Below are 143,401 nucleotides of genomic sequence, written 5' to 3' on the forward strand. Positions count from 1 at the left end.
GGCACTGCCCCGACAACCTCAGTCCTCTGCCAGCCCCCACCTGCCTGCCTTCCTACTTACAACCAGCCCATTGGGTGGGCTTGGCTGTCAGCTTCCAGCTCCCTCGCCTCTTTGCTGCCCCTTGCAGAACTCAGCAGGGAGGAGGAGGAGGGAGGAGGGGGCAAAACTAGAAGTAGTTGGCTCTGCCTGTCATTGGCTCTGGGCCTGCCTGTCACTGCCTATGCTCCACCTACTCCTGGTTCCCTTCCTTCTTCTGTCTCACCAGTTCCAATGGACGACAGCAGCTACCACTTGTAGAGAGAGCAGCGTCCCTATTTTAGATGCCATTAGAGGAGGACAGAGTGGAAGATGGACAGATCTATTTATTTATTCATTTATTTATTACATTTGTATACCACCCCATAGCCGAAGCTCTCTGACCCATCAGGCACAATCCTGTCTGTCTCTGGAAATCTCCACTGATATGAATGGGCATTATGCAAGAGCATAGCAGTTCATTTCAACAGGGCTGGTGCAGATTGGAGATCTTCCTGGAAGATTGTGACCCATGTTTGTAAGTGAGCAGGAAAAACACTTCAGGTACCCAATGTTGTGGGGATTCCAAAGAAAAGAGAGCTGGACATGATATTATACAGATGTTCAGTCCTTCCGACAAGACTGTTTGTGTATATTTCTGTTTGTGTGTTTCAAAGTTTGCAATAAAACTTCTCCATTCAAAACTTGATCCTTTTTAAGAATGCAGCCACCTTAGCAAGATGAGCACAGTGGCTCAGTGAGAATGAAGAAGATTGCTGCTGAGCATGTACAGAGTTCCTTGCACTCCCAAGTAAGGAATCCGTAGTGTGGGTAATTGCTGGTATTTGCAATAAAGTGGACTTGTATTGGTGCAAATCCCTTTGCTTAAAAAACGAAGAGTGAGGGGAGAGTCTTGATAACATAGTTAAGGGCAGGATTGCCAGCTGATCAGAAGAAGAGCCTGATCTTCTCTTATGTCTTTAACAGCATCTGGATCTGTAGCAATCAGTAGGGGAAGCTTTTATAGCCTGGATCACCTAGTCATGTCTGCACATCAAATAGCTGTTAGAAGCATAGAAGCACACAATGGTTGGTAAGCTGGCAACTCTAAGTAGTAGATATAAAGAAGTGACCCCAACAAATGGCTCCTAAAATACACTGTAGTGTGTGTTAGCTAATCTTGAATATAACCAAGTTTACCTTCCAACTCTACTTGAACTCCTTCCCCATTAGTGGATGAACTGTGCCCCCAGTGAAATTTTAAATGGCGCTTCTAGTGATAGTTTGATGTAAAATTAATGCTGGAAGATCCAGCAGTAGTTTGCTACTGTTTCCCCTGGAATGATATATATTGACCCTGTCAATGGTTTGGGCATGGAGGGTAGATACTGTCCTCCTGGGTGGAAACAGTTGGATCAGGTGTCCTTTTCATTTACATGGATCCTTCATGTACTCTCAGTGCTTGGTGCAAAGGGACGCTGTCAACCTGGCAAAGAAAACAGCTGTAACTCACTCCCAAAAGCATACACGGCAGTGAGAATATTGCTGCTGGGAAAAGTCTCGCACACCCCAGATTTTTCGGTGAGACCTTTGCAACGTGCAGCTCAAACCTGCAGCTGCCTGACAGTTTACAGGCAACACATTTTTCTGTGTGCAGGGAAAACATACAGGAGGCAGGGCAGAGCAGTACTGCCGGTCTCAGTCAGACAGATCTGGTATAAAAACTTCAGAGCTGGGCTCTGGCTTGCTCGCGTCTCACCAGACTCTCCAAGGGCATGGCTACCAAGGTGGAAGTGAGAGTTAGCGGCCACCCAGGAGCTCTCTCTGGGGCAAGGGAGCACGTCCACGCAGTGACCAGGAACTACATCACCCACCCGAGGCTGAGTGAGTATCTTGGAGCAGGGGCAGCTTTGATCCCTAGCTTGAGAAACTAACTTGCACGCAGCCGTTTCCCTAACCTTCGCTCCTTTGATTTAGAAGTGCTTTAAATCTGTGTGGAATTCATTCATTTTATTTATGATTTATTTCTTCCATCTATATCCCTCCTCTCCTCCAAGGAGCTCGTGTATATGATTCTCCCCCACTCCCCATTTTATCCTCACCACAACCCTGTGAGGTAGGTTAGGCTGACAGATGGTGGCTGGCCCAAGGTCACCCAGTGAGTTTCATGGCTGAGTGGGGATTTGAACCCTGGCCTCCCAGGCCCAACCACTACACCACATGGGTTCATGTAGGCATCAGCACTGATGTCAAGGGTGTTCACAGCCATTCTTTTTCTCCCAGTTGTCTCCATGATTCCTCTCCTTCCTTGGAATCTGCACCTTGCCTTAAACTGCATGAATGCTAAGATTCTAGTCCTTATTGTGAGAGCGCTCTTCTTCCTTCCTGCACTATGCCTCCTCCCTGGTGTCAGCCAGGACCATAAATTTGAGGGCAAGGAGGGCTAAAGGTATCCTGGGAGGGTGATTGCAAGTCAGTGCCATTGGACCCCCTGCATCTATCTATCTATCTATCTATCTATCTATCTATCTATCTATCTATCTATCTATCTATCTATCTATCTATCTATCTATCTATCTATCTATCTATCTATCTATCTATCTATCTATCTGTCTGTCTGTCTGTCTGTCTGTCTCACCCTTCTTCCCAGTAGGAGCCCAGTCAGCTTCTAGCTCATAAGTGGGCTGATTTGGGAGCTTTGGGGCAAGTGGGGGAGGTCTTCTTGTACAGGAAGCAGCCGTATCCCAGGTCAAATCATCTAGCCCAGTATTATCTGTTCTGACTGGCAGCAGCTCTCTACGGACTCAGGCAGAGAAGGAACTTTCCCATCATCTAAATCTTAGCTGGAAATACTGGAAGATCCAGGGCAGGCAAAAGAAAGGAGTTCTTCACACAGCAGTGCATAAAAGTGTGGGATTTGCTCCCACAAGAGGCAGTGAAGGGACACTTGATTGTCAGTAATCCTGCTGGCTATGTTCTGCCACCACAGTCGGAGGCAGGATGCTTCTGAATACCAGTTGCGGAAAACTGTGGGAGGGGAGAGGCTCTTGCGCTCAGGTCCCGCTTGCAGTTTTCTCTCGGGCATCTGGTTGGCCACTGTGGGGCCAGGATGCTGGACTTAGGTGAGCCACTGGCCTGGCCCAGCTGCAAGGCTCTTCTGACGTTCTTAAATGTTGGGAATTGAACCTATAACCTCCTGCATGCCAATGGTGCGCTTTACCCCTGACCTACAGCCTCTCCCCAGTGAGCAGTAACAGAATCTGCTTTTTGAAAGCCTGTGTGTATGTTTGCTAGACCCCAGCCTGAAAATCTTGTTTGTCTCCCAATGAAGTAAGAGAGAATGCAGCCACAGTGCCCTGGTCCACCCCTGGTTCCTTCACACACACATACACACATACATGCACAAACACACACACAGTCCTGCAAACTGTAGTTTACCCCTCACAGAACTACAATTCCCAGCACCCTGGACAAACAACAAATGGCACCAGCCAGCTGGGAAGGGTTTTGGACCTTTATGAGAGAAGAAGAAATCCTCTCCTTGGCATTGTGATTGGAGACAGGGTGGGGTGATGAGGAAGAAGGCCAGTTCTGGTGAAATTCTCCTATCCGTGCAATGCATGAACAAGGTACAGCAGCTTTTTCAGAGTCTGTGTCCAACCTTGTGACCCAGGCATGCGCATGTTATAGGAGTGCAACACATCCATGTCTCTGTGTGTGCGCACCGACACTTGTATGTCACTTGTGATTGTGTGTTGAGAGAGACGCATAATCACAACTGTAATTGCACTTCAGGGTATGCATTGCTGAAAACCACAAGCCAGGAATTGATGTGTCTTGCCCATGTGCCTGTCAGTATGAACAGATTTTTAAACATCTTTGTGGGGTCCCTGCCTGGGTGATTCATAGGTATTTGTTTTCCTTCGCCTGCCTGCTTATATTTGGGCATGTATGTGAAACATGTATTCCTCTTGTTTGAAGAAACCAGCTACATACATGTTTGTACAGGCATGTAACTCTGCAGTAAGGGTACACACACACACCTTCATTAAGAAGACTCCCAGACAACCTTGGCCAAGGTGAAGGCCTTGTTGTATTGTCCGGATTGCATTGCAGTTCAAGCCTGTGTGCATCTCAGTGCAGCAGGTAAAAAACAGCTCAGACCTGCCCCAATCCCACTTGGACTAGAGGTGCTTTGGTTTGCTCAGAGGGTTTTATTATTAACAACAGCAAACAGGTGAACAGGTGGAGTCTCAAGTCACAAGGAGGGCTGGTATTTTTCCGCAGGTACAATTCTTCCCCACGTATTGAGAGTGAACTGGGAGCGGGGGAGTATGAGGGAGAGAGGGAATCCCTGCTGCTATCCATATTTTCTATCCATATGCTAAGTGCCATACAAGTGACGCAATCTCTGCCTGGAAGGTTTACCATCTTACGTTAATGAGCAAGATGGAGAGAGGAAGAGAGACCAGGGATTGGTTCCATCAAGGAAGCCACAGACCTGAACCTACAAGATCTGAACAGGGTGGTTTATAACAGATGCTATTGGAGGTCGCTGATTCACAGGGTTGCCATAAGTCGAAATCGGAGAGTTCGGTTGCTTGAAGGAACAAATTTGGCAGTGATGCATGTGGTTTATATCATGCTAGCGGCTCTTTACGGATGGTTATACATAGTTGTGCCAAAGCAGGAGCTACGTGTGGGTTGCACTCCCACTGTTTTGCACGTCTGGGTTAACTTTTCTGCATTTCTGAGACCCAGTGTGGCATCTCACAGGTGCACATAGGGACATGCTTTTAACACCCCAAGAATCAATGCCAAGCCACTGCCACAGCCCACACATACTATGGGTTGCATTCGACTAAGTTCTACTCAGAGTAGATGCATTGAAATTAATGAAGCTAAATTAGTCACATCTATTCACTTCAATGGGTTTGCTCTGAGTAGGACTAGTGTTGAATGTGGCACATTGCTGCATTGAAGAGGAATTCATTTGGTCTGCATTTTGAAGCAAATTTACCTGATTTATTGGTCCCAGAGTTAGCTGTGCTCTGATGTGTAAATATCAGTTAGATTATACACTTCTCTGAGTTTTGCAAGGTTTTGGTTCAAAACATTTGTACATAAACACATCTGGCAGGAAAAAAAGGATGTACAAAAATCCATATTGAGAAATGCATTGAAAAGCATGTGTACAAAATGTTTTCAAAATGCGTATAAAATGTGTACAATTTTGATGAGATTGTGCATTTTTTAAAATCAGCTAAAACATAAGATAGAACAGATCCATGACTGAGGGCATGGAGGAGAAATAGCCCGGTCCATCGATCTCTAATGCTGCATTAGCTTATTTTCTTATGACCAGTCAGTCCCCCATTAATTTAGAAGCTCAGAGCATGTTTTTCTTTCGGTTAAAGATACACTGAAAAGCCCCAAATTGCCTGTGACATGTTTACAATTCAACATAGACGTCCACAGCTACAGTGAGCAAAATGGCAAGCTGAGCAGCGCATGGCGCTTTAGTGCACTTCTGTGCATATTTACACTCATGTGCACTTGAGCCAAGTTGCATCTATTCTCCATCCCAAGACTGAATTTCTAAATACCCTAATTTGAGAATAACCAGGAATGCAGTGATGTATCGGAAGATGGGGAAAAGAGAGAAGGAAGGGTGCCTTGGTTTCTCCGAGGAACTAGTGCAATGATTGCACATAACTGAGTTAAAGAACGCTCCTCCCCCCCTTTCTGTCTGGTGGTTTTTTTCTTGCTTTTTCCTCCCCTTCCACTCCCCATGACCTTTGAGACTCTTCTGCCAGGCTTGAAGGCAGATATGGTTCTTCATGGGTGCAGCCACGTAGGGTCAGGGGGTTATGACTGTGTCAGATGGTGTCTTTCCAACTGCAACCCTCTCCCCTTAAAGGGCAGGCGTTCACATCAGGGTAAAGAGCAGCAGGAGGAGGAGGAGGAGTGAGAAGCGTCAGCGGGCACTGGGAGAGTGGGAAGGCCTAGGCTGTTGAATCTAGTGCCAGCAGAAGAGATCCAAGGCTTAAAGAAAAACCCACCCTCTGCATTTTATCAAGGATTGTCCTGAAACATTGCCACTGTGTGTCTGTGCAGTGTGTGTGTGTGTGTGGGAGGAATAGATGCTAATGTTGGTTCCCTCAGTTTCTCTTCTTTCTGATCTTAAATTCTGTTCTCCACACTTCTGCAGCAATCTGTGGGTTTTTTTTAATCCTCATAAAAATTTCCCAGCATTTTAGTGTGAATTTCTCCTAATAAACACATTCTTGTCAGCTGTTTTGACTAATGCACACATTTTTGCAAGCAATTTATCATATAATCAATTTTTGTATGCTATTTTCACTAATATATTCATTTTTATGCACACTTTCTCCTAAAGTATGCATTTTTCTAAACATTGTTTGGTTGGTGAACTGCATTGCAAAATTCAAATAAGTGCAAATTTCTAAGGATGGCTCTGTTGTGGTTCTCATTTTGTTTTGAAAAGTGCAGATTTGATAGATTCAGGCTGAAATTTGAACTGAATCAAATTTCCCACCCATCTCTGGGATGTGTGTGTAATATTCTGAATTCCAACAAATTTTGAAGAGCCAATATCAACATGTTTTTAGACATCAGCTTCTCTCTTATGCTCAATTTTAAAAAAAGTCCTCAAGTACAAAGATGTATCACTGAACACCAAAGTCAGGTTCATTCAGACCATGGTATTCCCGATCTCTATGTATGGATGTGAAAGTTGGACAGCGAAAAAGCCAGATAAGAGAAAAATCAACTCATTTGAAATGTGGTTGGAGGAGAGCTTTGCACATACCATGGACTGCAAAAAAGAGAAATAATTGGGTGTCAGAACAAATTAAACCAGAACTGTCACTAGGAGCTAAAATGATGAAACTGAGGTTATCATTCTTTGGACACATCATGAGAAGACAGGATTCACTAGAAAAGACAATAATGCTGGGAAAAACAGAAGGAAGTAGAAAAAGAGGAAGGCCAAACAAGAGATGGATTGATTCCACAAAGGAAGTCACGGACCTGAATTTGCAAGATCTGAACAGGGTGGTTCATGACAGATGCTATTGGAGGTCACTGATTTATAGGGTTGCCATAACTCATAATCGACTTGAAGGCACATAAGAACAAAAAAAATTGTAAGTTGCTTGTTATACAAAAGATCTCCAAGTGACTTACAACCTATTTAAAATATGTATAAGTAAAAATGTATTTTTATATAAATACATTGACACAAAAACACATCACATAAAACACATACAGTTCACAAGATAGGCCTGAAATACATCTGAAATCCTCTTCCTGTTCAGAGTAGACAACACTGTGCTACATGGACCAATTGTCTGATTCGCTATAAGGTAGCCTCCGACATTTATATGTGCCATTTCGATGCCACCCCACAATCTAAGGACCTCTGGGTGGCCTACAATAAATAAGTAAAAAAAGAAATAAAATAAAAAGTAAAACATGGAACTATTTAACAAGGGGGAGACTGCATTAATGCAACAAAACAGACCTTGCTGCAACCCCAACAGATTTGAAAAGCAGAGAACCAGATTACCTAAATGACTTAAAAGGCCTGGTAAGCAGAACGCTCTTCATTTATTACTCAGAAGACCGCAGAAATAATGCCAGGTGATCTTCCTTGGGAAGGCTCCTCTGTACTATAGCCACCAGCAGCAGGACTTATATCGCTGCTGATCCTGGGGTGCCTTCCGCTCTAGAGAGTGAAGAACAATTTTCTCTCCAAGAAGCTTTTCAGAGGGGATGTCTGGGATATATCTCACATGAATTCCCTGAACTCATCCTTCTTTAATTCAGGTAGAAACTGAACTGGATCGTTAGAATCATAGCTGACATCTTGTGGATAGTGAATAATGGGTTGTGTTTTGTGTGTTTCTCCCTCTCCACACATACACTCCGGTTTCTGTTAGCATTATGCTGTTCTGCTGAGGAGTATTCCTCATGAGAACTGTAGTATTAATAGATTTGATATAGAAGTAAGTCTACATTAGCTCAGTGGCTTCTCTGTGCGTTGCAGAGGATTCTGGCAAGTGTTCCAGGATGCATGCCTCACTGCAGTAGCCCTGCAGGAAATAAGAGTATCCCCTAGAACTAGGGATGGGGGAGGGAGAGAGAAATTCAATTCATTTGGCATTTAAAGGCAAACCTACCTACTCTGCGCTTTTCAAAATAATATGCAAACTGACACACAGCCATCCTTCAAAATTTGCATTTCTCTGAATTTTGCAGTGCAATTTTCCAGCCAAGTAATACATTCAAAAATCCATATACTAGGGTGATGTGTGCATATAACTACATGTATGAGTTAAAATAACATACAAAATTCATTATATTAGGGGAAATTACTTTGCAAAAGTGTGTATATTGGGCATATGAGCAGAAATTCGCATGAAAATGATGATTTAAAAAAAAAACCCACAAATTGATGTTCAAAATGTGGAGAACTGAAATTAAGATTAGAAACTGAGAGTTACCAAAAGTGACATTTTTGCCGATGGCATCTCTACACGGCCCAGGAAAGTGGCTCCTCTGTGCTCCTTGCCTGGCCTACTTTTGTTACTGCCGTATCGTGACACCCTTGCCCAGTTAGTGCAAAACAAGCATCGCTCTTTCTTCTGCCCAAGACTGGGGGAGGGGGACATTTGTCATCACCACCGCTTCTTGAGAATGATCCAAATATGCTTAAGCACCATTGATTTCAATGGGGCTTAAGCACACTTTACTTCCTCTGCATTGCACCCGTGACTGTTGTCGCTAAACAGCCTTACAGCATTCACAATCAACTAGGAGGTGTAGAGCATGGTGAGGTCTTATTTATTCAGTGAGAGCACTTTCTGAAACAATATGAGAACCAGCACACAGCTATCCTTTGAAATTCACATGTCTCCAAATTTTGCAGTGCAGTTTTGTAATGTGTATGAAAATGCATATATTGATGAAAATAACATTCAAAAGTGCTTTAGATTAGGGGAAATTACTTTGCAAAAATGTATATATTGAGCAAAGTTGAGTACATTTTCTCTGGAATCACAGGCTGATCTTCTGATTGGGCAACCCCAGTCAGTTTCTATTTATTTATTTGAATTTATATCCTGCCCTTCCTCCCAGAGGGAGCCCAGGGTGGCTTCTAAGGAATCCTAGGGGTGTGGCATTTGCTGGTTGCTATTATTTTGATTTATTTCTTCAGGCTTTCAAGATTGTGATTTATTTATTTTTAAAAGCAACAATGTGTGTGTGTGTGTGTACGCACACATACATATTCATCTATCTGTCTATCTATATATCTGTTTGTTGTTGTTGTTATGAGCCTTCAAGTCGACTTTGACTTATGGCAACCCTATGAATCAGAGATGGGAAGATCTGTCCGTTTCGATCCTCTCAGTTTCTCATTTTTCCAGTCTTAAATTCAGTTCTCCATATTTATGTAGCGATTTGCAAACTAAAAATAAAATCATCATAATTCTCCTCATGAAAATCCATCAGCATTTTAAATGGAAGTGTATCTTAAGTGTACCATTTTGCCTGCAGTTTTGACTAACACACATTTTTGCAGGCAATTTCTCCTAATATAAATCATTTCTGCATGTCATTTTCACTAATGTATTCATTTTTATGCACACCTTCCCCAAATATATGAATTTTTGTACGCATTCACTGGTTGGAGAACTGCATTGCAAAATTTATTTATTTATTTATTATTTGATTTATATCCCACTCTTCCTCTAGCAGGAGCCCAGGGCAGCAAACAAAAGCACTAAAAACACTTTAAAACATCATAAAAACAGACTTTAAAATACTAAAACAAAACATATTTAAAAACATTTTTTTAAAAAAAAAAGCTTTGAAGACATCTTTTTAAAAAAGGTTAAAAACATATTGCTTTTTAAAAAGTAGGTTTAAAAACATATTAAAAAGCAATTCCAACACAGACACAGACTGGGATAAGGTCTCAACTAAAAAGGCGCCGAAAAGATAGCAGAGATGGCACCTGTCTAATATTTAAGGGCAGGGAATTCCACAGGGCAGGTGCCACCAAATGAGACTGAATGTGCAGGTCATAAATTACCCAAATGAACAAATAAACCTACAGTCCTTCCTCTTGGGGGGGGGAAGGAAACAGTACATAAGGAATGACTTTGATGAAAGCAGGGTTCAGAAAACTATTACATGATGGTGCAGGTGTTGTCTTGGGTTCTGGAATTTTCTGTGGCTGGCCAATTGAAAAGGATGGGGGGGTGGGGCTTTGCTTTTTAAACACAACGGAGAGCCCTCTCCAATGACCTTGACTGAGAAGGCTGGCTCTTTGCCAGCAGGCCATTCGACAGGCTGCATGGGTGGCCGCAGCATCAGAAAAGTGTCTCTTGCCATATTCCCAGCCTGGAGCCCTAGTGAAGTTTGGCCCGGACTGAGCTGGCTTGCAGATGGGGGGAGGAGGGGAGGGGCAAACTACACTTCCCAGGATTCCTAGGGGGAAGTCATGGCTGTTTAAAGTGGAATAACAGTGGAATAAAAGTATGGCATGAACATGGCTGGAGTCTGCAACCTCGGGCTCCAAACACAGTAAAAATGGAAACGGACTGCCTTCAAGTCGATCCCCACTTATGGCGACCCTATGAATATGGCTTTCATGGTAAACAGTATTCAGAGGTGGTTTTACCATTGCCTTCCTCTGAGGCTGAGAGGCAACTGGCCCAAGGTCACCCAGTGAGCTTCATGGCTTTGTGGGGATTCAAACCCTGGGCTCCCAGGTCATAGTCCAACACTCTAACCCAGCCTTTCCCAACTGGTGTGCCTCCAGATGTTGTTGGACCACAATTCCCATCTTTCCTGACCATTGGCAATGCTGGCTGAGGCTGATGGGAGTTGTGGTCCAACAACATCTGTTGGGAAAGTCTGCTCTAACCACTACACCATACTGGCTTTCACAGTAAAGGCACTGGAAAATAGGACTTACTGGAAAAGGCAAAATCTTCCTCCTCAGGGTTGCACTGCTCTGGATGATTCTGCTAAATTCTTATCCTTATTAATAAATTTATTAGTCACCTACTACATAAGGAGGCTCTACGCAACTTAACAAAATTTGAAGAGCATAAAGCATAACCTAAAATCAGAAAAAAAGAACCATGCATTGAAATAAAGCCATGCAATAACCCAGTTAGCCAATGTGGTGCTTTCCAGTGTGGTGTTTTTGAACTCCCATCACCCCCAGCCAATATGGCCAATGGTCAGTGATAATGGGAGTTGTAGCCCACAACATCTGGGACACCATACGGTTACCCGTGGAACAACCCACAGAACAGAACAGATAAAACAGCAGCGAAAACATATAATCAAAGTCATCATCAACTGTCAATTGCCAGACAGAAAAGGGAGGTTTTTACCTGGCGCTGACAAGATGGTAATGATGGCACCAGGAGGACCTCACTGTGGAGTGCATTCTACTGATGGGGAGCCACAACTGAAAAGACTCTGCCATGGAAAACAAGATCCCCACTTGAATTTTCCATCCATGCCACTGGGGCTTATGCAAGAGAACTCCTGGTGCCCTTGGGCTGTGCTGCTGGGCTAAAAGACTCAGCTTGTTCCCATGACAGAAACTGTGGTGGACCATCTCAGAGAGAACAAACCACAAAAAATTATTCCAACAGACTTTGCCATTTCCCCTCCCCCCTTTCTTTTGGTCAAAAAACCGCCATTGAATAAATGAAAAATAGGGCAGCAGATCTTTTTCTCCTCTGTCAAGTTGATCCAAGATGGGACTCCCAAAAGGGCCAACTGGGAATTTGCCTGGTACTGGGCAGTGGAGTCTCCCTTTTGCCCACACCTCCCACAGTCCAATCAGATGTGCCAAGAATGTTTTGCATCCCTGGAAATGTGACTGTGAGCACAATAATTTATTTATTTTATTATCATTTTGTTAAAAAAATTTTTTGCAGCTCAGCTCATTTTGATTCACGCTTGGGTGGCATGGTCATTCTTTGCCTCCCCCCCTCTGTTGAGTCACATGACTGTGCAGGTGTTTATGGGAACCCTCTGCTGCAGGCCCTAATTAGTGGCGTAGTGTGCAGACCCCCGCTGAGCCTTTCACAAGCTCTGCTCGGCTTGGAAGGGCCGATGTGTTTGACAGAGCTGCACAAACTGACACAGCTCACAATGGGCAGGTTGCATAAGAGATTGAGAGAGACGGGTGGAAGAGAGATGGTGGAGAACTGGACACACACTAGGGACCATCGGAAAAGTATGCGATGAGCTGGGAAGGGTGGGTTTTTGCTGCCCGGGTAAGGTGGGGTGCTTATAATCAGCTTTTGCCAATCTGGTGCCCTCCAGACTTTTTGGACTGCAACTCCCATCAGCCCCAGCTAGAAGTGCTGGCTGGGGCTGATGGGAGATGCAGACCAAAACATCTGGAGGGCACCAGATTGACGAAGGTTGCTATAAGCTGTGTTCAATCACCTTAACCCTCTCCCCCCTGGAATAAGGATTGGTTTAAATTGATCAGTCAAGCAGTTCTTCTTACAGGGCCTTCCCAATTTCCTTGTAATTCCTCAAGAGTGGCCTTCCTGGGTCTGCGTGTCTTATTTATTTATTTATTGCACTTGTATACCACCCCATAGCCGAAGCTCTCTGGGCAGTTTACAGCAATCAAAAACATTAAAACAAATATACAATTTAAAACACATATTTTAAAAACAATTTAAAACACAATTTTAAAATTTAAAACAATATAAAAACAATTTAAAACACATGCTAAAATGCCTGAGAGAAGAGGAAAGTCTTGAACTGGTGCCGAAAAGATAACAGTGTTGGCGCCAGGCACACCTCGTCAGGGAGATCATTCCATAATTTGGGGGCCACCACTGAAAAGGCCCTCTCCCTTGTTGCCACCCTCCGAGCTTCCCTTGGAGTAGGCACCCGGAGGAGGGCCTTTAATCTTGAACGTAGTGTACGGGTGGGTTCGTATAGGGAGAGACATTCCATCAGGTATTATGGTCCCAAGCCATGTAAGGCTTTCTAAGTCAAAACCAGCACCTTGAATTGAGCTCGGAAACATACAGGCAGCCAATGCAAGCGGGCCAGAATCGGTTTTATATGTTCGGACCATCTGGTCCATGTTACCAAACTGGCCACTGCATTTTGCACAAGCTGCAGTTTCTGAACTGTCTTCAAAGGCAGCCCCACGTAGAGTACATTGCAGTAATCTAATTTGGAGGTTACTAGAGCATGGACAACTGAAGCCAGATAGGGACATAGTTGGGCCACCAACTGAAGTTGGGAGAGGGCACTCCGTGCCACCCAGGCTACCTGAACCTCAAGTGACAGAAATGGTTCTAGGAGAAGCCCCAAGCTATGAACCTGCTCCTTCAGGGGTAGTGCAACCGCATCCAGGACAGGTTGGACATCCACCATCTGGTCAGAAGAACCACCCACTACCAGCATCTCAGTCTTGAGCCTCAGTTTATTAGCCCTCATCCAGTCCATTGTCGCAGCCAGGCACCAGTTCAGCACATTGACAGCCTCACCTGAAGAAGATGAAAAGGAGAAATAGAGCTGCGTGTCATCAGCATACTGATGGCAACGCCCTCCAAAGCTCCGGATGACCGCACCCAACGGTTTCATGTAGATGTTGAACAGCATGGGGGACAGAACTGACCCCTGCAGAACCCCATACTGGAGAGTCCAGGGTGCCGAGTAATGTTCCCCAAGCACCACCTTCTGGAGGCGACCTGCCAAGTAGGAGTGGAACCACTGCAATGCAGTACCTCCCACTCCCAACTCAGCCAGTCTCCCCAGAAGGATACCATGGTCGATGGTATCAAAAGCCACTGAGAGATCAAGGAGAATCAACAGAGTCACACTCCCCCTGTCTCTCTCCCGACAAAGGTCATCATACAGGGCGACCAAGGCTGTTTCTGTGCCAAAACCAGGCCTGAAACCCGACTGAAATGGATCCAGATAATCGGTCTCATCCAAGAGTGTCTGGAGCTGGCCTGCAACGACTCGTTCCAGGACCTTGCCCAGGAATGGAACATTTGCTACTGGCCTATAGTTATTAAGATTTTCTGGGTCCAGGGAGGGCCTCTTCAGGAGTGGTCTCACTACTGCCCCTTTCAGGCAGCCAGGGACCACCCCCTCTCACAGAGAGGCATTAATCACTTCCCTGGCCTGGCTGGCTGTTCCATCCGTGCTAGCTTTTATTAGCCAAGAAGGGCAAGAATCCAGCACAGAAGTGGTTAGAGCCAAATAATGTGACTGGGGGTTTTTTTGCATGCCAGGGAGCAATTCTGCTCCTTGATGCCTCTGGCAAAAGTATTAAGCCGAGAGCTAGGGGTTGTTTACTGTAACTATTGAGACCCCTGAAGGCCCTTGTTTAAATCCTGCCTCAGCCATAGACTCAGTGGCTGGCTTCTGGCAAGTCACTTCCTCTCTCTCAGCCTCAGTCCTCCATGTGTAACCTGGGAAGGATAATAATGACCTACCTTGCAGGGTTGCTGAGATACTTATGTGACCTCTCTCTGTGTGTTATGTGCCTGCAAGTCAGTTAGGACTTATGGCGACCCTATGAATCAGCGACTTCCAGTAGCATCTGGTATAAACCACCCTGTTCAGATCATGTAAGTTCAGGTCTGTGGCTTCTTTTATGGAATCAATCCATCTCTTGTTTGGACTTCCTCTTTTTCTACTCCCTTCTGTTTTTCCCAGCATTGTCTTTTCTAGTGAATCATGTCTTCTCATGATGTGTCCAAAGTATGATAACCTCAATTTCATCATTTTAGCTTCTAGTGATAGTTCTGGTTGAATTTGTTCTAACACCCAATTATTTGTCTTTTTCGCAATCCATGGTATCCGCAAAGCGCTCCTCCAACACCACATTTCAAAGGAGTTGATTTTTATCTTCCCCACTTTTTTCACTGTCCAACTTTCACATCCATACATAGAGATGGGGAATACCATGGTCTGAATGATCCTGATGTTAGTGTTCAGTGATACATCTTTGCATTTGAAGATCTTTTCTAGTTCTCTCACAGCTGCCCTCGCCAGTCCTAGCCTTCTTCTGATTTCTTGACTATTGCGTCCATTTTGGTTAATGACTGCGCCAAGGTATTGATAATCCATGACAAGTTCAATATCCTCATTATCAGCTTTGAAGTTACCTAAATCTTCTGTTGTCATCACTTTAGTCTTTTTGACATTCAGCTGTAGTCCTGCTTTTGCGCTTTTCTCTTTCACTTTCAACAGCATTCGTTTCAAATCATTACTGGTTTCTGCTAGTAGTTTGGTATCATCTGCATATCTTAAATTATTGATACTGATATTTCTCCCTCCAGTTTTCACACCTCCATCTTGGTCCTATCCCGCTTTCTGTATAATATGTTCCATAGGATGTGTTTTGTATGATATGTTCTGCATACAGATTAAACAAACAGGATGATACAGCCCTGTGTATTTTACTGTGCTGTCCTGTGACCTCTATAAATGCTTTTTCATGTAGTTGTTTATATGCTCAATTACCTGGTGCCCAAGGAATAGGAAATGGGCTTTGTTTAAGCGAGGACCCCTCCAGACATCATTTTTAGTTAAGCACTCAAATTATTTGTGCTCTTGATGGTATTAGAGCAGTTTTTTGTGATCCCACTTTCAATACTGTTTGTGACTGCAAACGTTTCAGTACAGTCAAAATGCTTTGTTTCTGTAACTTCCTGAAAGATTTAAAGCTGGATCTATCGAATTCGCACTTTCCAAAACAATGTGAGAACCAAAACAGAGACATCCTTCAAAATTTACGCTTATCCGAATTTTGTGCTGCAGTTCTCCAACCAATGTTTACACAGTGCGTACGTTAGGGGGAAAGTGTACATAAAAAGGAACATGGTTTTGAACATAACATACAAAATGCATTATATTAGAGAAAACGTGTACATTAGTAAAAACTGCATACAAGTATATTTATTGGGATTAATTCTCATTGAAATCCTGATGAATTTTCATGAGAATTTTTTTGAACAAAAATTAGCAAATTGCTGCAGCGATAGGGAGAACTGAATTTAAGAAACTGAGAGAATGTAAATTGTTGGATCCTTCCATTCCTAGGAGGAAGGCACTTTTTCTGCCCACTTGTGGCACCTCTTCTGGTCCAGACTCTGGATTACACAAATTGTTCCTGGATGTGGGTGCAATGGGCCCACCTTCAAAACAAGACTTTTAAGTGGAAAGGTTTGAGGCCCCTGTATGCACAACGACTGATCTCATCCTTTCTCTTTGGATGCTTCCAGATGACCTGTTTACTGAGCATTCATTCTTATTTGTTTGTAGGGAAATTAGACAAGGTTGGTTATCTCATGATCATTCATTCTGATTTGTTTGTGGCGTGGTTAGATGATGTTACATCAAAGCAAGTGTTGTCCCACACTTTCCAGTGCTTCCCCCCCCCACTCGCAAAGAGTCTGGTTCTGGGTAAAGGTTTGTTGTGCAAGACTTCCAAAACAACTATATGTGTGCAGTTTGAATTTGCAGATGCATCCCACCCACAAATAGTGACAGCCTGGAAGTGCCCTTATGCAAAAACACAGTAAAATACAACATTGAAACAAAAATAAATTTTGAAGATGGAAACAGCAGACTAAGTGATAAAATCAGCTATGAAAGCCACAAAGAGCCTCAGATGTTATTAAATGCATGAAGAGAACAAGCTGGACTTTGACTGGCATCTGAGGAACAGCAAAGATGATGCCATACAAACATGCCTAAATTAGAGCTCCTTAACGTGGGGTGGTGTAACAGAATAAGCCAGTCCTCACCTGCCTGGCATCTGAAGGGCACCTTGAGAAGGCAGAGGAGACTAGTGGCACGTTGGACAGCTCTTTGACCGTTCAGGCTAAAACCCGAAGCGGATTCACTGCCCCACTGACATGTATCCACCGGGAGAAGGACCCCTGAAGGGGATTCTTAAAACATACTGCAGATCACTTAGGCAGCTTGATTTAACTGTTGATTTGCAATGAAGGCCACTTTTCTGAAGAGAACCCAAACTGACAGGCAGCCCCAAGAGCCTCAAATATAACCTCAGAAATGAAGATAATAAAATAGCTTGAAAATACCAATGAGATCAACCAAACAGCCACAAGGCAGCAAAGATCCCTTTGGGGAGGCTCAGAGGCACATCACTTCCTCAAGTGGTCCTCTCATGAAAGACCACCACACACACCCAGAGGGTGCCAGGGCGGTAGGTGTCCTCCCCCCATCTCACAAGTGTCCCCAAGTGCAATACTTTGGGATGGAAGAGGTGTCATTCATGTATATAGGAAAAATACAAGGGGCAAATTCAGGGACAGCTGGAGAAAGGGTTAAACTCTTGGTGACCCAAACCCAGCCCCCATTTGTGGGGTGGGTGGGGAGTAGGTTTTGACACAACCATTTTGTTTAATTGTTCAGCCCAGTTTTATAATGCTTTTCCTAAGCCCAAAGCTATTTATACTTATAATTTTTTATTTTTTTAAAAAATAACTACATAAAATCTAAAAACCCAGCAATTAACAGCCAACTTCTTCCATAGGACAATTATAATAACTACGCTTAAATGCATGGGGCAGAAGAATTGTGGTGATGACCAGTTTTTTGTAAACCACTTAGAAGTCTTTACATTTAAGTGCTATATAAATTTTGTTGAATAAATAGATAAAAATAACATGTGAAACAGGACCTCAGTTTCTAAGTACGTCTTGTTAGGGTGGAATTCAGCCTTGTGCCAAGTTCAGGTGGTCAAACTGTTCCTGGACCTCATGGCCACTTCAGAATGGAAGACTCCTGAACAGCATTGTTGCAACAAGTATGAGCCACAAAAACTGAGTCAAGAACTTTCTGTTGGATTGTGCTCTCACTGAATAAATAAGACCTCACCATGCTCTACACCTCTTAGTTCATTGTGAATGCTGTAAGGCTGTTTAGCAACAACAGTCACGGGTGCAATGCAGAGGAAGTAAGAGTGTGCTTAAGCCTCACTGAAATCAATGGTGCTTAAGCGTATTTGGATCATTCTCAAGAAGCGGTGGTGACGATAAACGTCCCCCTCCCCCAGTCTTGGGCAGAAGAAAGAGAGATGCTTATTTTGCACTAACTGGGCAAGGGTGTCACAATACGGCAGTAACAAAAGCAGAACAGCCAGGCAAGGAGTGCAGAGGAGCCACTTTCCTGGGCCGTGTAGAGATGCCCTGAGGAGGAACCAGCAAAAATGTCGGTTTTGGTTACTCTCGTTTCTCATTTTTCCAATCTTAAGTTCAGTTCTCCACATTCTGAACATCAGTTTGCAAAAAAAAAAAAAACCAGTCCTCATGAGAATTCATCTGCATTTTTCGTGCGAATTTCTCTGAATACACACGTTTTTGTATGCCATTTTGCCCAATGTATACATGTTTGCAGTTTCCCCTAATACAATGCATTTTGTATATTATTTTCACTCACGCATGCATTTATATGTTCACCCTAGTATATGCATTTTTGGGTATATTACTTGGATGGAGAACTGCATTGCAACATCTGGAGAAGTGTGACTTTCAAAGGATGGCTGTGTTTCCTGTCCAGGTATTATTTTGGGGAATGTGAATTAGGTAGATTCACCTTCAAATGCATTGAATTCCCCCCCCCCCGGTTCTGAAGACACAGAAAGTGCATTTTAAAAAACACACACTATTTTGCCAGTTTTGTAATACTTCAAATGGTAAGTAACAACAACCAAAGACAAGGAGAAGTTCCCTTCTTTCATTCCCCCCCCCAAATTTAATCAAAGAGGCATAAACTTATCCAGACCAAAAGTAAATTGCCTGATATGAAGAATTTGTAGGTTTAACATCACTGTCTCTATTTAAGTGCATTTATGTGTTGTGAATGTCTACTCTTCTGTTGACTGTAAATATTTCACTGCCCCAAACCAGGACATCCTGAAGTTTGAAACTTGGTACAGGCCACCAATGTGTTGTGATCTGGTTTACAAATTACACAGGCAGCTCAAGTCAGAGGGCTGTTTGGCTCCTTTATTCCCAGCCTCAGTGGTCTTCAGCCACTTAATCAATTCTAAACTTCAGTTGATTAACTAATGGCTCTAAGGCTGGAAACCAGACTTGTACATTTTCTGAAGCCTTGTTGGCTCTCACAACAAAGAAAGGAAAATGAGAAGTTTTTGTCTAAGAACAAGTGGTAGGTTTTGTTTCTTATATGGCAAATTTGGTTGAGTTTCCTTCAATATCATCCAAGGAGCACCTATATTGCGGTTTTGGTGATACGCGAATATATTTAAAGTTAACTGATGAATGGGTTAAAAGCCAGGCAATTTATCAACTAACAACATTTTTAAATCAATGAGCTGCCCTAATTCAGTAGTACTGACCAGCAATTTTTTAAAAAGAGACAGACAGACAGACAGAAAGAAAGGGGGTCTGGATTCTGCAGTTGAAGCAGAATGATGCTGTCTGAGGGGAAGCATGTACTTTGCAGAGGAACCCTTAGGCTTGCTTGAGAGGGGGAGACCCCTCCAACAGATGCTGGGGGAAGGGGAAGAGGGGGGACTGGCAGAGTGGAAGCAATTAGCGAGTTGGTGTCGTTGGGCGTCCCCTTTGTCAGCACGGTCAATTTCCTTTGCTCCTTCCTCCCCTCTCTCTCCTGCCCCATGGGAGTTAATAGTACACAATTGTCAGGGTTAATTCAGATTGTCAATGACAGGAGCTGTGAAGGGAAGGTGGGTAGAGGCACACACACATTTTCTTCTCTCTTTTCTTTTAATTTGCGTCATCAACAATCAACCAACAGCTCCCTACCCACCTTTTCCCCTCTCCCTCTGACTCCCTTCACCTCTGCAAAGAAACCCCACAGCCCACCCACTCCGCTGCACCCAGGAGGAGTTAAAGCCCTGCTCTTTATCATGGCAACTCAAGCCCTTAATGATCTGAATTGGTGCTTTCCGGTGGTAGTGGTGGAGGTGGTGATTTCCCTTCCTCTGTCTTATTTTCATTCATTAAATATGTATATATAAAACCTTGGACTTTTTGTACAAAATTCAGCTGGGTGGGCAGCTCCGATACACACCTGCCTTCCCTCCCAGATAGCAGTAGTCCCTTTGCACATTTTCGGGATGATAATTTGAACTGGATTATAACTTCTACCACAGAAAATGTATAAACTGGGAGACAGACAGACAGACAGATGATAGATAGATAGATAGATAGATAGATAGATAGATAGATAGATAGATAGATAGATTGATTGATTGATTGATTGATTGATTGATTCTCCAAGCAGTGTACATATTCAATTTTATATAAAATTTGACTATAATAAGCAGACCAAATAAAAACAAAAGATGCATAAAACTACAATTAAAAAACACACATTTAAAACAAATGTAACTCAGTCATGTGTCAGGAGTGGATAGGCTTCCTGGAACAGAAAACTCTCCAGCAGACATCTGAAACAGTATACTGAAAGCACTTGCTTAATGTCAATAGGCAGGGAGTTCCAGAGGAGCAATTTCCACATTCTGTATGGCGTGATGGCACAGTAATAGATATCACGACAAAGGTGGACAGAAGGTAAACTACCACATAATGTTTATTCCACACTTGCAGGGAATCAATCATTTAGTGAGGAAGAACCTACTCTCTGGGACTCACTTCGTATTGATATTAGATAGGTGCCGTCATTGTACTGTTTTTGACTCCTGCTAAAAATTGGCAAGCCAGCCCAGGCATGTAACGTGTATTATTTATTCATTTATTTCATTTATTTCAGTTATGCATTGCTTCCCCATGAGGCATCCTGAAGCAATTTACAACATAATTAAAACATATATAAACCAGTTACTAATATAAAAGCAGTTAGAACAATTCCATATTTTTGTTGTTGTTATGTGCCTTCAAGTCAGTTATGACTTATGGTGACCCTATGAATCAGCGACATCCAATAGCATCTGTCATGAACATGTTCATGTTCAGATCTTGCAAGTTCAGGTCATAAGAACATAAGAAGAGCCTGCTGGATCAGGCCAGTGGCCCATCTAGTCCAGCATCCTGTTCACAGTGGCCAACCAGGTGCCTGGGGGAAGCCCGCAAGCAGATCCTGAGTGCAAGAACACTCTCCCCTCCTGAGGCTTCCGGCAACTGGTTTTCAGAAGCATGCTGCCTCTGACTAGGGTGGCAGAGCACAGCCATCATGGGAGACCCCTGAAGTCAGGAGGGGTGACACAAGCCACGGAGGAAGTGAAATTTCAAATCCCTGGGCACGAAGAGTTCATTTCGCTATACGTGTCAGATCTCTCGAACTTTGAGGTGATTCTGGGAATGCCCTGGCTAGCAAAGCATGAACCCAAAATAAGTTGGAAGGAGGCGGTGGTGTGGTTCACCTCACAGTATTGCCAGGAGAACTGTCAACCTGAAGGAATCAAGAACACCTTAGCGGGGGCAGTGCAAGAGATCGAGCAAGTGACCCTGCCACCAAAGTATGAAGAATTCAAATATGTGTTTGATGAAAAAGAGGCAGAGACTTTACCCCCCCACCGCCCTTACAACTGTGTGATTGACCTAGTGCCAGGAGCCAGCATCCCATCAGGGAGAATCTACTCTCTCACAGAGAATGAGAGGGAGGCCCTGAAGGAATTCCTGGATAAAAACCTGAGGCGAGGATTCATACGCCCCTCACAATCCCCTGCTGGAGCGCCACTATTGTTTGTGAAAAAGAAGGGGGGGAACTCAGACCCTGTAACGACTATCGCGCATTGAACCAGATCACCATCCCCAACAGCTACCCGCTGCCCCTGATCTCAGAGTTGCTGGACCGATTGCGCTCTGCAAAAATCTTCACGAAGTTGGATTTGAGAGGAGCGTACAATCTGATCAGAATGAAGGAGGGAGATGAATGGAAAACAGGATTCTTGACCGCTTACGGACAGTATGAATACCTGGTCATGCCGTTTGGGCTTTGTGGAAGTCCAGGAATTTTTCAAAAATTCATGAACGACGTGTTTAGAGACTTGTTGGACACGTATGTAATCTGTTACTTAGATGATATCCTGGTGTTCTCAAAGAACCAGGAAGACCACGACCAGCATGTGAAGACGGTGTTGAAGAGACTGAGAGAAAATCACCTGTATGCTAAATTAGAGAAATGTGGATTTGACCTCAAGTCTCTAGACTTCCTTGGATATCGAATCTCAGCGGAAGGCGTGGAGATGGACCCAGGGAAAGTAAGCTGCATATTGGACTGGGGCCAACCTGTCACCAAAAAGGATGTACAACGGTTTTTGGGGTTTGCCAATTATTACAGAAAGTTCATTCCAGGGTTTTCCAAATTAACAGCTCCTCTGACTGACTGTTTAAGGGGGAAGAAGTTTCAATGGACAGAGAACGCCACCGAGGCCTTTGAGGAGCTGAAGAGAAGGTTTGCTACTGAGCCCATTCTGCGCTTTGCTGATCCGAACCACCCTTTCGTAGTGGAAGCAGATGCTTCAGATTTTGCCATCGGGGGGGTCCTGCTACAATTAGACCAAGAAGGGAAGGAGCTGCACCCCTGTGCGTACTTCTCTCGGAAGTTAAAGCCTGCAGAGAAGAACTACACAGTTTGGGAGAAGGAGCTGCTGGCCATCAAGGACTCTTTTGAAAACTGGAGACAATACCTAGAGGGGACCTCTCATCGAATTGAAGTGCGCTCCGACCACAAGAATCTTGAAAGCCTCCAAACAGCCAGAAAGCTGAACCAGAGACAGATAAGATGGTCCCAGTTCTTCACTAGGTTTAACTTCCAGATTACTTACCATGCCCAAGCCAAAAACCAGAGAGCGGATGCCTTATCCAGACAGCCACAATACAAAGAAAGTGAATCCGAGGACCAGCCTCAGTACGTAATCCCGCCAGAGAAATTAACGTTGGGAGTATGCCAGCCTTCATGGGAAGAGGAACTCAAAAAGGCACAACAAGAAGATGCAGACATGCTAAAATATCAGCAGGAGACGGGACAAGGTCAAGACTCAGAAGTAACCTTTCACTGGAGAAATGGACTGTTATGGTTCAAAACCGCCAGATATGTGCCAGAAGGGGAATTAAGGCTCAGAATCCTACGCCAGTGTCATGATTCCATCACAGCGGGACACTTTGGGATTTACAAGACCATTCAGAACGTGGCCAAGGACTTCTGGTGGCCTAAAATGCGTTGGGATATTGAGAGTTATGTAAAGTCCTGCTCTGTCTGTCTGCGGACAAAAACACAAACAGGGACACCAGCAGGACTGTTACAACCGTTGCCTGTCCCACACGAACCCTGGAAGGACCTCTCCATGGATTTTATAACTGATCTACCCAAGTCCCAAGGAATGACAGCCATCTTAGTAGTGGTGGATCTACTTACCAAAATGGCACACTTTCTTCCTTGTGCAGGGGCCTTAGAGGCTAAAGAAACGGCCAAGTTATTCATAAAAGAAGTCTACCGGCTGCATGGATTGCCAAACAGCGTAGTCTCAGACCCAGGAACTCAGTTCACAGCCAAATTTTGGAGAGCAATGTGGAAACAGTTGCAGACGGAATTAAAACTCTCCTCCGCCCATCACCCCCAGACAGATGGGCAGACGGAACGCTTGAACGCCGTTTTGGAAAGATATTTACGAAGTTATGTGTCCTATCAACAGACTGACTGGGTATCATATTTGCATTTTGCACAGTTCGCCTACAACAATTCTCTGCACTCCAGCACTCAACAAACCCCGTTCTTCGCTAATTATGGATTCCATCCTAAAGTCTTTCCAAGCAGCTCAGAAGGAATGCTGGTACCGGCAGCTGAGAACTTCCTTAAGGAATTGCAAGCGGCGCAACAGACACTGAAACAGCAGTTAAACGAAGCCAAAACGGAGTACAAGCGAGTTGCTGACCTGCACAGGAAGGAGGGCCCCCCCCTTCAACCGGGAGACCAGGTATGGCTGTCCACCCGCTTCCTCCAGATGCTGGGCAAATGTAGAAAATTACAAGACAAGAGGGTGGGTCCTTTCGAAATAGAAACTCAAATCAATCCCGTGGCATACCGACTGAAGCTGCCTGACACGTTTAAAATACATCCTGTGTTCCATCGATCCCTCTTAACGAAAGCCGCCCCTCCCAGTGAGTTACGGCCGGAGGAACCTCCCGGAGCTCCACTCCTGGTAAATGAGCAGCTTGAGTTTGAAGTTGAGGAGATCTTAGATTCCAGGATCAGACGCCACAAGCTGCAGTACTTGATTCACTGGAAAGGCTATGGGGTGGCTGACAGATCATGGGAAGATGCAGCTGATGTGCATGCTCCAAAATTGGTAAAACTTTTCCATCAACATTTTCCCCACCGTCCCAAGCCAGACAAGGGGAGGGGGGCACAGCCTGGGAGGGGGGATGGTGTTGGAAGGCAGAGCTGGGGTCCCAATCCCGGGGAGCTGGATCCCGGAGAGTTGGGAGAAGAGTATTCGGATGGATGGCAGAGGGAAGGGGGAGGAACTTCCCCCCTTTGGAGCGAAGATGAAACAGAGGAACTGCCAGTGATAAGGTCGCTTAGCAACGGGGAGCCTGAGCCCTCCCTGGACATTCTCACGCCTCCCCCTCTTTCAGGCTCAGAGCAAGAGGGGGAAGAGGGAGGGCTGCTCACAGCCGAAAAGCGGGGAGGCAGTTTACCATCAGCCCCTCCCCTATCCCCCATCCTGGAATCGGAAACTTCAGAAGAGGAGGGGGTGATGCTTCCCCCCTCACCGCGCACACGCAGACAGCTGAAAAGACAGGAGAGAAGGGGGGGAAGGTGGGCAGCACCTGAGGGGCAGTTAAGGAGGAGCGAAAGATTGCGCGCCCGTTTGGCCCCTTCTTAAAGAACAGGCGGGAAGAAGTCCCTTGCTCTGTCAACTTTCTCCCAATGCCGCAGGACCTGTATCCCTGTATTGCTTCATGAGAAAACGCAGTCTTTGTTTGGACATTACCCTAATAAAACACGAATTAACTACAGCCGTTGGTCTGGTTCCGGAGTCACATCCTGGGCCTGACACTCCCTTAACCTGTTACTATTTCTCTGAAAGAATCTCTGCTGCCAGCATGGATACTCCTTCAAAACCTTTGTTTATGTTCAGCTAATGCTTATGCTCTTTTTGGTAGCTGACCAAGAACTAGGCCTGTTTGAATACTACACAGATTTTATTCAACAAATAAACAAACAAGATTACTTTAACTCAATTCTTAACCATGTGGTTAGTTAGTTATTTTTTAGTTCCAATATAAAGCACTTAATAAGTTCCTTAATGCCAAAAACCTATTTCACTACTCCAAGATAAACCACCCAAGTCCTATCTATCAACCAAGCAGTAGTCTATCTCACAAACTTTACCCTGTCTGTCAACTGTCGCAGCTTCAAAATACAAACATTTCAACCCTCAGATATTCATCAATCACCATACAGCACAGCCCGACATTCCACTCACTCATTCCCCCCTCTCAACACTAACTACTTATCACATACACTCAAACAACTTACCATGTTTTCTCTATTACATAAGCAGAAAACATTAACAATAAAGCATGGAACATCACAGTGGCCATTTAATGTAAGAGGAGAGAGGTTTGCATAAAACTTGCATGTGGTAATTTAGAGGTATAGGTTCAAGTTTAGAATTATTTACTATACTTTAAATAGTAATGCAATACATCTCACCATCGTACAGGTTATCTGTTTAGGTGCTAGCTACTGATGGGCAACACCAAGCTCCTCCCACCCTCTTGAGGGCACCAAGTTGGTGAAGGCTGAACTAGAGGACTGTCCTCTGTAAAGCAGGACATGCAATCAACCACCCTCATTGCTTTGCTGGCTGAGGAGTTTGTAAGACTGGACCTTATGCTGTCCTTTTACAATTGTCTCTAATGTGAGTGCAGAAGAAAAATATATTAAAATTAAGTTATGCAAAATAAACTGTTAGGGTTTACTACCTTCAAGGTGTGGTGATAAGCAACAGATGCTTTGAATCTGGATTAAGTTTATGAAAGCTAGATTTATCTCTGGCTATTACATACTGGAAATCATAGAAACTGACCTGATTTTGTTGTTGCTGCTGTTGTTGTTACGCATTGTGTAATTTTATCTTTTGCCCACCACTTTCCACTTAAAGAAAAAGCTGTCCGTAAGTGTGTTAAATTAAGTAAAAGAAAAAGAAATAAGTGGAGCCTCCATGTACAGAGGAAGTACATCTCTAAATTTATGGCACTCGGCGTTTGGGGAGGACTTTTAATAATAATAATAAAATTTAATTTGTGTGTCGCCTATCTGGCCAATGGCCACTCTAGGCGACGTACATATAGTAAATACAGTGAAATGCAATTCACTAAAATACACTATAACAATATAAAATTATAAATTATAATAACAGCAGAATACAGAGTAGGAGGCATTTCAAACATAAGAACATTAAGCCTCCCCAGAAGTCCCAAAAGCCTGTTGAAAAAGCCAGGTCTTTATGGCCTTGCGGAACATATTCAGGGAAGAGACGTGCCGAAGATCTTGTGGGAGGGAGTTCCAGAGGGTGGGGGCCGCCACTGAAAAGGCCCTCTCTCTAGTTCCCACCAACTTAGCTGATTTGGTTGGCGGGACTGAGAGAAGGCCTTGTGTGGCCGATCTTGTTGACTTCACAACCGTGGTTATGGCCAATAACCAGGGGAAGGGCCATGGCTCAGGGGCAGAGCATCTGCTTTACATGCAGAATGTCCCAAGTTCGGCCCTCAGCATCTCCACATGGGGCTGGGAGACAACTCTGCCTTAAACTTTAGAAAGCCACTGCCAGTCCATGCGGACAGTGCTGTGCTAGACGGATCCCAAGGATTTGACAGTATAAAGTGGCTTCCTATAACCTTTGCGGAGGCATCTAGCTGGCAATTGATGTTTGACTTGCTGGATCTTTGCCTGTTCTTCTGTTTTCAGGCAGAAGCCCCCACAGAAAGATGCCTGCTTGTTTATTTACATCCTTCTTTCTAATCTCAAGACTCTCAGGAATTCCTGGCTCAGCATTTTGGGCTGTGCAGGACTGGCCAACTGCCTGGACCAACGGTCCCATCCTCCCATTCTGCCACGCAGTCACTCCACTGTCATGGCAGATGTTGTCAGCAGAATTCTCAGTGCTGTGAGGGCTTTGCCTGTGTGTGCGTGTCGCAGGGAGGAGCAGTAATCCTACGTTAATTACACAATAGGCAGTTGGGCCATAAGTGGTGCTGGTGGACGTGTGTGTGATGTGGTGCATGATGTCAGGACCTGGAGAGCATAAGAACATAAGAACATAAGAAGAGCCTGCTGGATCAGGCCAGTGGCCCATCTAGTCCAGCATCCTGTTCTCACAGTGGCCAACCAGGTGCCTGGGGGAAGCCTGCAAGCAGGACCCGAGTGCAAGAACACTCTACCCTCCTGAGGCTTCCAGCAACTGGTTTTCAGAAGCATGCTGCCTCTGACTAGGGTGGCAGAGCACAGCCATCATGACTAGTAGCCGTCGATAGCCCTGTCCTCCATGAATTTGTCTAATCTTCTTTTAAAGCCATCCAAGCTGGTGGCCATTACTGCATCTTGTGGGAGCAAATTCCATAGTTTAACTATGCGCTGAGCAAAGAAGTACTTCCTTTTGTCTGTCCTGAATCTTCCAACATTCAGCTTCTTTGAATGTCCATTCTTAGGTTGTGGCCAAGGATGTCTTTCAGTGGGACCCAGATCTCCTGCCCCTTCCTCTCTCTTCTAAATTTTTTAAAAATGTATTTATATATTTATTACTTTGCTTAGAAGGCTGCTGCACTAGCTATCTTAATTTGCTCAAAGACCTAAATTTGCATCATCCATCCATATAAATTTGTGCCCTGGATCTGAATCTTTTAAATCCCTAGCAATGTCCCTGTTTCAGCAACAACCTCCCATTTCGGCGTTGTTTCAGGAGACCATGCTGGTGGCTTTAGCCTAGAAGAAACATTTATCCTGTTAAGAACATAAGAACATAAGAACATAAGAAGAGCCTGCTGGATCAGGCCAGTGGCCCATCTAGTCCAGCATCCTGTTCTCACAGTGGCCAACCAGGTGCCTGGGGTAAGCCCGCAAGCAGGACCCGAGTGCAAGAACACTCTCCCCTCCTGAGGCTTCCGGCAACTGGTTTTCAGAAGCATGCTGCCTCTGACTAGGGTGGCACAGCACAGCCATCATGGCTAGTAGCCATTGATAGCCCTGTCCTCCATGAATTTGTCTAATCTTCTTTTAAAGCCATCCAAGCTGGTGGCCATTACTGCATCTTGTGGGAGCAAATTCCATAGTTTAACTATGCGCTGAGTAAAGAAGTACTTCCTTTTGTCTGTCCTGAATCTTCCAACATTCAGCTTCTTTGAATGTCCACGAGTTCTAGTATTATGAGAGAGGGAGAAGAACTTTTCTCTATCCACTTTCTCAATGCCATGCATAATTTGATACACTTCTATCATGTCTCCTCTGACCCGCCTTTTCTCTAAACTAAAAAGCCCCAAATGCTGCAACCTTTCCTCATAAGGGAGTCGCTCCATCCCCTTGATCATTCTGGTTGCCCTCTTCTGAACCTTTTCCAACTCTATAATATCCTTTTTGAGATGAGGCGACCAGAACTGTACACAGTATTCCAAATGTGGCCGCACCATAGATTTATACAACAGCATTATGATATCGGCTGTTTTATTTTCAATACCTTTCCTAATTATTGCTAGCATGGAATTTGCCTTTTTCACAGCTGCCGCACACTGGGTCGACATTTTCATTGTGCTGTCCGCTACAACCCCGAGGTCTCTCTCCTGGTCGGTCACCGCCAGTTCAGACCCCATGAGCGTATATGTGAAATTAAGATTTTTTGCTCCAATATGCATAATTTTACACTTGTTTATACTGAATTGCATTTGCCATTTTTCCACCCATTCACTCAGTTTGGAGAGGTGGGCATATTCTCTCTTTTTTAAAGAAACGGCTGCTTTTGCGGGGGGGTGTGTGAAGAAGAAGGAAATATCCTGTTCTAGAAGCAACAGGGAAATTTGCCACAACAAAACCATATTTAGGAGACACACCAGCCCTTTATCTTCCTGGCCTCTGTCGCCTCACAGCAGGGGCAGTCTAGGCCCCGGCTCACCGATGTGTGAGCTCAAGTAAGCCGCCTTGCTGAGGCCTACTGGATAGGTTGTGATCTTTACAGAAATGGTGGCTGTCCGTGTCAGGCCGAATGGAGTTGACGCTACTAGATGTGGGCCAGAGGGGAAGGGGGAATTGCCTGCGAAAACTCGCCTCCCTCAGAAATCCCTTGGTAGCTGTCGCCAAAGGAATTTCTGGGAAACATTTAGCATTTAAAAATGACATTGATGAGGAGAGGGACTTACCCAAACAGTTCTATTTTTGTGTCTGGAAAGTAGAGATGGAAAGATCAATCCATTTCAGCTCCCTCCGTTTGTCATTTTTCCAGTCTTAAATTCACTTCTCCACGTTTCTGCAGCAATTTGCGATCCCTCAAACCCTCATGAAAATTCTTCAGCATTTTAGTGCAAATTTCTTTTAATAAATACCTTTTTATATGGGGTTTTGACTAATGTACACGTTTTTGCAAGCAGTTTCTCCTAATATAATGCATTTTGTATGCTATTTTCTCTAATATATTTATTTCCGTGCATGCTTTCCCCCGGTACATGAACGTTTGTAAACATTAGTTAGAGAACTGCATTGCAATATTCGGAAAAGTGTGAATTTCGAAGGATGGCTGTCGTTCAGTTCTTACATTGTTTTGGAAAGTGTGAATTTTATAGATTTGGCTTTAAATGCAAACTGAATTAAAATTTTCACCCATCCCTGCCAGTAAGGTACCAGGAGGCTGCACTGCAGCACTCATCAACATAATGCTCTCTAGATGTTTTGGATTACAACTCCCAAAAAATGCTGCTGGCTGGGGCTAATGGGAGTTTTGATCCAAAATCTCTGAAGGGCACGAGGTTGGCGAAGGCTGCTGTATTGTATTTGTTAACAACAGTGCTTTGTTGCAGTTTGGAAAGTGCTAGAAGGATGCTTCGACCCCTTTCAAAAACAGATGGTTATCAAAGGTGTGGGGAACTAGGACGATTATCTGTTGTCATGGGGTCTTTTTCTAAGTTGCAGGAGATAGCTATAACCTACTAGTTATAGCAGGTTATGAAATTAATAAATAGAGTTAAAAATCATTATTTAGTATCTTATAAAAGGATATGAGTTAGATGTTGAGTTTCTTTTATGGTGATAGATAAAACAACTGAAGACCTCTGTTAAAGCCACTTTGCTGTGTGATCTTGACAGTATTTCCCATCCTGTACCCGTGCATTTTGTTTAGGCCACAAACACAAAATGCACAGGTACAGGATGGGAAATACCCAGCTTAGCAGTAGTACGTGTGAGAAGGACCTTGGAATTGTAGTGGATCGCAAGTTGAACATGACCCAGCAGTGTGATGCTGCGGCAAAAAAGGCAAATGCGGTTTTGGGCTGCATAAACAGAGCTATAGTTTCCAGGTCGAGGGAAGTAATAGTCCCGCTATATTCTGCATTAGTCAGGCCTCATCTGGAATACTGCGTTCAGTTCTGGGCGCCTCATTTTAAGAAAGATATAGACAAGTTAGAGCGGGTCCAGAAGAGGGCGACGAGGATGATAGCCGGTATGGAGAACAAGTCTTATGAGGAAAGGTTGAAGGAACTTGGCATGTTCAGTCTGGTGAAGAGAAGGCTGAGGGGTGACATGATTGCACTCTTTAAGTACCTGAAGGGCTGTCACATAGAGGAGGGTACAGATTTGTTCTCTGCTGCCCCAGAGGGTAGGACTAGGTCTAATGGTTTTAAGTTGCAGGAGCGTAGATTCAGATTGGACATTAGAAGGAACTTCTTGACAGTAAGGGCAGTTCAGCAATTTATTTATTTATTTATTTATTATTTCAATTTATATACCGCCCTTAGCAGAATAGCTCTCAGGGCGGTGAACAAACAAGATAAAATACAATATATCATAGTAAAAAATCACAAAAACATGTACAAACAAACAACAGAAAGCACAACAAAAACGAAATACAACACAAATTAAGAAGGATACATGTTAAAAGTAGAAAGATTAAGAAAATTAAAAGATTAAAATGCCTGGGAGCATAAAAAGGTCTTTACCTGGCGCCGGAAAGATGGAAGTGTAGGCGCCAGGCGTACCTCTTCGGGGAGGCTGTTCCACAACTCAGGGGCCACCACAGAAAAGGCCCTAGATCTGGTAACCACCCTCCGGGCTTCCCGATGGGTTGGTACCCGGAGGAGGGCCTTAGATTCTGAACGAAGTGAACGGGTAGGTTCATAGCGAGAGAGGCGTTCCACAAGGTATTGAGGTCCCACGCCGTGTAAGGCTTTATAGGTCAAAACCAGCACCTTGAATCTCACCCGGAAGCAAATAGGGAGTCAGTGCAGACGCGCCAGAATAGGTGTTATATGCGAAGACCGACTGGTCCTCGTCAATAGTCTGGCAGCCGCGTTCTGCACCAGCTGAAGCTTCCGAACTGTCTTCAAGGGCAGCCCTACGTAGAGCACATTACAGTAATCCAATCTTGAAGTTACCAGAGCATGAACAATGGAGGCGAGGTCGTCCCTGTCCAGATAGGGGCGTAGTTGGGCTACGTAGCGGGGGGTTGGGCTCGATGGCCTACAAGGCCCCTTCCAACTCTATGATTCTATGTTATGTGTCCAAAAACATTAAGAAATTAAAAAGAGATTTAAAGCTCCTCCAAATGTCCTTTTTAATTATTGCACATTCATGATTATTTATGCTCATGATGCTACCAGGGCAGCCGCAGGTGATCCTGCCTTCAACACTGTTTGCACCTGCAGAAGTTATGGGATGGCCATACTGCTTCATTTCCATTCAGTGGATATCCCATAACTTTCTGCTGGTAGCCTGTAACCTTTTTATACCACAAATCTCCCAGTTTATTTTTGTCCCACTATAACCCATCTGGACAGCAATAATGTGTTAGCACTGAGGAAGCATTGCACAACAAGTAGTGAAGCAAAAGAAATCCACCACTAATGCAATATTATTCTGTTGAGAATATATTGCAAAATAAACCTGCAATGCGACACCAGCCTGGCATGGCCCCTAAAATAATCAGTTGAGGATAATATTTTTAAGGCTATCAATAGGCTGGCTAGGAGTCCAGCATCCCAAAGCTTAAAACTTATGGGGAAGGACTTAGTGATGTCCTGGAGAGGGACCTTGAGATGTCCTGGGGCCGCCAACTCTTCAAATACAAAAATCTAATAGCTAGGCAGGGCTCAGGGAAATACTGCTTCATATGGTGCATTTTAACTTCAGGATTTGCAGCTATGAAATGTGGTGATGGCCACCAACTTGGATGACTTTAACAGAGGATTGCACAAATTCATGGAGAGTAACACTATCAATGGATGCAAGTCGCAATGGCTATGTACTATCAAGTGCAGAGAGTTGCTGTTGAGCTCAGTCCTGCTTGCAGGCTTCCCATTGGGGCATCTGGTTGGTTAATGTGAGAACAGGAGGCTGGACTAGATGGCCTCCCTTTGGCCCAATCCAGAGGGGCTCTTTGTAAGTTAGGAGGATATAGCCCAGAGGTAAATGGATAGAGCTAGAGATGTGAAGGCTCAGGGGAAGGAGAAAGCAGGGGGGGAGAGAACCAGTCTCTCTCCCCACCTCCCACCCATTTTTCCACTTGAAAAACTGGAAATTGATGGAAATGGGGGGGGGGGACCTGTTATGCAATATTTTCTCTTTCAGCGGCATTTTTTAAAGAGGTGCTTCTTTTTGGAACTCGAAATCACCTTGGAAAGCCACCCTCTTTGTGAAGCTGAACCTATGTCTTAACCCCTCCACCCTCATCCCCAATTGGAATGAAGCCTGATTCTTGCCCTGGTATCCGCCTGCTGTTTCCCTGGCTTCTGCCTCTCCACTTCCTCTTGCCTTCCTTCCCACATCGCGGACATCTAGACTGTAAGCTTCTGGGAGCAGGAACCTATTTTTGTTGCTTCTAGTATATTCTGTTGCTTTAAAATATCCATTGGTATAACCCTCTATCAGTGCTTGGAACGAACTAATTCAGATTAACTAATTCACTGAATTAATTTTAAAAAATCTCTGAATTACACGTGAAAGTAATTCCTATAATTTCTGGGTGAAGAGAACATGAATTAAGTTCCTTTCGTGATGGAACTTTGGGCAAATTTAAATCCGGTTCGGTGGGTTTCGTTGTACATAACTCTGTGTTTGATTGCGGTCCATTGCGCTTGCCATTTTTACCTCTGAAAAGTGATGCTGTTGTTTAAGCTTAAATATCATATTTGTTGGGGGGAAATAAATACAACTCTGAAGGCTGGGGGGGGGGGAAAGGTGCTGAGGACCCTGTGAATGAATTGTGAACTGAACAGTGAATAGAACCAAGTTAGTTCCTTTTTTGGAGGGGGTGAACTGGAACTGGAACAAATTCCAATTTAAAATGAATTTTCCAAGCACTGCCCTCCATGATCCATGTACACTGATACTGCTCTACACAAAATTATTTATCAGCAGCAGCAGCATTTATTACCTACCTTCTACAACAATTTAAAAATATGACATTAAGAATAATTTTAAAACAACTTCAGCAAATCCAGACAAGTGGGCTCTTCTGTCCTTTCAGCAGTCAAGCTATTCAGTGCTCCCTTATTGCTTGCTTCTCTTAGTCATTGGGGAGAAATACAATTCAGTTCACATTTAAAACCAAATCTATTAAATTAACATTTTCTGGAACACAATGAGAACTGAAACTCAGCCGTCCTGCAAAATTTGCACTAAAATCCAAAGTTTGCAATGCAGTTCTCCATATGTCTATACTAGGGGAAAGTGTGCATAAAAATGAATGTATTCATGAAAATAGCATACAAAATTCATATTACAGAAAGTATGCATTATATTTGAAGAAATTGCTTGCAAAAATGTGTATGTTAAGTAAAACTGCATACAAAAATGTGCTTCTTAGGAGAAATTTGCACGAAAAGTATTTTCATGAGGTTTTTTTAAAAAAAAAACCCACAAACTGCTACAGAAATGTGGAGAACTGAATTTTCGACTGGAAAAATGAGAAACTGAGGGAGCTGAAATTGACAGATCTTTCCATCTCTACTCCTTATTCTAGTCCTCATGAACTCTTTTTTACAGTCCTCCAGTTGCACATGTTTTCCTTTTGTCTGTGTTCATCCCTCAATGGTCCAATAACTCCTTCTTTTCCCATCTTCTTTCCACAGCCTACTGGACAGTGAGTGGCGTGAATGGGCCATTGGTGGTACTGGACAATGTTAAGGTACAAGGCGACATCTGCTTCTTAAAATGCAATTTTATAGATATATAGAAAGAGACAGAGAATTGCTCAAAACAAAATAAGTCTAAATTAGCTATCAAGGGAGCCTAATTTCAGGCTCGGATTAAACATTGCCAATGATGCAAAAGTTCGTTTCATCGCGTGAAACACCTGAGTCTGAGAATTCCCTGCCTCTTGACATTAGAGAAGTGTCCTCTGTCATTTTAGACACCTGCTGAAAACCTTTTTATTTCAGCAAGCCTACTCAGGCATATAATTTAGTTACTTATATTTGTCCTGAAGGTTTTTAAATGATTTTTATCTGTGATTACATAACAATCATTTTATGTGTATTCATTTTTAATTGCTTCATGATTTTAGCTGTGGTTTTATTTACTTTTTTACTGGTACACCACTTAGAGAAGGTCTTTGATTTAAATGGTTTATTCCCATTTTTTAAAAAATAAAGAAATAATTTGCAAAAGGCGGCATGTTATGCAAGCAGATCAAGCCACAGGCTGTCCACACGGGTCACATTCCTCCAGTCCTATTCTGTTGCAAAATCATTCAGGTCTCCAAACCTCCTGTACAACAGAAGCTAAACATCTCTGTGGAATTCGCCTATGGAATTCACTGCCATTCGATGTGGCAATGGTCACAGGTTTTAAAAAGGGATTAGGCAGATGAATGGGGGGAGGGGTTTGCCCATTAGTGGTAAAATGGGCCCTCCATATTCAAAGGCAGTCTACCCATTAATTCCAGGTGCTGGGAAGCAAAAATGGCAGAGGCCTTCAGGCCCTACTGGTGGGCTTTTGGAAGCAGCTGGCTCTAGCTAGCCACAGTGGGAAGCAGCCTGGTGGGACTAGTTGGAGCATTGGCCTGGTTTGTTAGGGTTCCCCCTTTGCCCACTGCCCAAGGAGGCAGTGCTGGGAGGGGGCCATACATCCGAAGGATAGGCAACTGGGTCCGGCAAGTGCTAAACACAGGACTGTGCAAGCCCTGGTGACCTGCTCATTGCTGCGGTGCTCTGGGCTTCAAGATGCTGCCCCTCAGCAGTGCAAACCTCGCTTCGGCCCTGCCATGTCTTTGCCTGTCCTGCTTACAAGATGTCAGGTGTCGGGCAGGTGGGCAGGACTTGGCCCCAACAGCCTTGTGAGCCAAATGCGGAGGCCAGGCAGGCCTAATCAGACCGGTGGGCCAGAGGTTCCCCACTGCTATCATGGGACAATAGTAGGAGCAGGACAGAGCTGTGTATTCGCCTAAGTAGGAGAAAGAGAGAGATTGAAAGCCAGGTCATTGCAGCTTGGGAGGAGGGGAAGGGAGCTGAGCTGGCAGACTACCTGTAGCGTAGTGGCAAATTCAGAAGTGCAGGGTCCCTTCATGTTAGTCACAGCCATGCCCCCTCCTTTTTTTGCTGCGGGTTGAGAATGAGATCCTTGTTAATGCCTTCTCCCACAACAACAGAGCATACAAAGGGAGTGTGTTAGCTACTGAGAAGAGTCTTCTTAGCAGCTGACTCATCTCCTTTCACTCTGATTGGCTCCAATCAGCAGGAAAGGATAAGGAAGCATGCTAGCAGACTCTTCTCAGTGGCTCACACTTCCCTTTCATGCTGATTGGCTCATAGGGTGCTAGACATTGGACCCTGCTGGGACCATGCTCCCAAAAAAGTAAAGGGTCTAAGATCCCCCAAGACCCCAGACAACTACACCCCCGCAGACCACCAGTGCACCTCCATACTGGGAAAAACTGCACCTGATGAACTTTTGTCTGTCATGCAGCTGCTAATGGCTCAGGGATCCTGCCATAGCCAGGCTTGCTCTTGTTCCTTCACTTCCCATTTGTTTCTCAGGAGCAGGACTACACCTGCCCCACCAGCTCTGCGTAAGGAAGGTGCCTCCCCGCCATTTGCTGCTACAGCAGGTGCAAGGCTCCTGCCAAAGGTTTTGACCTCATGGCCCCTCCAGACGTCCTTTTTATTGTGCATTCATGTTGACTTTATTTATTTATTATTTGATTTATATCCTGCCCTTCCTCCCAGTAGGAGCCCAGGGCGGCAGTTGTGCTTAAGGTGGTTCCAAGGTGGTTACATGGAATCCCACTTTCAATACTGTTTGCACATGCAGAAGTTAAGGGGCGAGCATACTGTTTTGTTTCCAATCAGTGCATGACCCGTAACGTCCTGCTGAAATGCTACAACCTTCTGTATCACAAGTGTTCTGGTTTCAGTTTTGCCCTGCTTTCATTGTGCTGCAGTGCAGGAGTGCCCCTCCGGATGGCAATAATGCAATAACCCTGGGGACGCATTGCAGAACAACTGATAAAGCAGAATGATGTGTGGGTGCTCCAGTATAAATCCACCACTGATGCATGATTATTGCATCAATGACATGTTGCAGTCTGAAGGGGTGCGAAATAAGCACTGCTGTGCCCTCCAAAGAGGGCCTCTGGTTGCATCCATCACAATGAGGCACCATCCAAGAATACACCTGCAATCAGCCAGCCTTCAGTTAAGCTCTGCTGGTGCTTAGACTCTGGGGTGTAGATCTGGAAGGGCATCCCTTGGACCAGAAGAATTTTCCTCTAGATTTTCCACCAGGATCCAGTTAGAATCCAGCTGCCAATCCCAAAAGGAAGCCTTTGGGTAAAGAGCTTAACCAGATCTGTTGGACAGGTTGGGCTTACCTGCCGGTTTTCAATTTTAGGCCAGCAAAGATGGATTGGTTTGAAAGAGTGACCTCTAGTGGCTATAAAGAATGGGGCTTCTTCAAAATGAGGAAGGTGGAGAAGAAACTGAAGTCTTATTCAGGAACTGATAGTAAGGTGAAATTAAGATACGCTATGTAAGGAACAATTAACAGACTATTACCACTAATCCCTTAGTCACAATCAGTTCAACATTAAGAAATCGAACAGGCTGAATCTGCCATATAGTAAGTGTTTAATTAAAGGTGTAGGGGGCCCTTACAAGCCTCAATAACGTTTTGCCTGTCCTGATTAGACTGGCAGGAGTGAAAACTTCATTGTATTTATTTTAAATTGCCACAATAGGTCTGAAAAGAACACAGGAAGACAACACAGATAAAAAATATAGAATACAACAGTCTGAATGCTCCATAAAAAATGAGCGACCAAAGCGTGGCAACTCCAGAGAAAAGCGCTGGTGTGGAGGCATTCTGGCAATGCCCAGCCTCTAGAAGCAAACAGGAGGATGCTTTAATGTATTTATTTAGAACAGATGTATGGAGCACCCACACACAAAGACACGTAATCCAAAATGGCTCACAACAAGAACAAAAATCCATCAGGCAATTAAAATCAGCCACCATTAAAAACAACAAGAAAAAACCCCATCCAGGACCTGGGAGACAAAGGCACTATTCGCATGCATCCAGCGTGTGGAATTCAGAGTTATACTTCCCTTGTACATGGAAGCCTGATTTAACTGCGGCGTCTAACTGCCATCGATACATTTATCCACCATGCACTTGCAGGATCCTCCTTTCGGCGAAACGAAACTTTCTTAGGGAAGGTTGCAGCAATTGTGCTCCTAATCTCCTTCTGACCCTTTGCTTCCCTTCCCTTGCAGTTTGCCCAGTATGCCGAGATTGTCAACTTCACCCTTCCGAATGGCACACAGCGGAGCGGGCAGGTCTTGGAAGTGGTGGGTTCGAAAGCAATTGTCCAGGTGGGTGAGAAAGACAGTGTCGAACCCAAGTCTCAGCAGGGCTCAGTTTGAACCAGGGCACTGCCTGTCACTTGCTTTGAATGCTCCTCTTTGGAACAACAGCTAGTAATCATTATCAGTTATATAGCCCATTTTCATATGCAATGCTCCACTAATTTTGCTTTTCCTGCAAGGGAGGACAGTTCCCATTTCGAGGGGGGGGGGAGATAAGTCTGAGAGGAAAAAAAGACCCACAAAATCAGACAATTCACAAAAGACATCTTTACCTATTTGCTTAGAATGCCTTAGATGCAGTTCTTACACATCATGAGTGAACAGCGACTGGCTGTTTAAGAACATAAGAAAAGCCTGGCTGAATCAGGCCGAAGGGGGCCATCTAGTCCAGCATCCTGTTCTCACAGGATGGCCAGATGCCTGCCAGCAGCACCTGAGTGCAAAGCACATTGTTCAGTTGTGCTTCCCACTGCCTGATTCTGGGGGTAATATATACAGCCATCAGTGGTGACTAGTAGCCACTAATGGACTTATCCACTATGAATGTGTCTAATCCCCTTTTAAAGCCACCCCAGTTTGGGGCCATCACTATTTCCTGAAGCAGGGAAGTCCAGCAGGGAAGTCTACGTGCTGCCTGTAGTACTTCCTTTTTCTCTATCCCGACTCCTCCAACATTCAGCTTCATTGGATGGCCTCACTGGGTTATAGTATTATGAAAGAGAAAAATTCTCTCTATCCACTGTCTCCGTGCCATGCATAATTTTATAAACTATCATGTCATCTCTTACTCGCCTTTTATCTAAACTAAAAAGCCCCAAATGCTGCATCCTTTCCTCGCAGGGGAGTCATTCCATCCTCTTGATCATTTTAGTTGCCCTTTTCTGAACCCTTTCCAGCTCTCCAATATCCTTTTTGAGGTGAGGCAGCCAGAACTGTACACAGTATTCCAACTGCGGCCGCGCCATATATTGATACATACAACAGCATTATGATATCAGCAGTTTTATTTTCAATCCCTTTCCTAATGATTACTAGCGTGGAATTTGCCTTTTTCACAGCTGCCACACCCTGGGTCAGCATCTTCATCAACCTATCCACTACCACCCCAAGGTCTCGCTCCTGGTCAGTCACTGCCAGCTCAGACCCCATGAGAGTAATGTGAAATTCAGAGGTTTTGCTCCAATATGCATAACTTTACAAACTGAATTGCACTTTCCATTTTACTGCCCATTCATTCAGTTTGGAGTGGTCTTTTTGGAGCTCTTCACAATCCCATTTGTTCTTATCTCCCTGAGCAACTTAATGTCCTAAGAAAACTTGGCCACCTCACTGCTCACCCCAAACTCTAAATTATTTATGAACAAGTTAGGTCTATAAGCCAGAGTTAAATGGAAACCCCACCTTCAGGAGCAGGCTACCTCTGGACGCCAGGTGATGGAGCCATACAACACAAAATGGATATTACCTTTATTACTGGCTGACCGTTTGTGGACATTGGCTAAAGGTCTGACCCATTAGGGCTCTTCTTAGGTTCATCGCTGACCAGGGATTTGAATTCTGGTCTCCTGGCTCCCAGTCCAATTCTCTCTATTTGGTGTGTGGTTTTTCATGTTCTATACCACCTTGGCTACCCTTGGGGTTATAAATGCTACTATAAATAAATAAGCTCCCTGAGAAGAGGGATTGGTTATTAAACCACTCTGGGAACTATAGTTCTGTGAGGGGAAGAGGGGTCTCCTCCCGACTCTCAGCACCCTTAAACTACAGTTCCAGGATTCTGTGGGGGTAGCCAGGACTGTTTTAAAGTGACATGATACTGCTTTAAATGCGTAGTGCAGATGGGGCCAAAGATGCCAGTTGCTAAAAATGGGGGTCTGACACTTAGAAATTGGGGATGGTTTCTCAGCCGTGATGCCAGGAATAATGGGCTAAAGGTCATTGTGACAGCAAGCCAAGCAGGGAAACCCTGTATGTCCCTGTAAGTCCCACAGTGTTCACCCAAGTACGTGCGTCAGGGCCACTGCCATAGTTATCTGCCTCTTCTTCAGTTCAGCAGCTTTTTCAGATGATTCTGCAGCAGAGGGAAGTTAATGTTTAATGTCCTTGAGCCACCAGGGCAGGTTTGCAAGCTCAGTGCGCTGCCTGCGCCTGGAACTACAGGAGCCATAAATGGATCATTCATGGGTGAAAGAGGGAAGGGGACGGATCCTGACATGAGACTCAGAAAAGCAAATCGAAGCCTGATGTTGCCTGGAATCTTTCGGAGCTAAACCACCACAAGCCAAAGCGAAAGTTTCAGGGCAGATATAAATCAGGAACCCGAAAAGGACAGGCCTCTAAACAGCTCGATCGGGGTGGAGAACCTTTTCCAGCCCAAGAGCCACATCCCCTTCTGAACAACCTGAACAGGCCACATGAGCATAGTGGGTGGGGCAAAGTGGGCTGAGCCTTTGTAAGGTAGGCTTGCTTCAGCCCCCCCCCCCCGTGTCTTCCGCCCAGACAAGCAAGGGGCAGGATCAGCATTCAAAGACACGTTCCAGCAAGCAAAAGCCCTCGAGGATGAGGCAAAATAGGGCTGGGGAGTGGCGTGGCCTGGGGAGAGAGGTCTGGCTAGGGAGGGGATGTGGTCTGGGGAGAGTCCCGAGGGCCAGGCAGAGAGGCTTGGGGGGCCGCATTTGGCCCACGGCCCTGAGGTTCTTTACTGCCGAGTTGGATTAGAAGAGATTGTTGCAGTGCTGTACTGCAGGGCACTAATACCGCCCAGGGTGTGTGCTGTGGCTGCTGAACAAGCACAGATGGTGGCCTTGAGAATTCAAATTCCTAAGAACAGCAAGCATTTGAAAATGTATGTTTCTAGCCCTTAAGGCCCCCTGCCTCCTGGGCCTTCTTACTTCTCACTCAGCTGCCCAGCACCTTTGCCTCAGCCAGCGGCGTCACTAGCGGGAGTGCGGGGGGGTGCGGACCTCCAGCACGCGTGCACACGCTCCAGGCTGGTGGTGGAAGGCCCGTCCCGGCTTCACTGCCAGCGAGCGGGCACCTGCTTTCCGTCTCACCCGCCCGCCTCCGAGGAGGAGTTGGCTGCGCCGACCCGGAGCGCTTCTCGGCTCCTTTGCTGGGCAACGGTGCAGGGCGGGGCGGCTCTGGGTGTCACCCCCCTCAGGGTGTCACCCGGGTGCGCTCCGCACCCTCTGCACCCCGGTAGTGACGCCCCTGGCCTCAGCTTCCTCCACTTTTCACTTTCTCGTGCCATTTTTCCTTCCTGTGTCCATCCATCCTGGGTTCATCCCCTCCTATCCCTAAAAGGGTTGTCAAATATTTTCCTGATACTTCTGCAGTGCCTCCAACAGTGGCTTGACCTATAGAAACTTGTCAGGCAAAGCTAATCCTTCTCTCATGGAGATACCCTGATGAGAATAGCTAGACCTGCTAAATTTCCTCTGCTTCTAGCTGCTGTTAAAGGCACCAGAACAGCAGTGCCGGTAAAAAAAGGAAACGTTGGCAATCTTAACCCTTCAGGCCTGCATGCAGCTTTTCTTCCCGGCAAACTGACCTTTCAGAGCAGGTGCATTGTTCTGTCAACATACAATGACTGGCCTTTTCATAGAATCATAGAAGAGTAGAGTTGGAAGGGGCCTACAAGGCCATCGAGTCCAACCCCCTGCGCAATGCAGGAATCCAAATCAAAGCATCTCCGACAGATGGCTGTCCAGCTGCCTCTTGAAGGCCTCCAGTGTCGGAGAGCCCACTACCTCTCTAGGTCATTGGTTCCATTATCGTATGCCTTTTTTGCAGCCACATCACACTGTTGCCTCATATTCAGCTTGTGATCAACAACAATTCCAAGATCCTTCTCACATGTACTGCTGAGCCAAGTATCCCCCATCTTATAACTGTGCATTTGGTTTCTTTTTCCTAAGTGTAGAACTTTGCATTTATCCCTGTCGAATTTCATTTTGTTGTTTTCAGCCCAATGCTCCAGCCTTTCAAGGTCCCTTTCAATTTTGTTTCTGTCTTCCATGGTATTAGCTATGTCCCCCAATTTTGTATCATCTGCATTCCCTGCCAGTGGTCAGAATTCCATGACCTCACAGCAGCCCCATCAATATGGGCAGATCAGGGAAGGAGTTGGCACTGTCTGACTGCAGCCCATGCATTGGACCTTGGAGCAGGTGGCAATCTGGTGCCTAGAATGGCAAGGCAGGGCTGCCTTCTAACTGCTAGGAGGCGGGGTGTCCCAGGTGTTCAATCTGCAGGTGCCTCCCAGGAATGCTCCTCTCTGAAAGCACCCTGACCGTTTGTAACCCAGGTGGCTGTCCTCTGCAATCACCTGGGATGCCCTCTTTGCCTGCCCTGCTCTGATTAGCAGCGCCTTGAGCATAGGCCTGTGGAGAGGAGGGATCCAAACAGGTGACCTGCCAGGGACCTCTGCTGGCAAGCTGCCAGACTTCACCCCTCTAATGCCACGGAGACCTCAGCAGCGCCCTTCTAATCCTATTAAGGAGTCAGCCTCACCAGCTCCTGGCCTTGGGCGGAAACAGCTTTGAAAAACCCTGATATACATTGAGCTGGGCTGGACGGGGGTGGGAGGGGGGCCGGGGGCTTATTCCACCCTTCCCACCACCACCGAAATCCCCCCCCGGCTGCAACAGCTGGCCAATGTATGAACATTGTTTCGCAAGGGGTCACACGGATCTAATTAAAGCAGCGGTCTGGAGATCACTGAATTCAAATGGTGTCAAATAATATTCCAATCAAAGAGTGTGCACTCCAACAGGATACAATTAGAAATCTCCTTTGACTCCGGCTAACGGTGGCCTGTGTCACCTTCGGAAGGTTTGTGGGTCTTTCTGCTTTCCCAAACTCATCAGAAGCGACTCTGGTGACTCAAGTCCCCTCTGTGCTGAGGGTAACCTCCAGCATCCAGGAAGGATCCATCTTCCCAGGATCTTGTGGCCTTTGAATCTGCCAGGTAGAGAGTCTCAGGGCAACTCCTTGCAGCAGGGTTGGCGCCACCACCTGGAACCCTTGGGCAGCTGACAGGGCCCTGGCAATCTGGCAGGGGTCACTGCTGATGCCTGCCCTGCCCTGCCCCTTTTCTTTCTGGCCTGGCACCCCAAACAGCACCAAGTGGCTGGAATTTAGCCACTCCAACCCTAGCCCACACCTTGTGGGAGAGAGGAGGCTGAACTGGGTCACTCAAGGGTGTTCACTCTCCTGCACCCAGCTGGAGATCATGGAAGGCAGGGGTCTAGGATTTGTGGAGAGCAAGGCTATCAGTGGCTACTTGCCACGATGACTATGTACTGCCTCCAAGGTTGCTGTTAGAACCCGCCCCTCACCTCCACCCTATGAGGCTCACACATGGCCTCTTTTACAGAAGAAGTCTGGAGCAGGGCAGCCATCACTATCCTACTCCACTTCCCTCTGCACATCCTGTTTACACATCCAGCTATCCCAGCTGGTTGCGTGAACAGGGGCAAGGCCCCCTTTGCAGCAGAGCTGGCTAAGCTTCCCATAACCCACAGCTCCAAGCAGCCTGCCTTTAAACTTTTTGCACCTTCACTGGAGGATCACAGCTGAGGTCAAAGCCTTGCTTGAGGGCCCTTGATCCGAGGAGTAGTGGCTTGGGGGGGTTGTTTTTGATCCACTCCTCTACCCCTGTGGCGCTATCTTAGGCCCCTAAGGGCCTCTCCAGACACCCATTTTATTTATTTATTCAGCAAGATTTATATACTGCTTGATTATGAAAAACCTCTAAGCTGTTTACAAAAAAGTTAAAATTATCAATAAAAACAGTTTAAAAGAAGTAATTAGAAACTTAAAAAAAAGATTAAAAACAACAGTAAACCAAAAAGAGATTTAAAAAAATCAGCATTTATGATTTTATGTGTCTGGATAGGCTTGCCTAAAGAGAAACGTTTTAAGCAAGCACCAAAAAGAATTCAGTGAAGGCTCCTGCCAGTTGTCAACAGACAGGGAGTTCCAAAGAGTAGGTACTGCCACACTGAAAGAACAATCTCTTACAAGTGCAGAACACGTATTATCAGTAACAGTGCCCATTCCGCAGATCAAAGTGCTTGAGTAAGCACATATGGCGGGGGGGAGGTCATCCTGACTGGGCATTCATAACGATTTGTGCTCATGATGGTCTCAGGGCAGTTATGCACGATTCCACTTCCAATACTATTTGTGCCTGCAAAAGTTTTGAGGCAGATATATCATCCATTGTCATTTCCAATAAACGCATGCCTTGCACTGTCCTGCTGAAATCCTGTCACTTTTCATATTACAGATGTTCGGGGGGGGTGTAAATTATCTGGCTGTGTGTGCATGTTCTACAGCCCCTCCGGCCAGCAATAATGTGGTAGTGCTAACGAAGCATGACAAAACAAATAATACAGCAGAATGAATCCACCGCTAGCGCACTGTTACCATATAAAGAACATGTTGCAGAATACGCCCACAATCAAGAAGCGGCAGGATTTCCCTCCTCGAAGGCTTTCCTTTGTAGGGAGGCTGTAGGGCTGCCTTCCCTACCCTAAAAGGTAACTCTCATCATCCCTGACCATGGGCCGTGCTCAGTGGGGCTGATGGGATTTATACTCTAAAACATCTGGAGGGCACCAGGTTGGGGAAGGTTATGTGCTCACTGCTTCCCTCTGCTGGCTGCTCCAGGTAGCTTCTTCCCAGAAGTTTTCCTAGCCAACGTCTAGGCTCTTGTGCTGGCTGGAACAAGAAGGCAAGGTCTCCACTAGTCTTCTAAAGCAATCCCATGTGATGGCCACCAACCTGGATGGCTTTAAAAGAGGATTAGACAACTTCATGGAGGACAGGGCTATCAGTAGCCACTAGCTCTGCCTGTGCCTCCACAGTATGCTTCCACATGCCAGTTGCCGGAAGCCTCAGGAGGGGAGAGTGTTCTTGCACTCGGGTCCTGCTTGCGGGCTTCCCCCAGGCACCTGGTTGGCCACTGTGAGAACAGGATGCTGGACTAGATGGGCCACTGGCCTGATCCAGCAGGCTCTTCTTATGTTCTTATGTTCTTATCATCCTTTGGGTACAACAGAAAGGACAATGAAAATAAAAATAATAAGCTTTAATATTTGCATATATACTGGAACATAGGCAAGGATGCAACTAAAAACTAATGATCTAACTGAAAAATATACCTGGCAAGAAGCCTGTTTGTATGTGGAATACCTTTAAATGAAGATGCCTTATAATTTCTTACTTAGCATATATGAAGACAATGTTACAGTGATATCTGCACAGATTTATAAACTGAATATGACAAATGATTGTGTAGCCTTTCAGTGTCTATTTTTGTCAAATCAGAATAAGGTCTTAGGGTCTGTTTTCCCTTTCTCTTTTATTTTTTAACCAATTGTGTAAATCTTGAAATTAAGTAATTTAGTAGATTACATAGCTTGTGGAGTTTGGTATCAGTATTCCATATTTTTAAAATGGAAAATGGAAATGGATCGCCTTTAAGTCGATCCCCACTTATGGCAACCCTATGAATGGGGTTTTCATGGTAAGGGGTATTCAGAGGAGATTTACCATTGCCTTTCTCTGAGGCTGAGAGGCAGTGACTGGCCCAAGGTCACCCAGGGAGCTTCATGGCTGTGTAGGGATTCGAACCCTGGTCTCCCAGGTCGTAGTCCAACACTCTAACCACTACACCACAATGGGTCTCAAAGAACCTTCGAAATTAAAACATACGTGAGGCTTTGAGATTGCAAAGACATTACAAACAGCAAAGAGAGAATCCAGGGTCTATCAGGAAAAGCTCAGGGGACAACAAGAGGTGCCTTAAGGAGGTGCTTGAATGTAGTAATGGAGAGGGAGTTGGATACCTGGGGAAATGGCATCCCAATAGGGCAAGGCTGTAGCTCAGTGGGTAGAGTACCTGCTTTGCATGTGGAAGGTCCCAAGTTCAATCCTCAGCATGTTCGGGTAGGGCTGGGAATAGCTCCTGCCTGATATTCTGCCGAGCTGCTGCCAGTCAGAGTAGATAATACTGAGCTAGATGGGCAAGTGGTCTTGTTGTGGAAATATGCAGAGATACTCAGAGGCTGAGCTGCGTGTGTGCCAGTGTGGGCATTTACCTACGAAGCAGGCTTTTACCCTGCATTTGGATCACTGAGACTTAAGACTTAGTAAAATAAGAAAAGCTACTTTATTTGTACAGAAGGGAGTAGAAACAGAGGAAGGCCAAACAAGAGATGGATTGATTCCATAAAGGAAGCCACAGACCTGAACTTACAAGTCTGAACAGGGTGGCTCATAACAGATGCTATTGGAGGCCGCTGATTCATAGGGTCGCCATAAGTCAAAATTGATTTGAAGGTACGTAACAACAAACTTTATTTGTAGAAAGGCACACCTAGTTCTAACTAACTAAGTTGGAGGCGCAATGCCCAGACGTGGGCCTTGCCCTCATGGCTCAGGAGAGAGAGCAAAGACAAAGATGTCTCCTCTCTCCTCCGAAGGTCGAAAGTCATCTGCAGCTGCAGGGCAAGAGGCCAGAGGCAGAGACTAGAACAGGTGACCTTAAGTTTAAATGGGAGATTGTGACCCACTGAGCAATGGGCCTGGGAAGGAGCATCTTTCAAAAGAAACAATGAGGAGCATCATTCCTTTTCATCTTGTTGGCGAAAATCCCACAAAATGCAGGTCACACACAGGAAAATGTGCCTCCCCCCCCCCCGACTCCCTTCCCATCTGAACCTGCCTGGCCTCATTTGCCGTTAAACCTCCCTAATTGCCAGTAATTGGGTCCTGGCCCTTGCACGGCCTTTTCTTTGCAGGTGTTTGAAGGAACATCTGGGATCGACGCAAGGAAGACCTCTTGTGAGTTCACAGGAGACATTCTCCGCACACCTGTTTCTGAGGATATGCTGGGTAGGTCACGTCTTGATAATACGTTGTTACATCTGCAAAATGGAGGGTGAGTTAATCCAGCTGCAAGGAGGGGCGGTGGAAGAGCCATCGGGGAGGCAGGAGACCCCTTGAACAAAAGCCAGAGAGAGGGAAGGTCGACAGGCAGCCAGAGATGGCCTGGCTACCATTAAGGAAGCCCAGGCAAGCAGAGAGTTTGGGATGCCAGAGTGGGAGGCTGACAGCTCTGGGCCCGACTGCCACCAGCCCAGAGCATGAGCCAAAGGGAGGTTCTCCTCCTACACAAGAGCTCCATTGAAGTGAAGGGCAGTTTTCCAACGGGTGGAATCCAACAAAGCGCGAAGTCTCTCCTTCCGTCAGCACAAGGAGTTCTCTTTGCGCAGCAGAATGTTCTGCCCCTATCCTCCTCCCCCTGTATCCTGCCCAAATATTGAGCAGATTTGGGGAGAGCATGGGGCACATGCAGGGGGAGGAGGGGGAAGTCCTATTGCACAAGCGGAACACGGTAGTTGAATGCCATCGTGTGCTCCTGTGCTTGTGTACAAGTCACTCTGATGGTGTTGGGGGGGGCACACATAATAGGAAAATAGGAAGCTGGCTTATACTGAGTCAGAGCACTGAGTCTAGCTTAATGTTGTCTGCACTGGCTGGCAGTAGCGGCTCTCCAGGATTTCAGGCTGGGCACATTACTAGCCCTACCTGGAGATGGTGCTGGGGATTGAAACTGGGACCTCCTGCAAATACTCTGTCAGTGCTCTGCCGCTGAGCTCTGGGCTTACATCCCTCTGCACCTGATGGGGGTCCCCATTCTTTCCACCTTACTGGGTTGTTTTGGATGGCTTGGCAGAGACCCTCTCTTGCACCATACCAGGCGTGGGAAAGCTATCGGGAGAGCACCAGGTTGGCAGAGGCTGGTCTAGGCACTTACCATGAGAACAGGATTCTCAGTCTGCATTTCACCCATGGCGAGAGCTCTGATTGGAGGATGTACCTCCCCAAATTCATCAGAGAACTCCCCTGTACTCAATAACCAGTGAAGACTGGTGGCTGCCATGTCCGTGGGGCAGTGAATCAGCACTGGGTTTCACACAAACTTTCAAGGAGTTGTCCAAGGTTCTGAAAGTACCTTGGACAACTCCTTGAAAGTTCAGACTAAAACCCTGAATGGATTCACTGCCCCACGGACATGGCAGCCAACTAGTCTCCACTGTCATCAACTGCCACCACCAGTGCAGGGCTGGAAGAGCTCAGCACTAATGTGAGTCCGCCACTGTGCAGTCTACAGCAGGAGTTGTATCCCACGAGCAGATTGTGCCACCTGTGCTACAGATGCACCATCGTGCAGGTGGGTAGGATGGGCAGAGGGGCTTGTCCTCTTGCTGCAGGGTGCAAAAGAGAAATTGGAGGCATCCAGGGGTGGCTGAGCACCAAGGGGCTCAGCTGCAGATGGGCAAAAGCATGCCACTAGCCCTTGTTTTTGAGGTTTTTTTCTCCTTTCGCTCTCTCTCCACCCCTCCCCTTTCTTTTTTTGTGCTCCAGTGATGTGTGTCTAAGACAAATAGAATGCCTCGTGAATACCAAGGTTACTGGCCTTTCATGGTCCGTGGCTCCTTCCCCCTATTTCCATCTCAGCATTGATCTTCATGTGCTGTGACAGGGACGATGCTTTTCTCTCCTCCTTCTTAAAGGACCAGAGGAAAGTCGCACATTGGGGGGACTTGCCAGGGAGGGGGAGTGCAGCCGTATTGATTGGCTTCCCAGTGGTGACTGATAACCAATCTATAAGGAGGGAGGGGGCTGGCAGATGCCCGAGACGGTTCTTTGGAGAAAAGGTTAATTTGGCTACCCAAGGAAAGGGCACGGCGGGGTGGGGGTGCAGCCTCGCACTGAAGCAAACCTTGGGCCATATGCTGGGAAATGTTACATGTTCTGCCGCCTCAGGATCAGACCAAAGCCCCCCCCCCAATCCAGGGATGTCTGGCCATCTCAGGTACACCACCTTTGGCTGCTTCCAGACTTTCCTGGTACATCTGGCCAACGGTGGTTGGGGTAAGGTGCCCGGTTGCCGTGATGGAGACTTCCATAGCTTGTTGTTTGCCGCTAGTGCCTGGTAGCCGCTGGTCTCCTCCTTTTGTGCGGAGGGATCCCATCTGGACATAATATATGTCGACTTCAGCAAAGCTTCTGACAAAGTGCCCCATGATATTCTGATTAGCAAGCTAGCTAAATGTGGGCTGGATGGAACAACTATCAGGTGTATCCACAGCTGGCTCCAGAATCGTACTCAAAGAGTGCTTATCAATGGTTCCTTCCCAAACTGGGCGGAAGTAATGAGTGCGGTACCACAGGGCTTGGTCCTGGGCCCAGTACTCTTCAATATTTTTATTAATGACTTGGATGAGGAGGTGCAGGGAATGCTTATCACATTTGCAGATGATACAAAATTGAGAGGGATAGCTAATACCCTGGAAGACAGAAACAAAATTCAAAGGGATCTTGATAGGCCACAGCAGCCTTTCCCAACCAGTGTGCCTCCAGATGTTGTTGGACCACAACTCCCATCAGCCTCAGCCAGCATTGCCAATGGTCAGGAAGATGGCAGTTGTGGTCCAACAACATCTGGAGGCACACTGGTTGGGAAAAGCTGGGCCAGAGCATTGGGCTGAAAACAACAGAATGAAATTCAACAGGGATAAGTGCAAGGTTCTACACCAAGGAAAAAGAAACCAAATGCACAGTTATAAGATGGGGGTTACTTGGCTCAGCAATACTGCATGGGAGAAGGAACTTGGGATTGTTGTTGATCACAAGCTGAACATGAGCCAACAGTGTGATGTGGCTGCAAAAAAGGCAAATGCTATTTTAGGCTGCATTAACAGAAGTATAGTTCCAAATCACATGAAGTATTGGTTCCCCTCTATTCGGCACTGGTTAGGCCTCTTCTTGGACACCACACTTTAAGGATGCAGAAAACTGGAACAGGTTCAGAGGAGGGTAACAAGGATGATCAGGGGACTGGAAACAAAACCCTATGAGGATAGACTGAAAGAAATGGCCATGTTTAGCCTTGAGAAGAGAAGACTATGTGGTCCATTGCCGGCAGATAAATGGACCATACAGTAGCTCTGTGGGCAAGAATCCCTGCTGTGCATGCAGAAGACAGCAGGCTCCATCCTCAGCATCTCCAGGTAAGAGGATCAGTGGGCAAGTGATGACAGCAGCCTTTCTCTGCCTGACAGCCTGGCAAGCTTCTAAGATGATAGAATAATCTGGCCAGGCTGGAATACTGCTTTCTGCTTCTCTGTCACTGTCACCATTGGACTGGCCTTTCTCACTGTCAGAGACATTGCTTGAATTGCTGAATTCAGTGTCTACACATGTGTCTCCCACTGCCACCAAACTGCTTGATGATGTAGATGGGATGGTCTCATCAGGATTCACTGTCTCTTCTTCTGCAGTTACAGAACTCTCACTCTCCACAACTTGGCTTTCTGAAGTAGGAACTCCTTTCACTCTGATTGGCTCCAATCAGCAGGAAAAGACAAGGAAGCAAGTTAGAAGACTCTTCTCAGTGGCTAACACACTCCTCTTTCATGCTGATTGGTTGATAGGATGCTGGAGACATAGGGACCCTGCAGAGACTTGGCTCCCCAAAAAGTAAAGGGTCTAAGACCCCCTGAGACCCTGGGTGACTACACCCCTGACCTTGCTGCATTTTAAGTCATTAATGTGTATGCAGCCACTATCTTCTCATAGAATGAGGATTGGGGAAGAGGGAGTTTAAGATTTCTAATGCTCAGACAGTGAGCTCATGAACTGGAGATCCGTTGAACTGGATCTGCCGAGGATTGACCCTGGGACCTTGGTTTAGTTTGTTCTGATTCACAATCTCAACTTTCAGGGTCAACCACCTCAAGGCTGCTTATGAGTAAAGGAACAAAGCAATATCTCACAATAATACAATTTAAAACAGATCAGTAAGATTAAAATGACTTTAAAATATCAAGAGCACGAATATTAAGCCAGCATGAACATTTTCAATGTTTTTAAACAAAAAAACTGAATAAAAAGGGTTTTAAGGTCAGCTTCAAAATTGCCAACGAGGGGGCCATTAATGCTTTTTTACTCAGTGTATCGTTAAACTATGGAATTCACTCCCGCAAGAAGTGGGATGGCTTTAAAAGAGGGTTAGGCGAATTCATGGAGGACAAGGCTCTCATTGGCTAGTAGCCAAGGTCTCTATGGTCGAAGACAGTATGCTTCTCTTAATACGCATTGCCAGGAGTCACAAGTGCGGAGGGTGCTCTTGCGCAGGTTCAGCTTGCAGGCTTCATAGGCATCTGGCTGGCCACTGTGAGACCAGCATGTTGCTCTAGTTGACTCCCCCCTTTGGCCTAACCCAGCAGCCAGGCTGTTATATTCTTACCTACCAGGGAATGGAATTCAATGGATGAGAGGCCATTGCTGAAAAGTTCTGGAACTTGCCAACCAAGTAGTTCTTAATGATGTGCCAGAGTACAGAGTTTCTAAAGCAGATATCAAGGCCCAGGCTGGCTTGGATCCAGCCTGCTGGATCAGGCCCAAGGGGGCCCATGTATCTAGCATCCTGTTCTCACAGTGGCACTCTCCTCTCCTGCAGTTTCCAGCAACTGGTATTTGGAAGCATACTGACGCCGACTATGGAGGCAGGGCAGAGCCATCATGGCTAGGAGCCGCTGATAGCCTTATGCTGCTCCATGACTTTGTCTAATCCTCTTTTGATGCCGACCAAGTTGGTGGCCATCACTGCCTCTTTTTTTTTTTTTTTCAATAATTTTTATTCAGATTTTCATAAAACATACAAGACAAAATCATAAAACATTCAAAGACAAAAAACAAAATCAAAAATAGTTAAACAAAAAGAAAAAAAGAAAAAAAAAACAAAAATAAAAAATAAAGAGTAAAATATTGACTTCCCATTTGTCAAAGATCAAATCAGTTATAAGTCTATAATATATAACAATCCTGTCTCTTAAGTCATATTATAAAATCACTTTCCTCCAGTAGTTATCTTACTTAATCATCAAATCTCATAAACATTACTTTATTCTTTCCACAAAAAGTCAAAGAGAGGTTTCAATTCTTTAAGAAATATATCTATCAATTTTTTTTTCCAGATAAGCATATCGATTAATCCATCTCATTACTAATTATGATAATCTTATTGTCATAACCATAGTCAAAATAAACATTTCAATTAATCCATCACATCAGAATCTGTTAGGTTCAATAATTTCAGTAGCCATTGTTCTATTATCTCTATTAGTTCCATTTTCCATCTTCCATCTTCAGTAGTCTTGTTAAGTCCAGTAATTTCAATATCCAATCTTCCATTATCAGTATTCCATAATAATCTTGCTGTCAAAGCCATAGTCATATAGTAAGAGTCTGATGGGAATTACCTCTATCCCAAATATTTTCTTGCCATCCATTCTGAATAGGTTGCTGAAATACTGCTGTAAAATCATATCTCTGTTCTTTTTTTCAAAATACACTGGGTCATCTCTTAAAAGTTTTTCCATTGTCACATGGCTGCAGTTAATTCCATAGATTTTCTCTATATTGGGCTCCATCACATCATTCCAGTCCAGAAGATTATCCATGCCATTGATAACTTTATCTCTAGAATCTTCATTCATTTCTTCAGAGATAACATTGAGATCCAAACAATAGATTTTATTTCTAAAGTCCATAGACTCCAAATCTTGTTCCTGTTCCACGTTGGTTCCAATCTCCGGGATCTCCTCTCTCACAGGGACCCCTATTCCAGTCTCCAGGGTCTCCTCTCTCACAGGGACCCCTGTTCCAATCTCCGGGGTCTCCTCTCTCACAGGGACCCCTTCCAGGGTCACCTCTCTCACAGGGACCCTTATATCTTTAATCTCCTGCTTCATTTTACTCAATTCAATTTTCATTATCTCAATCTCATCCATTATTTTCTGAAACATAGTTATTTCCAGATTTTCAGCCACTTTCTTAATTGCCATTTTAAAAGAAAAATATAGGAAAACCACTTCTTATTTCAGCAACAATTGGGTTAATACTCCAAACTTGGTGACATCACAGTATAAACAGAGCAGACAGCCTTATCTCTCCAATAGTTAAGTAAACAAAATGCAGTTCCCAGGATCGAAACAATTAATGGCAATCGTCAAGAAACAGATTCGTCAAAATAAAATAGACCAAAAGGAGAGTAGTCTCAAAACAGTATAATATTTTTCAAAATAAAAATCTGGAATAGAAATCCCTCTTCTGTGTATATCTTTAGAATGCAAATCCAGGACAGCTTTTTGCAACAAAAACAGAGATAAGCTATTAATTAGTGCGTAGCAGAGAGAAGTTATGGCTCCCCAGTGAGATGTCAAAAACTGATCAATCTGGCAAATCTCTTTTAAACAGCAACAATTTAAGTCAAGTAAAAGAAAAATATAGAAAGAAGGGTGCTTGCCTGTTAGTGCGTTCTCTCTTAGAAGATAAGATGAACGTTCGCTTTAACAGATAGAGCTTGCTGTTGAAAATCCGTCCCACCTTCGTCGGCTGGACCTCGTCCCATAAATTAATGAGATCTGGTCGTCCCAACAAAAATAGGCTTTGAGGTTAATCTCTTCGTTTCTCCCTACCCGGGAGAAGTTTAATCAGTCAAAAAAAAAAGAAAAAACTGACTGATATATCTGAATAAGCTTCTTTTGAGGCAGGAGCCCGTCTCAAAAGCAGGCACAGGCTAAGTCACCCTTCCCGGAAGTCCGGCCATCACTGCCTCTTGTGGGAGCGAGTTCCACAGTTTAACTCTGCACTGTGTGAAGAAGTCCTTTCTTTTGACTGTCCTGAATCCTCCAACATGCAGCTTCATTGGATGTCCACAAGTTCTAGTGTTGTCAGAGATGAAGAAAAACTTTCCTCTGCCCACTTTCTCTATGCCATACATAACTTCTACCATGTCACTCTCCATTTCCCTAAACTCAGAAGCCCCAAATGCTGCAACCTTTCCTCACAGGGGAGTAGCTCCATCCCCTTGATCATCCTCGTTGCCCTTTTCTGAACCTTTTCCAGCTCTACGAGATCTTTTTTGAGACGAGGCGACCAGAACTGTACACAGTATTCCAAATGTGGCCGCACCATAGATTTATACAACGGCATTATGATAGTGGCAGTTTCATTTTCAATACCTTTCCTGATGATCCCTAGAATCTGCCTTTTTCACAGCTGCCACACCCTGGGTCAACATTTTGTCCTTGAAAGTTGTGAAGGAATGACCAGGCAGGGAAACTTTGGGACTGCTTTGGTTACGGACAGGATTACTTAAGCCTGACACCTGAATTGTAATTTTTGTAATTGTGTCATTTGGTGATACGTATTCAACAGCACCCACAGATGATCCCCACATACTTTGCACAGCTCTGCTGCACACACCAGGCCTCGTCCCACAGTCATTTCTCTTTGCAGGTCGAGTCTTCAACGGTTCTGGTAAACCCATTGACAAAGGACCAATGGTTATGGCAGAAGATTTCCTGGACATTAATGGTGAGCCCCTCCTTGCAAGAGCTGCTCCTTGTCTGATCTATGCAGGTGGGAGGGCTCTGCCTGGCTCGTGCATGCCACAAGCTGTGGCGTGCCGTTCCCATCCCAGAATCTGTGGCACCCCAAAAGCAGAGCTTGGAAAAGTTACTTTTTTAAACTACAACTTCCATCAGCCCCAGCCGGCATGGCCACTGGACTTGGCTGATGGGAGTTGTAGTTCAAAAAAAATAACTTTTCCAAGCTCTGCGCAAAAGAATCCTGAGATGGAGGAGGTGAATTGATGCATTTACTCACTTTGAAAGAACCAGTGAAATGCCTGACATTCCTCTGCTCTTAAACAAGAATGAACACACACACAACACACACACGTTCATCTTTCCCAGTAGGAGAAATCCTGTGATTATTCCTTAGTTTGGCCACAAGAGGCTGCAGGGAACTTACATATGTAAGAGCATGATTCATGGAAGAACTATTGCAGCCTTCACCAATCTGGTGGACTGTGGCTGTGTACACACCATACGATTAAAGCACATTCTCTTCCCCCCCACACACACACAAGAATCCTGGGAACTGTAGTTTGTTAAGGATGCTGGGAATTGTAGCTCTGTGTGGGATAAACTACACTGCCCAGGATTCTTCCAGAGGCAGCCATGTGCTTTATGTGTGCTTTAAATGACGTTTGTGTGAGCCAAAAGACGACACAGCTTGCAGCAGGGAGGGCAGGACTCTAGTTCCTTTAAGTCAAGAGCTGAACCAGAGGCAGGAATTCAACTGCTGCACCTTTTCCTGTCACTTTATCACCATGCAAACCACACCAGCTGGATTCCTGCCTGTCTTGCAACTGTTAAATGTGTTACGGAGGGGTGGCATGCCTTTCTGAGCCTGAGAGCAGCATTCATCCTTGGTCAACCCTGGGGAGGGGACATGCCAGCACTGAGCATGACCAAAAGTGGGTGTGGCCATGCCGCACTCCCACGCACACACTCTTGTGCACACACACACAGGCAGACAGCATCTCCCTTCTCTGCAGATCCATGCAGATCAGCTGATGAGGCCTCCCCACATCAATGCTCAGGGAGGGGGTGATTTGCTTTGTTTATTTATTTATTAGATTTATATTCCCAGTTTTCCTGCAAGGAGCTCAAGGCTGCATACACAGGTCTCTCCCACCTCCCCATTTTATGCTCACAACAACCCTGTGAGGTAGGAGAGGCTGAGGGACAGTGACTGGTCTAAGGTCACCCTGGTCTCCGAGGTCATAATCCAACACACTAACCATAGCATCCCCACTAGGTTGGCAAATGCTGCTCTAGTGACATCAGCAAGGCAGCAAAGCATTATATTCCCTGCTTAGGTCTGACAATTGCTCTCTGCTTTGTGAAGTGCCCAGCACTCATTAATCCCCCTCCCTCCTGCTGCCTCCGTTTTCCAGGCCAGCCCATCAACCCCCACGGGCGCATCTACCCAGAAGAGATGATTCAGACAGGAATTTCACCCATTGATGTAATGAACAGCATTGCCAGGGGGCAAAAGATCCCCATCTTCTCTGCTGCAGGTCTTCCCCACAATGAGGTACGTCCCCTCCCAGACTGCGTTTGAGGTCTTCTTGGTAACCTCACCACCTTTTGCTCCATGGGGGGGGGGAGGCTTTGACCAGAGACAAGTTTGGTTGCTTCAGAGACAATCTGAAAGGTGGTTTTGAAGTGAGTTCTTGCATTTGTTTTTAAATGCAAAAGGCACCACACTACAGTATGGAAAATTAAAGCTCTCTGAGACAAAGTGAGTACCAGATCTCATCAGGTTCAGAAGAAAGGCTCACATTGCAGAAGTGTTGGGGGGGGGGTACTTCACATATAGATAGACAGAGAGAGAGGGGGGATTAAGTGAGGACTTTGAAGCTTGGTGTGCTCATTCAAATTCAATACTCATTTGCAGTACAGCATCAAGTCAATTGCTATTCTGATTGCTTTGCGGTGGTGGTGGTAAATTCCTCAAAAAATAGGTGCTGGGCATCCAGACTGCCTAAAAGCCATGACTGTGGCTTGGAATTGCTGCTGTATCAGCCTAGACGAAGGAAATGCACTCTGCACTTTCCAGACACTCTGGTCTTTAAAAAAAAAAAGTAAATCACACCTCCCAGGGCTGAATGAATGCTGGCATTCAAAATAGTTTCTGAGGTTGAGCCCGTGTTTAGACTAACCCCAGTTCTAAGACCCTCTACATCTGTGTCCATCCCTCTGATCACACTTTAAAAGCCAGCACAGGAAGGCGCTCTTCTGAAGAAGGCCAGGCTGCTGCATGTCGAGGGCAATGAGGCTCTCGGTGGATGAGGCCTGAAGCCGAGCCCTACTGGAACCCTGGGCTTCAGCTGGAATGCCGGGCCCTGTCAGCCTGCCTTGCACCTGCTTTGTGGCCGGCTGTGCCCTTTGATGAACCTGAAATGTGTAGGCTGATCCATCTCTGAATGTTTCTGGGGACAGGGCAGGGGCCTATGAGGAAATGGACCAATTCTTAGTCTTCAACAATAGCAATTGGTGCGTCTGCACATATGCACACACACACACAAAGAGAGAGAGAGAATCAGCTGGAAAACCTACTCTGACAAATTGGGAATGACAGATGAAAGCGTGTATGATAAACTCAAGGCCTGGTGCACCATCTGACAGGAGGGTAAAAGAGGAAGGCGGGTGGGTGGGAGGTCATTTTCCAGGGGCCTGTGCTTGGTAAAAAATCAGGGTACATTTAACTCTGGAAACTCTGAAGTAATAATCAATGAGAAGCAACCGTTCTCCCAACATGTGCAGAATATTGAGAGACCACAGGATGTCTGCCCCCTGGGGATTATTGGGGGTACCTGGGTCAGGGCAGGAACACTGAGACAGCCTTTCAGGACAACATCTCTTTGGCAGTTACCTACAGATGGAGATGAAGGGTCACAAACATGGGGTGGGTTTAGGGGGTGGGGCAGAATGTATGGAGGGACCAAAGGATTCCAAGAGTTAAAGACAGAATGGCATTATGCACAAATTCAAATCCCCAGCACAGTTTCAAATTTTTAAATATCAGAAGCAATCATGTTTTGCTTTTGAAATTCAAGTCCAAGGGATGATTTTACACAACTCAGGTCTTTTAGATTAATTTTAAAGCCATTGTGTCCATTATCAGTTTGCCATTTCCATAGTTTCTTACATTTTAAAACACACACATATACCCCATGTACATAATTAGGAATGTTGGGAGAAAAATCCAAATAAGAAGAGTGTAACCTAGAGAAATGTCAGGAAAAAATAGGACTATTTACTTGACTCCCCCTCCCCCAAGTCATTTCAGCTCTACCGCATTCCCAGTCTATATTCAGGTATGCTAATATATGCTAATGTAGCAGTACTACCTCATTCTTCCTCTTCTCCAATGACAGGGATTTTTCTTCTCCAAAATAGGATCTTACCCATTTCCCGGGTATACCAAAGCTGTATTGAACTAAGTTATGATCCTAGGGAGCCCTTACAGAGGTTTCTGCCCTGGATTACATACCTAGCCCTCCATATCCCATGGTCTTTTTTTGAGATGACACCCCCTTTTTCTTCCTTTTCTCTTCCACCTCAGATTGCAGCTCAGATCTGCAGGCAAGCTGGTCTGGTGAAGAAATCCAAAGATGTCATGGATTACCATGAGGATAATTTTGCCATTGTCTTTGCTGCTATGGGGGTGAGTCCCCAATTTTGCAATATACATTTAACTAAATTAGCCTTTGAATTCTAAAAACACCCATTTCTCGTGCTACATAAAGCATATTCACAAGTTCAAAAAGGGGGGAAAGGGTGTTAGAGGCATAACAGTCTTTCTTGGAGTCGCTTGTGAAGTGGCCAAGGATTTAAAACCAGGCCAAAAGGCATCAGCCCTATGAAGAGGCCCATATTGTCTCTGGTGTCCTAAGGAGAACTTGTTTGGAAAGATGCTCTTGAGGGATGCTCTGTTGCGCTGTGTGTAGTTGTGTTGCTTAATTTCGTTTAAAAGCAGCACCACAGCAGCAGAGAGTAACAGCAGATGGCGTGTGTGTGCGTTTGCCTAAGAAAGCAGGCTTGTACCCTGCATCAGCATCACTGAGACTGGAGACTTAGTAAAATAAGAAAAGCTACTTTATTTATAGAAATACATAGTAGATAGAAAAGGCATACCTAGTTCTAACTAACTAGCTAAGTTGGAGGCATAACGCCCAGGTGTAGGAGTCAGCCCCATGGTAGGAGAGAGAGCAGAGACAAAGGGGTGTCTCCTCTCTCCCAGACAGTTGGAGAACAAAGGAGTGGAAAGGGAGGAAGGAGGGCAGGTAATCAGAGCTTGGAAAAGTTACTTTTTTGAACTACAACTCCCATCAGCCCCAGCAAGCATGGCCACTGGATTGGGCTGATGGGAGTTGTAGTTCAAAAAAGTAACTTTTCCAAGCTCTGGAAGCTTCCCTAAAGATGTCGCAGTCTAGCGACAGAAGGAAGTCAGGCAGAGCATCACAGGTAAAGGTAGTCAAGCCTATCCATCTGGAGGATCTGCTTCCCTTCCTCATCAGGCCTTGAGCATCCTCCAGACAGACAGACAGGTGAGCTACTCAGCAGGACGTTGCTCCCCCTAGTGGACAGTCACATCCTTGCAGGCAGCTCCTTTTGACAACCCTGGTTTGCACTGGTCCACCTGTGCTCTTCACTGGCATCTCTGGTGGGTTTTGTGTCCAGGCTTACCCATGTCTCCCCCATACCAACCTTGTCTGTAAGCTCTCTGGGCACTCTGTCACCTCAGCAGACTGCCCGGCATATCCTCTATTCACTGAATAAATGCTGAACGATTCTGTGGTCAGAATCAGAATTGTTACTAAGAAGGCTCTGTGCGAGGGCACTTTGAATACTGTAACACAGTATGTAAACACAATGTGTTGTTGTTGTTGTTATTATTATTAAAAATTGTGTGCAGTTTCTCCATATGCTCAAAGTGGCTCACAACGGAACAACAAAAAAAGCAAATCACTACATCAAAACAAGCAAATACTGAACCATTTCAAAACACAACAATCCAGCAAATAACTTAGTATGATTACATGAACATTATAACACTTAAAATCATCAAACAGTTAAAACATATCAAACCTAATAAACATTCCAATACACAAATTCAAGAAAACAGCTCAGCTCAGATGTCTCAGCTTCTTCCGGTCGCTGTCAGTGTTGCTGCTGCTGCCTCCAGAACAGAATTCAGAGTGGTGATGATGGTGATGATGAAGTCATGTCTCTGGATATGCCCTAAAAGCCATTTCTAAATGGTCAGACTTTTGCGTGGATCTCTCACACATCAAGGGAGATGCGACTAGATGCTTTTTGTGCCTTAAGAGAGTACCTTCAAAGCTCACCACAAAGAAAGCAGGTACAAGAAATCTGTCATGGAAAGTGCAGGATAACGACCACAAGACAGCAATTTCAGCGACATCCTATAACCTGCACACAAGTGCTGTAAAAACAAATGGGTTGGTTGCTCAATATATACTTCCCATCCAGAAATAAGCCGGACTGGAGCTATGCGTAATCTCTGCCGACACAGAGCACACAGTTCACACAGTTAAACTATGGAATTCTCTCCTACAGGAAGCAATGAGGACCACCAACTTGGATGGCTTTAAAAGAGGGTTAGACAAATAGATGGAGAGGAAGGCTGTCAGCAGCTGCTGCTCACAATGGCTATACTCTCTTATGAGCCAGTTGCCGGAAGCCTCAGGAGGGGAGAGTGTTCTTGCACTCGGGTCCTGCTTGCGGGCTTCCCCCAGACACCTGGTTGGCCACTGTGAGGACAGGATGCTGGACTAGATGGGCCACTGGCCTGATCCAGCAGGCTCTTCTTATGTTCTAACAGCGTAACAAGTTGGAACTCCGTTCCAGCGTAATCCAGATCCTGTTCACAATAAGAAAACTGAGTTCTAAGACTGAAGAACAATCACAGTAGTAATGCAGTAAAGCTTCCCACCTCCACCAACCGCAGGTGCCCTGTGATCCCTCTTGTTGTATTTTCTGAATGTGCCCTCATGTGGTCAGTTTTATATTCAACCACATCTCGAAGGAAGGAAGGTTCTTTTTAACGGATTCTGAGGATGTGATTTTATATATCTTTGGCCACATGCAGGATGGAATCAGAAGGAGGCTTCATCTTTGGAGAATGATGTAAGCAGCTATTTTAAAACATTGTTTAACAGTATTAAAGGCAGCAGCCAAAACTACCCCATTTTGTGACTAACCATAAACTTGCTGATTTTTGCAAACCCAGCATGTCTGTTGACTGACTAAAAACATGCAGAGAGTTGCAATTTTGCTAAGACTTCTTAAAAGTACATACAGAGGGGCTGCTGTGATTTCATTCACAATTCTCAGCTATTTTAGACGTCTAGTTAATCTTGGGAGTCGTTTTATATTTGGAATATTGCTCTGGTGATTTAGCTGCTTTGAATTCCTCAGAAAATAGGTGAAATATAAGTTTTTGAAACAAGTTTTTTAATGCTTTAAGAGACTCTTGCTGCCTTTTACTAAACTAGCATGCTGACTGCGGCTGATGGGAGCTGTAGTCCAAAGCGTCTCAGGGCACCAGGTTGGGGAGGACTGGACTAAATGGAGACCCAGATTACACAGCAAAAGTCAAGCACGCACACACCAGTAGAGTAGTGGCAAATTCAGAAGAGCAGGGTTCCTTCCTGATAGTCATGCCACTCCCCCCTCACAGCCACTCCCCCTTTTCCACTTTCTTTCCCTGTCATCTTGTGAGCCAATCAGCATGAAAGGAGAGACAGTGTGTTAGCTATTGAGAAGAGTCTTCTGAGTGGCTGGCTCACCTTTAATTCTGATCTGCTCCAATCAGCATGAAAGGACAAGAACTCTTCTCCCTTTTCATGCTGATTGGCTTTGGCTTATACATAGAGACATGGCTGGGACTCTGCTCCCAAAAAGTAACAGGTCTATGACCCCCTGTGTCCCTGGACAACTACACCCCTGACGCACACACACACACACACCCTCTGTGCATGTGCTCCTGGCCTGCAGATGGTGACAGGTCTCAGGAGGAGCTGTCCATCCATGATTGCCTGGCTGGGAAACTTTGGCCCATCTTCAGCTTCCTCCTTTCATGGCTACCAGGGGGCAAGTGGTGTTATGGTTTGAAAGCCCCTACCTCAGTCTTTGGCATTTTGTCATGATTTATATGATTTCCTGCCTTTTCCTTTCAGAACTTCTGCCCTGCCATTTTGGTGTGTAGGGACCAGCAGGTTAAAAGTGTCAAAAAATGCTAAAAGCAATTACAAAATGAAGAGCGTGAAACCAGCAGAATAAAACTTCAAAACCATGCAGTCTTGTATTGTTTATTTGAAGTGTTTACACCCCACACCTTTGGGAATTTTGGGGGGGTTGGAGGGAGAATATTCCCAGTGCACAGCCAGTGCCAGCATATTAAAACCATTTTTAAGAATAAGAAATAACAGTTGAGGGTCCACAGTAAGCCCCATTCTATAAATAAATATCTTCATAAATCCTGTGAAGGCAGTGTTGGCCGGTGCCCATTGGGAGTGGCAGGGCGTACGGCAGGGAGCCCCGCAGTAGCAGCAGCCACAGCCAATGACTGACCAGCAGAGCCAGCTAAGCCTAGTTTTGCCCCATCCTCCTTCCTCCCTGCAAGGGCAACGCTGAGACTGAGGAGGAGAAGGCTGACTACCAGAGCCACCCCGTAATCTGGTGGTGAGTAAGAAGGCAGAGCAGGTGGCAACTGGCAGGGGGCAGACATAGGCTGATGGGGCAGCACCCCATGCACCAAAATGGACCAGCCTCCATCTACTCAGGGTATCCTGTTTTCCATACTGACTGGCCAGAGGCCTCTGGAAAGTCCACAAGAAAGTCAGGAGGGTTGTGACCAGCCTCTGTATTTTATTCCTGGTATACTGCTCTTGAATGTGAAGGTTCCATGTAACAGTCCATTGTGAATAGCTATTGACAGACCTCCATGTGGTAAATAACTCCCTTCTTCCTGTTCTGTGACTGGCAGGTTAACATGGAAACTGCCCGTTTCTTCAAGACGGACTTTGAGGAGAACGGCTCCATGGAAAATGTCTGCCTCTTCCTGAACCTGGCCAACGACCCCACGTGAGTGAGCCTTTGATCCATCAGCTTTGACGAAGCCTTGTAATGACAGGGGAATAATTGCTTGTGTCTTGGAGTCTGATCCTGGGACCCTCTTGCCACTGGTCTAATCCCCCATTTCCCCCCAGAACGTTGGCCAAGAGATTGTCTGGGATCGTCCTCCAATTCCAGCCTTCCTCAACCTGGTGATCCCCCAGATGTTTTGAACTACAACTAATCCAAAAAATGTGGAAGGCACCAGTAGGGGGAAGGCTAAAACTGAAAGGGTGTCACCTTCTCCAAGCTTCACTGGGTGTATCATTCGAAACAAGAGATTCCCAGCCATCAAAAAGCCATCATCTTCTGTCATTAGCATCAGCATCTCTCATTGGTTGGATGAACATCAGCTGACAGTGTTCCCTCTTAGTCACTAATCAACCGAACAAAGAGTAGCCTGGAAGTAGCCCTACCCAAATTACAGTCTACCCTGAGGGTCTCTCTGAGTTCGCTTAAAGAACATGCATTCATTCATTCACTGGCGATCATTCGTGGCCGAGCAAGATTGTCTTCCAAGATAAGGTCTTTAGCGGTGGGTCCATAAGTGACTGTGGAGGCCAATTCTGGATCCACAAGGCATCACTGCAAATGGTGCGCTTCCACCCAAGGCCTCTTTCCAGAGCTCAGGTGTGCTCCTCTCACCTGCGAGCCACACAGCAGCATCTCTGCATCAGCTGGTGCTGATCCACACAACAACTCACGGAGGGGGGGGTCATAGGCTCTTGTTGCACAAGTCACACAAAGGAAGGAGCGACGTTTGTGTACAAAAACACCTGATTTACTGGTGGGTAGACTTCTGTGAGAAAAGCGACATGAAGGTGATAACGATGGTGGTGGTGACGGCTTCAGAGCCTTGTAGGTGGGAGAAGACCTGGGAGTGTATAAACAACTTGTGAGTTTAGATGCTATGTCTGCAGTGATCAGGGCTCCCCATCTGCCTTTGCTGAAAACTGGATATCCCCAACAGGATTGAACGTATCATCACCCCACGCCTGGCCCTGACCACGGCCGAGTTTCTCGCCTATCAGTGTGATAAGCACGTTCTTGTGATCTTGACGGACATGAGCTCCTACGCGGAGGCCCTTCGTGAGGTCAGTGGGATTACCCCTGGTTTGGAAACTGGGTGGGCCAGGACACTCAACATGACCCAGAGGGGGCATAGAATCCTAGAATAGTAGAGTTGGAAGGGGCCTATAAGGCCATCAAGTCCGACCCCCTGCTCAATGCAGGAATCCATTGAATGATGGCAGTGATAGAGCAGGAAGCACACACAACCAGTTAATGGGAGGGGGCAGCTGATCCACTCTCTCTGCCCCATAACTCATCCCTCTTTCCCTCCTAGGTTTCAGCTGCCAGAGAGGAGGTGCCTGGACGCAGAGGGTTCCCAGGCTACATGTATACTGACCTGGCAACCATCTACGAGCGTGCCGGACGGGTGGAGGGCAGAAATGGCTCCATCACGCAGATCCCCATCCTGACTATGCCCAACGATGGTGAGCAGGGACTGGGAAAGGGGCGATGAGATGCCAGGGCTCCAGACATCTTTGGCAGAGGAAGGTTAAGCAAAACGTGCCGTGACTCTGACAACAGTGCCAGGAAATGGGAGGTGGCTGCCACGAAAAGAGAAACGCCTGCAAAGCTTAATGGGGGTCTCTTCTGCCCACACACACACACTCCAAGACAGGAACTGGCATAACATAGAACCATCGAAGAATAGAGTTGGAAAGGGCCTGTAAGGCCATCTGGCCCACCCCCCTGCTCAAAGCAGGAATCCAACTTAAAACATACCCAAAAGGTGGCTGTCCAGCTGCCTCTTGAATGCCTCCAGTGTTGGAGAGCCCACCACCTGCCTCAGTTGCTGGTTCCAGTGGCGTACCTCTCTAACAGTTGGAGCACGGCGTGCAGAAGGAGTATGCCTTGCTCGTAGAACGATAGAATCCTAGAATAGTGGAGTTGGGAGGGGCCTCTAAGTCCAACCCCCTGCTCAGGGCAGGCATCCAAGTTAAATCGTCCCCAACATGAGGCAGAATATTGATCTGTGTAAAAGGAACGTAAGGACATAGGAAGCTGCCTCACACCAAGTCAGGCCCTCAGTTGATCCAGCCCTACCAGGAGATGCTGCCTGGGATTGCACCTGGGACCTTCTGCGTGCAAAGGAGAGGCTCTGCCACTGAGCCACAGCCCTTCCCCACAACCATTAAAAATGCATGGAATGATTTGGATTTGGCCTTATTTGTAGGATAGGAAGACATTTTCACCTCTTCAGATCGCCTGGAGCAATTTGCTCTGTAGGTATCCTTGTAAGGCAGCTTTGGTTCACATAGGTGAGTGAATATATAATCCGGAGGGATCCTGCTGATGTTCATGGCCCACAACACCTGCAGCTTCCCCTGCCCCCAACAACCAGACAGGCACCTGCTCTCTCCAGACATCCCTCTTCCTTCTGCAAGGAGCCTCCCCCTAGAACAGGGCCACGTTGCCACCTCCCTCCAAATTCTCCTACAAAGCCCACCTTCTTGAACTGAAAATAAAACTGCCGGTATCATAAGGCCATTATACAAATCTGTGGTGCATCCACATTTGGAACACTGTGTACAGTTCTGGCTGCCTCTCCTCAAAAAGGATATGGCAGAGTTGGAAAAAGTTCAGAGAAGGGCGACCAAAATGACCAGGCAGGATCTGCCATCACAACACCTACCCTAGCCAAACACCTTGCTTATATGTCAATCCACTTATTCCCTCTGGGCTCCAGCCTCCCAAGAGCCGGCTTGCTTACCACTCACTGCACAGCAAACCAGGAGGGCTCAATTGCAAGGGCTGTTTTCCCACCGTACTTTTTAAAGGCAGAACTACTTCTGTTTTGATGGGGTGATGTCAGTAAGAAAGGAGAACTAGCGGCAGAAAACAAATTTAAGTTCCTTGTGTGGCATGCCACAAGTTTTCCCAGTTCCCTTCATGCATCAGCCATCAGGTCGAAACCTCCCTTAGGATGAGATTTGTAGGTGCTTATTTCTGCAGGGAAAGTGGCGAGAGGGGGAGGGGGGCATTGGAAGTAGAAATGTTGCTCATGCCGCTCAGCACTCCACAGAAGTGGTCACAGGCTTTCGCTGGGAGCTGGTTTTTGCAAAGGCTGCTATAGGGGAGAGGGTTAGAGGACTGTCCGTAGTGTGACTGAGAGGATATGGCCCAAACATGCCCTGGTCGCTGCACCAAAGAGGAAGATATTCTGTGTGTGTCTCTCTGTTTGTGTGTGTGTATGAGAGAGAGAGTTTTGTTGTTGTTACGTGCCTTCAAGTCGATTATGACTTATGGCGACCCTATGAATCAGCGACCTCCAAGAGCATCTGTCGTGAACCACCCTGCTCAGATCTTATAAGTTCAGGTCTGTGGCTTCCTTTATGGAATCAATCCATCTCATTTGGCCTTCCTCTTTTTCTACTCCCTGCTGTTTTTCCCAGCATTATTGTCTTTTCTAGTGAATCATGTCTTCTCATTATGTGCCCAAAGTATTATAACCTCAGTGTCATCATTTTAGCTTCTAGTGATAGTTCTGGTTTAATTTATTCTAACACCCAATTATTTGTCTTTTTTGCAGTCCATGGTATGCGCAAAGCTCTCCTCCATCACATTTCAATTTTTTCTCTTACCTGCTTTTTTCACTCTCCAACTTTCACATCCATACATAGAGATCGGGAATACCCTGGTAAGAAGCCAGCAGGGGTGTGGGGGCTTTCCAGTGTTTTGCACCACCTGCAGCATGTACGACTATCTGCCTGTTGGACAGAAGTCGTGGGTGTGCTCTCGGTGCAATGAGCTCCTGGGTCTCCGGGAACGACTTCATTTCCTTGAGGCCAAGGTGGCGGACCTGGAAAAGCTGAGAGAGGCAGAGAGGTGTGTGGAGGAGGCCTTCAGGGACGTTATAGCTGTGTCCCACTCCAACGATGATAGCTCTCCTGCTATCATGGACAACGATGGTCTCGGGGAAGGAGAGCATCCAGCTGAGGAAGAGGGAAACGATCCCTTAGAAGGGACCCATTCCTTGGGGGATGAGCAGCTATCCTCTCGTGCCGAGGATATATCTCCAGGGGATGGAGGGATCCTTGTAGTGGGTGATTCGATCATTAGGAACATAGACAGTGGGGTGTGTGATGGGCGTGTAGACCGCAAGGTGTTTTGCCTGCCTGGTGCGAAGGTTGCGGATATCGCCCGTCGTTTAGATAGTTTGGTAGACAGTGCTGGGAAGGAGTCAGTGGTCATGGTGCACGTTGGCACCAACGACATGGGGAAATGCAGCCGTGAGGTCCTGGAAGCAAAATTTAGGTTGCTAGGTAGGATGCTGAAAGCCAGGACCTCCAAGGTGGCTTTCTCTGAAATGCTACCGGTTCCACGCGCAGGACCAGCCAGACAGGCCCAGCTTCGCAGTCTCAATACGTGGATGAGACGATGGTGTCGGGTGGAAGGGTTTGGATTTGTTAGGCACTGGGGAACATTTTGGGACAAGCCGGGCCTGTACAAAAGGGACGGGCTCCACTTGAACCAGAATGCAACCAGACTGCTGGCACTTAAAATTAAAAAGGTGGCAGAGCAGCTTTTAAACTGACTGAGGGGGGAAACCCGACAGGAGCTGAGGAAGGTCCGGTTCGGAATAAACCTCCCCCCTGGGATAAAAACCAAAGAAATGATGAAATTTTAAAAGGGGTAGGCCTAGAAGTAGGCATTGTGAGAGCAGGGGCACAGGATATAAATTCAGAAGAGCAAAATTACCACAGGCCTAACCACAAGTGCCAAAGACACTTGAAGAGAGACACTGCTTACAAGTGCCTGTACGCTAATGCTAGGAGCCTGCGAACCAAGATGGGAGAACTGGAGTGCTTGGTCTTAGAGGAGAGCATTGATATAGTGAGCATAACGGAGACGTGGTGGAATGGAGAAAACCAGTGGGATACGGTTATCCCTGGATATAAACTATATCGGAAGGACAGGGAAGGACGTATTGGTGGCGGAGTCGCTCTATACGTGAAAGAAGGCATTGAATCCAGCAAGCTCGAAACCCCAAAAGAGGCAGACTCCTCCACAGAATCGTTGTGGGTGGTGATACCATGCCCCAGGAGGGACTTAATACTGGGAACGATCTATCGTCCCCCTGATCAAAATGCTCAGGGAGACCTTGAGATGAGATATGAAATTGAGGAAGCATCCAAACTAGGAAATGTGGTAGTAATGGGTGACTTCAACTACCCGGACATAGACTGGCTGCATATGTGTTCCAGTCATGACAAAGAAGCAAAGTTTCTAGATATTCTAAATGACTATTCCCTAGACCAGTTGGTCATGGAACCGACCAGAGGGACGGCAACCCTGGACTTAATCCTCAGTGGGGACCGGGACCTGGTGCGAGATGTAAGTGTTGTTGAACCGATTGGGAGCAGTGACCACAGTGCTATTAAATTAAACATACATGTAACTGGCCAATTGCCAAGAAAATCCAACACGGTCACATTTGACTTCAAAAGAGGAAACTTCACAAAAATGAGGGGATTGGTAAAAAGAAAGCTGAAAAACAAAGTCCAGAGGGTCACATCACTCGAAAATGCTTGGAAGTTGTTTAAAAACACTATATTAGAAGCTCAACTGGAGTGCATACCGCAGATCAGAAAAGGTACCGCCAGGGCCAAGAAGATGCCAGCATGGTTAACAAGCAAAGTCAAGGAAGCTCTTAGAGGCAAAAAGTCTTCCTTCAAAAAATGGAAGTCTTGTCCAAATGAAGAAAATAAAAAAGAACACAAACTCTGGCAAAAGAAATGCAAGAAGGCAATAAGGGATGCTAAAAAAGAATTTGAGGAGCACATTGCTAAGAACATAAAAACCAACAACAAAAAATTCTATAAATACATTCAAAGCAGGAGACCATCTAGGGAGACGATTGGACCCTTGGATGATAAGGGAGTCAAAGGTATACTAAAGAACGATAAGGAGATTGCAGAGAAGCTAAATGAATTCTTTGCATCTGTCTTCACAGTGGAAGATATAGGGCAGATCCCTGAACCTGAACTAACATTTGCAGGAAGGGATTCTGAGGAACTGAGACAAATAGTGGTAACGAGAGAGGAAGTTCTAAGCTTAATGGACAATATAAAAACTGACAAATCACCGGGCCCGGATGGCATCCACCCGAGAGTTCTCAAAGAACTCAAATGTGAAATTGCTGATCTGCTAACTAAAATATGTAACTTGTCCCTTGGGTCCTCCTCCGTGCCTGAGGACTGGAAAGTGGCAAATGTAACGCCAATCTTCAAAAAGGGATCCAGAGGGGATCCCGGAAATTACAGGCCAGTTAGCTTAACTTCTGTCCCTGGAAAACTGGTAGAAAGTATTATTAAAGCTAGATTAACTAAGCACATAGAAGAACAAGCCTTGCTGAAGCAGTAACCTATTAGAATTCTTTGAGAGTGTCAACAAGCATATAGATAGAGGTGATCCAGTGGACATAGTGTACTTAGACTTTCAAAAAGCGTTTGACAAGGTACCTCACCAAAGGCTTCTGAGGAAGCTTAGCAGTCATGGAATAAGAGGAGAGGTCCTCTTGTGGATAAGGAATTGGTTAAGAAGCAGAAAGCAGAGAGTAGGAATAAACAGATAGTTCTCCCAATGGAGGGCTGTAGAAAGTGGAGTCCCTCAAGGATCGGTATTGGGACCTGTACTTTTCAACTTGTTCATTAATGACCTAGAATTAGGAGTGAGCAGTGAAGTGGCCAAGTTTGCTGATGACACTAAATTGTTCAGGGTTGTTAAAACAAAAAGGGATTGTGAAGAGCTCCAAAAAGACCTCTCCAAACTGAGTGAATGGGCAGAAAAATGGCAAATGCAATTCAATATAAACAAGTGTAAAATTATGCATATTGGAGCAAAAAATCTTAATTTCACATATACGCTCATGGGGTCTGAACTGGTGGTGACCGACCAGGAGAGAGACCTCGGGGTTGTAGTGGACAGCATGATGAAAATGTCGACCCAGTGTGCGGCAGCTGTGAAAAAGGCAAATTCCATGCTAGCGATAATTAGGAAAGGTATTGAAAATAAAACCGCCGATATCATAATGCCGTTGTATAAATCTATGGTGCAGCCGCATTTGGAATTCTGTACAGTTCTGGTCGCCTCATCTCAAAAAGGATATTATAGAGTTGGAAAAGGTTCAGAAGAGGGCAACCAGAATGATCAAGGGGATGGAGCGACTCCCTTACGAGGAAAGGTTGCAGCATTTGGGGCTTTTTAGTTTAGAGAAAAGGCGGGTCAGAGGAGACATGATACGCTCTGATGATATGCTCATGATGATATGCTCATGATACGCGGGCCAGATTCAAAGTGTTGGTTCTTACCTATAAAGCCCTTAACGGCATGGGACCGCAATACCTGGCGGAACGCCTCTCCCACTATGTACCTACCCGGTCGCTGCGCTCGACGTCGAAGGCCCTTCTCCGTGTCCCAACGCATAGGGAGGCACGGAGAATGATAACTAGAGCTAGGGCCTTCTCAGCGGTGGCCCCCGAACTATGGAACGCCCTCCCTGATGAGATACGCCTGGCGCCTTCTTTGTTATCTTTTCGGCGCCAGGTAAAGACCTACCTCTTCGCCCAGGCATTTTAAAAATTTGAAAATTTGAATTTTTTAATTATGTTTTATTGTGTATTGTATTTACATCCACTTGTATTTTAACCTGTTTTATTATGCTGTACACCGCCCTGGGAGCTTATTGCTATAGGGCGGTCTAAAAATGTAATAAAATAAATAAAAATAAAAAATAAGTGTATCAAATTATGCATGGCATTGAGAAAGTGGATAGAGAAAAGTTCTTCTCCCTCTCTCATAATACTAGAACTCGTGGACAGTCAAAGAAGCTGAATGTTGGAAGATTCAGGACAGACAAAAGGAAGTACTTCTTTACTCAGCGCATAGTTAAACTATGGAATTTGCTCCCACAAGATGCAGTAATGGCCACCAGCTTGGATGGCTTTAAAAGAAGATTAGACAAATTCATGGAGGACAGGGCTATCAATGGCTACTAGCAGTGATGGCTGTGCTCTGCCACCCTAGTCAGAGGCATCATGCTTCTAAAAACCAGTTGCTGGAATTCTCAGAAGGGTAGAGTGTTCTTGCACTCGGGTCCTGCTTGCGGGCTTCCCCCAGGCACCTGGTTGGCCACTGTGAGAACAGGATGCTGGACTAGATGGGCCACTGGCCTGATCCAGCAGGTTCTTCTTATGTTCTTATGTTCTTATCCTGAGTTTGTTCAGTGATACATCTTTGCATTTGAGAGAGAGAGAGACAAAGATTGCACAGCACAGTCACCATTGAGGTGAAAGGTAGACCCTCAAGATGCTCCTGGCTAGAGCGCGAATTAACCCTGCTCCCTCCTTTTTCATCCCACTGAGCACTTCCTGGGCATAGAGGTGAGGCTAGAAGGCTGGTTTTCTGCTCTTCACCTTGATGTGTGTTTTTTCTGAAGAAGTGCAGTGAGTAAAGGGATGCAAGCAGAAACCAGCAATCCAGAAAATCAGTGTTTGCCTAACTCTGCCGTTCTCACCAGAATCCCCAACAAAAGGAAGGGTGGGTGGCAGAAATCATTTGGCCCTGATATTAAGCTGCCTCCTACAGAGTCAGACCAGCGATCCCAGAGCGGCGTGCTCCAGCTGAGAGCTGCTTTGCGAGGCCTCCATGGGAGAGAGGGCCTTTCCTAGCCCTGATGGCTGAGATCATTTAGGGATGGAATCTGCCAGGACTTTTGGCAAGCAATGCATTCGCTCTGCTACTGAGCTGTGGACCTTCCTTGCCTGTGCTCCTGCAGCAGTGACGGGCCACTTCCCCCAAAAGAATAACCCACCACCTATGGTCATTGACTCTTTCCTCTAATTCACAGCAACCAGTGTTCAAAGTACAGGACGTGAGTTTTGATCTTACTCAGAGATTCCCCTCAGGCTGGGTGTTAAGCGAGATTTAGGCTGTGTACACATCTGGCCTTTGAAACACACAGGGGTTGGTTTTTCACAGTGTGCTTATGTACAGAGCAGTTTGCAATTGTGCACACCTTCTCACAATAGCATCATCTAAAGGGGCAGCTACTATCCATGTTGTCTGTACACAGAGGTGGGTGTGTTTTCAAACTCCCCTCCCTTCACAGATCTTGTTTAATGCTTCCTGTTTTGACAATTGCATTCGTAGACAAGTTAAATGGGGGGGGGGAGGCACAGTCCTGCAATGTCAGTGGGTCTGCCCCAACAGGGGGTGAGCTCTGTACACATGGATGCAGCAAGCACTTGAGAAGGCATTCTTGGCACAAAACAGATTATAACTGTTCCAGCAGAAGCGGCCTTAGATCGACAAATGGTGTGACACAAGGATTACATGGGGATGATGTTGTATGTTCAGTCTTCTCCAACAGGCGCTTGCATTAAGCCCTGAATGTGCATTGTCATGCAGTGTTTACATGCCCATAGATATACTCATGCGTACATGAGAAAAATAGACGTTTCTGACCGTGGACATGATATTAAGAGTTTTTATTAGTCTTAAGATGTGGGGCAAGTACGTAGTTGGAGACAGAGCTAAGTTAAGGCATTGAGTACATAGAAGGGATATGGAGGCCTCCCTGGGCAAAGCAGTCATGGAGGATTCATGCAGATATACAGACTATGGATTTATTATGGGGCCACTGGAACAAGGCGCGTGGCATACGTCTTTTATTAATGTGCATTCATGATTATTTGTGCTCGTGGAGCAGTTACACATGATCCCTTTTTCAATGCGGTTTGAGCCTGCAAAACATTCAGGGCAGACATACTGCTTCTTTTCCAGTGAGTGCATGCCCCATAACTTCCTGCTGAAATCCTGTAGCTTTTCATACCTCAATTGTTCTGGGGTTGTTACTGTCTTGTTTTTGTTGTGCTATAATGCAAGAGCGTGCCTACAGATGGCAGTAATGTGCTAACTTTGGGGAAGGGTTGCAGAACTGCTGATAAAAGCGGAGTGATGTGCAGACAGTCCAGTATAAATCTATCTCTAATGCACTCTTGAAGCGCCACTGACATGTTGCAGAATACACCCATAGAAAAGGAAAAACAGTCTGAAGGGCCCACATGCGCTGTAGTGAGAAGCCAGACTACCCCAGACACAGGAGGAATAACCTACAGCATAAGCATGGCTAATGGCTAACATCCACCTGCTGTTCTCCTTTACAGATATCACTCACCCCATTCCTGACTTGACTGGCTTCATCACTGAAGGACAAATTTATGTGGACAGACAACTCCACAACAGACAGGTAAATCACCCAGGACTTACCTTTTGGCTTTGATTCCAGCCCCTGCCTGTGGTTGCATCAGTGCTGAGAAAAAAGGAAGTGAACATCCTGAATACCATACACACACACATACACACTCTCTCACTCACAGTCATAAATCTGTAGGTAAGCATCTTCAGACATTCATTACTTCCCCAGCCTGGGAGTCACTCATAGGAAACTTCCAAAGGGAAGTTTCAACTAAGGTTATATATATACACACACACACACACACACAACACACACACACACACACAGAGAGAGAGAGAGAGAGAGAGAGAGAGAATTTCTAAAACTAGAGATTATTTATTTATTATATTTATTAAATTTATATCCTGCCCTTCCTCCCAGAAGGAGCCCAAGGTGTCAAACAAAAACACTAAAAGCACTTAAAAACATCTTAAAAACAGACTTTGAAATATATTAGAACAAAACATCTTTAAAAACATTAAAACAAAACATCTTTAAAAATCTTTTTTAAAACAGCTTTAAACAACATCTTAAGAAGCAATTCCAACAAGAAGCAGACTGGGATAAGACCTCCTCTTAAAACGTTTGTTGCAAGAGGAAGATGTTCATATACTTTCTTGTGCTACAGATCTACCCTCCCATAAATGTCCTCCCATCTCTCTCCCGTCTGATGAAGTCGGCTATTGGGGAAGGCATGACCAGGAAGGACCATGGAGATGTCTCCAATCAACTGGTACGTATTTAACTTTCCGTAAAAAGGGTCCCCCATTTCAGTGGCCTTTTAGAGAAAAGACAAAAGAATTCATGCCTCAGCACAACATGCAACCAAGCACATGGCTTGGATGGGGGTGAGGTGGGGAGGAGTTGTGCTATGGGAACGAAGGAAGCCGCCTTATACAGAGTCAGACTATTGGTCCATCTTGCTCAGTATGGTCCACACTGACCGGCAGCAGCTCTCCAGGGTTTCAGGCAGGGGTCTCTCCCAGCACCACCTGGAGATGTAATCGGGACTTGAACCTGGGACCCTCTGTGTGCACAACAGATGCACTACCACTGAGCTACAGCCCTCTGTGCATTCTTTGGTGCAAGGGGTCCCAAAGTGTGGCCCATAAACCACTAGTGGTCTGCAAGCTTCTTTCTAGTGGCCTACAACATGTCTGTGGATTTGTGGTTGAAGATGGATATTTAATCCATTGCATTAAATATTCAAATTGATGTTTAAGTTTAATAAAAGCAATAAAAAATACCATTAAAAATCATACAACATCGAGCACAGCACATTGTAGTTGTCATAAGATGCAGAAAAATCATTCAGTGGTCCGCCGAGACCTTTAGCAAATTTCCAAGGGATTCATGGAGAAAAAAAGATTGAGAACCGCCGCTTTGGTGCAAACAGGTATTTGTGAACAAAACAAGTAGGATGGAACCATAATGAATACCAAAGGTAAAAATAAAAAATGAAGGTGAATGTAGCAGTATAAATCCTGAAAATATTTATTATAATAAGGTAAAATAAAACAAAAATGCATCAATATAACAGAATATATCTAAACTCAAACATGAAGAATTTTTTACAAAAATATATGCCAAGAACAATATATAAATGTGAATATTGTTTCTGATACGAAACAAAATTGGTAGGAGAAATCAAATTCTAATGTGGTGAGGATGTTTTCAAGGTGGTCCAGCCAGACGCGTTTCGACACAAAATGTCTTTTTCAATGGTATTTCCCGCCACCAGGGTTTAACTTGCCTTTTGGTGAGAGCTTCACCCTCTCCCCCACCCCCCAAAAAGAGCAAAAAAAATTGAACCCCTATGAAAATTTGGCAATGAAACGGTTTCTGCACCTCTTTTCATAGAATGCCACATGATATAGCATTTCACAATCAATCTATCAGGAAATGCTTTTAGCATCCCTGTTAGGGCGTCATCTTGTCAACCAAACAAGAAGAACACTTGGTATTTATATGCCATTTTTCTTAATTATTCAGAGGGCTTCACTAAAGCACTCAGGAAGCTACTCACACAATCGGCGCAAGTGCATGTCAAATAAACCCCATCAAATAATACAGGTTGAGTTTTTGCTTTTGAGGAGCAGTCTTTGGAGGGGGATTTTGAAGCAGAGCAGCGGGGAGGCGAAGGGGTGCTTAAGCCTTTCCCCCAACCTACTTCACTGCTCTGGACTGCCACTGCTGTTGCTGACCCTTCAACCTTTCCTCTGTTCAAAATATGGCCCTTCTTAAAGTTCAGCTCTAATGCACTTGACACCAAAGAGTGAAGTGAAAATGGCAAAATCCAGGCCTGTTCTGATCTGGTTTCAGAGAGACTGGAACTGTGGATCGGATAAATGACGGTGGCAACGTTCTTATTTTAGATTTGTACCTCAAGGGGCTCCAGTCATCACAGCTAATTGCCCCACAAAGGCTTTACAAGTACAACATGAACTGCTTCCCCCGTGCCAGTGCCCTCCTGATGTTTTGGACTACAACTCCCATCAGCCCCTGCCAGCATGTGTTGGCAGGGGCTGATGGGAGTTGTAGTCCAAAACATCAGGAGGGCACCAGCTTGGGAAAGGCTGATCTAAACATTGTATATTTCCCAGTACATTGCCAAGCAACTAAGAGTGTCCTGATTAATCACGCAAGGTGCACTGATGCGGAGACCGCTGCAGGTGTAGATTTCATGCATCCACAATGACCGCATTAAGAAGCATGCACCCTTCTAGATACAACTGCAGACCTTCTTTCTCGTGGTGGTTCTGGGGTGCCTGTGGCTCCATCGGGTCAGGCCCGTTCTCTGTGTGGCCTCAAGCAGTCATTCCCTCCCTGTGCTTTTGTGCTCAGTATGCCTGCTACGCCATCGGCAAGGACGTCCAAGCCATGAAGGCTGTGGTTGGGGAGGAAGCCCTGTCAGCGGATGACCTCCTTTACTTGGAGTTTCTGCAGAAGTTTGAGAAGCAGTTCATTGCACAAGGTAGGAAGCTGGCAAGGGAACTCTGGCCTGTGAGTGAACTTTTGCCCTGGACACTTGGCAGGGAGAAAGGAAGGGTGCCTTTGCCCTTACAGCAAGGGTGGGGTAACGCGGCCATCCAGGCCTTTTCATCTGGCCCACAGAACTCTCCCCAGGCCATAACCCTCACCCGCCCTGCTTTGCACACTCCTTGAACATTTCTCTCCTGGCTGGTGTCCCTATATGCTGATAATGCCTCTTGGCTGCCTGTATAGATGACTGTATAAAGGTACAAATGGCATTTCATAGAATCATAGAATAGTAGCGTTGGAAGGGGCCTATAAGGCCATCAAGTCCAACCCCCTGCTCAATGCAGGAATCCAAATCAAAGCTGTTACTCCCAATAGTGTCGTGGCAAATTCAGAAGTGCAAGGTCTCTGCATGATAGTCTTTGCTGCTGGATTGAGAATGAGATCCTTGTTAATGCTTTCTCCCACAACAACAGACGTCCCTAGGAGCCAATAAGTATGAAAAGAGTGTTAGCTACTGAAAGAGTCTTCTCAGTGGCTGACTCACTTTCTTTCACTCTGATTGGCTCCCGTCAGCAGAAAAGGACAAGGAAACATGTTAAAATACTCTTCCAAGTGGCTAACACACTCCCCTTTCATGCTGATTGGCTCATAGGATGCTGGAGACATAGGGACCCTGCTCCCAAAAATGTAAGGGGTCTAAGACCCCCCAAGACCCTGGAAGACTGCACCCCTGCTTACTCTAGTCGCTTTACCCTCTGGCCCTGCCTGTGACATGTGGCCCCTGGAAGGTTACCCATAGGGTAATGTGGCCTTTGGGCTGGAAAACATTCCCCACCTCTGCCTTATGGGATCTCTACATGGAGATAATCAATCAAGACCACAGGCCAAATCGCCGTACCATTCCTAGGTGAGATATATCACACTCAGATAAATGTGCCGGGGAGCCAGGATTCACCACATCTCCCCACTTCGCACCTCTGCAGCAGCAAACTCAAGTCCACTGCTGCCTAAATGTGTGACGTGGCTGTTGTAGAGGCTTCTTTTCAACATTAAATCTGGTTGTGCATAGCCCTCTCTGTTTACCAGAGTGGAGGAGTTCACAGCTGGCTGTGTGCAAATCTGGCAGCCAGGAGCCAGCATGGGAGAGTGGTTAGAGTGTTGGTCTAGGATCTGGGAGATCAGGGTTCAAATCCCCACTCCAGCCATGAAGCTGGCTGGGTGCCCTTGGATGTGATAAATAACTAGAATGAACTGGAGAAAGCTCACCCTTGCACGGCATCAACATGCCTGTAATTATAAGAGGAAGGAAGTACATACATAGTGCAGGCAGGATGCAACATGCAAATCCCAGCACGCCTGATTTATGGGGGCAATGAGGACTAGGGGCATAGGAGGAAAATCAAGTAAGGAGGGCCATGTTCAGAAGGCGTACCAGCCTTGGGACTCTTCTAAGCTTCTAGCGACAGCTCATAAGCCCACAGATAGTGCAGCAGCTCAATGTAGTCTTAGAGAAGGGATGGCTAACCTTTGACCCTCCAGGTCTTGCTGGTCTCTAGCTCCCATCATCTGTGACTATTGGACTTCCTAGCAGGGTGGGGCTGATGGGAGTTGTAGTCCAAAACATCTGGAGGGTGCCAGATTGGTGGAGACCGGCCTACAACCTCTGCAAACCTTTTTTCTAGCCTTCTCTGGGGCATGGAGATCTTTTTTAATGTATGGCACAAACACACTTGTGACATTTGTTCTCTCCCAGGGGCATACGACAACAGGAGCATCTTTGAGTCGCTGGACATTGGCTGGCAGCTGCTCCGGATCTTCCCCAAAGAGCTCTTGAAACGGATACCGGAGAATATCCTGGCAGAGTACTACCCACGGGAGGCCAAAGGAGCCGAGAGTTCCTCCAACACGGCCCTCTGAATCTCAGTCTGCCGACACAGTTGTCTACACGCTGACTGACACACGAGGGGGCTGCAAGCCACAGGCTGACTGGGGACGCTTAACCCCCCCCCGAGAGAGAATTCCAAGGCCCGGATGTGACTGGGGTTTTTCAGAGTCTTCTGCACCCCACCCCTCATTTCTCTAGCGTCCAGGAAACGCTGATCACACAAACACACACGGTTTTATTGCAGAAAGAAAAAGAAAAAAAAGAGTCAGTTCTCTGTGGTATCTCAGTTCAAAATAAAAGTGAAATCCTGTTTACAAATATCTTTTAAAGATGTATTTATTTATTTATTTAAAAGCATTTATATGTTGTTATGTGCCTTCAAGTCGATGTCGACTTATGGCGACCCTATGAATCAGCGACCTCCAAGAGCATCTGTCATGTACCACCCTGTTCAGATCTTGTAAATTCAGGTCTGTGGCTTCCTTTATGGAATCAATCCATCTCTGGTTTGGCCTTCCTCTTTTTCTACTCCCTTCTGTTTTCCCCAGCATTATGGTCTTTTCTAGAGAATCACTTCTTCTCATTATGTGTCCTTAGTACGATAACCTCAGTTTCATCAACAACACTTTTAAAGTATGTTAAAAGCAAAAAAATAAAATGTAGCTGATCAGCAAGGTACCAGAGCCAACACCTGGAGCACTCAGCTGACAAAAGTGAGGTTCCACCCTGTTGAGAGACAAGCCCTACACAGCGTGCTTGGTGTTAACAACCCACCTTTTCCTCCCATCTTTGTTGTTGTTATGTGCCTTCAAGTCGATCACAACTCATGGCAGCCCTATGAATCAGCGACCTCCAAGAGCATCTGTCATGAACCACCCTGTTCAGATCTTGTAAGTTCAGGTCTGTGGCTTCCTTTATGGAATCAATCCATCTCTGGTTGGGCCTTCCTCTTTTTCCACTCCCTTCTGTTTTTCCCAGCATGATGGTCTTTTCTAGTGAATCATGTCTTCTAATTAGGTGTCCAAAGTATGATAACCTCAGTTTCATTATTTTAGCTTCCAATGATAGTTCTGGTTTAATTTGTTCTGACACCCAATTATTTGTCTTTTTCGTGGTCCATGGTATGTGCAAAGCTCTCCTCCAACACCACATTTCACATACACAAAAAGCATTTATATACTGCTTAACATTTCAAAAATCTCTGAGTAGTTTGATTGGGAAGCCTTTCTAAGGTTACAGCAGGTGATTAAGGCTTCCTCCCGCCCCCCCTTCCCCACTAAGCATACGAAGCCGCCTTGTAGAGTCAGGCATTGGTCCACCCCGCTCAGTATTGTCTACCCTGACTGGCAGCAGCTCTCCAGGATGTCAGGCCGTCCCACCTGAAGATGCCAGGACATTTTTTAAGATGTCTTGAAAGCTTTTTAAAAAATGTTTTTAAAGATGTTTTGTTTTAATGTATTTTAAAGCCTGTTTTTATGATGTTTTAAAGTGTTTTTAGTGCTTTTGTTTGCCACCCTGGGCTCCTGCTGGGAGGAAGGGCTGGATATAAATAAAATAATAAATAAATAAACAAACTTGGGACCAACATGCTACAGCTCTCCCCCCATTATTAAGGAATCACCTAACAAAAACGGGAAATTAATTGTATTATTTCTATGTTGCATTTATATGCCCCCTTTCTACCAACACATCCAACGTGATTTGCAATTTAAAACAATAACACAAAGAGTAAAAAATATTCTCAGCTGGACTGCAGGAGCTGATGGCACCAGGTAGCCCCCTGGGCTGGGCATCTCCCCTTTAGCCTTCCCTCAAGGCACACAGGTCTGAAGGAGCCACAGGGAAGATGGGGGCTGCCCCCAAAGCCCCCTGGGGCCTTTGATGGACCCTTCCAAAGCTGCTGGAAGGAAAGCTGGTGTGCCCAACGTGGGCTCCAACCCATGACCCCAGGATGGTAAGAGTCTCATGCCGACGGGAGTAGCCAGTTACTTTGCTTCCTAGGAATTTTCCATTCCTGGGAAGGCAGGACAGAGGGGTGTCAATTGGGGACAAGCTCCTCTTGAGCATCTGTTGAACAAAAACTCCTCCTGTGCAGTCTTTGCCAACCTGGTGCCCTCCAGGTGTTTTCGACTACAACTCCCATCAGCCCAGCATATGCTAGCTAGGGCCGATGGGAGTTGCACTCCAAACCATTTGGAAAGCACCAGGTGGGCAAAGGCGGCTTTTGCACATTCAGGCTTCTGCAACCTGGTATCCTCCAGATGTTGCTGGCCTACACCTCCCATCGTCCCTGACCATGGGCCATGTTGGTTTGGGACTGATGGAAGTTGTAGTCCAAAACCTCTGCAAGGCACCAGGGAGGCATCGACTGCTTTACAGAAACTCAGAAATATTCCCCCCAGCCCATATGAATATAGAAATTTCCCACACGCTTGTGGAAAGTCTGAAGAGGAAATGGTGTTTCTTCTCAGGAAGTGATGCATCATGGAGAGACGAGGCGGGGGAATAGCTTTTTCCTGTTTTTACAAAAGAATTGAAGTTGCATCTTTGAGTCAGAGGCATTTGTCATTGGGAAATGCCACCAAATGGCAATTCTGAACCAAAGATTCCTCAGAAATTCCTAGGCAGGATAGTTAGATACAAAGGACGGCAGGGCTTTCCTATTCCTTTAATGCAGGGAGGGTGAACCACAAGCCCTGGGCCATAATGTGGCCCTCCTGATCTCTTTATCTGGCCCTCAGAACACCCCCCTGGGTCACAGGGCCCTACTTTGCATCCCAAGTGCTTTGCAGCCCTTAAATATTAGACAGGCGCCATCTCTGTTATCTTTTCGGTGCCTATTGAAGACCTTCCTCTCTTTTAAGTAAAGACCTTATCCCAGTCTGCATCTGTGGTGGAATTGCTTTTTAAGAGGTTCTTAAACCTTCTTTAAAAAAATGTGTTTAATCTAGACGATGTTTTGAAAACTTTTTTTAAGAAACTTTTTAAAAGATGTTTTATTTTAATGTGTTTTACAGTTTGTTTTTATGATGTTTTAAAGTTTTTAGTGCTTTCGTTTGCCGCCCTGGGCTCCTGCCAGGAGGAAGGGTGGGATATAAATCAAATAATAAATAAAAATAAAATAAATAAGTCTTTTTGCCCGGTTTCAGTAGCGGCTGCTGGCACCATGTCAGTGGGGCAGTAGAATCCGCTCCGGGTTTTAGTCAGAACTTTCAAGGACTGCTTCCTAGAGCAGAACTTTCTATGGAACATCAGAAGCTGTCTTAGACATCTAGCTCTGTCCAGCCATCTTGCTCAGCACTGTCCACACTGCCTGCCAGTGACTTTCCAGGGTTCCGGGTCCTACCTGGAGATGCCGTTGAGTTGAACCTGGGACCTTCTGCATGCAAATCAAGTGCTCTTACCACTGAGCTGTTGACCATTGAACCGCACTGTCACTGAGTTTGTTTTCCATCAAGTCTGAAAAACTGTAACCAGGGGGAGTTATGTCTTTGCCCAGTCTGGGAATGGACTGCCAAGGCCGTTGCTATGGTAACCATCACGATAGACTGGGAAAAGTTCCAGCAGCTATCTGTGTTAAGCTGTGTCTTCTGTGTATTGCCTCTGAACTGAGAGGTTCTCTTCTGTGTTTACCTTTGCAGAGAGATGTACCAGAAGGGGGGTGACTGAAGAAACTCTACATGTATTTACTCTTAAGCCTTTGGCCATAATGTCTTAATAAAGACTCAACATGATCTGATGCTCTGAAGAAGTTTCTTGCTCAACTTAACTCCAACGTAATGTATGCTGTTTCACGCAACAACGCACACACGTCAACATGAGCTAGGGTCCTTTCCTGAAAAATACAATAAGAGCCCAGTCACATGGTGCTGAATAGCAGATAGAACTAGAAACAGAGGATGCTGCCTTGTATGGAGTCAAAGCATGACTCCAACCATCTAGCTCAGTAGTGCTGACACTGATTGGCAGCAAGTCTCTTGTATTCCAGGCGAGAGTCATTCCTATCCCTGTGCAGAGGTGCTGGAGACTGAACATGGGACCTCTCACAGAGGTTCCCTGACCTCAACTAAACCGCAGTCTCCAACCCATTGACGGAATAAACCTTAAACAAAACTATGCAGGTAAGAAGCCAGCAGGGGTGTGGGGGCTTTCCAGTGTTTTGCACAGCCTGCAGCATGTACGACTATCTGCCTGTTGGACAGAAGTCGTGGGTGTGCTCTCGGTGCAATGAGCTCCTGGGTCTCCGGGAACGACTTCATTTCCTTGAGGCCAAGGTGGCGGACCTGGAAAAGCTGAGAGAGGCAGAGAGGTGTGTGGAGGAGGCCTTCAGGGACATTATAGCTGTGTCCCACTCCAAGGATGATAGCTCTCCTGCTATCATGGACAACGATGGTCTCGGGGAAGGAGAGCATCCAGCTGAGGAAGAGGGAAACGATCCCTTAGAAGGGACCCATTCCTTGGGGGATGAGCAGCTATCCTCTCGTGCCGAGGATATATCTCCAAGGGGTGGAGGGATCCTTGTAGTGGGTGATTCGATCATTAGGAACATAGACAGTGGGGTGTGTGATGGGTGTGCAGACTGCAAGGTGTTTTGCCTGCCTGGTGCAAAGGTTGCAGATATCGCCCGTCGTTTAGATAGTTTGGTAGACAGTGCTGGGGAGGAGTCAGTGGTCATGGTGCACGTTGGCACCAACGACATGGGGAAATGCAGCCATGAGGTCCTGGAAGCAAAATTTAGGTTGCTATAATAAATAATAACAAAATTTTATTTATCAGACGCCCATCTGTCCGACCGAACGGACACTCTGGGCGACGTACAATATAAAATACAATCTCAACATATACATAATCATCATAATATTAATATCATAACATCTCATCTAACAGACCATCCTACGCTAATACAGTATAAAATCTAGCCCACCCCAGAGATCCCATAGGCCTGCCTAAAGAGCCAGGTCTTCAAGGCTCGGCGAAAAGTCAACAGGAAGGGGGCATGCCGAAGGTCAAAGGGAAGTAAGTTCCAGAGGGTGGGGGCCACGATCGAAAAAGCCCTCTCCCTGGTCCGCACCAACCTAGCTGTCTTCGTCGGTGGGACCGAGAGAAAGTCCTGTGAGGCTGATCTTGTTTGGCGGCATATTTGGTGATACTGGAGGCGTTCCTTCAGATAAACTGGGCCGGAACCGTATAGGGTTTTAAAGGTTAAAACCAAACCTTGAATTGGGCCCAGTATACAACTGGCAACCAGTGTAATTCAATCAACACTGGGGTGATATGATTGCGGCGGCGGGTCTGCTTTATTAAGCGCGCCGCCGCATTTTGTACCAGCTGGAGTTTCCGGACCGTCTTCAAGGGTAACCCCACGTAGAGCGCATTACAGTAGTCTAATCAAGAGGAGATCAGGGCATGTATCACTTGTGGGAGCAGATGTATGGGAAGATAGGGTCGCAGTCTCTGTACCAGATGAAGCTGGTACCAGGCTGCCCGGCTCACTGCAGAAACCTGAGCCTCCATAGACAGCTGGGAGTCCAAGATGACCCCGAGACTGCGGACCTGGTCCTTCAGGGGCAAACTCACCCCATTAAGTATCAGGTCAAAATCACCCAATCTTCTCTTGTCCCCCACCAGTAACACCTCGGTCTTATCGGGGTTCAGCTTCAGCCTGTTCTCTCCCATCCATCCACTTACGGACTCCAGGCAATTGGACAAGGTATCCACAGCCAACTCTGGTGAGGATTTAAATGAGAGATAGAGCTGCGTGTCATCCGCATATTGATGGCACTGCAGCCCAAAACTCCTGATGATGTCAACTAGCGGTTTCATATAAATGTTAAATAGCATGGGGGAGAGGATAGAACCCTGTGGCACACCACAGTTGAGGGGCCAAGGGTCTGAAACCTCGTCCCCCAACACTACCTGTTGATATCTACCAGAGAGATAGGAACGGAACCACTGTAAAACAGTGCCTCCTATTCCCAATCCCTCCAGGCGATTCAACAGGATACCGTGGTCGACGGTATCGAAAGCCGCTGAGAGGTCCAGGAGGACGAGGAACGTATGCTAGGTAGAATGCTGAAAGCCAGGACCTCCAAGGTGGCTTTCTCTGAAATGCTACCGGTTCCACGCGCAGGACCAGCCAGACAGGCCCAGCATGGTTAACGAGCAAAGTCAAGGAAGCTCTTAGAGGCAAAAAGTCTTCCTTCAAAAAATGGAAGTCTTGTCCGAATGAAGAAAATAAAAAAGAACACAAACTCTGGCAAAAGAAATGCAAGAAGACAATAAGGGATGCTAAAAAAGAATTTGAGGAGCACATTGCTAAGAACATAAAAACCAACAACAAAAAATTCTATAAATACATTCAAAGCAGGAGACCATCTAGGGAGACAATTGGACCCTTGGATGATAAGGGAGTCAAAGGTGTACTAAAGAACGATAAGGAGATTGCAGAGAAGCTAAATGAATTCTTTGCATCTGTCTTCACAGTGGAAGATATAGGGCAGATCCCTGAACCTGAACTAACATTTGCAGGAAGGGATTCTGAGGAACTAAGACAAATAGTGGTAACGAGAGAGGAAGTTCTAAGCTTAATGGACAATATAAAAACTGACAAATCACCGGGCCCGGATGGCATCCACCCGAGAGTTCTCAAAGAACTCAAAGGTGAAATTGCTGATCTGCTAACTAAAATATGTAACTTGTCCCTCGGGTCCTCCTCCGTGCCTGAGGACTGGAAAGTGGCAAATGTAACGCCAATCTTCAAAAAGGGATCCAGAGGGGATCCCGGAAATTACAGGCCAGTTAGCTTAACTTCTGTCCCTGGAAAACTGGTAGAAAGTATGATTAAAGCTAGATTAACTAAGCACATAGAAGAACAAGCCTTGCTGAAGCAGAGCCAGCATGGCTTCTGCAAGGGAAAGTCCTGTCTCAGTAACCTATTAGAATTCTTTGAGAGTGTCAACAAGCATATAGATAGAGGTGATCCAGTGGACATAGTGTACTTAGACTTTCAAAAAGCGTTTGACAAGGTACCTCACCAAAGGCTTCTGAGGAAGCTTAGCAGTCATGGAATAAGAGGAGAGGTCCTCTTGTGGATAAGGAATTGGTTAAGAAGCAGAAAGCAGAGAGTAGGAATCAACGGACAGTTCTCCCAATGGAGGGCTGTAGAAAGTGGAGTCCCTCAAGGATCGGTATTGGGACCTGTACTTTTCAACTTGTTCATTAATGACCTAGAATTAGGAGTGAGCAGTGAAGTGGCCAAGTTTGCTGATGACACTAAATTGTTCAGGGTTGTTAAAACAAAAAGGGATTGCGAAGAGCTCCAAAAAGACCTCTCCAAACTGAGTGAATGGGCAGAAAAATGGCAAATGCAATTCAATATAAACAAGTGTAAAATTATGCATATTGGAGCAAAAAATCTTAATTTCACATATACGCTCATGGGGTCTGAACTGGCGGTGACCGACCAGGAGAGAGATCTCGGGGTTGTAGTGGACAGCACGATGAAAATGTCGACCCAGTGTGCGGCAGCTGTGAAAAAGGCAAATTCCATGCTAGCGATAATTAGGAAAGGTATTGAAAATAAAACAGCCGATATCATAATGCCGTTGTATAAATCTATGGTGCGGCCGCATTTGGAATACTGTGTACAGTTCTGGTCGCCTCATCTCAAAAAGGATATTATAGAGTTGGAAAAGGTTCAGAAGACGGCAACCAGAATGATCAAGGGGATGGAGCGACTCCCTTACGAGGAAAGGTTGCAGCATTTGGGGTTTTTTAGTTTAGAGAAAAAGCGGGTCAGAGAAGACATGATAGAAGTGTATCAAATTATGCATGGCATTGAGAAAGTGGATAGAGAAAAGTTCTTCTCCCTCTCTCATAATACTAGAACTCGTGGACATTCCAAGAAGCTGAATGTTGGAAGATTCAGGACAGACAAAAGGAAGTACTTCTTTACTCAGCGCATAGTTAAACTATGGAATTTGCTCCCACAAGATGCAGTAATGGCCACCAGCTTGGACGGCTTTAAAAGAAGATTAGACAAATTCATGGAGGACAGGGCTATCAATGGCTACTAGCCATGATGGCTGTGCTCTGCCACCCTAGTCAGAGGCAGCATGCTTCTGAAAACCAGTTGCCGGAAGCCCCAGGAGGGGAGAGTGTTCTTGCACTCGGGTCCTGCTTGCGGGCTTCCCCCAGGCACCTGGTTGGCCACTGTGAGAACAGGATGCTGGACTAGATGGGCCACTGGCCTGATCCAGCAGGCTCTTCTTATGTTCTTATGTTCTTATGTTCTTTGCATTCTCAATGCGTGGATGAGACGATGGTGTCGGGTGGAAGGGTTCGGATTTGTTAGGCACTGGGGAACATTTTGGGACAAGCTGGGCCTGTACAAAATAGACGGGCTCCACTTGAACCAGAATGGAACCAGACTGCTGGCACTTAAAATTAAAAAGGTGGCAGAGCAGCTTTTAAACTGACTGGGGGGGCAACCCGACAGGAGCCGAGGAAGGTCCGGTTCGGAATAAACCTCCCCCCTGGGATAAAAACCAAAGAAATGATGAAATTTTAAAAGGAGTAGGCCTAGAAGTAGGCATTGTGAGAGCAGGGGCACAGGATATAAATTCAGAAGGGCAAAATTACCACAGGCCAAACCACAAGTGCCAAAGACACTTGAAGAGAGACACTGCTTACAAGTGCCTGTACGCTAATGCTAGGAGCCTCCGAACCAAGATGGGAGAACTGGAGTGCTTGGTCTTAGAGGAGAGCATTGATATAGTGAGCATAACGGAGACCTGGTGGAATGGAGAAAACCAGTGGGATACGGTTATCCCTGGATATAAACTATATCGGAAGGACAGGGAAGGACGTATTGGTGGCGGAGTCGCTCTATACGTGAAAGAAGGCATTGAATCCAGCAAGCTCGAAACCCCAAAAGAGGCGGACTCCTCCACAGAATCGTTGTGGGTGGTGATACCATGCCCCAGGAGGGACTTAATACTGGGAACGATCTATCGTCCCCCTGATCAAAATGCTCAGGGAGACCTTGAGATGAGATATGAAATTGAGGAAGCATCCAAACTAGGAAATGTGGTAGTAATGGGTGACTTCAACTACCCGGACATAGACTGGCCGTATATGTGTTCCAGTCATGACAAAGAAGCAAAGTTTCTAGATATTCTAAATGACTATTCCCTAGACCAGTTGGTCATGGAACTGACCAGAGGGACGGCAACCCTGGACTTAATCCTCAGTGGGGACCGGGACCTGGTGCGAGATGTGTTGTTGAACCGATTGGGAGCAGTGACCACAGTGCTATTAAATTAAACATACATGTAAATGGCCAATTGCCAAGAAAATCCAACACGGTCACATTTGACTTCAAAAGAGGAAACTTCACAAAAATGGGGGGATTGGTAAAAAGAAAGCTGAAAAACGAAGTCCAGAGGGTCACATCACTCAAAAATGCTTGGAAGTTGTTTAAAAACACTATATTAGAAGCTCAACTGGAGTGCATACCGCAGATCAGAAAAGGGACCGCCAGGGCCAAGAAGATGCCAGCATGGTTAACGAGCAAAGTCAAGGAAGCTCTTAGAGGCAAAAAGTCTTCCTTCAAAAAATGGAAGTCTTGTCCAAATGAAGAAAATAAAAAAGAACACAAACTCTGGCAAAAGAAATGCAAGAAGACAATAAGGGATGCTAAAAAAGAATTTGAGGAGCACATTGCTAAGAACATAAAAACCAACAACAAAAAATTCTATAAATACATTCAAAGCAGGAGACCATCTAGGGAGGCGATTGGACCCTTGGATGATAAGGGAGTCAAAGGTGTGCTAAAGAACGATAAGGAGATTGCAGAGAAGCTAAATGAATTCTTTGCATCTGTCTTCACAGTGGAAGATATAGGGCAGATCCCTGAACCTGAACTAACATTTGCAGGAAGGGATTCTGAGGAACTGAGACAAATAGTGGTAACGAGAGAGGAAGTTCTAGGCTTAATGGACAATATAAAAACTGACAAATCACTGGGCCCGGATGGCATCCACCCGAGAGTTAGCACTACAATAAAACAGGCTTTGCCACCCGGATGCTGGCTGGGCTGGTGGGACTTGTAGTCTAAACCGAGAGCCCCAGGCGGGCAAAGGTTGCAATTATATATATTCAAAATCTACATGAAGGCTTCCTGCCTCCTTTTGTTCTGAGGGAAACTGACAAGCGTGAGAGTTCTTTAAACCACGTCACTAACATGATGTCACTGTTGACAACAATCTTCTGGCATCTGGTTGGCCACTGTAAGAACACGATGCTGGACTCGGTGGGCCAATGGCCTAATCCAGCCACAGGGCACTTCTTCTGTTCTTAATAAATAAAAGACATCATTACACTTTGGCAGGGCCAAACAACGCTGCCTTGAGTGTGCATCTGGCTCATGGGCTACCAGTTGGCCACCCCTGGGCTAGAATATCACAGGAACCGGTTTCCACCCGAACCTGTGCTGTGGGTTGCTGTTGAGCTCCTTCTAGATTCTGCAAAAGAGATGTCTTGACTATCGTTGCAAATGCAAGGTCAGCAAAACATTAAAAAACAAACCATGTCTTCTCGTGGCAGGCCTCATATCGGAGGCGGCGGAGGAGGAGGAGAAGAAAGAGTTTCACTTCCCACTGATGCTGGGAACGTCCCTTTTATGCAGTTGTGGGAGAACAGCAGAGCACAGCTGGCAGATGTTGGCTGACCAGCCGTCAGCCCAGACCAGAATGGAGCATCTGGAGGTTGAGCTCAGCCAGCTGGAAGGTAAGACTGGGAAATCTGCAAGGATGAAAAACAGGCTGAGAAGGAAAACACTGTGGGATGGTAGTTGGAGGGTCAGAATGGGACCCAGGAGAGCAGAGTTCAGATCCTCACTCAGTCCTGAAGCTCCCTGGGTGACCTTGGGCTAGTCACTGTCTCTCAGTCTAACCTCCTTCACAGGGTTGTTGTGACGGTGCTATGGAGAGAGAGAGAGAGAGAGAGAGCTGTCTGTGCTGCCTTGAGCTCACTGGAGGAAAGGTGGAACAGAAATGCTATAATGAATAAATAAATAAAAAATAAGAGAGGAATCCACAAGAATATAGGGGGGGTAGAATAGAAGGAGAGAGGAAGCGCTTTCTTCCTGGGGACATGAAGATTAAGGACAGATGGGTTGACCAAGGTTTATCGGAAGTGGTGGGCTCTCCGACACTGGAGGCCTTCAAGAGGCAGCTGCACAGGCACCTGTTGCAGATGCTTTCAGCTGGATTCCTGCATTGAGCAGGGGGTTGGGCTTGATGGCCTTAGAGGCCCCTTCCAGCTCTACTACTCTATGATTCTATAATCCCAAAAAACATCTTTAAGGTATCAGGTTGGGGAAGACTAGTCTTCCCCAATCTGGTGCCTGGCAGATGTTTTGTACTATAACTCTCATCAGCCCCGTTACAGCTGTGCTCCCATGAGCCCCAGCATCATATGGCTCTGTTGGCTGGGGCTGATGGGAGTTGTAGTCCATAACCATTTGCAGGGCACTAGGTCTGGGGGAAGCCATTCCTAAAGCGTCAATGCCTAGGGAGGCCTGCTCTTTTTGCAGCAACTTTCTCTCTGTGTTCCTCTGCAGCCATTTTGGAATCATCTGACAGTGATGCAGATTCAGAGGAAGATGAAGAATCCACGGTATGTGAATCCTTCTCATGCCGATTCCAATGGGATCCCACACTGTGCAGCATTCATTCAATCATGAGAAAAGCAAGGCCTTTCCAGCCAGCAGAATGCCCTGTGAGAGATGGAATGATCTGTCAGTTTCGGTTCTTTCAGTGTCTCCTTTTTCTGATCTTAAATTCAGTTCTCCACATTTCTGCAATGATTTGTGATTTTTCTTTTTAAAAAATCCTCATGAAAATTCTTCAGCATTTTAGTGCGAATTTCTCAAAATAAATGCAGTTTTGACTAATGTACACATTTTTGCAAACAATTTTTCCTAATATAATGCATTTTTGCTTGTTATTTTCACTCATATGTTCATTTTTGTGCACACTTTCCCCTCATAGATGCATCTTTGTAAACACTGTTTGGCTAGAGAGCTGCATCACAAAATTCAGATAAGTGCGAATTTTGAAGGAAGGCTTGTTTTGGTTCTCAAATTGTTTTGGAAAGTGCAAATTTGATAACTTCAGCTTTAAGTTAGAACTGAATCAAATTTCTCCCGCATCCCTATGACCTGTGGCGACTTGCCCTCAACATCTGATAGTGTGCATCCACTTCTTCATTTTTGTACATCTTGCCCTGATACACTTACAGAACAATTCAGGCTGTCAGCTCCTGCGGGTTCATTTTCCCCTCCATAATGCTGTATAAATACAAAACACTCACACTGGTTGTTCCCTATAAAATTAATAAAAATGTGTCCCTGCTCTGGGTCACAAACTAGCGAAACTATCATTGCTGACCTTTGAGAAAACAAGTTTCTAGTCCTCTTGAGGAGAGAATGGGAAATATGTGTGTGAGGAGGAATGGGGGAGAAATTTTATTTCATTTCACATTGAAAGCCAAATCTATCAAATGCACACTTCCCAAAACAATATGAGAAACGAAACACAGCCCATGCTTTGAAATTCACACTTATCCAAATTTTGTAATGCAGTTCTCCAACAAACCAAAATTGGTTGTTCTCCAACAAACCAAAATGGAAATGGAAATGGAAATGGAAATGCCTTCAAGTCGATCCCGACTTATGGCGACCCTATGAATAGGGTTTTCATGGTAAGGGGTGTTCAGAGGGGGTTTACCATTGCCTCCCTCTGAGGCTGGGAGGCAGTGACTGGCCCAAGGTCACCCAGGGAGCTTCATGGCTGTGTGGGGATTCAAACCCTGGTCTCCCAGGTTGTAGTCCAACACCTTAACCACTACACCACATTGGCTCTCAACCCAACCAACCAATGTTTACCTAAATTCCTATATTAGGGGAAAGTGTGCATAAAAATAAATATATTTGTGAAAATAACATACAAAAATGTGTTATGTAGGAGAAATTCCTTGGAAAAATACGTACATTAGTAAAATAAATAGCAAATAGCTGCAGAAATGTGGAGAGCTGAATTTAAGACTGGAAAATGAGAAACGGAGAGAACAGAAACGGACAGATCTTTCCCTGCCAGCGTGTGAGGGAGGATACTTTCTGGGGTCAGGTTGCAGAGCTAAGCCCTGGCAAACCTTGGCTCCAGGTAAGCCCTAAGTAAGATTGCAACCATCTCCTCCCTCCTCATCATCATTCCCACCTTTTACTTCCATTCCTTCACTAGGGCAGAGATTCCATATCCTGAGGAAAGTATTTTGAAGCCTGCAAACAGCTGTGACGGCAGATGTTTCCCTGATGCAGGTTTCATTGGGAGGGTATTGTTTAGGAAGAGGAACTCTACTGGCAGAACTAGAAGAGGCATCAGTAGCACAAAAATGCTTATTCTCTTTCTTCATCCACCAGGAAGCGGCTCTTCTTCAGGAACAGGATCAGGCCAAGGAGAAACTAGCCGAATTTGAGCACGGTAAGCCTACCCACCCCTGGAGTGCTTCTCCCAGAAGGAGACGTTGGCCTGGTGTTTCTCTTACCTGTGTTTGCAGGAAACTCCAGAGATTCTAACTCGGTTCTCAGACACTGAGCCACAGTGGCGTCACTAGGGGGGTGCGGGGGGTGCAGACCGCACCAGGTGACACCATCAGAGGGGGGTGATTCTCAGCTTTAATTTTTTCAAAAAATTAAGTTTCTAGGTGGTCTGGTTCTCGAGATATACATAAAAACATCAGCCGCCCCGTTAAATCTTTTTTTAAACTACTGTATAGCACTTCGTAGCTTTAACCCCACCCATTCAGGATTGCAGCCAATCAGTGAAGTGTTTGTTTGACCTGTGGCAGTGTCTAGTAAACCTCATTGCAAGGCCAGAAAATGGTGGTTTCCCCCCCGTTTATCTGAAAATCTCATAAATTGGGTAAGTATATACATTTCAGTTTTTTCCCCTCTTGTGTGTAGGAGTCAGATCCTGGGCAGTGTTTTCAAAACCTTCCCAATACTTGCTTTTGTGGGGGTAAAGGCATTGCTAATCCCATATGTCCAGAGTAAATCCCATTGAATTCAATAGGATTTACTTTTGAGTAGACATGGTTATGAATGTGCTGAAAATCAATGGGACTTTGGAGTGAATGTAAAAAAGAATTGTGTTTGTGTTGTCTTTCTGTCCCCCCCTCCTCCAGTCCTATTTTAAAGCAAGTAGGCGGGCTTACTTAGGTATTACAGTTTTTATTCTGTAGGAAACGAATACTGATTTTTTAAAAACTAATACTGATTTTTCTGCAATGACCAACTGGTTTGACAATAAACTATTATATGGGCTGTATGTATTTATATATCTGCAGTGTGTGTGTGTAGTCTTTCCAACAACCCTGTGAGGTAGGGTTGGAAACCAAGGCAGCTCACAACAAGAAATAAAGCCATTTAAAATCCAATAACCATAAAGCAAGAATAAACAGTTGGAAAACAGCCTAAAGAGGCATGATTCTGAATTTTGGGTTGGGTGAATGAAGTTTATTTATTTATTATTTGATTTATATCCCGCCCTTCCTCCCAGTAGGAGCCCAGGGCGGCAACCAAAAGCACTAAAAGCACTTTAAAACATCATAAAAACAGACTTTAAAATATATTAAAACATCTTTGAAAATATTTTTTTAAAGGTTTAAAAAACCATTTTTTTAAAAAAAAAGAAAAGGCTTAAAAACATATTAAAAAGCAATTCCAACACAGACTCAGACTTGGGTAAGGTCTGAACTTAAAAGAACAAGTTGAAAGAACAAGTTCCTTATCAGTTGAGCCTGTAGTTCTCTGCACACTTCCCAGTTTGAGTAAGCCCCATTGAATACATTGGGACTTGCTTCTGAGTAAACAAACATCGGATTACGCTATAAATATATTTAAAGACTGTGTCATTCATAAACATATTTGATAGTCATGTTTATATAAATATTTCTTCATACTGTGTCCCAATAAGTCTTTGATTTCACACTATGGTTGTAGATGATTTTTTCCTCTACATTTTAAGTGTGCCCTTCTTCCTGGGGGTGGTCATGGTTCTCCGTTGTTTTCATCCTGAGGGGAGGATAGGTTGAGAGATGGTGAGTAGCACATTTAAGGTCTCTTCACCTCTCTCCCCTTTTTTATTTGTATTTATTTTATATTTCTCCAATATAAATTTAATAAATAAATAAATAAATAAAATAAATAAATATCTTCCCCTAGCTGTTTTTATGTTTTATGTTTTAAATATTTTTAGATTAAATAAATAGGAAATCATAATTGTGAACCTCCCTAAAAGCAATTTACCTATCCTTATGTTTTGGCAAAGTGATGGTGTGAAGGCATGCTGGTAGAACAAGAGACCATGTTTGAGGCATGTTATAAGGTGTTTGAGGACTTTGTCACACATTACTTTTGAGACCTGTAGATTCATGTCGGAAAGAACACGTGCATGTATTGAATGGTGGCTTGGGTGCTGTTTTTTCAGTCTACGCTGCATGCGTAGGGAAGGTGATACATCATCTGGCAGCTAGCTTCATAACGTGAGAATGAAAAACATTTGGATCACCATTCACTTGTTTACTTTTCTCACTATTGAGACCACTTCATATATTACTTTTTCATACACAGAAATTTAATTTTTGTATAGGAAAAAGTATTTTGTAAAACGTGAAGGACAGTGGCTGCCCAGTCAGTATAACCACTGTACAAGATCTACTCAGCCACTGTAATTACCTTTTTGTTTTGAGTGCCCTTTTGTCTGGATCTTGGTTCAGGTGTGTATCCAACTTTGATGTGCTTATGGAAGGGTGTGCAAGTAGTGCCCCCCCAAGTGTGGAGGCTTGGACAAACATTGTGTTATGGAAAACCAAAGTCTGTGTGAAAGTACATATTTGGGAATGCCATCAATGTAATCCTAAACACACTAAATAAATAATATTGAACTTGCACATCACAAAATATATTACGGTCATGTCCATAAGCACCAGGAGGGTAGTCGTCCAGGGGGTCTTAGTTCCTCTGCTTTTTTGGGAGCAGGGTCCCTATGTCTCCAAGCATCCTACAGTCAGCATGAAAAGTGTGTTAGTCACTGAGAAGAGTCTTCTAATATGCTTCCTTGCCTTTTCTGCAGATTGGAGCCAATCAGAGTGAAAGGAGGTGAGTCAGCCACTGAGAAGACTCTTCTCAGTTGCTAACACTCTCCACTTACATGCTGATTGGCTCCTAGAGATGTTTGTTGTTGTGAGAGAATGCATTAACAAAGATCTCATTCTTAATCCAGGAGCAAAAAAAGAGTGTATGCGGCTGTAACTATCATGAAGCGACCCTGCAGCTCTGAATTTTCTACTAAACAACTGATAAATACCTATGTAACTTTGTGTCTGGAGACTTATTATTAAGAATCACTTTCCATAATTGTAAGGAGGTATGTCCACATGCATGCATCCCAGGCACCTGAATGAGGGGTGAGAGCAGCATAGGGACATAAGCAGGTGTCTTATACCGGGGTTCCCAAACCTTTCTTCTACATAGACCACTTGAAAATTGCTGAGGGTCTGAAAGTATCTGAAAATTTACTATGGGCATATGCAAGATAATTAACTCCCATTAGTGATAAGAGCAAGAATTTGAGCTGTGAATATGATATTGTAATTTAAAGATGTAATTTTAATTTTGCTAGTTGTTTATGTCACTACTATTGCCATTACATTCAGTGATATATGGGAATTACGATTTACGAGTGACATTAGTACAAAAAACATTACTAAGGATTCTGTATGGTCTGATACATGAGGAGGTCCATGGGGGTGACACCATGAGTTACCGCACCAGGTGACACCAACCCTAGTGACGCCACTGCTGAGCCATACTTTTGATGGTTTGATCCCAGCACCATTCTCAGCTTCACCATATTCCTATTGCAGCCTTTGCCAGCGTGGCGCCTTCCAGAGGTTTTGGACTATGACAGCTGTGCTGGCTGGGGATGATGGTCTTGCAATCCCAAACCTCTGGAAGGCACCTGGTTGGCAAGTCTGCCCTATTGCCATCCGTTGTGGGCCAAGCACGATCCAACCGCTCAGCCCTGCCTGAGGCTTCTCAGAGGCATCCGGTTGGGCAGTGTGGTAACAGAAGGCGGAACTAGAGAGACAAGCCTTTGGTCAGAGACAGCAGGGATCTTCTTATGTACTTGGGACACTTCAATTGCCTACAGCTTGCTCAACTTTTTCTTGCAATTCCCAGCTTCGCAAGCCTTGTTGGCGGAGCTGTCCACGCTGGAAGCAGAGTTTGCAATCGAGAAGTCGTGCCGAGAGCAGGCAGAAGCCTACGCAGCCCAGGTGAGCCCAGCCTGGGAGTTTCTCATGCATAGAGACCTGAGGCTTTCTCTTAAAAACCCTCCTGGGGAAGGGCTGTAGCTCAGGGGAAGGATGCCGGCATGGTCCCAGGGTTAACCCCCCACATCTCCAGGTGGAGCCGGAAACGTCCCCTGCTTGAAACCTCAGAGAGCTGCTGCCAGCCAGATGCCCCAATGGGAAGCCTGCAAGCAGGACCTGAGCGCAAAGAGCACTCTCCCCTCCTGCGGCTACCGGCAACTGGGATTTGGAAGCATAGTGCCTCCAACTGTGGAAGCAGAGCAGAGCCATCATGGCTAATAGCCACTGATAGCCTTATCCTCCATGCATTTGTCTAATCCTCTTTTAAAGCCATCCAAGTTGGGGGCCATCACTGCCTCCTGGGGGGCAAGCTGCAGCAGTGGCAGCTGTGTGAAAAAATACTGTTGTTTGTCTGTCCTAAATCTTCTACCATTCAGCTTCATTGGATGTCCTCAGGTTGTAGTGTAATGAGAGGAGAAAAGTTTTCTCTGCCCACTTTCTCCATGCCATGCATCCTTTTATACACTTCTGTCATGTTGCCTCTGACTCGCTACCTTTTCTCTAAACTAAAAAGCCCCAAATGCTGCATCCTTTCCTCACAGGGGAGTCACTCCATCCCCTTGATCATTCTGGTTGCCCTTTTCTGCATCTTTTCCAGTTCTATACGACCCTTTTTTGAGGTTAGGAGATCAGAACTGTGCAGTGTCCCAAATGCGGTCTCACCACAGATTTGTATAATGGCATTATGATAGTGGCAGTGTCATTTTCAGTTCCATTCATAATGATCCCTAGCATGGAGTTTGACAATACTGAACTAGATGCACCAGGCAGGGGGTTTGCTCAGCCCTGTGAAGAGTTGCTGCGGGCTGAACCTTCTGCAGCAAAGGATGTGCTCTGTCACGCTTCCTGAACCCTGCAAATCTCAGCAAATGCATGTTCCACATCTGCTAAGGAAAGGCAAATGCAGAGGTGGGGGGGAGGAAGGAATGCGTGCTTAACCCTCCCCAACCCACCCGTTGCCTCCTCCAAATGCTGCCAGAAGTATTTTTTTCCACAATTAGAATGAATCCTTGTCTTAAAATTTGCCTTGGTGTGAGGTGAGGGGCATGGATAAAAAGAGCCTGACGGAGGGCATTTGCAGGAGAATATTGGTGGGTGTGTCAGGCCTTAAGCCATCCTCCCATCATTCACTCTTCCCAGCATGTGCCCCCCTCCCACACCAACACATCTTCCACAATCACCCCCACCTCTCTCTTCATTTATATAAGTGTTATTAAAATATTTAATAAGCCACACTTTTCAGAGGTTTCAGAGGTCTGTCACATCTTTGGACAAAGCTGCAGCACATAACAGAGAAACGCAAACAGAAAGCAGCCTTATCCTCTGAGTCAGCCCCTGATCTATAGAGCTCAGTCTACCATGACGGGCAGCACCTCTCTGGGGCTACGGGCAGAGTCTTTCCCAGCACCGGAGATGAACCTGGGACATTCTACACGCAAGCCATGCATTGTGCTTGGAAAGTGGGTTTTAAAAAGGAATTAGTTCCGGTTCTGGTTCACCCCCTCTGAAAAGGAATCAATTCCCGTTCCAGGTCAACTCACAGTTCAATTCACAATTCATTCACAAGGCCTTCCGCACCTATATTTTCAGCCTGCAGAATTTTACAAGTTGCTGTGCCAAAGTATAGAATATATTTAAGAAGACTAGGACAACATCAAGACACACACGCAGTGTAACGTGAACCATCATTTTATTTATTTTCCCCAGCAATTATGATCTTCGAACAGCATCAGTTTTCAGATAGGTAAAAATAGTAAATGCAATGGCCACAATCAATCACAGAGTTAAGAGAGTGTGTGTGTGTGTGTGTGTGTGTGTGTGTGTATTAAAATTAAAATTGAATTCAATCAATCAATGTTTATTTCAGTCCATGACCAGCAAGCAAAATAAATACAAAACATAAAATACATATTAAAATGGTTAGAACAGGCATTAAAATGATTGGACCAAGCTCTTTCCAAGCTGCAACACAGAATCTAGATACCATAATTAAAAATTGGCCAAACTTCCACTACAAAGGGAACTGAATTCACATTCAGTTCACCTGCAAATTTTCAGGTGTAATTCAGAGATTTTTTAACTAATTCAGTGAATTAGTTGATCTGAATTAGTTTATTCCAAGTGCTGATTCCTCCACTGAGTTATAGCATTGAAATGTAATTCATCCACCTGTTGGGTTCATGGCCAAAACAAGATTTGCCCTGGGATCCTTTTGGAGGAAGGACTGCATATAAATTTAGTAATTAAATAAAGATTCAAAATACGTACGAAGCTGCCAGTTCAGACACGTCTGTCCATCTAGCCCAGTACTGATCTTTTTAACTGGAGATGCTAGGAATTGAACCCAGCACCTTCCGGGTGCAAAGCCAATGCTCCTCCACTGAGTTGCAGTTCATGTCCCAAGAAACCTTGGTTTGTAGCTCAGTCTCTTTGCCACTGTCCAATCCCTGCTCCCATGATCTTCCCGGCCTGATCTTGGTCACTCCGTATCAACTCCCACAGATTAACAGGGAGAACCAGAAGCTGAAGCGGTTCAGTGCCGCTTTGTTGCCGGTGCTGAGCCACCTCCCGGCAGACTTCATCAACCGGGGCGAGGAGGATGAGGCCCCCAACGAACCAGCGCTGGATCCCGTGTGTCCATATCGGCAGCAAATCAAAGGTGAGTCGGGAATGGTTCCCCCTCCTGCTCAAAGGCAAAGCCCTCCAGGGAGCTGCTGTGGGAGGGAGCGGGCTGCGAACAGAGTGCCTGATGTCCAGGCGAAATAGGCCAAAGGAGAAGGCAAGCCCCAGAGGAAAAGGTGGAGCTGCCATAAAGAGGGCCAGGGCTAGCTAGCCCAGTCAACTCTGACTGGCAGTGGCTTATTCATGGAAGATGAGGCTATCAGTGGTTATTAGCCCTGATGGCTAAGCTCTGCCTGCATGGTCGGAGGTGGAATGCTTCTGAATAGCAGTCGTCGGGGACCTCAGGAGGGGAGAGTGCTGCTCTTGCGCTCATGCCCTGCTTGGGGGCTTCCCATAAAGGGCATCTGGCTGGCCACTGTGAGAACAGGAGGCTGGAGTAGATGCCCCCCCCTTGGCCTCATCCAGCAGGCTCTTCTTATGCACTTCTGTTATAGAATCATAGAATAGTAGAGTTAGAAGGGGCCTATAGGGCCATCAAGTCCAACCCCTTGCTCAATGCAGGAATCCAAATCAAAGCATTCCAGACAGATGGCTGTCCAGCTGCCTCTTCAAGGCCTTGAATGTTTTTACGGCTCTTGCAAAGTCAGTGACTCTGGGGCCTTATGCAGAGCGCAAGCTCTACCACCGAGGTGCCCCCCGGTGGCCACTGTTTTGCTTTCCTTTTCCATGTCAGGGCGCAGCCTCAGGGCCTGTGAAGTGGGCCCAGGGAAATGAATGGGGCTGCCTGCTGTGCCCCTCCGGGGGAGCAAACGCCAGGAAGGGTGAAGAGTGAGCCCTGTTGTCTGCCTGCCTTGCCAATCGCTCTTCGTGTCAGAAGGAAACTTCATTCCTGTTTGCCTTTCCCCTCCTTTTGCCCAAGACCTTCGAGCAAAGGTTTCCCAGCTGCTGGATGAGAAAAAGGAACTGGCCATGCAAGTGAGGGAGCTCCAGGGTCACGCACAGCAGCTCCAGGAACAGGTACTGTGGGCTTCCCAGAGAGGGTGAGGGTTGGAGGGGGAAAGAGAGACTCAGGAACCACCATGGAGTTTCAAAACTCCTTCTTCTCACACAAGTCCGCAGTTTGGAAGGTTTGGGGACCCAACAGCGTCCGCTGGTGGCTCCATGTCAGTGGGGCAGTGGAATCTGCTCCGGGTTTTAGTCCAAACTATCAAGAAGCTTCCGAAGGTGCTTCTTGCAATGCTTCTGCTCCAGGATCCCAAAAGTAGAGATAGACATGCATTGCTAGCCAGGTTCCAAGGAAGATCCCAGCATCTGCTCATACCTGCCTTGTGGTGGGACTGGGACTGGCTGCAGGGCTCTGGCCCGTTGCCTCCCTTGCACCACCTCCACTGCCCTGCGTCCCTCAGCAGGTGGACAGTGCAAGCTTCAGCCAGGTTTGCCCAGCCGCTGCTCCTCCCTCCACCCTTCCCATGTGCGGGCACCAGAGCACCTCTTTCTTGTGCCCTAAGTAGTTCAAAGAGCTTACAGGCTTCCCCCTGGAAGCTTCCAGTTTGCCACTGTGAGAACCAGCGCTTGGAAAGGTTACTTTTTTGAACTACAACTCCCATCAGCCCCAGCCAGCATGGCCACTGGATTGGGCTGATGGGAGTTGTAGTTCAAAAACAGTAACTTTTCCAAGCTCTGGTGAGAACAGGATGCTGGACTAGATGGGCCCCCTGTGGCCTGATCCAGCCGCCAGGCTCTTCTGACGCCCTTATATTAATTCCCAAGGCTGCCCCTACAGGACTGAATGACGATTCTGCCGGATGGCGTTGCATTCTGTATGTAGCTCAGCTGGACACCTTTAGCTGTTAGTGACTGCACCGGATATAGTGCTGGACTTAAAGCCTTAGCTGCAACTCAGCTCAGCCATGGCCTCTGAATAAGGGAGGAGACTCCCGTCTTGCTCACTGGGCCAACAGGGGTGATTACAATCTGCTTCACAGGGTGACATCAGGATTAAGATCAGAATTGTCTCTTTGACAAAGATATGCACCTGCTGGGCGTCCGCTGGTTCTTATCTCTGAAGTGTCAGCTTAAGGCATTTTTGTTCTTTCCAGCATTTTAATGGTTTGTATTTTTGAAGCGTGTGAGAGACAGTGTGGTGTAGTGGTTCAGGTGTTGGACTATGACCTGGGAGACCAGGGTTCAAATCCCCACATAGCCGTGAAGCTCACTGGGTGACCTTGGGCCAGTCACTGCTTCTCAGCCTCATGAAGACCCATAAATCAGAATTGACTTGAAGGCAGTACATTTACATTTTTATTTTTAAGTGTCAGAAAGAAGGAATACTGGATTTTAAAATTCTGCGTAAATCAAGTTCCACTCACACAACAGGATTTCCCTCTCCTCTCCCCAAATACATCCCAGATCTGCTCTGGAGGGTCCTCCCAACCCTTTGGAGAAGATTCTGAGGGTTCATGGGGGGCTGCAGGGGAGAGGGGAGGAGGGGAGGCTTCCATCGCACAAGCAGAAGTCTGATGCAAATGGAATAGCCGCACTGAATGTAACCCATTGTGTTTAGTGATAGGGTAGAAATTTGGTTCTATTAGTATTTTAGTGGGAATCTAATTCTCATTCTCTGAAACAATATGTTGACTGAAACACAGCCATTCTTCAACATTTGCACTTCTCTGAATTTTGTGACACAGTTCTCTAGCCAAATAATGTGGACAAAAATGTGTCCATTAGGGATCAGTGTGGATTTAAATGCATATATTTGTGAAAATGCCACATAATATAGTATGCATTATGTTGGGGGAAATTTTGTATATCAAGTGAAACTGCATACGAAAAAGGTGTACGTCGGGAGAAATTTGCACTAAAATACTGATGAATTTGCAGAAATGTGGAGGATTCAACTTAAAACTGGAAAAATAAGAAACTGAGAGAAGCAAAACTGAGGAATTTGTCCATCCCTGGTTGTGTTATTTGTTTATAGTTTTCTTGCACCACTTCTTCTTTTAATTTGCCTTCTAAAACATCTGGGGATCAATTTTAGGAAGGGTGTTTATATACATGCTTTTAAAAAAGTAAGCAGTGGGTTTCTGCCCTCCTGACTGGTTATTATAGTACACAAAGAGGCGTGCAGGAAGAACTGACCCAGAGAAACTTGTCCACCTCTCAGGCTGTCTAGTCTCTGGCTATGTCAGGAGGGCCCTGGAGCTTGGGTAGTAGAGCTCTTCATTGTGTGCAAAAGGTCCCAGGGTTCAGTTCTCATCATCTCTAGCTAAGGATCTCATTATCAAATGCTAGGAAAGATCCCTCCCTCTTTGCCTGAGGTTCTGGAGATCTCCTTCCAGCCAGAGGAGAGAATAGTGGTCCAGGTGAACCAAAGGCCTGATTTAGGGCAGGGTCTTATGTTTATGTCTGGTCACTGCCAATGAGGAAGGGAAAGGCATATGGACTGCATATGAGCCTTCAGGCCATTCATTGCAACTGAAGCAGGAGCCACTTTAAGCCTAATATGTGAAATGCCCTAAAAGTGCAGCCTGTGATCCAGAAGGATTTTGGTTTGAATCTTGCTTCTGCCATGGTCTCTAAGTAGCTCTAGGAAAACAACATAGTTAAACTATGCGCATAGTTAAACTATGGAATTTGCTCCCACAAGATGCAGTAATGGCCACCAGCTTGGATGGCTTTAAAAGAAGATTAGACAAATTCATGGAGGACAGGGCTATCAATGGCTACTAGCCATGATGGCTGTGCTGTGCCACCCTAGTCAGAGGCAGCATGCTTCTGAAAACCAGTTGCCGGAAGCCTCAGGAGGGGAGAGTGTTCTTGCACTCAGGTCCTGCTTGTGGGCTTCCCCCAGGCACCTGGTTGGCCACTGTGAGAACAGGATGCTGGACTAGATGGGCCACTGGCCTGATCCAGCAGGCTCTTCTTATGTTCTTATGTTCTAACATTATCCTGACAACTTCAGCTTGCAAAATCTGCAGTATGGGAATAACAACATTGGCCTACTTTACAGGCTTAGCATAAGGATTGCTGAAATAAGGTGTAAAATATGGATATGCAAGGTGTGCTGTATAAATAGATTTTATTTAAAAACAAAAAAAGGAACTCCTTTGTGCACAGGTGGAAGAAGAGTATTCAGAGAAGCAATCCCTGCAGGCTTTGATGGAGGAGAGTCAGAGAGCTTTGAAGAGGGTCAAACAAGGTGAGTTGGGGGGCAAAAGTCATTGGAAGAGTCTGTGGCCTCAGAGGAGACTGGCGGCTCTGATGTAGGTGGGGTAGTGAATCTGCTCCGGGCTTTAGCCCAAACTTTCAAGGTGCTGAAAGCACCTTGGACAGCTCCTTGAAAGTTTGGACTAAAATCTGGAGTGGATTCACTGCCACGCTGACATCAGAGCCACCCGTCGCCACTGCATGGCCTGTTCTGTAGCCAGAGTTCCCTCCCTGCCTCCCTGCCTCTGTTCTCACAGTGGCCCACCAGGTGCCTGTGGGAAGTTGGCAAGCAGGACCTGAGCATGGTAGCCCTCTCCCCTCCTGCAGTTTCCAGCAACTGGCATTCAGAGACATGCTGCCTCAGAGAGTGGAGGCAGAGCATAGCCTTTGTGGCTAGTAGCCATTGGCATCCTAATCCTCCATGAATTTGTCTAAGGGCACTTCCAGATCCCCTGCTTGTTGAGCATTCATCCTGATGTGTTTGCAGGGAGATTAGACAACGCTCACTATTTCATGAGCATTCATTCTCGTTTGTTCTCATGGAGGCTAGATGACGTTGCCTCAAAGCTTGCGCTGTCCCACTCCTTCCAGTGCATTCCCCCATCATTTTTCTAATTGCAAAAAGTCTGGTCGTACTGAGGAAGCGTGTTTGTTGCACAGAGCCTCCCAATCAAGTATTGCCCAACCTGAATTTGCTGGCATGTGATTAAATCCCTCCTGACTATAGTCTCGAAGCACCCTAGCCCTCTTTTAAAGCTATCCAAGTTGGTGGCTACATCCCCTCCCTCTGGTGAGAGACTGAGGGCGAGTTTCTCCTGTGGCAAACGTAGGGGAAGGTACACCAATTGCACTCACAGGGGCATGTTAGCAACTCTCAAGGAGGCATGTGCGATGCCTTGGCTACTGCCTTAAAATCTGGTCCAGCCAAATACTTGCATTGACGTCAAGGGCAGGTGGAAGGCAACATAGGAAGGAACTATAGCGTCTTCCCAGAGGGCACACCAGCCTCTGCTTGCTACGGTGATGATGCCCACCTTTCCCTCCCCATCTTTCATGCAACGGTGATAGACTCCCCTTTCTTCTGTGCTCCCTCCAGTGTCCCGGCTGCTCACTGAGGAGTATGGCAAGGTGTCTCAGCAGCTGAACCTGGAGGAAGAACTGAGGCAGCAAGCGGAGACCTTTGCCCATCAGGTATTGCTGTTGTTATTAAATTTATTTATCACTTGGTGCCCGGAGCTCATTCTTAATGTATGGAGGTATGAGTTCAAGTGGCAGCTCTTTCCCCCCACCACTTCGTGTCTGTTCAGCTCTTCTTAACATCTGGATAAGGAACTTGCTATCCTTAAAACCCAGACCTGTGGCTCCCCTTTCGCAGCCTGACGGCCACCTTCCCTTGGGGGCAGCCTTCCAGGGGCCGCACACCAGTGGCGTGAGGGGCCAGCAACAAGAAGAGAGTGGAGCAATGGATGTGGTTCATACCTTTGTACTGTAGGCCACTCAACCAATGTGTGCAAAAATAAATATATTAGAGGAAAGCGTGCATAAAAATGCATATATTAGTGAAAATAACATACAAAAATGTGTTAGGGGAAATTTCTGGCAAAAATGTGTACATTAGTCAAACCTGCACACAAAAATGTGTTTATTAGGAGAAATTCACACTGATGCTGAGGAATTTTCATTTTTTTTTTAAAAAAAATGCAAATTGCTGCAGAAATGTGGAGAACTGAATTTAAGATTGGAAAAATGAGAAACTGAGAGAACCACAATGGAGAGATCCTTCCATTCCTACTAGAGGAGTTTTCAGTGTAGCTAGAAACTGCTTGTTTATTGGAGAAAGAAAGAAAGAAAGAAAGAAAGAAAGAAAGAAAGAAAGAAAGAAAGAAAGAAAGAAAGAAAGAAAGAAAGAAAGATTTGTGAATCTTGCACATGTAAATTCCCTAATACAGAAATAATTTGGGCAATCCCAGCTAAGGCAGAGGGGCATGTGGTTGATTCATTTCACATAGAGCGACAGTGATATTGTTGACATTGCAGCTCCTGCCCTAACCACTGAACTTTCTTCCCCTCCCCCCCCCGTCACAGATGCTTGTAAAGCAGAAAGAGGCCAGCCGGCAGAGCATGATCTTAATGGAGAATATCAGCCCAGAGGCCCAGCTTCTTCAAGCCCTGGATGAGGTGGCCAAGACGACCCAGGCACTGGAAGTAGCCAAGGAGGAGCACCAAGCTAAAGTGAGCTCCTCGCTCTGCCTGCCCAGACACCTCAGCAGTGATGAGTTCTTGCATGCATTTCTTTTATTATGCTTCTCTCTCACCCTTCCAAAGGAGCGCAGGCAGCAAACACCAAAGTGGTAAAATAATACAGTAGGGCCCCGCTTTCCGGTGTTCTGCTAATATGGTTGCTACAGTTAGAGTAAGACGCCACTCAAACGGCGCTTCTTTTGCTTTTATGGCATTTTTCGGGCGTCAGGCACCGTTTCATTGAAGGTGTTCTGCTTTTTGGTGGGTTTCGCTCTTAGGAGGGGGTCGAACGTAACCCGCCGTATGAGTGGGGCCCTACTGTACCATTACAAATAGTTAATGAATTAATTGATTTCATTGATGAATCGCTTCCTATGAAGCATCTCAAAGCAATTTCACAATAAAATCGCACGTATAAAACAGTTGTATATATATATATATATATATATATATATATATATATATATATATATATATATATATATATAAAATTAAAAACATTGCACGTGCAAAAAGCGTTAAAACCATTCCATACATAAAAACAATTTATATAAAAGTAAAAATTACAACATGTATGAAAGCTGTTAAGAACATCTAAAAACATTTTAAAGCATACCCTCACAGCTAATCATTTTAAGGTTGCCGGGAATAGCATCTTTCAGCTATCAAATGCCACGATGAATAGGAATGTTTTAAAGTTCCTCGTAAATGTAAGTAATGAGGGAGGCAGATGCACATCACCAGCCTAACAGTTTAGGCTGGACTTTTGACAGTCAGTTCCAGCAGTCAGTTCTGCACTGTGTGGTGGAGGGACTTCCTCCTGTGCATCCTGAACAGAGCTTGGGAAAGTTACTTTTTTGAACTACAACTCCCATCAGCCCCAGCCAGCATGGTCACTGGATTGGGCTGATGGGAGTTGTAGTTCCAAAAAGTAACTTTTCCAAGATCTGATCCTGAACCTCCAGCCCATCCATGGAAGAGGAGAAGATATCACCTGACCCCAACATCAAGTGTTTTGGTGTGTGTGTATGGGTAAGCCTCTCCATCCACTTTCTCCACGTTTCAATCCTGTCTCCCTGGTCTCCTGAGGTAAAGGACTTTTCAATTGGCCCTGAGCCAGCTCAATTTCCCCTTTGGCCTCCAGGTGAAGGACTTGGAAGCCCAGCTGGTGGCACGGCCACCGCTGGAGGAACTCCACAGGCTCCTGTCTGCCCTTGCAATGGCAGAGGAAGAGAAGGTCTGCCTGAGAAAGCGGCTGCTCCAGGTGGAGGAGAGGAATGCAGCCCTGGAAGAGAGAGGTATGACCTTTATTAAACACATTGAGTAGAAATACAAAATAGACTGCAATATTCAACTCATCGGTATCCAGAAAGGATCTACATATTACATAAAACTTTTTAAAAAGCTCATATTTAAGGCATTAGGGATGCTGTTGGTGTGCCGCCCAACCAGCTGCCCAAGAGCCTCCTTGAAGGAGCTGGGCAAAGCAGCCTCAAGAGTGGCGTTCCCGGGGTGATAATTTGGGGGAGGGGACCTCAACATTCATGCTGAGGCTGACGTTGGACCAGCTCGGGATTTTATGCCATCCATGGTATCCATGGGACTGTCTCAGGTTGTCATCAGCCCGATGCACAGAGCAAGACCTGCCTTTGACTTGGTTTTTGCTCCAGGTGGGAATTAGAGATGGATATATACCCATATATATGCCCAGAGTTGGATACATACCCATTATATGAGAGATGGATATATACCCATTATATACCCAGTCGGTCACTGTGCTCTGCAGGCAAGGGTCTCCTGCAGATATCTTATCAGGAGGTCCGTTCTGCACAACATAGGAAATGGACCTGGCACCTCCCCTTTGGAATTCCCTCCCCTTAAAGATTAGACAGGCACCATCTCTTTTATCTTTTTGGCGCCTACTGAAGACCTTCCTCTTTCAACAAGCCTTTTAAGTAGAGACCTTATCCCAATCTGCATCTGTGTTGGGATTGCTTTTTAATATATTTTTAAACCTTATTTTAAAAAAATATTTTTAAAGCTTTTTTTAAAAAAAATAGATTTGTTTTCAAATGTTTTTAATGGTTGTGTTTTAATATATTTTGAAGTTTGTTTTTATGATGCTTTAAAGTGTTTTTAGTGCTTTTGTTTGCTGCCCTGGGTTCCTGCTGGGAAAAAGGGAGGGATATAAATCAAATAAATAAATAAATAAATAAAAAGGATCCGTCCAGTTCAGTTGTCTCCATTTCTCATTTTTCCAACCTGAAACTCAGTTCTCCACATTTCTGCAGCAATTTGCAAATTTCTTTTCTTAAAAGTCCTCAGCATTTTATTTCTCTTACACTTTTTTTTATGCAATTTTGGCTAATGTTCACATTTTTGCAAGTAATTTCTCAGAATATAATGCAATTTTGCATGTTATTTTCATTAATGTATTCATTTTTATGCCCATTTCCCCCTACTATATGCATTTTGGTAAATCCTGTTTGGTTGGAGAACTGCATCACAACTTTCAGATAAGTGTGAATTTCGAAAGACAGCTGTGGTTTAGTTCTCACATTGTTTTGGAAAGTGTGAATTTGATAGATTTGGCTTTAAATGTGAACTGATTGGGCCCTTCGCTGTCATTCTAGTTTCTCTCTCTCTGGGCCTGTCCATATGACTGTATAATCTGCAGTGTTACAGCTTTGTGTCCTCATTAATTCACAATATGACATTGTAAGTTAATAGAGATTTTCACATTCACAAATCCGCATTAGAAATACCATCGAAAATCCAATATGCTTTCCTAAACCGATAATCAATCGCATTAGTGTCCACGTACTTGGACGCAGTGCTGTGGACTTTCCTGCAATAGGCAGTCCATGGATGTTCCTCCAACATATGCCAACCCCTTGTCTCCTTCCCACCCAATAGCACATCCACAAATCTGCACATGCATGGGAATAAAAACAAAAGATATATGTTTCTGCACTTTTCTGAAAAACATGTGAAAAGCAAATCACCATTATGGACCAATCACTGAAAAGGGGTGGACTTAGGGGAGTGGCAAATGCTAAAGCAATTTAGATTTTTTTAAAAAGCCCACACATATGGATGCTTGATAATCGGGTTTTCATAATAATCCAACCACAAACAGGATATGTATGGATCTCGAGGCCACCAACCCAATATGGAAAACGTGGATTTTACTGTTAGGTATAGATGCCCACCCACCCCTCTCTCTCTCACACTCTCTCTCTCTCTGTTTCAGTAGGGAACTGTCCACCACCCCCCAGTTTTTATAAGTGCTGCATTTGTCCCTCTTCCATTTATCCTTTCATTCATTGCTGTCTTAATCTTCTGTTTTAAGGAGACATTTTTGAAAGAACAAAACTGTTAAAAAGATTGAGGGCGGGTCTGAGTACCTTGGTGATGTCACAAGGGGCAGCCAATCAGCATTATGCACAGCCAGCTTCTGCTTGCCTTCTTCATCCAAACTATCAGGGTTACTAAAATCCCTGGATCCAGACATTTATTGTCATGACTGTTTCCTACCTGCCCCAGAGCAGCTCTGTTGTCTGTCTTGACCCTGTAAAAACAAAAACAACAAAACAACTCCGCCTGCCCCCTTTTGGCCTGAGACTGTGCCTTTCTCATTGCAGTGAAATCCCTGGAAGAACAAGCAAAGATGACGGAAAGCCCATCTCCTGAAACATGCCCTGTGGCCCCTCCTCCCCCTCCTCCCCCTCCTCTTCCTCTTCCTGCCTGTCCTGCCCCAGTGGAGTAAGTGTCATTTGTCATCATATCATAATATTACATAGCATAGACTTCGAAAGAGCAAAAGAAAGTTGTCCATGCACATCAGCAGATTAGTCAGGTTGGATTGAAAGCCATACTTTATTTGTGTAATGAAATGTAGGTCTTCGCCTTCCACAGTATTGCTCAGAGAGGCTTACAACAATTTTAAAATACAAAATAAATCCTGTTGTAAACCCTGGGGTGCTGCTGCCAGCCAAGGTTAACCAGCCTTTCCCAGCCTGATGTCCTCCAGACATTTTGGACTACATCTCCCATCATCCCCAGCCAGCCTGTCCGTAGAGTAGGATGCTGGGTCTGGTAGGAGCGCAGCTGGGCTGGAGTCCCAAACATCTGGAGAGCACCAGGTTGGGTAAGGCTGGAGTAGACAATGTTACTGGACGAACCATTGGCCTGGCTCAGTGTCAAGGCAGCTGCGCGTGTGACCTAACTGTTAGAGCCATACGACAATGGAACCAATGACCTAGAGAAGTAGTGGGCTCTCCGACACTGGAGGCCTTCAAGAGGCAGCTGGACAGCCATCTGTCAGGAATGCTTTGATTTGGATTCCTCCATTGAGCAGTGGGTTGGGCTTGATGGCCTTGTAGGCCCCTTCCAACTCTACTATTCTATGATTCTATGACCTAAAGCAGCCTAAGAGGTCTTCAAGAAAACTCCTCAGCCTCGTAAGTCAAATGTCTGCTGGATGAAAAATGTCTTAACTGAGTGATGAAAAGCAATGAGAGAGGGTACAAAATGGACCTCCTAAGACAGGGCATCCCAGAATCTAGGCACAGCCAGTGGAGACTGGTGGCACCGCCGTCAGTGGTTTTAGCCTGAACCTTCAGCACCTTGGACAGCTCCTTGAAAGTTTGGACTAAAACCCAGAGGGGATAGCACTGCCCCACTGACATGAAGCCACCAGTTCCCACTGGCCATCAAGAATGTCCCCTCCTATATCCAGCCAATCGTATCTTGGCCACTAGTGCGATGTGGAGATGTGTAACCGATCTCAAGGACTAGACAGGCTGGTATGGGGGAAATGGAATTCTGGGCTCTGAAACTGTTTAATCACCAGCACTTTGAGTTGTGCTCAGAAATAAACTGGAAACTAGTACAGCTGTTGCCAAATGGGTGCCCTGTGCTCCCATGGGTGAGGACCTACTCACGCCCTTGATGGTGCATCCTGGATCAACTAAAAGCATACCAACAGGTGGCTGTCCAGCTGCCTCTTGAAGGCCTCCAGTGTCAGAGAGCCCACTACCTCTGTAGGTCATTGGTTCCATTGTTGTATGGCTCTAACAGTTAGGAAGGTGTTGATCTTATGGTATAAAGTCCTAATGAATCCAACTAGCTAACTCAGTCTTCATAATTTTTGGCCCAAATAAAATGCCATAGTCCACTGGGTTTTGAATAATCAAGCTGATACTTAGGGAACACTCCTGTAATATAACAAGATATATGGAACTTCTTTCGTAATGGAATCTTAACCAACCAGTTCTGAACTCCCAAATGGAGCCCTCCTGAAAAGTAACCCTCCATGCAGAAGTCTTGTTCCAATAAAAGTTTTCAATAGAGACTGCACTCAGGCATCTGAGACCACCTTTGCTTCCCAAGAGTTGGGTAATTCAGCACCCAGCCATCATGATAAAGTGTGTGCCTTGCATGGAGAAGAAGTATCCAGGTTCGGTCCTCAGCACCACCAGTTTAAAAAGGGTCAGGTAGTAGCAGGTGATGGGAAAGGGCCACCCTCTCTCCACCTGAAGAACCACCACCAGTCAGGGCTAGTTGGATAAACAGTCTGGCCTTGTAGGCAGCATGTAAAGCAGCTTTCCTTGCCTGTGCCAAATGTTCTGTGTGGCAAACGAGAGTTTAGCAAAGCCATTTTGGTGAGAAAATCCATTGCAGCCTCAGGAAAGGGCAGAAGATCTTCAGCAGGGATGGCGCAGTGGATCAAAATGAGAGCCCAGCAGTGTCACTTGAAGCAGGCTTGACCTTTCTTCCCTTATGATGTTTTCTAACTCTGCAGCCCCTTGATGGCCATCAGGCAGAGGAAAGGAGCACAGCAAGTGAAATGTGGTGAGTGGATGAGGGAGGAAGGGAGGGAGCAGTGGTGGCTGGCGGCTCCATGTAAGTGGCGCAGTAGAATCCACTCTGGGTTTTAGTCTGAAATTTCAAGGTGCTGTCTAAAGTGCTTCAGCAGCTCCTTGAAAGTTCAGACACATTGTGCAAAACACATTGTGGAACATTTAGACTGGTGTTTGTGGTTAACATGCTACCTGTAAAATGCATGTGCCCAACACAGGGTGCTGAACAATTAAGTCTGATGAGCACTGACAGAGAGCAGACATTAGCTCAAATCTTATAGTAGGGCAATGCTTTTATTTGATCAGCCAAATGTCACAAAATTGTATTTCCCAGATATATTCATGAGTAGTGGCTAGTGGCTTCATGTCAGTGGGGCAGTGGAATTTGCTTTGGGTTTTAGTCTGAACTTCCAAGGAGCTGTCCCAGGTGCTGAAGCAGGACTGAAGCACCTGAGACAGCTCCCTGAAAGTTTAGACTAAAATCTAGAGTGGATTCCACTGCTCTGCTGGCATGGAGTCACCAGCCGCCAACGGTCTTCATCAGGCTTAGGTGGTAAAAAGATGTAATGGGGGGGACATTGTTAGTGTTTGTCGTGTATGTATCCAGTACAAGTCTCAAAAGGGAGGAGGGAACAGGCATTCAAATGAGGCCCTTTCAGGTGCTTTGCTGGGTTTAGGTTGCTACCAGGTCTCCTGGGAAGGAGAAAAGACTTAATGGCTGATCCCCCATCTCTGAGCACCTCCCTTTTCCTTACGGGCAGGAAAACCCTGTGCTGACGATACGAAAGCGAAAGCGGTAGAAGAAATGATGGCCCGGATCAAAAGTGGGGTGGTGCTGAGGCCAGCCAGAAAGGACGCCGGGGCCTTGTCCAAGGTAAACAAGCAGACCGGAGCAGGGAGTGGGGGACGCAGAACAGAGCAAGCTGCCTTATACCCAGTCAGGCCACTGGTCCGTCTAGCTGAGCATTACCTGCTCTGACCTCCAGCCCTACCTGGAGACGCTGCCAGGGAGTAAACCTGGGACCTTCTGCATGCAAAGCAGGTGTTCTTATCAGTGAGCTACAACCCTGCAATGAAGCAAAGGGATTTGGTGAACTAAGAAGGCCTTTGTGGGGTGGGGAAACATCTCAGTCTGTCTTGGGACTGGCTGACTCAGAGTATCGGAATTAGGCTCTCATGATGTTGATGTTCCCATTCAAAACACCCTCATTTTTGTTTGTTTAGTACATGTATTTCTTGCCTTTCCTCCTCGGGCACGAGTAAAACATCATGACCGTGCCTACTGTGTGTCTGTGAGAGTGGTGAAGAAGGCCCACTTCTCTGCCACCATCGCATCCTCAAGTGGCCGTCCAGTGGAGTTTTTCCATATTGTCAGGGGTCTGTTGACATCCAGGAAATGGAGCTTTAGACCCTTCAGAGGCCCACTGTGAATTGTTTGCAAGGCACTTGGAGGGTAAAGTTGCTCGCCTCCGTAGCAGTCTTGATGCCCCATCCACATCTACTGTAGTCCCCAATGAGGTGTCCAGTGCAATTCTTGGGATTGATTTCAGTTGATGCGGCCTGATGATGTGGCCAGTGTGCTTGCAACGATGTGGCCAGCAATGTGTCCTCTTCACCCTTGCCCTTCTTGGCTTATTAAAGCTTGCCGAGGGGGTATGATCGAGTGGATCCAGGATGTAGTCAACACGTCTTTGTGAGAGGGAGTGGTCTCAGCTGCCCTGAAAGAGGCAGTGATCTGACAGCTCCTGAAAAAGCCTACCCTGGACCCATTGGTTTGTGACAACTACCCTCCAGTTGCAAATACTCCCTTTTTAGGAAAAATGATCGAGAGGGTTGTGGTGCAGCAGTTGCAAGTACTCTTGAATGAAACAGATTATCTTGACCCATTCCAATCTGGGTTCCTGCCTGGTTATGAGACTGAATCAGCCTTGGTCACCCTGATGGATGACCTTTATTGGGAGAAGGACAGGGGGAGTGTGACCCTGTTATTCTTACTTGATGTCTCAGCAGTTTTTGACACCATTGACCATGGTATCCTTCTGGGCCGACTTGGTGAAATGGGTACTGGAGGCATTGTTTTACAGTGGTTCCAATCCTATCTCCAGGCTCATTTTCAGAGAATAGCATCGGGTGATTGTCTTTTGGCTCCCTGGCAGTTGTGCTGTGGGGTGCTGCAGGGTACCATCTTGTCACCAATGCTGTTTAACATCTATATGAAACCCTATCAGGATGATACCCAGCTCTGTTTCTCCATAACATCTGAATTAGGAGGGGCTGTGCAAGTCCTGGACCAGTGCCTGGACTCAGTGGTGGGCTGGATGAGGGCCAGTAAACCGAGTCTGAATCCGAGCAAGATGGAAGTGCTGTGGGTTGGTGGTTCCTGAGTTCGGATAATTGGTCAGTTGCCTGCTTTGGATGGGGTTGTACTCCCTCTGAAAGGGCAGATCCGTAGCCTGGGGGTGCTCCTGGATCCATCTTTGTTGCCAGAGGCCCAGGTGACCTCTGTGGCTAGGAGTGCCTTTTTCTAACTTCGGCTGGTAAGACAGCTGCAGTCATTTCTGGACCAGGATACCCTGACCACTGTTGTCCATGCACTGGTAACCTCCAGGCTGGATTACTGTAATGCTCTCTATGTGGGGCTGCCCTTGGGGTTGGTCCAGCAGCTGCAGCTGGTGCAAAATATGGCGCCACAACTGCTTGCTGGGGCAGCGTATCATCAACATGTTACCCCACTGCTGAAAGAATTGCACTGGCTGCCCATTAGCTCCTGGGCCAAGTTCAAGGTTCTGGTTTTGGTGTACAAAGTCCAATACAGCTTGGGACTAGGATACCTGAAATATTGTCTTACCCCTTATATACCCAGTTGATCACTGCGCTCTGCAGATGAGGGCCTCCTGCAGATACCATCTTATCAGGAGGTCTGTTCCACACAACATAGGAAGCAGACCTTTAGTGCTGTGGCACCTACCCTGTGGAATTCCGTCCCCTTAAATATCAGACAGGCACCATCTCTGTTATCTTTTGGGTGCCTACTGAAGACCTTCCTCTTTCAACAAGCCTTTTAAGTAGAGACCTTATCCCAGTCTGCATTTATTTATTTATTATTATTTATAGGAGCCCAGGGCGACAAACAAAGCACTAAAACACTTTAAAACATCATAAAAACAGATCTTAAAATACATTAAAACAAAACAGCATTAAAAACATCTGTGCTGGAATTGCTTTTTAAGATGTTTTTCAAGCTTTTTTTAAAAAAAAGATGTTTTTAAATATGTTTTGTTTTAAGATGTTTTAAAGTATTTGGTTTTTAAGATGTTTTAAACTGCTTTTAGTATTTTTGTTTGCCATCCTGGGCTCCTTCTGGGAGGAAGGGTGGGACATAAATGTAATAAATAAATAAAAATAAATAAGAAGCTCGAGGTGACATACATGGTTCTCCTCCACCTCCATTTTATCCTCACAAAACAACCCTGTGAGGTAGGTGATGCTGGAAGATAGTGACTGGCCCAAGGTCAAAATCAGGAAGCTTCATGGCTAAGAAGGGATTTGAACCCTTGACCAAGACTCTAACCACTTCAGCTCACCAGCTCTTTCTTCTGAAGAAGGGATGGGAGCAGATTGCTTCCTAATGGCTTTTCCATACATGTCTTCTCAAGCTACCATCCACCACAGCAAGCAATCGCAGGAGCACCGTGATGGAGCTTCAAGGCCTCCTGGTAAGAATCATCTCTTTGCCCCCTGGGTGTGACCTGTGACCAGAGTCACCTTTGTTAACCTTCGCTCAGCTACTCGTCTGAATCTTTAACTGGTTTTCAGAAAAACATCAGTGAGAGATATACAGCAGTAAAAATATAGAGATTTTTAACACCGTTGAGTTTACTGGATTATAGGGCAATGGAGAGTTTGTGTTTCTGTCTCACAATCCACTGAATGCTTAAATTTGCATTATATGAAAAGTCAACAGAGCTGCCGTGTTGAACTATGAAAAGAAGCAGAAGAGAACTTACATTCATAAACAAAACTATGAGTCGTTGGCTTGGTTTGTGCGTAACACTAAGCCAAACTATGGCTTGGCGCAAATGAGCAGAGGTGCAGGCTCTCGCACAGGAGGTCATTTTGTACCCCTTCCATTCTGTTGCCAGGTTATGCTGAGCTGTGACTTGGCTGAGCATGTCATTTGAACCCAGGCTCATGGTTTAGCACTCTCCTGACAAACCATGATCTGTAACTGAAGTTTATCCTATTGTTTACAACTCATGGTTTGTCTGGGAGAGATAAACCCTGAGCCTGAGTTTGGATGACATACTAAGTCAAACCATGGTTGAGTGCAGTGCAGCAGCAGAACCAGAGGAACAAAGGGCCTGCGATCTCTTCTCTGGGAACCCACAAGTTTGCTCATTTGCACTAAACAATAGTTTGGCTTAGCATCATGTGTGGTCAACATCAGAAGGAAAAGCCACTGAAAATTAAAATAATCAAGTTGACACACCAGAAGCAAAACTGCCTCAAACATGAACTTTCAACTGCCACGCAGCTAATTAAAATTGACCTCCACTGATTAATCAAGCCTTATTGTTTTTTGTTAGTCAGTTAAGTGGATTGAAGTTTGGGGTCTTAATGTTTTGAAAGTGCTTCACATGTGCACATGTGAATGGGCCATTGCAGGTCTCAGGCACAGAGATTTTCACTCCACCTGAAGTGCCATGCTTTTCAATCAAGTCAGTTCACACTTTGAGCTGTCAGGCATCAAGTCTGGAGAAACCAAGACATGTAGAGGCATGCATAAAACCTATTTGTTGGTGGGGCCTGACATGGGTGCAAATCAAGCCTTTCCTTGTGCCTATCCCTGCAGCTAAGCTTGCTTCCATGAGACATCTGGAGATGTTTCTCCAGTACACTGGCTCTTAGCAGACCCACCCTCCCTCTGGTCCTGAATCTGATTGGGAAGGTTGTTGGTTAGCAGATGTTCCTGCATTCAGGAAGAGGGCTAGACTCAATGGCACCCTGGTGCATTCCATTCCAACCCCCTCAGGCCCAGAGTACCATGAGGAGACCAGTCAGGAAATCAAGCCGACGTAAAGGGAGCCAGTTGAAGCTCACAGACAACCAGCTGGAATCCATCTTGCAGAGACGCCGCTGCATCGTTGACTGCCCAGCCCAGGCTCAAGTCCTGCAGCAGCAATCCACCGCGGCCACTGAACACAGCCTGCCCATTGAGGCTCGGGGGGCTGTGGTGGGTGCTCACTCTATTCCGGATGTAGGAGTCCCGGGAAAGCCAAGTCCTGCCATGCAGAGCTCCAAGGATCCCACCCAAAGTCTAACAGGTAGAGAAGCTGTTTGTTTGAACCAATTGCTCTGATCAAGAACAGGCCCTGTTTTCTGGTGCCTGGTGAATCGCTGCTCCTGTGTTCTCCTGTGTTTGACCACGTGGTGGGACATGTTTACAGGTTACCAGAGCTGTCGCTCTGGACCCTCCAGGTGTTTAGGACTGCAATCCCCATCAGCCCTGGCCAGCACAGCCGTCTCAAACATCTGGAGGGTCCCAGGCTGGGGAAGGCTGGGGCCCACCAGATGTATGATGAACACAAAGGCACCATGCAGTGGACAGTCACCTCTTTATTTATTTTCTTACAACATTTCTCTGCCGCCTTCCCAAAGGAATCAGCGGCAAGCTGCTGTGAGATGCTTCAAGCTATATAACCTAAAATGACATGGACAGCTTTTTAGACCCAAGCAGAAATCTGAGCCAGCATCTTCCCTGCAGGATCCAGGCCCACTTGCCACTGCTAGACCGCACGGGACATTGACACACGTATCTCTTCTTCCTCTAAGGTGACCCCTGCAAACCTGTGGCCAAGATCCCACCATGTTCAGAGGAGGAAGAGGAGCCTGCCTCTGCTCAGTTCCAGGCCAGAATAGCATCCCTTCAGAGAAGCAGGAGGATCAGTCCCACGTCAGGGGCTGGAGAGTCAGGACTCACTCTGATGCAGAGGAGAGCTGCCTGCATGTCAACCCATCGCCCACAAGCCTCTTCCCAAGCCTCTTTGAAAGGCAAAGATATGAAGACAAGCATGATATAAAAATCCGAGCTCACATCAAATTCTCCACTTGCGCCTGAGCCTAAATTCTTAGCAGCTTCAACTTTTAAAATGACAGGTGTGCATATACCATTAATTTCAATGGAGTTTGCACAGGTGTCCTTCTTCTTGCCCTGATTTTGGGATGGTCAGCACTCTTTCCTGAGAGCCACAGCTCTTTCCATCATGCGACTGCTGTCAGTGAGGAGTTCAACAGGTGCAGCTTTCATCTCACAATAGCTTCGCATGTTTCAAAAATTTGTGTCTGTCAAGAAAGGGAGTTGAACACCTTGCTTGCCTTGGCAATGCAAGACTGGGGTGGAACAGGAGCCAAGAAGGGGGAAAAAAGTGCAACAGATTTTCTTGAGGGCTGTTGTGTCACAATCCCCGGTTATGATGTTGGGATTCCCATAGTAGGTCAGTGCAGCGAAGCAGCTGTGTCAATTGCATGTCATCCTCCTCCTCTGGGATTATTAGGCTCTTATTTTTAACTGCATTAAAACCTGAAAGCAGCTATAGTATTTAAAAATAGTGTTAACGCAGTTGATATTTAACGCTTGAGTAACTAAGGGGAGAAATCATTTCTGAAGGAGCAGCAAATCTTGCCTAATTTTTCTTTAAATGTACACTAGAAGGCCACAATGATATCAGACGTGAACCAGACAATACATTTTTGAAACATTTTCAAACCAGTCTTTTGGCTTTTCTTCCAGGCTTTTTTCGCTTATTTCAGTGATTCTGACCCCAATTTGGTGTGGTAGTTTGCATAGGCTTGGAATTATCCCAGTTATTGTTATTTACCAGCCACAAAGGATGGGTCACAACAGTTTTAAAATACATCATTATAAACAGTCTAAAACAACCTAAAAGTCACAACACTTAGCATCAGTTATGAATTGCTTATAGGTAGCAGAAGACAGTCCCCCTTCAGGATGCACACCTTAACGTGGTGAGGGGGTTTGAGAGTGTTGAAGGAGCTGAGAGCAATGCCGTCAGGAGTCTAGACCAAAAGGCTAGACTCCTAGCAGGGGCGCCCATGGCAGAATGGTCAAAGCTGAGACACCAGACTAAGATGCATCCAAACTCAGAGGAAGGCAATGGTAAACCACCTCTGAATACCTCTTACCACGAAAACCCTATGAACAGAGTATCCAAAATGCAACACGAGATAGTGCTGGAAGATGAGACCCCCAGGTCAGAAGGCACTCACCGAGCTACTGGGGAAGAACAACGAACAAGTACAAGTAGTGCTGTGACTAATGACGCAGCTGGGTCAAAGCCGAAAGGAAGCCCAGAGGCTGATGCGCACAGATGTGAAAGGAGAGTCCGGAGTTGTACGATGCACACAATAGGAACATGGAATGTGAGAAGCATGAACCAGGGAAAGTTAGAAATTGTCAAGCAAGAAATGGAATGTATCAACATTACAATACTTAGTGTGAGTGAATTAAAATGGACAGGAATGGGACATTTTCAATCAGGCAAATACAAAATATTTTATGCAGGAAACGGGAAATCAAGAAGAAATGGGGTTGCTTTAATAGTGAGAAGTGATGTAGCAAAAGCAATTAGGAGCTACAACGCAAGGTCTGAGCGAGTGATATCAATGAGATTAAACGGGAAACCTATTAACATAACCGTCATCCAAGTCTACGCTCCAACATCAAACGCAGAAGAAGAAGAATTGGAGAGATTTTATGCAGAAGTACAGGAGGAAATTGATCACACACCAAAACAAGATATGATGATAATCATGGGGGACTGGAATGCAAAAGTAGGGAACAGAGAAGAACTAGGAATTGTGGGGAAATGGGGCTTAGGAGACAGAAATGAAGCAGGAGAAAGACTTATTGAATTCTGTGAAGCCAATGATTTGTTTCTTGCCAACACATTTTTTGAGCAACCAAAAAGACGACTGCACATGTGGACATCACCAGATGGTCAATATAGGAATCAAATTGATTTTATAATTGGAAACAGAAGATGGAGAAGTTCCATACTTTCTGCAAAAACAAGACCAGGAGCAGACTGCGGTACAGATCATGAACTGGTCGTATTGAAAATCAGAGTAAAGCTAAAGAAGAACAACAAAGCACTCATAATGCCAAAATACAATTTAAATAACATCCCAGAAGAATATAAAGATCAAATAAGGAACAGGTTTGAGGCTTTAAACTTAGTTGACAGAGAACCAGAAGAACTATGGACTGAAGTCAGGGACATTATCAGGGAAGAATGCAAAAAGACAATACCTCTTGTGAAAAAGAGAGAAAGACCTCAATGGATGACTGAAGAAACTCTTAAAATTGTTAAAGAGAGAAGGAAAGCAAAAGCAAAAGGAGATAGAAACACGGTCAGAACCCTAAATGCAACTATACAATGACTAGTATGTAGGGACAAAGAAAACTATTACAATAGTTATTGTATAGAAATAGAAAAGGACAACAAAAAGGGAAGAACAAGAGCCCTATTCCAAAAGATTAGAGAAATGAAAGGGAAATTTAAACCAAGAGGTGGGATGCTGAATAATCAACAGGGGAACACACTGACTAACTGAGATGAAGTAAAAGGAAGATGGAAGTAATATAGTGAAGAACTCTATAAAAGAGATGCCAGGATGACAGATTCATTCACGGAGGAACCATATGATGAAGAACCAGAAATTTTAGAATGTGAGGTGAAAGTTGCTCTTAAAATTCTTGGAAGAAACAAATCACCAGGAACAGATGGCATACCAATAGAGTTGCTACATGCTACTGAGACTGAATCTGTCCAAATGCTTTAAAAGAAATGGGGGTGCCACGGCATCTGATTGTCCTGATGCGCAACCTATACTCTGGACAAGAGGCTTCTGTAAGGACAGAATATGGAGAAACTGATTGGTTCCCCATCGGAAAGGGTGTGAGACAGGGTTGTATCTTATCACCCTATTTGTTTAATCTGTATGCAGAACATATCATACAGAAAGTGGGATTGGACCAAGATGAAGGAGGTGTGAAAATTGGAGGAAGAAACATCAATAATTTAAGATATGCAGACGATACCATACTCTTAGCAGAAACCAGTAATGATTTGAAACGAATGCTGATGAAAGTTAAAGAGGAAAGCACAAAAGCAGGACTACAGATGAATGTCAAGAAGACTAAAGTAATAACAGAAGATTTGTGTAACTTTACAGTTGACAATGAGAGCAGTGAACTTGTCAAGGATTATCAATATCTCAGCACAGTCATTAACCAAAATGGAGACAATAGTCAAGAAATCAGAAGAAGGCTAGGACTGGGGAGGGCAGCTGTGAGAGAACTAGAAAAGGTCCTCAAATGCAAAGACGTATCACTGAACACCAAAGTCAGGATCATTCAGCCCATGGTATTCCCGATCTCTATGTATGGATGTGAAAGTTGGACAGTGAAAAAGGCGGATAAAAGAAAAATCAACTCATTTGAAATGTGGTGCTGGAGGAGAGCTTTGCGCATACCATGGACTGCAAAAAAGACAAATAATTGGGTGTTAGAACAAATTAAACCAGAACTGTCACTAGAAGCTAAAATGATGAAACTGAGGTTATCATACTTTGGACACATAGTGAGAAGACATGATTCACTAGAAAAGACAATAATTCTGGGAAAAACAGAAGGGAGTAGAAAAAGAGGAAGGCCAAACAAGAGATGGATTGATTCCATAAAGGAAGCCACAGACCTGAACTTACAAGATCTGAGCAGGGTGGTTCATGACAGATGCTCTTGGAGGTCGCTGATTCATAGGGTCGCCATAAGTCATAATCAACTTGAAGGCGCATAACAACAACAAAGCAGAAGACAGTATGCCTAGAAAGCTTATTTATAAACTATCAAATGGGGGGGGGATCTTAGCGTGCTGATCCTTCTTTGCCGAAATTTGGTTTCTTCATTTGTGGTGGTAAGTATGTCTCAAGTTATTGTTTTTGTGTGTGTGTGTGTGTGTGTGTGTGTATTGTTTGTGTCCCAGGCAATGGTCTGAAGGCACACAAGGCCAGCTCCCTGCTGAAGCTAAGCAGGGTCAGGTCTGGTCAGTGCCTGGATGGGAGATCGCCTGGGAACCACACGTAAGCCGCCTTGGGTTTCTAGCATGAAAAAAGAAAGGCGGGGTATAAATGTAATAAATAAATAAATATATAAATAGTCAGTACTAAGCTAGGCAGAGCAATGGTATGATTCAGCATGAGATGGCTCCCTCTGGTCCCACAGTTGTGCTGGGTCTTCAGTTTAGGGTCAAGCCAGAAGACTCTGTCCATTCCCTCTAGAGGAAGGAGGAAGCTTCCTTGTAAGAGCATGTATTTTGAATCCTGGGTGGGCTGATCCTGACGTAAGAGCTTCCTCTATAATTTGTCGATGTTAGGTGGGATAGAAATGTAATAAATACATATGACCAATTCTTTTTTACAAGTTTGTTTTTAATCTAGAAGAAGGGGCGGAAGGAATATGGGAAGCTCTCTTATCTTCAGTCAGGCCATTAGTCCATCTAGTTCAGTGCTGTCTACACGGACTGGCAGCTGCTCTCCAGGTGCACAGCCACTGAGCTAAGACCCTTTGCCCCACCACCAGGTCTGCCCTTAAAGTTGACATTTGGAGGGCATCTCTGGGCCAGTATGGACTCTGTGATGCCTGGCTCTCAAGGTCCTGTACGGTAAACTCCAAAAAACACTCCAGTCTCACATACGGGGAATAGGTTTAATGAAAAGCTCAAAATATACATCTAAATAAGGAATGCTAGACATAGCACTTGTCTATGAAGGACAATGAATGAAGGCAGCAGTCCCACTTGCAGCCTGATGTGGTAGAGTCCACTTCACCAAGTCAGGGCTGTACCACCTGCCTTGCTGAGAAGGAATGCAAAGGGGGAGGAGGGGATGGAAGGTGGTTGAATACTACTCAACTGTGCATAGTAAGCAATTCATGAGTCTTAAAAAGACATTACACCACAGACTCTTTGGGTAGATTCTGATCTACTTCTTTCCCTAGTTGCTGACTAGATTGGCAGGAGGGTCACTTCAAAGGGGAAGAGGTCAGGGGTCAGTGCAAGGCCCCAAAGGTCACTTATTTATTATACACCAGAGGCAACCAAACAGCAACAGCTTGCTACTGAGTGGCTGACCACACCCTTGGCCCAAATCCACCTCCAAAGTAAAATTCAGGTGCTGCCCACACACGGGGCCATCACCAGGCTGGGTCTCTAGGCAACCCTGCCAGCCTCTCTTTGAGGCAAGCCGAAGGCTCGCCCACCATGCCTTTGGGTCAAGCTCTGCCAGACTCAGGACAGCTGCGGTGCAAGGTGGCCGGCACAAGTCCAGGGGGCAAGTGGGGGTTCGACAGTGAGGGAAACAGCCCAGGCAGTCTGTGTTGGTCTAAACGTGCTCTCTACGGGTCAACTTTCAGGACCGATTTGGCAATTTCTGCTGCACCATTAAAAAATTAGAACTGTGATACAGACTTGGCACCTTAGCACAGCCATTGTCAACCTGGTGCCCTCCAGCTGCTTTGGACTGCAACTCTCATCAGGACTGGGGCTGATGGAGAGTTGTAGTCCAAATCATCTGGATGGTACCAGGTTGGCAAAGGCTGCCTTAACACCCCATGGCCACAACCTGGAGGATAAGAATACCTGACCTCACTGAGCTACAGCAGGTGCAGCAGCACATCTCCATGTTCCACATCCTCAGTGGCCTGTACTTGCCCCCTTGGCTACAGCACCAGGGCAGCTGGCGGAGAAGGAGGAAGACAAAAGGCTTTGCTTTAATAAACCAGTATGTCTGTTATGTTAGTCACGGTGATATCTGCTTGTATGTGCACATCAGCCCCTTCAAGGTAGTCCCTGCTCCTTGTACCCCACGGAGGGGCAGCTCTGCCCAGGACTGCCTCTGCACGGCAGCACCTCCGCACCAATGGCTGCCTGCCTCTACCGCCCCATACCTTTCAAGCACATGGCTTGGCTTCTCCCTCCCCCCACAAAGTTCCCTGGGAACTGCAGTGGACCCCCCTCCCAGAGCTACATCTCCCAGCACCCTCCACAAACTACAATTCCCCCAGGATTTTGGGGGGGGAAAGCCGCGTGCTTGAAATGTACGGTGCGCAGCCCACACAAGGAGCGCAACTTGCGGCCGCAGCCGCCGGCGGGGCTGGCACCCGGCTCTCCCATGGCCCCCGTCGGGGTGCCGGCGCTGTCCCCGCCCTTTTCGTCGACGTCACCGCCGGCGGGACGCGGCTGCCTTGGCAACGCCGTAGCCCGCCCACCGCCTTTCCCTCTCCGCCCCTGCCCGGCGGGATGGTGAGCCCGAAACGCAGACGCCGGACCCGGCGCGCCGGCAGTCCGCGCCGCCAACCCCGCTTCGACGCCGGCAGCGCCTGCAGCGTCGCCCCCACCCGCAGGCCAGTGACCAGCAGGCGGGCAAGGGAGGCGGCGGCGGTGGCGGGGCTGCTGCGGCGGTGGCAACCGCCACCTCTGGACTGCCCCCCAGCGCCTCCCGCTGGTGTGAAGGCAGCGGAGGAAGAGGGCCTGTGGCTTCCGTCCCCTCCCTCCTTCCTCCCCCCCTTTGTGTTCCAGGTAGTACAGCCCTGACTTGGGGAGAGGACTCTGCCACCTCAGGCTGCAAGTGGGAATGCTCCCTTAATTCCCCCCCCGTTTAAAAACAAAAACTCCCACCCTCCGTTCTGGTAGAAAACTAGCAGGGCAAGGACAAGGGGTTGTAGCCCACACCGCTCGCTGTGCCGGTTTACAGTGGGGAGGGCATCTACACAGCCTGCTGCCTGCAGGGGTAGTGGCCATTTCCCCATCTCAGCAGCTGGGGTGAATTCTGGGTGGTTGGGTGGGGAGGGGGTGTGGGTGTTGTTACACACCATATGTCAGGCTATGAAACTGATGGGAAGGAGATTCGGGGAGGGGGGCAAGATGAAACTCCTTCCTCACACGTAAAACTTGGTTCATTCATGGAACTCGCTGCCGCAAGGCGTGGCAATGGCTGTTGGACCAAATGGCTTTCAGAGGGAACTGGATGAATTCATGGAGTGGGAGCAAACAGCACCATCCTCAACAGCTAAGAGATTGGGGGGGCACATGGAACCTCCATGGACAGAACCAGTCTATGTCTGAGTACTACATGATGGAAGGCAAACAGCAGGGGAGGCAGCCGTTCACTTCATGTGCCTCTTTGTGGCTTCCCAGAGACATTTGGCTGGCCACTCACGGCAGCAGGATGCTGGGCTTGCTGGACCCCATTTGGTCTGATCCAGTGGGGCTCTTCTGATGCTCTGAGAGCTCCTGAAAGCACAGCCGTCCCTTCCGTCCCTGGGGACATTTAAAGATACCTTCTCAGTGTGAACCAGGAAATGACCTATCCAGACTTTTAGACTTTTCTCTGTGCCCTGCTAATGTTAATGGGTCTTTTCTCCCATCCTCCTTTTCCACAACACTCCCTTCCGTTCCGCTCTTGCCTGGGTTTCCACTTTGCCTCCCTCAACCATTCTGCAGCCTGTGAGCACGCTTAGGCCTCAAGGGGCACTTTGTTTTGGTGGTGGTGGAGTGCTTCCTTCACAGGGTTTTTTGCTGCAAACTTTGGGGTCTCCCCCACCCACCCATCCGCTGCCGCTGCCTGCTTTTCCTCTCCTCTCCTCTTGTGCATGGAGGGTGCTGTCTTGTGCCAGTCATCATTTTAGCCAAATGAAGGGTAAAAAGGACCTTCCTTTTTTACCCTCCTCTGTTGTTGAATTCCACTGGTTTTGATTGGGGTATTTAAAGGGCAGCTGGGATGATTAACTTGCACCTGGATTCTTGTTTAGCTGTATGAGGTCACCCAAGCGGGCGCCATCAAAGCTTGGACCAAGTGAAGAGCACTACGCGGCCAGCACAGGACAAGTGGGCTGGCTCCAGATCTGTCTCCAAAAAGCCGAAAGCCCAACCCAGGCCGACATTAATGTAAATGCACCTCTGTTGCATGGAGTCTGCTGGGGGTGGAGGCACATTCGGACTAATTTACTTCGGTTCCTTGGTGCATGGGTGGAATTGTGCGCATTCAAGGTCACTTTTATATACCAATTTGGTTGCAGTTGCAGGAGCAAGGTGTGTATCTGAATAGGGCAGCATTCTGCCAATTTGGTGCTCTCTGATATTTTGAGCTGAAACTCTATTCCCAGCCAGCACAGTTGTATGATGCTGGGGCTGATGGGAAATGTAGTCCAAAACATCTGGAGGGCACCATGTTGGCAAAGGCTGGGGGGGAAACGGGACAGAAGGTGAAATGAAATGCATGCGCTGCAGCTGCTGGCTTGAAGGCAGACTTTGTTTGTGGGAGCGTTAGCAGAGTGACTCTCCTCTCACAGACAGAAGAAAACCGCCTTGGAAAGCAGTGACGAGAACTCTGCTTACATCCTCAGAGGGTTTTACGGAACGTGTTGCCTTAGGAACAGGTGGAGGTGCAAGAGACTAAGAGTGTGAGCTGGAAAGGCCCTGTTTTAAATCTAAGCTTGGCCAGAGGAGGCAAGCCCCCCCCTCCTCTCACTTTCTCGGGTCCAGCCCTCTGGCTGTGACCTGGGAGACATAATAGAAGCCTTCATGTTTCAACACTCAAAAAGTGTTGCACACTGACATTGGTAGCATAGCTGAGGTTATCCCACCTCAACTTCACAACATCCCTGTAAGGTAGGCTAAGCTGGTTCACCCTGTGGATTTCAAGGCTGAATGGAGTTCTGACCTTGGCTGTCCCCAGACATAAGTCTGCTGTGACTAGCCACGATGGCTATGCTCTGCCTCCACGGTCGGAGGCAGGATGCTTCTGAATATCAGTTGCTGGAAAACCGCAGGAGGGGAGAGTGCTCTTGCACTCAGGTCCTGCTTGCTGGCTTCCCACAGGCACCCGACAGTTGGCCACTGTGAGATCAGGATATTGGACTGGATGGGCCACTGGCTTGATCCAGCAAGCCCTTCTTATGGTATAACTCCAGTTATATTTATTATTATTATTATTACATTTGTATACCGCCCCATAGCCGAAGCTCTCTGGGCTGTTTACAACAATTAAAAACAAATATACAAATTTAAAAACACTTAAAAAAAAAACTATTTAAAAACACATGCTAAAATGCCTGGGAGAAGAGGAAAGTCTTGACCTGGTGCCGAGAAGATAACAATGTTGGCACCAGGCGCTCCTCATCAGGGAGATCATTCAATAAATTTGAGGGCCACCACTGAGAAGGCTCTCTCCCTTGTTGCCATGATGTATATGATGTATTCCTCTAATAAGAAGTTTTGAACTGTATAAAAGCAAGACAAGCAACTGCTGGCATGCAGGTGAGCCCAGTTTCAGTGGGAGGTGAAGGGTTTGCTCATTCCCACTGAACTGGGAGTGCCAGCAGGCCCTCAGTCCTGCCCTTTCCCCACCAGGGCTTCTCTGCCCTGCACATGGCTGCTTTGTACGGCCGTCTGGACTGCATGCAGATGCTGATTGAGAAGTTCAAAGTCGACGTGGACTTGGCCAGTGTGACTGGCTGGAGGCCCATCCACCTGGTGCTCAGCAAGGAATGCGGAGGGATGGCGCTGGAGTGCCTGCAGTACCTGATCAAGCAAGAAGCAGACATCAATGTGTAAGCATGGAGCCCTTGCCTTCTGTTTCACCAGGATGCATGCCCAGCAACGTGTGGCCAGGGACTTTGTCCTCTGACTGGGAACCTTACCAACCAAATATAACAGAGAAGACAAGGAGGGGGAGGTAGGTCAGGAATTGGCCCAATTTGTTGCCCATTTTTCTTCCCCCCCCAAAAGCCAAAGTAGGTAACAGAATTCAGTTATTTTCATAAAACAAGTCATAACACCACAAAGCCTTTAGGGGCAAAAGGCGGCAGGAGAGAAGGCCTGTTTCAACAAACACCATTTCCGCTGCATTTCTAAAGGCTTGGAAGCATTAGGCTCTTGTCTTGTGAGTTTCCCTGGGAAGAAATACCATAAAAAGGAGCCGCCACTGTAAAAGTTCTGTGTTGTTCCTTCACCCATTTCATGGAACAGAATAGTGGCACTTTCCTTGAGCCCTCCTTCCCTGGGTAGAAACAGCAGTCAGTCTTGGCCAGAGTATGAGAACCAGGGACAAAATGAGTTAAGCAAGGGAAAACCCAAATCTCCTCCTCTGCGGGAGGGTGCTGGAGTGTCTGTGGAGCCTGCATGATCTTTGGTCCATCCCCCCACAGCCAGCTCCACTGATTATGGGGCTAATTTTTATCTATTCTTGAAGCTTTAATCACTTAAGATAAATGATTACAGCTCAGAGTTTTAAGGTGTTTTAAACTCTGGAGGAATAGAAACCTCTTAACTCCAGGGCTTCCTCTTCCACTCTCCTTAATTATTTTATGATTCATCCTGGGCAGTTTTTCAGCAAAGCTTGGATGACTTTTTAAACACATTCCAAATTTGACTCCACGAATCCCTAAAAGCCTGCAGTCTTGCTTTTCAGGCAGAACCAAAGTGGGGTGTCTCCACTTCACAAGGCAGCCAGTGAGGGGCGTGAAAAGTGTCTCCGTCTGCTGATTCATGCCGGGGCCAATGTACACATCAAGGATAATGAGGGTCAGAAGCCCATTGACCTGTGCAAAATGTGGGGCCACAGGAGCTGTGCTAAGTGAGTATTTTGTATCAAGGTGTGATGGGTAAGAGATGATGTGAGGCATCATGGATGCATGTCAGGCACCCAGCGGTGCGCTGCAAGCCAGATGCTGTTAGTCTTGGCTGCGGGTACCAGCTCTCAATTGGCATATTCAGTGCCTTGCAAAAGTACTCAGAGCCCTGACCAATGCTCTCATATTACTGAATTACAAATGACACCTTGTAATTTCATCCTGTATGATATTTTATTTTGAAACACTGAAACTCAAAATCAATTATTGTACGGTGACGTTGGTTTTATGTTGGGAAATGTTTGTAAGAAACGCAAAAAACTGAAACACGTTGCTTGCATAACTATTCAACCCACACACATTAATATTCAGTAGAGCCACCTTTCGCTGCAATAACAGCTTTAAGTATTTTGAGGTAGTTATGTACGAGCTTTGCACATGGTTTCGGAGGGATTTGGGCCCATTCTTCTTGGCAGATTTGCTCCAGGTCGTTCAGATTTGTTGGGCGTCTCTTGTGGACTGCAATTTTCAAAGAGAGCCACAGATTTTCCATGGTATTGAGATCAGGACTTTGACTGGGCCACTGTAGGACATTCACCTTTTTGTTCTTGAGCCACTCCAATGTTGCTTTGGCCTTGTGCTTGGGATCATTGTCCTGCTGAAAAATTAATTTTCTCCCATCCTTCAGTTTTTTAGTGGACTGAAGCAGGTTCTCTTGCAGTATTTCTCTGTATTTTGCTCCATCTAGTCTTCCTTACATTTTAACAAGATGCCCAGTCCCTGCTGATGTGAAGCATCCCCACAGCATGATGCTGCCACCACCATACTTCACTGGAGGGATGGTATGTCTTGAGGCATGGGCAGTGTTAGGTTCGCACCACACATCGCACTTTGAGTTTGGGCCAAAAAGCTCTCTCTTGGTCTCATCTGACCAGAAAACCTTTTCCCACATTGCAGCTGGGGCATTCTCATGCTTTCAGGTGGTACTTTTTGAGTAACGGCTTCTTTCTTGCCACCCTCCCATACAGGCCAGTGTTATGCAGAGCTCTTGATATGGATGATTGGTGCACCATTACTCCTGTCCCAGCCACTGAACTCTGTAGCTCCTTCCAAGTGATTGTTGGCCTCTCTGTGGCTTCTCTCACAAGTCTCCTCCTTGTTCGAGTGCTGTGTTTTGATGGACGGCCTTTTCTTGGCAGTGTCTGGGTGGTGTGATGCAGCTTCCACTTCCTGATTATTGATCCAACTGTACTCGCTGGGATATCCAAACCCTTGGATATTATTTTGTACCCTTTTCCTAATCTATGCATCTGTATTACATTATCTCTCACTTCTGTAGAATGCTCTTTGGTCTTCATTTTCTTTCACATCCACAGCTTGACCAATGATCTTTCAACAGTGGGGTTTTTGTCCTGACAAAGTGACAGCAACTTTAATGGTTCACAGGTGGAGGCCAACAGTAAGGTAATTGTGTCCTCTATAGGGCAATTTCTTTCATTTGTGTAAACTGGGAGCTTCCACAGCACAGGGGTTGAATACTTATGCAAGCAACATACTTCAGTTTTTTATGTTTCTTACAAACATTTCCCAACGTAAAACCAATGTCACCTTACAATAACTGAATTTCAGTTTCAGTGTTTCAAAATAAAATATCATACAGAACAAAATTACAATGTACCATTTGTAATTCAGTAATATGAGAGCACTGGTCAGGGGTCTGATTACTTTTGCAAGGCACTGTACAACCTTTGGTGGATATAAATCATTTAAATAAATGTTGCTTGTGAGATGTGAGAGAGAATCCCAATTCCTGTTCGATATACATGGGATTTATTTCCTGGGACAAGCAGTTGGCTCCTAGGAACCTGAGGTCCCTGCATCTCATCCTGAGAGGATCCTTTGTGCAGTCTAATGATTGTATAACCTCCAAGTCTTTCTATAGGCTCTTGGTGCCACTAGAAACATCTGTGTAAGAAATAGTGTGAATCCCAGGTGAAGTTTGTCATGTGGGTGAGCAGGCATGTCTCTTGGTTTGCTGCTTCTCTAAACCTCCTCCTGCTCCTCACACCCTCTGTGCTGCTCTGTCTCTGCAGGTATATCTCCAGTGCCATGTGGAAAGCAGACAAGGCACACTTCGCTCGGGAGGTCATCAGACTGAAACAAATAAAAATAGCCTGTGAGATGCGGAAAAAAGAATTTCTTAAAAGAGAGGAGGTAAGAAGTGGCACAGATTGACACCGACACAGCCCCCGTCTCAATCATGTTGGTTTCCAGCACTTCTCCTTTCCCACCACCTGTGTGCTTTGCCTGGCTGTTTAGAGCATGAAATTATTGGAAACCTCATATGGAACTGAACATTATATTCTGACAAAGTGTCCATCATGATGCTCTGGCTGAGCGTGTTGCATGTATATATTCTTTTACACTGCAGAGTAATTGAGGGAGTGACCCTGAATTTCCTCCCACCTGGGAGGGCAGTTGAAAGGCCATTGGACTCTGGGGGGCTCCCTCTTTCCCAGGGGAGATGGATGCTGCCAGAGGCCTCCGTGGTGCAGTGTCAGGAAGCTCCTCCAGGCACTGAACTGCAGGTGGTCCTCCAAGGAGAGCTGGCACTAGACCCGGGCCAAGAGCATGATCAGGGGCCACCTCTTAAATCGTACTGCAAACCGATTGTTGCTACTTTCTTTAAACAAGTTTTTAAATAATTTAGGTTTAGGGTGAGAAAGAGTTAAAATAAATGAATAATATTTATCAGAATGGGATAGTTTATATGTTTATGAAAATAACGCTGTTCAAAATAACCCTAGAAAAATGCATACTTTTTCTGTTGCATTTTTAAAAAATATATTCAACATTATTTTGAAACGTGTTTTATATCAGTTTAGGCTAATCTTTATGCTGTTTCCAATGGTGTAAATAATTTTACTTTTTTTTTATTTAGTCCAGAAAATTCATGGTGGTCCTAAATTTCTTGCAAGTACTGTACATTAATACTGTATTTTATTTATTTATTTATTATTGGATTTCTATCCCGCCCTTCCTCCCGGCAGGAGCCCAAGGCAGCAAACAAAAGCACTAAAAACACTTTAAAATATCATAAAAACAGACTTTAAGATACATTAAAATAAAATATCTTTAAATACTTTTTTTTTAAAAAAGCTTTCAAGACATCTTTTTAAAAAAGGTTAAAAGCATATTGTTTAAAAAAAAGGTTTAAAAACATATTAAAAAGCAATTCCAACACAGACGCAGACTGAGATACTGTACACTAATATCAATGTGATGTTTGAAGAACAAGGTGTTTCATATCTGGTTTTACTCATAAAAATGAATGAAAGGGTAAAAATATGCACAGTTCTTCTGGTGTAGTGTATATGCAAATTAATTCACAATGAACAATTCAGTAATGAGATATGAGACCAATCTGTCTTTACCTTGAGTAGTGCTAGTGCATCTCTGTTCTTCTACTTCAGCAGAATCCATATTATACGCGCCTTCTTGTAATGATGCTTGAGTATCCAATGGCTGGCTTTCGCTATGTCTCTCATCACTTCATGATGATTTTGAAATACAGGCCAGGCTGAATAAACTTGCCTGACCTTTTTTTGCTTTTGCTTTTTTTCACTTTTCTCTGCTGGGCTCTAGTCAGAAGAAGGCTACGACTGGGGAGGGCAGCTATGAGAGAACTAGAAAAGGTCCTCAAATGCAAAGAGGCATCACTGAAAACTAAAGTCAGGATCATTCAGACCATGGTATTCCCGATCTCTAGGTATGGATGTGAAAGTTGGACAGTGAAAAAAGCGGATAAGAGAAAAATCAAGTCATTTGAAATGTGGTGTTGGAGGAGAGCTTTGCGCATACCATGGACTGCGAAAAAGACAAATAATTAGGTGTTAGAACAAATTAAACCAGAACTGTCACTAGAAGCTGAAATGATGAAACTGAGGTTATTATACTTTGGACACATCATGAGAAGACACGATTCACTAGAAAAGACCATAATGGTGGGAAAAACAGAAGGGAGTAGAAAAAGAGGAAGGCCAAACAAGAGATGGATTTATTCCATAAAGGAAGCCACAGACCTGAACTTACAAGATCTGAACAAGGTGGTTCATGACAGATGCTACTGGAGGTCACTGATTCATAGGGTCGCCATAAGTCGCAGTCAACTTGAAGGCACATAACAACAACAACAATGTTAATTTCACTATGAAACAATACCAAAACACATGTAGGCTTGTTCCATTGTGTTCTAGGCACAGACCAAATAATAATAAGAGGTGACCCCCCCCCATCCATTTGCTTTTTCATTTTCCGCCACTGTGCTGTGCAGTTCCTTAAAGAGAACTGTAAGAAATGCTTGTTGAGCAAAAGTGAACTGGGGCCTAATATTATTTTATTGTTATTTATGTGTTAGTTGCCTCATACCCAGCGGTTTCTAGGCGCCTTTACAGAAGAAGCCTCGTCGTTCTGTGAAGCAGGACTTGCTCCTGGGGGCTCCTAGGTCTGGTCTCAGCTTGAGACTCTCGAGGGCTTTGAATCATATTAATAAATGTTGGTGCTTATAGAAGACTTGGGAGATGGTGAGATTTAGTAACAGGGCAGTATAGCTGCTTTCTCGTCTGTTGAGATACCAAAAAGTATTTTCAAAAGTATTTTTTCTCATGGCCCAGGCCCTCCAGAGGTCTGGGCCCTGGGGATTTTGGCCCCCTGCACCCCCCCCCCCAGGTCTGGGGCCCAGAAACATTAGCATCCATGGAAGGGATGTTTTGTTAAAACACACACACATATCAGAGGGGGGACATACTTCTGTAGATAAAGGATGATGATGAACTGCCTTCAAGTCGATTCTGACTTATGGCGACTCTTTGAAGAGGGTTTTCATGAGGCTGAGAGGCAGTGACTGGCCCAAGGTCACCCAGTGAGCTTCATGGCTATGTGGGGATTCGAACCCTGGCCTCCCAGGTCGTAGTCCAACACTCTAACCACTACACGACACTGGCTCCAAGCGGCTGATAAAGGTGTGCCAAACACACGAACCTTTGTTTGCAAGGTTTCACACGGGTGGGGAGCCTGTGGCTTTGACAATGCGGTGGGACTCCAGCTCCCATCAGCCTCAGCCAGCGTAGCCAATGGTCAGGGAGGATGGGAGTTGTAGTCCAGCAATTTCTGGAGGGCAATCAGGTTCCTCCAGCCCTGGATGCCTGAAAGACAACTGAACCCTTTTCATGCTTTTTAAAATGGAAATGGACTGCCTTCAAGTCGATCCCGACTTACGGCAACCCTATGTATAGGATTTTCATGGTAAACAGTATTCGGAGATGGTTTTACCATTGCCTTCCTCTGAGGCTGAGAGGCAGTGACTGGCCCAAGGTCACCCAGTGAGCTTCATTGGCTATGTGGGGATTCGAACCCTGGTCTCCCCGGTCGTAGTCCAACACTCTAACCACTAGACCACACTGGCTCTCTATAAATACTTGAAGACTTTTTTATGCTGACAGACCTATGCAGCTATTTAAAACTTCTTTAAAGTAGCCAGTCATTTTAATGATTGTTTTGTATTGTTTTCTAATGATTTTATGTTGCTCTGATATTTTGCAAGAGGGTGATATATAAACACTTTTAGAAATACAACATCAATAAATAAAACCAGAAATGGTCACCTTCTACCCTGGCCAGAGCAAGGCAGCAGGTCTTAGGAAGCAGCAGGACTTCTGCCACAGAATCTCACCGCCACCAGAGTGTTGTGCCCTAAAACGTTCCCCGCTGCACTGAATTTGTGCTGGTGGTTCAGGAGGAATGTTGTACTCCTGGTGGCAAAATACTGCAGTTCGAATGCTGACAGAACAAAGTGTGATTTCCCTATAACAGTTGTGTTAGGTGGAAGGGAAATCTATGGAGATCCTCTGCAAACACTGAGTGACAACTCTGCCTTTACCGAATAAGAAATGCATGGGGTCAGGTCCCATTGAAACCAGTGGGATTTGAGTCAGGTCTAATGTGTCTCCCATTTCAAAGTTCAACTCAGTCTGGATCTGACCCCATGGTCATAAACTTATTCTTGGCCTCGTTGGATAGTTATGCCCTTTCTGAAAAGAACTCTGGGGATCGTTTTTGTGGAGGCAGCTGGAGCTGGAGATTTCCAGCATTGCTGTTTCTGCCCCCTCACCAATTTCCAGGCTTCTTTGGAGGAAGTAAGCCCTACTGTTTTCTATGGGCATTTAATCTCTAGTGTGCTTTAGGATTGCAGACTTAAAGCCATATGAAACCAGTACAGATTTATAGGATGGATATACTCTGTGTAGCTGTCCACCAACTATATCCTTATATGCTGATATGACAATATGCAGATTATATTAATAACATGCCTCTTATTATGTACATTAGTGGTCACAGGCCTCTTTTTGGATTCCCAGAAACGGTACTGATCACTTGCTAATACTGTAGAATCACCTTCCCAGAGTTCTGCATGGGACACTCCCAGTTCAGCATTGCCTTTATTCTGGTCTGTTCAACCTTCACTGAGGTGACCTAACCATGCTATTGGCAAGGTCTATAAGCTAAGACCAGAGCTTACTGGAATAATATAAGATCCTCTGCAAGATAGTTTGGCTCTTTTGCACGTGGCTTAATGCAACCATTGTAGAGCTTGAGCAGGTGGATGAAATCATGACTCCAGTGAAAACCCGCAGGTCTTTTGCAAGATCAGTCTTGCTCAACCTGAGCTGTTCGACTGCTCAGCCCACAAGTCTGCAAGGCAGATCTTGGCTCCTTTGCCCCAGCAACATAAGCAGCAAAGCTTAAGGCCAGTTTTTAGCTGATTTGATTGATCAAACCCATCAATCTGCACAGATGACTCTGCTTCCCTATGTGTGTTTTCCTTACAGATGGAAATAGACTTCTGTAACAACTTGGCATTTGAACAGTGGCTAGAAAAAAAGCATTTGCCTGCGCCTCCTCATAAGATCCTGCACTGTCTGGACAACAGGCGTAAGTCTGTGGTTCTCCGTAAAGCTACAGGGAAAAAGATCAGCCCAGTCCCCTCCCTCCAAGAAGTGCTCCCAAGAGAAATCACTGACATTTACACACTACAGAAAGACCGACGATGTCGGCCATGGAACTTCAGCACCAACCTTTCCTCTGTGCCAGTCACGCACATCTTCCGGCACAACACGGTCCGGCTGGGAGTTCACCCAGAGAAGCCTCTGGACCCTGACTTCACCTCCTTCCTGTTCCTCTTCAAGAATGCCTTTGGCGAGACCGAGATCCAGATTGACAACATGGGCAAGGTCTTGCCTGTGCCTGACCTGCCCTTTGAGGTCATCAAGAAGAGCCTTTTTTCTGCTGCCCGGGCTACCCGCTTGGATGTCCCAAAGGATCTCAGACCCCTACACATCTTCAATTTGCAGCACAAGCGTCAGCTGGGCTTTGAGAATAAGTGGACAGACCAGATGGCCCTGAGCTTGAGGCAGACTGCTGACCCGGCCTTTAGAGGCACACTGGAGACCCACCTCGCCACCTACAGTGACCCCAACATGCTGTCTCCGAGGTTGGGGTCCGATAGGGCCATTTGCAAAGACAGCTCATCCTCCACCCAAAGCAACGTCAGTAGCTGTCAAGACTGACCCTTTGGGTAGTTTCTTGTCTTTTTTAAAAAGTGCCTGCCTGAGTTCTGCAGCAGAACCCAGCAGGAGTGGATGTAACCCTATACAGCTGGAGGGCATTAATCTTTTTGTGAAGGGAAGTTATTCAGCATTTCCCCACACTAGCTATGAAACTATTTAAACCATTAAACCAGCTCATCTAATAGACATTGTTGTATATCATCCCTGGATGACTAACAGTCAAGGGGGTCCATGTGTTTGGCCAGGATCACAAAACATAAGACAGGATCTTGTATAGGATCTGGTATTAATATTTCTAGTCCTTATGAGAATCATTTATGCCATGAGTTATCCTGAAATAACTCCCTTTAACTGGCCTTGAGTTCTCATGCATTCAGATTAGGAATCGACTGTGACTACCTGGAAACGGCTTGTTGGATAACTGGTGGTTCCCATCCCACCTGTGTGTCACTGTGTGTAAAGTGACCAGGTAAAGTCAGGATGGTGCATACGGTTCCCTCCACAACCCCTTTATCCTCACAACAACTCTGTGAGGCAGGTGCAGTTAAGAAATGGTGACTGGCTGCAAAGGTCACCCAGTAAAAGTGACTCTAACCACTATGCCACACTGGCTCCAAGTACAATGTGATATGAAGGAAGAGCACAAGCAGGTGTGGCAAACACCTCAAAATTCAGTGCCCCATTAAAAAAGTCTGAGCACAGAGTGGTGTCAGCAATTTAGTGGGCTGCATCTTGACTTGTAAACATTGGGTCCTAGCCACACCCACCCATGGTGCTTGTGTGCATCTGAAAGGCAGCAAGCCCTCTGGCTGTGGAGTTCTGCCGTTTGTTCCTGTCAGTTTTGATCTAGCAACAGGCAGCAAGTCACACCATCTGCCCCCCAACACGCTATTGGCACAGCATCTCAGGCAGAGGGGGACCTTGCCTCCCCCTTCAACTAGCCATGCCAAGGACCTCATCACAGGCAAAGCTTGCCAAGGGCACTAACTGCAGCCCTTCCCCTAGCAAGGCTTACCTACCTTGGTGGGGAACTTGGATATGCTCTCTGACGAATGAAGAAAACTCCCTCTTAAATTTGGCACATTTAAGCCTTTCCACATTGTCCTTAGAAGGAACGGTACCTTGTAGATTTCACAGCTGGGAAGATTGCATCCCTACATCAAATATTTACGGTCACCTTGTAGGAAGTATCAGCTGTCAGGTCGTCTCCCTTCTCCCCCCCTCCAAGAAACCCTCAGAGGGTCCCAGACTTGAGTGTTGTCTTTGTGAGTGGCCAGTCTTCACGTCAAGGGACAGAAGTAGTCGTGTGTTGCTTATGCCCTCTACAGGCCAGGAGTGTGCATGACACTGAAGTCCAGCCACAAAAGCCAGGAAACTTGGTTTTCAAAACATTTTGCAGCTATAAATAAATACTGCCAGATGTAAGATACTGGACCATTGAGGGTCAGATGCTATGAGCCAAATATTCAGAACCAAAGTCCACCAAGGAGGATTTGTGGGACCAATTCTTTTCAGTTCTGTGGGATTTTTTTTTTAAAGGTGGCATGGAGGAAAAGGCTACCAACTGCTACTAGTCATAATCGCTCTGCTCTGCCTGCATAGGTGGAGGCAGTGTGCTTCCAAATACCAGCTCCTGGAAACTGCAGGAGGGGAGATTGCTCTTGAGCTCAGGTCCTGCTTGGGGGGCTTTGCGTTAAGGCTTCTGGTTGGCCTCTATGAGAACAGGATGGTGGACTAGATGGGCCATTAGCCTGGCCGAGCAGACTCTCCTTATGGCATATGGACTAAAGCCTGCAGAGCAAAGGCAGCCCAGAGAACTGGCATCGATATTTCCTGGGATGCCATGCTAGAAACCATCAATCCTCGACTTCTATGGGACACATTGTAATGTACAATTGTCCTCTAGGTTGCCCCATTTTTTGATAAACCTTTAAGGATTCTTCCACCACCTTATTTATGTTTGTCTTTGGTGGGACATAATGATGGGATTCTTTACAAATGCAAAGTATGAAGGCTTGTGAGGAAGGAGCCAGGTGTGTGCATCCCACGCTTATGAAAGCCCCCACTGCCAAGGCAACAAAGGTGCGGCCTGGAAGACAGAGAATTCTCCTGCACTCGGCCTGGCAGAATTAGCTGACACTAACCCTCAAAGTAGGGGCCATACCACCCTAACAAGCCCGATCCCCTCTGATTTCGGAAGCTAAGCAGGGTCAGGCCTGGTTAGTGCTTGGATGGGAGACCACCTGGGAATACTGGGTTCCGTAGGCTTAGAAGAAGGCAGTGGTCAACCACCTCTGAATGCCTCTTACCATGAAAACCGTATGACTATATCCAAAAAGATTCATAGGGTCGCCATGTCGTAATCGACTTGAAGGCATATAACAACAAAGCCTTAAGGTAGTCCCCCCATAGGACGCAGCAAGATCAAGTTGTTGAAATCTCCGGACACCTGATCCATCAACAACTAGCAACTCGCATACAGTACAAGGGCTGGGTCATTCTAGCAAGAGACTGAACAATTACTGTGGCATCCCTTAACTCGAAGCCCTAGTTAGCAAGGCCAGAGCCAGCAAGATACTCGGGCACAGACAAGTCTATGCCAACAGCCCAGCTTGACAAATGTTTAGCAGCTGTGTAAAGTCCCACCCTAGGAACAGTGGGATCCGCCTTACCCCGAGTCAGGCCATTGGGCCATCTGTGTAGTACAGTCAAGACGAGAGATGGGGATCCATGAGCCGGGTGAGGACTGTGGGACCTAGCCAGCTAGCCAGCCAACCTCTCCTCCTGTGCTGAAAAACAAGCTATTGAAGCCAGTTGTTCCACCACCACCGAAATCCTGCATGGGGCAACTGCAGAGGAAGATTTAACCCTCCCTCCCCCATGTGCGGTAACTTCCCATGGCAAAAACAGCCCTCATGGCCTACTTAGGCATGAAAAAAGCCTCACCTTCAATAGGGTTGGATTTCCCCCCCAAGCCTCAATGTGGCATTGGGGGGGGGACTCTTACAGCACAAGGGGACAGGAGAGTTAACCTCCCCTCCTCCCCTCTACTGCAGCCTCCCTGCTGAAAACACCCCCCATGCACTGCAGTTAGGCTTGCAAAAAGCTTTCCCCCCCTGCAAGGCTAATTTGAGGCAGTGGGAGGGGGAAGGATTAGAGTGAGACACAGCACAGTGGGGGGGAAGGTTCATATGTGTGCATCTACAAGTATGCTGTATATGTGCGTGTTTGTATACATGTAGCTGTGCAGGATACGAGAGTGAAGGATCCACTCTAGAAGTGCTTTGGCCCACACTGGAAGGTGTGGCTCCCGCCCGGACTCCAGCAGGCCCGTTCAAGTGGTGAGCCACCCTCTTGCCTTGCCTCTAACCCTTCGGCCTGAGCGGCAGCATGGAGAGCGACACACTGTCTCCCCCCCCCCATTCCAAAGGACCATCTGCTCCAACGTTTGGGAGCCAAAGCCACTGCTTCTGTAAGGCACCCAGGAGAGGAGAGAGCTGCTCGCCACTTTTGCTTTTAAGGCAAATTTGACCAAACACCTTTATTTAACGCAGGCCGTGTGCTCGAACAGAAACCAAAACGTCCATTAATTTAAGAGAGAACAAAATTGTATTGTCAGCATCCACAACGTGGCAGCTCCCATCCATCTTTGCTTCAGCTGCTGAAGCGGCACAGACCCTCACAGGTGCCTGGTGGAATCTTCATAAAACTACCCCAGAACCCACAGCTTGAGAAACTGAACTCAATGTAGGAACCAGGTTTACACCTTAACGAAAGCAAAAAGCCCTTTGGATTCCAGATCAGCAGTCTCTTCGTAATTCCTTCGCAAACAATCCTTTTGTCCCTCTTCTCTCGATAGTCTCAGGTTTTGTGCTGCTTGATTTTCACTCAGCACAGTATTGTTCCAGGTTAATGAAATCTCTGCAGAATGGGGGAATGTGCCAGCAGTATTATGTTCTTTTAACAGGGTTCTCAATTTGTTTAACTCAGATGCTGAAGGAAGGGTGGGGATCTAGGAAATCTGTGCAAATAATCATCCCTAGATTGCAAAATAAAGTCCATCCACCAGGGCCCTTGAAGCATCCTCAGTTACCCCCAGTAAAATAGGGGAAGAGATTTCCAACTCCTGGTCTCTGAGACTGGGATCCATTTGCCTAAATTTGTCTCCAGAAACATCATCATCAGTGAGAGAGAGAGAGAGATGTAGGGGTCAGGGCTCCTGCCCATCTCTCTACAACAATGTCACAATATGTATTTAACAACAAGTGCCTCTGGAACTCCAGTCTTTCCATTGCTTCTCCACATATTTCTACAAATAAACTCTTTGGAAGAATCCTGGCAATGGGAGGGTTTGCGTGCATTGGCTGTAAATCTGTGCAGACCGCAGTCAAACCTTGAAGACCTTCATTCCAAGGAAGAGAGGTACCCATGAACAAAGCACCTTTTGCAAAATGTTTTGGCTTCAGATGTGGAGACAATGACAGGGCTCCATCTAGGGTGTGCCAGAGATGGGATCCAAACTCCGACAGGGCTGCCTTCCTTGACCACACACCCCTCCCAAGCAGACAGTATTGGAAACGGAGCAGTTCAAAGCGCAACGATCCCAGAGAGCCTGGGGTGCCTGCCCCACAGTTGACTATTTGCCACCCCAAACGTGCCACTTGGACAGACGCAAGGGGAAGAAGGGCAAGGCCTGGGAGTCTCACGCCCCACTGGGACGAGAGTGTTCACTGGGGCAGGGGCGGTTGGAGGATCAATACATCTTCTGGCGGCTTGGCAAGATGGCTTCCTTGATGAATGAGAAGATGACCAGGATGCCCGAGCGCTTCCCCCTCTTCCCCTTCGTGAAGTAGTTCGATACCACATCGTCTGAGGAAACAAAGAAAAGAGGACAAAGCTAAACCCAGGGCATCACCAGACCATGAGTAAGAAGAGAGACGGTCCTGGCGTAGCTTTTAAGCACTGCATGATGGGAGTTGTAGTTCCTATGAGGCACTGCTCTAACGGCCAGATTAAGAGTGTGTCCCTTTGTCTGCAAGATCTGATCAGCCAGCAGGGATGAACGCAAAACAGGACTCTTGGCCTGCCATGCATCCACATGTCTAGGAAGTCAAGTTTATGGTCCTTAAGATAAGATTAAGAAACTTGTAATTTCAAAAATCTAAAGCCACTGGGAAGACGGAAATGAACAGGAGGCTTCTGTGCCTAACGCAGCTCCACATCGCTTGTGGCAGCTCCCTGACCCCGGCCCTGTCAGTCACCACCAGCCCACATCTGCACAGCTGGTCGTCTTCCTCAGCCTCCCAGGCCTTCCCAGCAAATTCTATGGCAGATCCAGCGTATGCAAAAAAAAAAAAAAAAAGGTGGGGGGAGCCCATCCACTTCACATGCATCATTTCTTTCAGCCACAGAATCTGCTACAGAGCCCCGCTACTCTGGTCACAAAAGCAGCCTCCCCCAACCTGATGCCCTGCAGATGTTTTGGACTTCAACTTCCATCAGTCCAACTGCTGTCTTGGGCCAATGGTCTAACTTGGTATATCCAGCTCACTGCAGCAGCTCTCTGGGGTTTCGGGGAGGGACCTTTGGCAGGCAAAGCATACACTATACCAATAAGCTACAGTCTTTCCCTGAAGCCCAAAACAGCTGCAGGGCACCAGGTTGGGGAAGGTGGCCGTAAAGGACCCGCCTGAGGAACTCACCTCCTGGCTGCACCGTGGAAGGCAACACATTCTCCCCAGCTGACAAGGAAACAAAGAATGCAAAGGGGATTAACCACAGGCAGAAGGTGAAGTAGGCAAGAACCTGGGGGGTGAAACATGGAGAGAACATCAAGCACAGCTGCAGCCAACCCTGACACGCTCCCACCTGGACGCCTCTCCCCCAAAAAGCCACATCGGCGCTGAAGGGGGCTTTGACTGTGCCGTAGTCTCCGGGAACAACAGTCTGCCAACTGTGCTGGAAGAAGAGCAGGCATAATGCCTCTCTCTCTAAGACGCTCAGGAGTCCAGCTGCCCAGATGGTCTCCTAACCACATAGAGGCCAGGCCCGGTTCTGCTCATCTTCACAGATAAATCACGTCTCCAGGCCAGTGCCTATGCCTGCCATATTCTCCCACAAACAGTGGCCTATCTGGTAAGCACTGTTTTTAGGAATATTTTTTATCAGTAACTGTTTTTAGACAGCTTTTCTTTTTGTTGTTGTTAAATTGCTTTGTTGATGTGTTTGTCACCCAGGACTCCTTCAGAAAGGGCAGGATATAATTTAGAAGAAGAGGAAGAAGCTCCCTCAAATCACAATCCTAAGACCACTCATGGACGAGAATGGAAACAAACCATCTACCTACTGAGCTGTGGGCACCGTTCAGACTGCAGCAAGGGTGCTTAAGATCAATGTAAAGACACAACGTTGTACCATTGTTTTCGAGTCAACAGCCAACATAAAAATGCTTTGCCCTGAGAATCCCAAACCTGTCAGCTGTTTGTTTGTTTGTTAGCTCTGAAGAAACGAGGGCGGTAGCGGGAACCCAACTTTGCCATAGCACTTCACCTTTGCCCTCTTCCCCAGCAGATAAGACACACAAACTCCACGAGAGATCCAGCGATATCTCTTACCTCTGAGAAGGGATAATACTCTTCCGCAAAATACTGGAATGCTAAATAGTGATTCAGCACAACCAAGACTGTCAAAAGAAAAAGCAAATTACCAGATGAGAAGCAGCACTCCCAGCATACGGTATCAGTCGGGTCTCTCTGCTGATATCCCCCCGTTGCTAGTTCTTGTAATCGAACTCCAACCCCACAAAATTATAAAACCTGTGAATACTGGGTTCAAACAGGATTAACCAAATCAAACAACGATGGGGGGGAACCCCAAAACCACTCCAAACCCCTTGTTCTGATGCACTTGAGTGCAGTACTATGACTTCTATGGCACTTTCAATTTTCAAGGTGTTTTACAGATGAACGAGCGAGACGGCAGTCCCTGCCTTAAGCAGCTTGCATTCTAAATGCTGACATAGAGGGAGGTAACAGAAGAGGAGGAGAAGAGGAGAAGAAGGTGTCCAAAGGAGAGTACACATATTCAGCCTTAGCTTCAGTGGAGGAAAGACCTAAGACAAAGTATTTGGACTAAGAGGACTGAACACTTGAATGTCCTTAGCACAGAACAACAGTCCAGCCAGAGAAGCCAGAAGAATTTCCATTGTCATTAGTTCATGCCATGAGGCCAGCAGCATCCTCTCAAATCTCCTTCTGCGACTGTGTAAACCTCCAGAACAGACACAAGTCAAGGACATTTCAGCTGAACATCAGAAAAACGTCTTAACTGTTAGGGCGCTCTGACAATTGAACCAATGGCCTAGGGAGGCGGTGGCTTCTCCAACACTGGAGGCCTTCAAGAGGCAGCTGGACAGCCACCTGTCGGGTACGCTTTCATTTGGATTCGTGCATTGAGCAGGGGGTTGGACTGGATGGCCTTATAGTCCCTTTCCAACTCTACTGTTCTACAATCCTATGAAATGCCCAGTTCTTCTGCTATACTCAAGCATCTATTCTATGAAGCCTTGCCTGGCTACAGAGCTTACCAGCCACTCCCCTACACACCATCAAATTCTCCAGATCAACTAGTTGCGCCAACTTCAGTGCCAGGATCCAACCAGAAGGACAGATTTCCCTTCTGTCAGTGGGAAAAATAGTGACCTGGTTCCGATAATGACTGGGAGAGCAAACACAATGACAAGAGCAGAGCGGTTTGCTCCTCAACCATGAGGGCAAGAAATCTATCCAAGCAACAGCTGAGATACTCAAGGCTGACAAGACTCAAAGGTTCAGCACAGCCCCAGCGAGGCAGAGTTTGAACACCAAGGGCTGTCTTGTCTGGCTCCCAGCAGCTCAAAGGCACTCACCGCAGGACAGTATGAAGTTTGGAGAGGTGAGCATGATGAAAGGGAAGGTCTGCAGTAATCCAAAGTACACCAGGTTGGTAAAGAGTCCCACGCCGACCACGAGGCCAGGGAAGCGTTCAAAGAGGTACAGTCCAACCAGCACAGCTGTGGAGAACTAAAGGAGAGCGCAGGCCACTGTCAGTGAAAGTTGTTGTCACAGAGCAAATACCAGCAGGCCCCAGAGAGAAGGAAGAAAAAACTGAACCCCTCTCACCCAACAGACCTGCTTGGTTTTGCTGTGGTCTGTGCTGCCTTGCCATTTCTACAGTGAAATGTATTTCCCCAATGCTCTGGAGGGCTTACACAAATACAATCTTAGCCCAGAGGGCAGCAACAAGAGAGAAGGCCTTTTCAGTAGTGGCCCCATTTACAGAATGCTTTTCTCAGGAGGCTTGCCTGACACCAGGCAAAAGCGTTTCTCTTTTTCCAGGCATTTGAGTGCCAATTCCTGCAACAGTGATGGTATTTATTTTGTGTGTGTGTGTGTGTGTGCGTGCGTTCGTTCTCTGGCGTCCAAACATATAGTAGGGAGATGGAGGGATTTCTTTTTTAGCGCCTGATGATTGTGAGAGTTTTATAGTGGCCTTAAAAAGTTCCTTCCACTGCGTCCTAGAATTTTCTACCTATACAGTATTATGAACCTTTGTTTTTTAAGTTGCTTTGAGACTTATCAGGGAAAGTAACTAAGAGCGCAATCTGAACCATGTCTACACAGAAGTCCTACTGAATTCAATGGGGCTTACTTCTGGGTAAGCAGGGTTAGGATTGCAGC

The 143,401-nt window shown here is 45.9% G+C and overlaps 4 protein-coding genes across 9 annotated transcripts in view; 3 read left to right on the forward strand and 1 right to left on the reverse strand.

Moving 5' to 3' along the window:
* Nucleotides 1-1,790: 1,790 nt before the first annotated feature.
* On the forward strand, nt 1,791-77,972 carry ATP6V1B1 (ATPase H+ transporting V1 subunit B1). The gene is made up of 14 exons (XM_061584967.1): nt 1,791-1,899; nt 34,371-34,426; nt 38,013-38,111; nt 46,916-47,009; nt 54,489-54,566; nt 55,996-56,135; nt 58,170-58,271; nt 62,619-62,716; nt 63,717-63,840; nt 64,092-64,242; nt 72,982-73,064; nt 73,681-73,785; nt 75,897-76,026; nt 77,788-77,972. Exons 1-14 carry the CDS (start codon nt 1,791-1,793, stop codon nt 77,949-77,951), a joined length of 1,533 nt encoding a protein of 510 aa, XP_061440951.1. The 3' UTR covers nt 77,952-77,972.
* Nucleotides 77,973-88,620: 10,648 nt separating this feature from the next.
* On the forward strand, nt 88,621-117,082 carry LOC133364444 (shootin-1-like). Its single transcript, XM_061584968.1, has 16 exons — nt 88,621-88,707; nt 89,543-89,598; nt 91,403-91,463; nt 95,225-95,319; nt 97,918-98,074; nt 98,957-99,054; nt 102,157-102,238; nt 103,343-103,437; nt 104,332-104,478; nt 105,632-105,785; nt 108,132-108,252; nt 110,294-110,343; nt 111,113-111,225; nt 114,008-114,067; nt 115,384-115,675; nt 116,184-117,082. The coding sequence occupies exons 1-16, from the start codon at nt 88,638-88,640 to the stop codon at nt 116,429-116,431; spliced, it is 1,899 nt and encodes a 632-aa protein (XP_061440952.1). The 5' UTR covers nt 88,621-88,637; the 3' UTR covers nt 116,432-117,082.
* Nucleotides 117,083-122,646: 5,564 nt separating this feature from the next.
* ANKRD53 (ankyrin repeat domain 53) lies at nt 122,647-135,359 on the forward strand. Of its 5 annotated transcripts, none has more exons than XM_061584970.1 (6): nt 122,648-122,832; nt 124,240-124,375; nt 125,840-126,039; nt 126,900-127,064; nt 129,153-129,273; nt 133,947-135,359. In XM_061584970.1, exons 1-6 carry the CDS (start codon nt 122,729-122,731, stop codon nt 134,682-134,684), a joined length of 1,464 nt encoding a protein of 487 aa, XP_061440954.1. In that variant the 5' UTR covers nt 122,648-122,728; the 3' UTR covers nt 134,685-135,359. The 5 variants fall into 5 exon arrangements, with proteins under 5 accessions (XP_061440953.1, XP_061440954.1, XP_061440955.1 ...); XM_061584971.1 differs by lacking the exon at nt 122,648-122,832 and adding an exon at nt 122,925-123,007; XM_061584972.1 differs by lacking the exon at nt 122,648-122,832 and adding an exon at nt 123,359-123,934.
* A 2,851-nt stretch (nt 135,360-138,210) lies between these two features.
* The window catches only part of TEX261 (testis expressed 261), an 8,663-nt gene continuing 3,472 nt past the window's right edge, over nt 138,211-143,401 (reverse strand). Inside the window, exons 3-6 of one of the 2 annotated variants that reach the window (XM_061583644.1) lie at nt 142,591-142,744; nt 141,299-141,366; nt 140,387-140,425; nt 138,211-139,553 (exon numbers count right to left, since the gene is read on the reverse strand). In XM_061583644.1, the coding sequence (XP_061439628.1) occupies nt 139,272-139,553; nt 140,387-140,425; nt 141,299-141,366; nt 142,591-142,744 (543 nt within the window). In that variant the 3' untranslated portion in view covers nt 138,211-139,271. Of the gene's footprint in view, nt 139,554-140,386; nt 140,490-141,298; nt 141,367-142,590; nt 142,745-143,401 lie in introns of both variants that reach the window. The other variant, XM_061583645.1, reaches the window with a different exon arrangement.

Source organism: Rhineura floridana, chromosome 9 (assembly GCF_030035675.1).
Source record: "Rhineura floridana isolate rRhiFlo1 chromosome 9, rRhiFlo1.hap2, whole genome shotgun sequence".
Classification (NCBI taxonomy): Eukaryota; Metazoa; Chordata; class Lepidosauria; order Squamata; family Rhineuridae; genus Rhineura; species Rhineura floridana.

Excerpts from the sequence above, each read along its gene's own strand:
- ATP6V1B1 (XM_061584967.1), top strand. The coding sequence starts at position 1,791 with ATGGCTACCAAGGTGGAAGTGAGAGTTAGCGGCCACCCAGGAGCTCTC. Across the intron at positions 1,900-34,370 it reads CATCACCCACCCGAGGCTGA|CCTACTGGACAGTGAGTGGC; the intron begins GTGAGTATCTTG and ends TTCTTTCCACAG. Across the intron at positions 38,112-46,915 it reads GTTCGAAAGCAATTGTCCAG|GTGTTTGAAGGAACATCTGG; the intron begins GTGGGTGAGAAA and ends TTTTCTTTGCAG.
- LOC133364444 (XM_061584968.1), top strand. The coding sequence starts at position 88,638 with ATGTTGGCTGACCAGCCGTCAGCCCAGACCAGAATGGAGCATCTGGAG. Across the intron at positions 88,708-89,542 it reads TGAGCTCAGCCAGCTGGAAG|CCATTTTGGAATCATCTGAC; the intron begins GTAAGACTGGGA and ends GTTCCTCTGCAG. Across the intron at positions 115,676-116,183 it reads TCCCACCCAAAGTCTAACAG|GTGACCCCTGCAAACCTGTG; the intron begins GTAGAGAAGCTG and ends TCTTCCTCTAAG.
- ANKRD53 (XM_061584969.1), top strand. The coding sequence starts at position 122,729 with ATGGTGAGCCCGAAACGCAGACGCCGGACCCGGCGCGCCGGCAGTCCG. Across the intron at positions 126,040-126,899 it reads CAAGAAGCAGACATCAATGT|GCAGAACCAAAGTGGGGTGT; the intron begins GTAAGCATGGAG and ends CTTGCTTTTCAG. Across the intron at positions 129,274-133,946 it reads AATTTCTTAAAAGAGAGGAG|ATGGAAATAGACTTCTGTAA; the intron begins GTAAGAAGTGGC and ends TTTTCCTTACAG.